Here is a 133,050-nt window from a genome sequence, read left to right as displayed (position 1 = left end):
TTTAATTATCAAAAGGGGCTTTACCTATATTTTCTTCAATATGTTTTTTGGCTTTGAAAACCCCATGTCTAAAAATCAATGATGATCATTTCAAAAGTTGTGTTAAGAAGGCTTAGAATGCAAGCATTTCATTGGGCCTAGGGGCAAAAATAAATTAAAGAATTATTTCAGAGGCCAAGAAGTAGGGAGATTGTGGTATTTAGCCTAATGAAAAGTTTGCTCTTTCTTTGTACATGGGGTGAAAGGATCAAGTTCAATCCCGCTATTTTATTCTATCATTGGCCTAAGCCATCTTTGATAGTGTTTAGAAACCTAGGTTAATTTTGGTGGCTCACAAGTTTGGCCTTTGAATTTTCACATTAAGATCTAGTTCTAATGATAAGGCTAGATCTAGTAACTCATGAGCCTTGAAATTCTCCTCATTGGCCTAGGCTCCATGTAGCTTTGGTTTTCAAAACCTCCTCAATTTCTTTCTTTCATCGGTTGCTTTATTTTTTGAATTATTTTGTATAGGAGTTGCATTACCAACTCTTAATATTTTTAATTAGCAAAATGAGGTTTTCATTGAAGAGCTCTTAAATTCTTATTTAGTATATGTTCATTTTATAAAGAACCATATACTTGGACAAAGGAGTTAGAGATGATTGATGATTTTGAGAAAATGGAATTTACTTGGTGAATAGAAAGCAAGAGAATTGAATTTTTGTGACTATTATATGTTCAGGAAATAACGTGGTATTAAATTCAGTGTAGTCATTTATTAAACAAAAGGTATTTTTGGATTACATTCATCCGACTCTTACGAGTTACATTATATGATGGTGAAAGATATATGTTGACCTTTATTAATAATTACTTTAAAAAAACCTAAATATATATCTTGAAACATAAAAATGATGTTGTTTGAGAAGTTCAAGCAATGAAGTTATGGTCTAGAAATGAGAGAATTATAGTGTACAAGACGATCATGCACGATAGTACATTAGAGTCTTCATAAAAAATTTCTAGAAGAGTCAATGAAAAAAAAAATGGAACATAATAGGATTCAAAAATAATTTTTTGTTGAATATAAAGTTAATTGTTCTCATACCATAATGTAATACAAGAATATAGTTTCATTATTCAAAATAACTTTTCTATACACTTGTTACATCTTGAAAAAATAGAAACTATGAAGTATCTAAATGGTTTAAATGAATATCACATAAGAGGATCATGACACCCTAGAGTACCATAGTGCATGAAACTAATGGTAATACCTGAAGAGAGCATGATGTGCAAAGAAATCATGGTGTGAAGTAAGGATTTGGTTTAGATAAGTTTCTTGAAAGCATGTATTATATAGTTATTGACTTAATGAAATTTAATCAAAGGTATAGATTGTTGAAAAGTGTCTCAAATTTTTAATTGGTATATATTCCTTCGAAAAAAAATATTGTATAAAATATATTTCTTATATTTGTATGTCATTGTAATATTTTATATTTCTTAATAAATTTATTAGAAATAACTTTATAAATATTCTAAGTTGGAAGGGTGGGGTTGTTATGAGATAAGATGACCTTGTGATAGATAGAGATGTGAAGAATAATGAACCTTGTCGATCAAGATGGTTGGTGTTTTAGGGTATAGATACAAGAAGGGGAAACAATGGGATGTTTCGAAACCCTATAATTGTATCTGATATCTTTAATTTATAATATTTTCTATACTATAGTGGAATAATCTTTATCATCCATAGATGTAGATATAATTGCGAACCACATTAAAACTTCATATATTTTTATGTATATATTACTTTATCTTTGTGTTCTTATACTAACATATTTGCATTGGAGTTTTTTCTAACTACTCTAAGTTAATTTGCATCAACCCAAATTTGGCTTCAACCTAAAGTTAGCTACATCACGCTTCTTTTTTTTAAGGATATTTTCAGCTCAATAGAAAAATTGAGTGATCAAAAACTTAATTATTTGATAAATGTACTTTGTCCACACTTTTCCCATCTTTAATTACTATTTAAGATAAATCTATTTTAAAAAATATCATAGGATACGAAATTGATGATGAAATTATCAAAAAGTAAGAGCCATTAACTAAGATCTCATTTAAGCTAATTAAAAGAGTTTCCTAAATAATATGATTCACAAGATGATTCTTTCAAAAATTACATTTTTATTATATAAACATTATTAAAAATAACTCTTTTTTTTTTATTCATATCAAGCATCTGCTTAACCTACCTTTTATGGTAAGTGTAATTTAATTTCCCATAAATATCCTTTATTGTTTTATAAAAATAGGTGCAAAAAATATTGATGGAGGATTAAAAAGGGAAAATATTGCATTTCATTCTTAAATAAAAAAAAATGCAAGTTAATTTTTTCAAATCAAGATTATTTTATCATTTTTAATCAAATACAAATTTTATTATTTGGGTTGTGTTACATGTGAATATATTTTTTTTTATCTCTAAACAACACTATTTTATTCTAATTTGGGTAATATGTAAGTCCCATTTTATACTATTTTCTAAATTTGGTCATTTAATTAGAAAAATTGGAGGGTCGTGAATAAGTCAACTTATTAATTGGGCCACAGTCGAGTATCATTTTTTAAAGTGAAGATATTTTTTATTTTTTATAATTATTTTCTAATCTTCACAAATTAAACAAGGGAAAAACCGAATATATAATTATTATTATTTTCTAAGTAAGAAAAAAAAAAAAGGTTCCAATGCAATTTAATGACAAAAGCATATGTCTTGGGCCCAGCTACTCTTCAAAAGCCTATGAAGCTTTCGAAAATGAGCCCCTATTCAGGGCCCAAAGACCGTGGGCTTCATCCCGTTATAGTTCGCTGGGCTAATTGGGCCAACCTAGACCCACATGACATATTTGTAGTTTAATATATAGTATAAACATATTACGATGCAATTCAATGACAAAAGTATATGTTTTGGGCCCAGCTGCTCTTCAAAAGCCCATGAAGTTTTTGAAAATGAGCTCCTATTCAGGGCCCAAAGACTCTGGGCTTCATCCCGTTATAGTCCGCTGGGCTAATTGGGCCAACCTAGACCCACAAGACATATTTGTAGTTGAATATATAAAACATGTTACAATTATATTTAGTACAGAAGATAAAATATCAGGTCTTATCTATAATTTTAATATCTTAATAAAAAAAATATAATCTTCCAACTATTAAAAACCAAATGAAATTCGTTTAAAAATTGATAATTATAATAATAAAATATAATTTTTTTTAAAACATTTATTTACAGCACAAAACATATATATGGTATGAAGTATGACCATTATAATTATGTCATACATAAATTGTATGACACATTCAATATTTGTAAACATATGGTAGATTCATAGTTTAATATGTAATATAAAATGCAGTAGGGTATGACATGTGCATAAAATTCATTTGTATGCATTGATTGTTCCTTAGAATTTACCTTCAAATCAAGATCCCATTACTTGCATCTGGCCGATTTGAGCCTAAGCCTAATATCACATTATCATACTTTAGGGACATTCACATACTACATCCAAATAAAAATAAAAATAAAAATATCCCTTGAATGACGAAGAATGAGAGATACCCAATGGAGTGAGGGAACTCTTAGTTTAAGGTGTAGATGTAAGGATTAAAGAAACATGTGATATAGACATGATAATTCTATCTATTTTCTATCTTCAATAATATTCTTTATAGTGTAATTAAATAATTTCTTTTATCGATGGAGGTAGGCATGATTCAAGGGCAAAGCTAAGAAAGGGGTTGAGGGGGGGCAATATATATGGAACTTATTTCAAGGGGGTAAAACAAAATCAAACTTGTTATGTAAGGCTAGTGATAGGTAGCTAGTTTTCTAAAAATTTTAAGCTCAAGAGATCAAATTCCATATCTTTGATAATTTTTATCAAAATTTCACGAAGGGCATTTGCCCCTTCTAGGCACTTCCTGGCTATGCTAGTGGCCCGATTGACCTATAAGTATATATTATTTTATCTTCATGTTCTTGCATCAATATGTTTGCCTTGAAATTTTGTTGACACAACAAGTGATGTCAAAGCTCAGGTTAAAGATTTATGGAAGAGTCAAAGAACAAAGTACCTAAGAGGATGATAGAAAGAATTTTTGTTGAAAGTGAAATCAATTGTTATGATAGAAATATATGTCATGGAGAGATGAAAGATTAACTTAATGACATTTATTATTTATTTATGAATTTATTATTTATTTAATAAGATTCATGTTTCCTATTTATGTCTTTATTTCATGTATTATACTTTATAAACATTTTGGTCTAACATTTCTTATATTATACATGACTTAGGTATATTAAGAGTTGAACTGAGGATTCAACTCATAGTTTCCTTGCAAGTAAATGATTAGTTTATAATTGGATCATAAACTTAGACAATCCATTTGAGGCAATAATGCATTATCTCCTAATTGGAGCGAGGATATATAATTGGTCTCGATCATTGGGATGGATTCTCATAGTGAGTGCACTATTGTATATAGCAACACATTAGATAAGACCCATGGTAAGTCATGATATTTGGTTATTGGGTAGTTATGATCTCACCAATTTATTAAACTATATGGTCTCTCAATCATGAGAGAATATTGAGTTTGTACTAAAGTTTATAGTGAATTTGATATATGAGTGAAACCCTGAGATAGTCATATATTTCTTAAACATTGAGTCACTATTGATGAAAGTTAGTATTAATAAGTATTCTTAATAAAGGCACCATGATATCTTATGGAATTGAAACAGTGTGTTTCTTTAGGTGATTTTAATGATGTATGTTCAATAAATTTATAATCGTATTAGTTCCTTAACTAGAACTTCACATGTACTCTATGTGAGTTAGAATACGTCAATTGATTACATAATAGGAGGATCTAAGACTCAAGAATCGTTAAGGCAAATCTTAAGAGTTTGATAGTATTCACCTTATTAGATTACAGATACCAATTCATGATAAATTTGCATAGGATGCTAGAGTGCAATTCACTCTCTATAGTGGGATGTTGAATTCTAAGGGAGTTAATATTTTCCTATGGGTCCCAATGGTCTCTGTCTGAGCTCGTATACCTTGATAGCATAGTTTACGATGGTTAGTTGAGTTCTTTATTTACATGTGTTCACAAAGGCATTTTGGTAAATATGTAAGATTGTACAAAAACTTGTGAATGGTTTCTATGGATTGGACTAATTGATTAATTAGAGCCCAATAAGGTTAATTAATCAATTATGATCTAAGTAGGCTAGTTTAAGTGTCAAACCTAAAATGGGTTTAAATTACTTAAGCCACTATAAGTTTATATATACCCTCTTTAGGGGTTAGAGTTTTAGTCTTACATTTTATTCACTCCAGAGAGTAAAGAGCTCTAACCATTAAACATTAGAGAGGATTTCACCCTACTATTACTTAGATTTAAGGAAAAAGAGACATCATGATGAAAGATCATTAGGTTAGTGAGGCCAATGATGCTTATCGCGCTTCTGACGCTTCTTCAATGACAGGAATTAAATCTAGGAACATCCATATTTGACGTAAACCACTAATCTCTAGATCTAACATTGTTTTTTTACGTCATGTTTTCCATTGTGTATAGATTTAGAGAAGCCTATGAATAATTGCATACGCCCTAACTAGTCCAAGGATAGGAATGGAATGGAATAATCCAAGTATTCTCTACAAATGAAATTTAAACCAAGGAGGAAATTATTAGGTAGTATTTCAAATTCCTAATTTATATAGAATCCTTTTTGTATAGAATATTTCTTATATATATTCATATGTGTTGTATTATTAGTTTTCCTTATAAAATAAGGAAAGTTATTAAAAATATCTCTACAAGTGTTGTAGTTTATGAGGAGAAAAAGTTATAAGATAAAGATAAATTGTAAAGATTATATGTAGTAAATAGACTTATGAAAAAGAATACAATTAGATAACCTATAAAATGATAGGGCTCGTGATTTAGAGTATAGAAGTAAAGGGAGAAAAAATACTCTAAACCCAAAGAAAAAAAAACAGAAAACAACAACAACAACAAAAAGGAAATATCTTAAAGCTTTTAGAATTACTCCTAACAATTTTATAGCAATTAATTAAAACAAGATTTTAACCTATCAGTTTGGTTAAAAATGAAAGATGGCGATTTGATGCCTTTAAACCATCTAGCGAAAAGTTCTAATGCATTAATAAATATTATTGGCAACTTGATTTTAAACCCAAATCTTTACAGGAGTTCAAGTCCTCGGAATCCATCATTCAACCTTTTTCTTTTTTTTGTCTTGGCCAAAAATTTTTCAATTAGTATTCAGGAGACAAGCAGCCGTACCAGTTACTCCACTTTCGAAGAGTAGATATGAATTGTGGTTGTAGTAAATAATTAAATGGTATCATCACTGCAATGATCCGTTCACAAAAATTTCATAATAGAATGTTTTTGAACGTATTTCAGGCTTTGAATGGAGAAAAGTCGACTGCTATGTGAAGACTATTTCTAAATTTTGACCAATTAATTGATCTTGGAAATTTGTTTATTTTTCTTAAAAAGAAAGCTAATTAAGTGCTTTGTTTAATAGTACAAGTTTTTAGAAATTATTTTAAATAACATTTTTTGAAATTTTATTATTTTAGAGTATTGGAATATTATTTTTGTTTTTTTTTTCTTTTTAAAATATGACTTTAATCAAAGATAACGATAAAATTAGTGAATATGGTCACTGATTCTATTTTTGAAATTAAAATGCTTTTAAAGGCTTTGCTTATTGAAAATTATAAAATTGAATATGTGCATGTTTTTTCACCTTTTTCTTAAATGGAAACAGGTTTATTAATCTAATTATCTTCTAGTGTAAAAAATGTCAATTTGAATCAAATTTAAGTATATGTAACAACCCACACCCAAGTGTATGGATATTATCCACTTTGAGCCTAAGGGATCCCACAATTTTATAATGCACCAACAAGATTAAGAAGAGTCTATATATATATAATATAAGAAACTTTTTCTTCTATTCAATGTGAGACATTAAAACACATTTTAAAGTTATAAGGGTCTCTTTGGGTTTAGAGAGAATAATATTTATACAATTGGATATAAGTCGTTTCAATATAAGAGTTATGTCGGGGATTGAAGGGCAACTTGAACTTGATTTATTGTTTATTTATATAAAATTAAATTATATATATTTATGTATATCACTAATAGTACATGTGTGTGTATTTTTGTTTTTGTGTTGGAACTTTTGATAATTTTATTACTATAATGTAGGGTTGTAATTGTCAAGTTGATTAAGCAAATGAATTTTGTAAATTTATGTATTGTCATATTAGTTACAATGGTTTGTAAACTTTGAGTTAAATGGATATTATCTATATCACCTTTTAATTATTTAAGAGCGGATTGATAAAGATTGATGTTAAGTTCACATATATAGTAGTTATTATTAGCTTTGTTGGATAATTTTGATGATCTTTGAATTAATCATTCATTCTTACATTCCCTTAGAAATTTGTTGATAAAATCGTTATTCAATATTAAATGCAAGTTGATGGTAGGATGATTTAATGCTTGGATTTACTTGATAGTTATGCTTTTGTTAAACAAATGTATAAAATATATTTGCTTTTTCTTTTTAGATTCAACTTATCCAACCTAATTTTTTGTGATAGATCATGAAGTGTTATTTCACGAACATGGATTGTAGCATAAATTCTAAAGAGTAAGTTTAAAAATAGCATCTATTAGGTTATTCTATGTACTACTTTCTCAAATAATGAATTGTTGATTTGAGGTCTTAAAAACCCATGATTTTTTATCTTAGTATGTTGTGTGAAGATTTTCCTTGTAAAAAAAAATTATTACATCTTGTGTGTTGGGTTGCTTTTAATATTTGCTACTCTATTATGAGAATTAATTGAATTAAAAAAAAATCAATTTTTTCAGGTTATTAAGAGTAAAAACACATATCCACTTTACTCCAAGTGTGATCCTATCGATTATTTGGTTTTCTTTTTCTTGTTTTCTTTTTTTTGGATTTAACCTATCCAATCTAAATTTTTATGATAGACCAGATAAATCAATCCACATCAATATTTATTAAATTACATCTAACTTAATTTAAATTCAAGCTTAGAAAAGTAAGTTTAAATGGATTTAGATTAAACAACTCAATTAGAACATTAGGTTGGATTGAATTGAACTTTTGGACAAAAATGCTTCATGTTTGAATTCAACTTGGATTAATTATCACTTCGACCCGGAGATGCCATCCTACTGGTTTGAAGTGGTACTTACAGGCCGCTACAATTTCCAATCTTTTAAAAGGAAGATCTAGATAAAATCAAATATCTATATATATACACAACCGAATGCAATATAAAAATCAAACAAACAAACCCTTAATTTACAAAAATTAGGCTATGTTTGGTTCCAGAAAATTTGAATGAAAATGCAAAAGAAAGAAAATATAAAGAAAAAATAAAAAGAAAAAAAAAAGTGAAGAAAAATAAAAAAAATAAATTAAAAGTTCATAAATTTTTTTTTTTTACTTCAAACTCATTTTAGTTATTTTAACTCATCAATATAAAAATTAAATAATTTAAAAATACATAAATTTTTAATTAGTTTTAATTATATTTGATTTTCTTTAATATTTTTATAGGATAATTTAAAAAATTATTTTCTTTTATAATTTTTTTTTCTTTTTTTTAGTATTTTTCTAACCAAACATAACTTTAAATAACATAGTTAGTCAGAGTCAATTTCGATGGCTAACCTACCTAAACTTCCATTTTGTTTCCCTCCTACAAAATGTAAGACCTTTATGTCTTCACTTCCTCTACCCTTCCTACTAAATATACTAAATATATTGATTGCCTCCAACCATACACACCAAAAATTGAAGCACCGCAGGTAAAGATAAGCCAAAATTCAAACCCCATGGAGGCCACACAGGAGTTCATTTACCGATCGAAACTTCCCGACATCAACATCCCGAGTCATCTCCCATTACATTCGTATTGCTTCCAGCACATATCCAAATTCAGCTCCAATCCATGCCTCATCAACGCCGGCAATGGCAACATCTACACTTACGCTGATGTCCATCTCACCGCACGTAAAGTGGCTGCCGGCCTTAACAGGCTAGGCATCCGACAAGGTGATGCTATCATGCTTTTACTCCAAAACTGCCCGGAATTTGTCTTCTCATTTCTCGGCGCCTCTTATCTCGGTGCAACTAGCACGACGGCGAACCCCTTTTACACGCCGGCCGAGATTGAGAAGCAAGCCACTGCATCAAGCGCTAGAATTATAATCACTCAAGCTTGTTTTGCCGAGAAAGTGAAGAAATTCGCTGAAGAAAACGATGTGAAAATCATCTGCATTGACGAGCCGGTGGCGGGTTGTTTGCATTTTTCGGAGTTGTCACAGGCCGACGAGAATGACATCCCGGATGTTAACATCAGCCCCGACGATGTTGTCGCGCTGCCTTATTCATCCGGGACGGTGGGGCTTCCAAAAGGGGTGATGCTAACTCACAAAAGCATGATCACCAGTGTCGCTCAGCAGGTCGATGGCGAAAACCCTAATCTGTATTTCCACCTGGACGATGTGATTTTATGCGTGTTACCCATGTTTCACATATATTCCCTGAGCTCAGTTGTGCTTTGTGGCCTTAGAGTTGGGGCTGCAATTCTGATTATGCAGAAGTTTGAGATAAACACACTCATGGAACTTGTTCAGAAACATAAGGTGACTATTGCACCATTTGTTCCTCCAATTCTCTTGGCTATCGCAAAGAGCCCGGTCGCTCACCAGTATGATCTTTCGTCGATTCGGACTGTGATCTCCGGTGCCGCTCCGATGGGGAAGGAGCTTGAAGACAGCCTTGGGTCAAAGCTGCCCAATGCCGTAATTGGACAGGTATGGTTTTCCTTAATTTTGTTATATTATCTTTTAATTGCTTTTAGGCCGTGTTTGGGATAGCACTTAACTTATGTGAATTTCATAGTAGAAATAATTAAGGGACAGAAATTTATGTTTAAGAATTCTATATATTTAAGTAAATATGGAGACAATTATGAAACTTTCAAAAATTTAATTTACACAATATCTGCATGCCAGAAAAATATGAATCATTTATTATTTTAAAATGTGAATAAATAATATTGGGGAGTATGGGCCTAGTGTTTTATCCAAATAATCTTAGGTTATGTTTGGTTCCTAAAAATAATAAGGAAAGATATAAAAAGAAAAAAGACAAAAAAAAATGATTTTTTCATGTTTTGTTATCCTAAAAAAAAAATCAAAGAAAATCAAATATAATTAAAACTAGTTAAAATCTTATGCCTTTAAGTTATTTAATCTTTATGTAAATAAGTAAAAATGAGTTTAAAATAACAAATAAAAATAATTTATCAACTTTTAATCTATTTTTTATTTTAAGTTTTAATAAATAGATATACAATAGTTTTAATCTATTACATTAACAATTTAAGTTTTTGGATTGAAGTAATAAGAGGAATATCATGTATAAAACTATAGTATTAATGTATAAATATATGAAAATAAATGTAAAGTAAATAGATTAAGGGTCCATTTAGTAATTGCTTTTAAAAACATTTCTGAAAAATAATTTTTGAAAACAATTTTCAAAAATTATTATCTGAAAACTGCTCTATGATATTTTGTAAAATAAAAGTCTGTTTAGAAATCTAAAATATTTTTAACATATTTTTAATAGTTTTAAATATGTTTCAAAAATAAATTTTATGTTTAGTACTTTATTTTTAATTATTCCACGTATTTGTATAATTATTTTTTAAAACAACTCTTAGAAAATAAGTAAAAATAGTATAAAAAAACAATTAAAAAATATTCTCCAAAAACATCATATTTTCTGTTTTTAAAATCAAATAATATAAAAATAGTTTTTGATTATCAATCGTAAAAATAGTTTTTAAACATGCTCTAAGCAAAATATAAAGCCCAAACAAAATATAGCATATGGGTTTTAGTTGTTTATATTTTTTATTTTTTCTTACCATTGACTTGTTCAAAATAATCATAATGCATCACCTTGCATGATGTGAAAAGGATGGGGAAGAATACAAAGTGAAAGATACTCCTTATTGGCTTACCTTACTCAACTTTACTTTCTCAAAGTAGTTGTCATTAAACCTACCTCTGTGTTTTTTTCCTAACTATGACAAGTGTGATGACTAAAAAATAATTAGCCACATATTATTATTCTATTTGTGTTAAACTTAATTCATTAAATATCTCTAATCTTTCTTTAGAAAACAAATTTATCTTTTTATTAGAATCATCTATACTAAGTAGAAAATAATTATTTTTGCAAAAAAACACAAGGTCACCCGTTAATAGCATTTCTCAATCACTTGTCATATAATAACTAAATTTTATGCAATTGTAACCTTTTCTAGAGATTTGTCAAATCTAGTTTTTTTATCTTACCTTCTTTGTTCCTTCTTTTTCATTGTCTTAAAAAGTCAAAGTTTTGACAAATTGGCTATGTTGGTTGTCCCATAAGATACAACTAGTATCTCTTCATTTTCTATGGCACATCGATCTTAATCTTTTAAGACCTTATTGGCTTGTATCATTTTCTTAATTAGGTGAACTTTACACATGTGACTCTCAATTCCTCATTTGAAGTCTTTTTTACGTGTCTGTAATAATTTAATGAGTTTTGAATAACCACGGAAACAAAATTTGATACCCTTTCATAGATAAATAATATAATTAATTAAATTTTCTATCCAATGACAAGTGGATGATTCAAAATCTCAACATTGACAATGCCTAATACTATTGGAAATTAGTCACTATACGATTTGTGCGAGCTTCTATAAATCCTAGAATTTAATCCATAAATGTATAGGGGTATGGGATGACTGAAGCTGGACCTGTACTATCGATGTGCTTAGCATTTGCAAAGGAACCATTTGAGATAAAATCAGGGGCTTGTGGGACTGTGGTTAGAAATGCAGAGATGAAGATCATCAACCCTGAGACTGGTGCTTCTCTTCCTCCAAATCAAGCAGGAGAGATTTGCATAAGAGGTGACCAAATCATGAAAGGTGCACATCCCCTCCTTTCCCACTTCTCCTTTGTTTTTCCTCCTAAGAGTTTGAAATTGAATTTTTAAGAAATCATTACTTAATCCAATATGTACATGCCAGGATAGCATCCTTTAATAATTAAGGTGGAAAATTCTTACAAAAATTGTAACACATCCAATCATGCATATATTCTTTGTTCTAGATTCAAATGAGTCTCATAACTTTAAAACTCATTTACAAGTTTAAAAAAAATTCATTCTATATAGTATCAGAAATTTTTTTTCTTATCTGATATGAGATATCATAATAAAGTCGTAAAATATGGACAATATCTATATGATTAAGTATGAATCATTACAAATGATATCTTACATCGGATATAAAAGAGTTCCAAATGCTATATAAATATAGACTCTTTTTAATCTTATAAACATATTTTAAAACTATGAGAGTTCCTATGAGATCATGGCAGATAATATTTACACTAACCAACTAATAAAATTTATCTAACTATTTTATTAAAATAATAAATATTTATCACATGGGTCTTAATTGTCTATCACGTGGGCCACTTATATCTTACAAAATTTAAATCTAGTACTTATTTGTGAGGCTAAATTTAGGACCAATTGTTTATCAGGTTATCTTAATGATATTGAGGCCACTAAAGAAGCCATAGACGAAGAAAAATGGCTACACACAGGTGATATCGGATACATAGATGATAATGATGAGCTCTTCATTGTCGATCGATTGAAGGAGATAATTAAAAATAGAGGATTTCAAGTGGCTCCAGCTGAACTTGAAGCAATCTTGATTGCTCATCCTAATATTGTTGATGCTGCGGTTGTACCGTAAGTTTTCATACTCATTATTATTCTATGTAATTATCACAAGTTAATTATAATATCTCAAGGCTTGATTTTCCATAAAATCACTACTTCTTCTTTATTTTATTTTATTTTATTTTATTTTATTTAAGGATGAAAGATGAAGCTGCGGGAGAGGTTCCAATTGCATTCATTGTGAGATCAAATGGTTTTGAAATCACCGAGGATGAAATAAAGGAATACATCGCAAAACAAGTAAGAATCTATTTAGTATTGATTTTAAGAAGCAATTCTAATTTTTCTTTGCTTTCAAGTGCTAGTTAGAAAGGTTCATACTTATTAAAATCACTCTTAAACAAACTCTAAATTTCAAATAAAAATATAAAAAGCTTAAAAAAAAGTGAAAAAGAAATAGGAAAAAAAAAGGTTTTCTATTGTATAGAAAATCCCCTCTCTGATGTCATCCCAAAAAGGCGATAATCAATCAAAAACATCATATGCTCAAATAAGTTTTATTTTTAATGTAAAAAAAGGTTTTTGGAGAAAAACAAAACATTTAATAAAATTTAACACATGTTTGATAATTATCTTCAAGAACAATTTTCTATTTTCTAAAACAAAAAAGTAAGAAAATACAGTTAGCAACAAGAAAACAATGTGTCTTTAAATAACATCTTTTAATTGTTTTTTATTATTTTCAATTATTTTTTAGTGTTTATTTTAAAAAATAATTATAGAAACATATAAAAAGATTAAAAATAAAGCACTAGATATAAAAAAAATGGTTTTAAAATATATTTGAAAATATTAAAAATATTTTAAGTTTCAAATAGACTTTTGTTTTACAAAATATCAAAAAATAATTTTCAAAAAAAATTATCAAATAAAGCCTTAGAAAACGTTTTTAAAATTTTGAAAAACCACTTAACGTTTCATAGCGAAACATTTGATAGATGATTATTAAAAAAAAATATTTAAAGAAACACTTCAACTAAGGACTAAATAAAAAATACTTTTAAACGCACTCTAAACATTTTCAATGTTACTGATTTTCTTAATTAATAATATCTGTCTTATACCAAGAAATTAACAAATTAATCATGTATTGATTTCTATATGGGTATGTATGTATTGTTGTATTGTGCAGGTTGTATATTATAAGAGAATTAAAAGGGTTTTCTTCATTGAGACAATTCCTAAGGCTCCATCTGGTAAAATCCTCAGAAAAGACCTCAAAGCAAAGCTGGCCGCTGGCTTTTCCAATTAATCCTCATTTATCAATTTATTTCACTTTCTTATATGAACATTTCTGGGTAGTAAAAATTGTAATCATAAGCTTCATTGCTTTGAATTATCAATAAAAAGAATATGCTAGACTCGCAAGACATTATTATTATTATTATTTAGTCATAAAATATAAATGTTTGCAGCATTTTTGGGCCAGGCCTTTTTGTAAAGCTTGGACCGAGCCAGTTGATGAAACTGGGTTGTTCCCCAAACAAGGCTGCCCAAAAGGCCTGATAGGAGAATTGGGCCAGGTTAATTTCCAGCCAATGAAAAAAGTGGAATAAGGTACTACACAACAGGAGGCTGATTTAGACCCAATGGGTCCTTTGTGCCCTCATTGTTTGTACCTAATTTTTGGTAGCACCGATGGATGATCCTGGATACCTGCACAAAAGGAATTTTCCGTTGTGTTCCCAAAAATCCCTTCCGTTGAGGAAGTTAGGCAGGTCTCTATGTGAAGGAGAAGATGTGGATCATAATGCATACGCGATTCACTATGGGAGTGGCCTTTTTATGGTCTCTGCTTTGGTTGTCTGTTGTCCTGCTTGGGCGATTGGTGGTTTACCAAGTGCACCTGCATAACTGCCATTGCGGTTTTCGGTTGAGGGGGTGGTCAACAGCACCTTAAGGAGGTCATGGCTGTTTCTAAGTGCCGGCCATAGCCATGCTCTAGTCCCCACAACTGCCCCCTTTTTCCATACATGCTCGATGGAGCTTAGCGAACACCCTGGAGAGCTGGGCAGGAAAAGAAACATTTTGTGCAGTTCCATTGTACATCAAGAAAAGTCCTCATGACATGTTCCATTTCTCATTTTATAATGGGAATTTTTACTCTGGGTATTCTCAATATAATATAGTTGCTTTCCAGATTCCAAGTCAATATTAACTTGCATCTCTACTACTTCCATTGCCTAAGTTTTCAAAGTGGCCCTCATTATTGACGATATGAAGTTTGTAGCTTCTTAGTTTTGAAGATTGCACGGCAAACAGTTGAGGCACACTCTCAGGTTTTACTTCCACCAATGGGGGACATGGGCAGCTTTATACAAGCAGCTTGGTTTCGTTACAAAAGGCAGAAAGATGCATCTGAGCTTAAGGCTAAGGAGAATTCTACGACCCCAGTGTTTGACCAAGGAATGGAACAAAAGGGTGCAGGCTTAGCATTCTATGCTGTGAAACTTGTAGTCAGCACTAGAAGGGGTGGAATAAAGCCGATGGAACACGATTTTACAGTAGACAATTGATGAGTTGTATTATAGGAAGGGTCACATTACATTAATCTGGGAATTGTATACACAGGTAATTGTCTTGAGTTCAGTTTGTCGATTTGTGGGGAGCACTCTAGCTCTTGTTTTTATCTAAATGAGTTTGAAATTCAAGAAGATGGGCACTCCATTGAGAAGTACAGGAATAAAACTATGTACAACATAGTTAAATTCCTTGGCGGAAGAAATACAATCTCTTTTAGATCCCAATCGACTAGCTTTAAATGAGGAATACACTCCATATGTCAATGGTAAGATTAAAGCCAATGTGATTAAGGCAAGATCTTATGAAATTGTTTTATATGATCACATCCAAGGACGATTCCATGTGAAGACTAGTAGGGGTATTAAGTGTAGCTCAAGTGGTGGTCAAACATAATTGCATCAACTTACATGAGCATGCATGCATATGTGGTAAAACACTCATATACAGATTCTCATGCAACCAAATTCTAAGAACATGTCATTTTTGTTCAATTGATTTTAGACCATTTGTTCAACACTACTATAGTACAAAGTCATATTATAATACTTAGGCATCTTGTTCCATCTCATCTTCAATATATATGAGTGGCCTCCTTACGATGGTCCGAGTGTCATGCATTTTGAGTTGATGAAACGTGTATCAAATGGACAACTTAAATCAAGTCATTTGCATAATGAAATAGACATAGAGAGGGCAAGACTTCTATTACATGTGGATTGCGCAAACAAAGTGGCCACAATTGCAAGTCTTGTCCAAAGAGGAATGGAGTTTATTAGATCTTATGATATATATATATATATATATATATGGATTGTGCAAACAAAGTGGCCACAATTGCAAGTCTTGTCCAAAGAGGAATGGAGTTTATTAGATCTTATGATATATATATATATATGGATTGTGCAAACAAAGTGGCTACAATTGCAAGTCTTGTCCAAAGAGGAATGGAGTTTATTAGATCTTATGATATATATATATATATATATATGTAATTTTCATTGATATTATGATGTAAGCTAATAAGATACTATCTTTATGTAATTATTGGGTTTGGTTGTTAATGATTTGATTATAAATATTGATGTGATTTGCATAATCAAGTGATTTGTATTTGGGATAATGTCCATAATATAGGGGAAACTCCATCAAATTTTTTAAATTTTCTATTATAAATATTGTTTATTTAAAAAGATGAAGTATTGTTCATTTATCTTCACAATTTTTTTATAGATATAAAGTATATCATTTAGTTAACTCTAACCAGGTATGTACATAGAAGCACATAATCTCTCTTTAAAAAATGACAAAAATTAAAGTTTATTATCTAATTGATTTATTTGTATTTTGTAGCTTTCTTTAATCTTCATTTGTCAACAACATATATCTAGGTTTATGTGGGAGTATGAGATGGATCCTTGCATTTGCCCTTATGTTATTTGATCTGGATTTTACAATATATACAATATTGGACACGTTACACTAGATTGGAGGATGATTACTAGTCTTCTTGAAAGATGGAGTCCTCAGACACGCATTTAACCTACCTATTGGGAATATGACCATTACATTACAGGATGTTGCTATCATCTTAAGACTTTGTATTCATGAATCCCCCACCACTGGCACATTTGTCTTAGATTGGTTACTACTGTGTTATGAGCTTTTGGATGTGACCCTCCCCCCCCCTTCCGGCAAAAAAAAAAAATTGAAATTAGAGGATCAACAATATCAACACGATGGCTATGTCATTAATTCTCTCATCCATCGATAGATTCAGATGAGGCCACATTAAAGCAGTGTGCATGAGCTTTCATACTAGCTCTACTAGGTTCAATGTTATTTATAGACAAGAAAAGTATGCACGTCCATATGTGTTATCTCCCACTACTTAAAGAGTTGACTTAAATATCTATGAATAGTTGGGGCAGTGTAGTCCTAACATACCTATATAGGGACTTGTGTTAGGCAAGTTAGGATGGTACCACCAATATTGCTGGATGTGTCATACTATTACATGTATAATTAATCATTCGCATTAGACAACAATTTCTAGTTGCTTCAAGTTTATAATTTATGTAACACTATTAATGTTATATTTATCAAATTGTGGTCTTCGGAAAGACTCCACGTGGGTCGACTCGATTTTGGTTTACCACCAACCCCTCAAGCAGCTCAACATTTAAATCATGATGTAACTGATGATTTACCAATTGAGGGTCAATTAGGGTACACTACGGATTATTAGATAAGGACTAGGGATTACAGGAAAAGTCATTATTAGACCGAGCTTTGCCAACTAATTCGTTATGATGTAAGTGGAGAGTACCTTTATCATGGGCTCATAAACCATCATGTGTGTTGACATTTTATCAAAACCAATTAGATGCACAGACCCATGGCCAAATACACATAAGATGTAATGTGTTATTGTTAATCGTATAAGCATTAACATTATTGATGTCAAATGTCGATATTTATAAGTTTTGTGGGAGTCTTACATGGGAGACTCAATTGCCCATCTTCCAACGATACCTCTAGCAAACCTAGAGATCTAGCAAATAATGTCACCTCTTATCTATTTTGACATTATCAAGTGGCATCAGTCAGAGCGAGTATTACTATAGCTTAGCCTCCAATAAGGGATACCGTCATCTTGTTCGATAGAGCAAGACCTACAATCCATGGATAGGCAAGGATGATATAAGTATGATTAGGGGGCATTTCATGCAGAGTATATTACGTTATGGGCTAGTCATGAGGAGCATATTACGATGACACCACCTATGATAGGTACTATGGAGTTCCATGATCCATATATGGAATGAGGTATCATAATACAACAGTAGCCTCTCCATAGGGATCAAATGAGGTATCATAATACAATAGCAGCCACTCAATTGCTAGTAAGATTTTTTTACTTAGAAATGATTTCTTAAATTATAATTAATAGAAAATCATCTTCAGATATTTGATTTTTTTTTTCTTAAATAACCGGTATGGCTAAAATTACTAATTGATCTACTAAGGTTACTTCAGGTGTATTAGGCAACATTCATCAGATTGCTACTAATATTTTACACATTATTAGAGAGGAATCTTGCATGCGTTTCGTCCATGAGTCATCTACATCATAAAGCCTATGCATGAGACCACCTATGTCGGCTATTACTATTAGGATGCAACCTATTAGAGGTAGGGGGGAAATGGTAGGCAAGATGGTGGTCGAGCTAGTCAACAGCCTCAACAATCTTTGCATCCACCTTAGACCATGTTAGCACCATCCACATCATCTACCCATTTGCACTCGAGGTTTTCACACTTCCCCTTTCACCCCTATCATCACCTTCACCTAGACTTTTTTTCCCTTAAAACATGTCGTATCAAATACCACATCACCATTTACCACTCTACTATCACCTCTATTTCCTCCCATAGAGGCTACTATATCTGATGTCACCACATTAGAGACCACTCCACCATCTACTAAGCTACCATCACCTATACCTTATCTCCATAAACTGCTATGCCACATCACCATCATCACCTATATCTTATCTCCTAGAGACCACTATATCAAATGTTATTGCACTAAAGACCACTACACCATATGTCATTCTACCATCTCTTATATCACTTCTCCTAGAAGTCTCCATATCATATATCATCATATTGAAGATCGCCTCACCATCTACCATCCTACCATCACTTACACCTCATCCCATAGAGACTACCATGCATCATACCCTCACACATGTTTCACAACTAGATGTATCTCCACCTAGGGGACGTCTTGGTTTACATAAATGTCGAGTCTTGCCTCCATCAGCTCCATCTCCACCTATACATGGAGACATTCCAAATTACATAGATAGATTCAACAAATATGTTTTTTGTATTGTAGGTGTATGCAAATAAAGTAGAAAACTCCATCATGCGGTACTCATTGAGGAATGTTTTTTCATTTTTTGTATTTATTTTTAGTTGTATTTTGTGGTTTTTTTTAATATGAACAAATTAGTATACATTGAAATGAAAATATAATAAATTTTGAACTTATATACATGTAATATTATATACATGGATGAAAATTTGTTATATATCGACAATATATCACTGATATATCGCCTATTGGGACTTATGGAAACGATATCAGATGGAAAAATATCGACCAAACGATATTTTGGCAAAAATTGCCAAAAATCACCAATATTTCAGGTTGGTCAACGTGGGGCTCGAGCAGTCAATGCATGGACACTACAATCAAAGCTCATAAATGAGCCTTAATTTTTATAATTAAGGGGATTCGAACCCCAACAAAAGGCTTAGCTTGCACTTAGCTTATCACTAAGGTAAGTTTGCCCCTTGTTAAATATACTACACCAAATATATATATATACAGTAAAAGTCATTATATAAAAAAAAAATATTTAAAAAATATTTTTGAGAAAAAATTAATTATAATTATTTTATAATTAAATTAAAAAATCTCATTTAATATATTGCCAAAAATATAAAAATTATTATGATAATTTTCTTCGTAGTGTTTTTAATATCATTAATAGATTAATTAAATATTAAAAAATTATACATATATTATCATTTATTTTATATCATTTAATATAATTGAATTAAATGGATCATAATTTTAATATTAAATATATTTTAAAATTAGACATATTATAATTAAATATCACAATATTATTATAAAATAATATTTGATGTAATTTAATAATAAACATACACTTACAAAATTCATATTTTTTATCATTGTATAAAATATTATTATCAAACATGATAAAATATATCATACATATATCAAATTATTTAACAAAATAACTTTAAAATATCTATTATACTTTTAATCAATGTTTTTAGAACCGGACCGGTCATTGAACCGAAAAAGTAACAGGTTCATGGTTCACTGGTCGGACGGGTGATCGAATCGGTGATGTCATAAATATATATTTTATTATTTTATATATTATAAAAAATTAATGAATTCTATCTATGTCACTAAGTGTGATCAGATATATAATAAAATGTTAAAAATTATAAGACAAAAGGTTTACTTAAACTAAAGAAATGTTAAAATGTGGGAAGACAAACATGTAAAGTAATAAGAAGTAGAGAATTATAAGACCAAAGAAAAAAAAAATTGAAAAAAAGCTTGGTTTTGAGGGCCCTTTGCTCATCATTCCTAGAATATTTCAAGATGATCATAGACCCACTGCCCACTTTCTGTCTGGAAGCAAGTGTTGACTACACAAGCAAGGCCCCTTAGAAAAAGCAAGTTAGAGTTTGCCGGAGCCGGAAGGGAGGTACCAGGGGCAGGGAGGGCCGGAGGGGTACCAGCGACAAGGAGGGGTACGAGTCGGAGCCGATCAGTGTGGTTAACAACAGCAGAGAGATTTTCCGGCTTCCAACGTCACGTGAAACTGGGAAGAGGCAACAATAGGGACGGTTTTCGGCTTGTAACAACCGTCGGTGGAAGTCGTCTAGGTGTCGCAGGCAGCGGCGCGTCGAGGACGGGCCAAGCGGCAGGTCGGCAACTGCTGCAGGAGGGTTTCCACTTTCTAGACTTCTAGTTTGCAGCCATCAGTCATGTTCAATATATACCCTCCAAAACGGCGTCATTTTGATGTTGTTTTTTTTATAAAAAAAAATATATATATTTTAATTAAACCAGCAGGTTTAGAGAGAATCGGATGGTTCGTCTGGTTCATCGGTTGGACCGTCGGTTCAAACGGTCCGACCCCAGTTCAAAGCCATTCCGGTCCAATTGGTCGAATTGGACCGAAACTGTGACCGATCGACGATCAGACCGGAACCGTGACCGGCCAATAGTCGGACCAGAACCGTGACCGGCCAGCTGTCGGACCAGTCCGATTTTTAAAACATTGCTTTTAACTACATTTTTAAAAGGTTTTTCTTATATTTCCATGAATTTTGATCAATTTTAAGTCTACCATATTTTTTTCCAAAATATCCATCGATATATCTCTAATACATTCGATATATCTCCAATACATCCTATATATCTGTAAAATCGAAGTACCAATATATCATTGATTACCGATATTTTCATCATTGATTATATATCACTTACATTATAGTATATAAAAAATAATTAATAAATTATATTATTTGTTTTTTTTCTTTTGCAAATATGATTTCATATTTTTTAAATAAATATAATTTATTATATTTAAATATAATTAACTAATTATAATTTATATTAAATATGATGCCAATTGTTTTAATAAAATTAAACAAAAATATTTTCATATCAAATTAAAAATACCAGTTATTTATTTCATATATCATTTTTTTTAAATAACCATATAAGTTTATTAACCACTTACACATTTTTAATAAATATAAAATAAGAATAATATAACAATTTTTTTTTAAAGAAAGTTAAATATTTTAAATGAAACAACATAATTTTATATATATAAAAAAAAAATTTAAGTCAAAACCAATTTATTTTAAAAAAATAAAATTAAACATTTCAAATGAAACAACATAATAATATATAGGAAAATTCTACAGTACCACTTCGGTACCTACCCAAAAAACAATTTTGACCATTGGATGAAAATGGTTCAATCTGGACAGTCCAATTGGTTTATATATTTTTTAAAAATTTAAAAATATATAAAAAAAATAACAGCAAGTTGTCGGTCACCTGATTTCCCGCTTCTATCTTGCTTAATCTTGTCTAAAGACAAAAATTTATCTGATGGGTATTACACTTGACGCCTATTTTCAGAGAGGTGAGCTATTAGTTTGATGGGCATTACAACTTTCCCGGATTTTTGAGAGTTAAGCTTCAGCAATTTGAGGGTGTGGAGATGCAATTTTCGGGTGAAATGAACATTTACAGAGAGAGTGAGCTGAGTGAGGATTTTGAAGGAGAAATCAGCAAGAAAAGAATCAGGCGGGCTTTGGCAGATCCGAAACCAATCTCCCCCTGCAGGCAACTCTACCTACTCGCCCAGAACAGGTACTTCACTCATTGAAATGTCAAAAATTTTCGGCAATATTTCTGAGAAAGACTATATTTTTACCGAGTTTTTGGAAAATTTCCCGATATTTCCTACCAGTCCAGGCCACGCACAAACATGATGCAGTAAAATTTTGGTATTTTTACTGATTTTTTTTTGGAAATTTCCCTATATTTCCTACAGGTCCAGGCCGCGCACAAGGATAGAAAATCTGTCCAATTTTTTTTAAAAAAACAAAAGATACTATTTGGTAATCTGGTCATGATTTACCGGCAAAGGTTGTGTTTTTCAACCTGGCTAAAAAATCGTGGATTTAGGGTTCATGAAATTTAAATTGAATGGCATAAAAGCAAAAAAAACACCTCAAACAGATCCAAAAATGGGGGATGGATTTTGTTGAGAAATGGGTATTGAAAAAAAAAAATGATAACATGATTAGATTAGTACCTGCGGATTGAGAATGGCCGGCTGGAGCTTTTTTAGGATTGAGAGTGGTCGGTTGGAGCTTTTTTAGGATTGAGAGATTGAGAGTGGCCGGCTGGAGCTTTTTTAGGGATTCTTGGTCTGGAGGCTTTTTAGGGATTCTCGGTCTGGAGGAGAAAATGCCTTCTTTGACGCCCCATCCCCGAGTGTGAGAATCACTACCATTAGTAAAATCAGAATAGGGCATTTTAGGAATTTATCTTTGTATATAAATAATTAATAATTATCCATTTATATTTTGATTAAATTACTATCATTAGTAATTATCCATTTATATTTTGTTTAAATCATTACCAATAGTAATTATCCATATGATTAAATCTTTAGTATTGAACTTTCCAATTTTATGACTGATATTTTATGAATTAAAAATAATTTGATAAGATAAATTATTAATAATTTTAATTATTTAAATATATTAATGTTAATAAAAAAAATTGTTATCACATATTTTTAAATAATTAATAATTATCCATTTATATTTTGATTAAATCACTACCATTAGTAATTATCCATTTATATTTTGTTTAAATCATTACCAATAGTAATTATCCATTTATATTTTGATTAAATCTTTACCATTGAACTTTCGAATTTTATTACTAATATTTTATGAATTAAAAATAATTTGATAAGATAAATTATTAATAATTTTAATTATTTAAATACATTAATGTTAATAGAAAAAATTGTTATCACATATTTTTAATAAAATTTTAGAAATTGAATATCAAATAAAATATTTTATATAAAGTAATTTTATTTTTCATTTAATATAATAAAATTCTAGACTTTTGAGTGTTAGAAATAATAATACAACATGGATTGGAATCTAAATCTCAAATAAAATATTTTATATAAATTGAACTTTCGAATTTTATTACCGATATTTTATGAATTAAAATTAATTTAATAAGATAAATTATTAATTATTTTAATTATTTAAATACATTAATGTTAATAGAAAAAATTGTTATCACATATTTTTAATAAAATTTTAGAAATTAAATATCAAATAAAATATTTTATATAAATTAATTTTATTTTTCATTTAAAATATAATAAAATTCTAGACTTTTGAGTGTTAGAAATAATAATGCAACATGGATTTGAACCTAAATCTCAAATAAAATATTTTATATAAATTAATTTTATTTTTCATTTAAAATGTAATAAAATTCTAAACTTTTGAACCTTTTAGTGTTAAAAATAATAATGCAACATGGATTTGAACTTAAATCTCGAATAAAATATTTTATATAAATTAATTTTATTTTTCATTTAAAATGTAATAAAATTTTAGACTTTTGAACCTTTTAGTGTTAGAAATAATAATGCAACATGGATTCGAACCTAAATCTCAAGTAAAGTACCTTGATATGATATAAAATACCATTTATTAGTGTTATATTGTTTATTTGAAATTATGAATGTTGACTTGTGTATAAAATAATAATAAAAATTTGAGGGACAATAAAAGACCTTTTGTTTTTATAATTGTGTGTTTCTAATTAAAATTTCATTTGTTCAAATATTTAATTAAAGTATGAGTATATGTTACTCATTAAAATTAAATTAAATTCTTTTGATCAGGTGCAAAATGGTACGATTGAGGAGAATTAGGAAAGTACTAAGGGGTAGTGGACCTTGGCCGCGTTTGGATACAATCTTGAACTACAAGAGGGACCCTAGCCATTCTACAAATGAACATGCGGATCATGTGGCTAATATGTTCAAACGTTTCGAAGAGGAATATATCTTAGAGTCAAACCGTAAAATGCATATTCTACAAATGTCATTAACAGAACCTGAGAAAAAAGTTCTTGAAAATATATGGGAATCCATTCAAGAAGGGTCTCATGGTTTCACAAATAGGTCTTTTGATGACCTAGTAGTTATTTTCAAGGAACACTGGGAAACATGCTTCGTGAAGAATGCCATCAGACGAACAACAGTGCTTTCTATTTCTCCTAACTTGCGAAATGCAAGATTTTCAAATTCTAGTAGGCATAAAATCTTAGAGGGTTATGGTTATTGAAAACAACTTCTAGAGTTATAGAAGACACTGTGTATAATCCTAACATTGTTTCTTTTAATTTCAAGGGAGAAGATTAGTTTTCCTTCTATTTATTACATTTTTTTTATGTTTTGTACATAACATGTAAATAGTTTGATATGCCAGACATGACATATATATTTATCTTGTTGATGTGGCATCTCTCACAAAAAAATTCTTTAGCTCGCATAACGTTATTAAGTTGTATGCAAGATGATCTTATGATTGAGTATGAGGTATATCAAACTTCTCATGAAATGTGGGAAACATTAAAAGAAAAGTATGGTGGACTTTCAGCTATGAAGCTTAGAGGACTTGTAATGAAATTTGGAAATTACAAAATGAGACTAAACCATACAATGAAACAAGATCCTAAGGAGATGAAAAGAATGATAAAAGAGCTTAAAACATTTGGACATTATTATATTTAAAAAAATTATAAATTAATTGATATAATTTTTAAAAATGCCTTTTTGCTATGCTATGTAAAAAAGATAAGATAAAAAAAAAAGAAAAAAAGATTTAAAGTAAATAAATTATTTTTATTTGATAATTTAAATTTATTTTAATTAGTTTAACTCATCGATCTAATGATTAAATAATGATTAATATTTTTAGAAAAAAACTCCATTTTGTTACAAATATTTTCAAACTCATTGTTGTCAAATTCAAAACTTAATTCTTATCGGTATGCTCACTATGTTGCAGGCTACACAGTTGCTTAATATAAGAGGAGTTTATCTTATTTTGAGCAGTCTTACTGCATCTTGACTTAGAAAGCCAAATATGTAAGATTTTATATTTGTCACTTAATTATTTGAATATAGTACATAGTTTTAATTAGTTGTAAATTACATTCATAATGTTGTGTTTTAAACAGGAGCAAACAATCATTTGAGGAGAATGATCCCCCTTCAAACCCAAAACTTCCTATGGGTTCATGGCTTTATTATTTGTAAGAATATATATACATATATAGTTAATTCATTTTGGATATTTATTCATATGTTGAAAATATAATCATTTTTATGTGATTTTTTTGCAGTCAAGAACAAGTACTCACAAGAAAAAAAGATAACAAGGAATTGATAATAAATAATGATGTAAGAAAAGAAATGAATATTTGCATAATATGTTTTTTAGTCAACTTTTATACTCTATATGATAACTAACTAATTTAATTTTACAGTTGCGAAAAGAGATTGGGAAAAAGTGGCAATCCCTTTCAAATGGAGAAAAAAAAGAGTTCATAGAGAAGTCTAAAAAATGTCCTCATGAATATATAAAACAAAAGGGTCGAAACTCAAAAAATGCATCAAAGGTAAGAAATTCGAAATTTATGTTTTTAAATTATGATAATATTTCCTTTCAATTTAAAATATATATGCTTATGTATATTTATGACTTCCAGTCATATCTTCACACGCGTTGTTTGCCTGATCGGGTGTATAAACTACTTCAACACTTGCAACCTAATCAAAAGGCCGTCATACAAGAAATAGGGTTTGGAGGTATTTTAGGATTGTGATGTACTAAACTTGATCATAGTTTATGTCATTGGTTGGTAGAGAATTTTGACACTCTTTCATGCACATTAAGTGTGCATAACACTTCCATTAAATTATCCCCAATGGATGTTGAGTTAATTTTGGGCTTGAAGGCTAAGGGAGTGGAGGTAGATATAGAGAGATGCACAAGTAAACGAAATGATTTATACAACATGTATTGTGATGGGAAGGGAAAATTGTCATTGTTGATGTTAGAAAACCAAATACGGCAAGAAAAGAAATGTGGGGATGAATTTAAAATTCGTTTTGTATTATTTGTTTTGGGTGCCTTGTTAAGTCCAACGATGAAAGTTAGTGTCAAGCCTTCCTTCCTCCATCTCCTTCAAGACACCGCATCAATAAAGAAGATAAATTGGGCTCAAATAGTATTCTTCTTCCTTGTACGAGGCATAAACGACTTTAAATCCAAGAAACGAAGTAGTGGGATTTCTGGATGTTTATTTTTTCTAATGGTAATACACTTTTAACAAAGTTGATATATTATGATATTTTTAACAATAATAGATTTGTGATATATTCAACTCTATACTTATTTTGGAATTTATTTCTTGCAGATTTTCTACCTAGACCACATTTCCACAAAGAAGGGTATGAACTTACGTTTTAATGCATATAGCCCTCGTATAAATGAATGGGGAGATGATGAGGTTTCTAGGATGAAACGTAAAATCAAAACACTTGGAGGTTATGATGATCCAAAGGTAAGATACATTTACTAACTGAAAAACTTATTTGTTTATGTGATGTTGCAATTATAATAAAGTTTATTGATAAATTATAGGTCACGATATGGATTATAAAAATTGGGCAAAGTGTGGATATAGAGCAAAATAATAGTGCGGAAAATGAAAATGATGAAAAAATGAAGGTGGTTGAGAAAGATGAGATAACAAGTGATCATAAAGATAATGATATGAGAAATGTAGAAGATGGTGATAAACAAGATGCAAAGTTCATGAACAACAAGAAGAAGGGCATAAGGTACTTTTTCATACTATATTTATATACATTAGTTTATTCATATCAAACTTTTTTTTTCATGATATTGGAAATTTTTATTTGTTACTAGGTTGAAGAAAAAAGTTTGATGGGTATGGAGGAAGCTTTTGAGAAGTTGAAAAAATTTGTGCTACAAACAAATGTTTCTAATATGGATAAAAGTTGCAAAGAATCAACTTTTAGAGAATTTGAAGAAAAATATATGGAATTGAAACGTTTGTTTTTTCCTATGAGCAATGTTGTCGTAGAAGAGAGATTGAGTGAGAATGACTCATGTGGTGACATGGAGTTACATGTTTCTCCCATTGTCAACAATCAATGTCACGATGAAAAGGTATTTGCATATTATGAAGACCTAGTTTTTTACAAAGTTCTATATATATATATATACTAATGTTCAAATACGTGATAGGTTAATGTTGATGTTCCATATGTTGAAAAACAAGAAGAACAACTAAGTTCATTGGTGGTGCTCCCACGTCAATTGAAGAAAACACGATCAACAATGGAACGCAAGCCTAGTAAATTCAAGGTGTCACCCTACATTCATCAATCCAATAAGATGCCAAAGCCTAAGAGATTCCCAAGCATAGTTGTTGGATCACAAAAGGTATTAGAGGTAATATGTTACTTCATTGGTGTAGTATTTTTAAAATACTTAATAATATAGTGAACGATAACTAATGTTTGTTAGAGATGTTTTCAATATAGATAATCCCCATGTCCATTTTGCCGAACGTGGAGGATTCACATTCCTTGAGTACACTTGAGTCTCTAGTTGTTGCTTATGTGTTTGATGTTTCATTGGACAAAAGGTGTGTAAACCAATTATTTTGACTATACTTTATGTATGTCATGTTTTAAAAGTTATACTTATTAAATATCTTATATTTTGCAGTGAACTTCTTGTTAATTTTCAATATGAGCATGCAAGTCGAGCAGACTTCTTGACTTTAGGGCCTAGACAAGAATTACTCGATGTGGTGAGTAATACAAGGATAAACCCAATTCTTATTAATTCTATTACATAATTAACATTGTTAACTTTTTTGTGTTTCATTTTTAGATCATAAATGTATTTGCATGCAAACTTAATAGTTTTGAAAACAAATTCAAAGGAATACGACCTACCAGATGCTACTTACCCACCACATTTGCGGTATGTTCATCCATTATATTTCTTATTAAAGAAAAAAAATAAACCTAATAAATATTGTGATATATATATATATATGTTTTTTTTTTTTTTTCATAGCAAATAATCTTACATGGTGGTTGAAAATTGGCAACTGCTACCAAGATGTTCACACATATTATCAAACACATGGATGAAATGAATGATTGCAATAAGGTACATATTTGAAGTTGGATTCATAGCATAGTTGTAAAAAATTATCAATGCTAAAATGTGTGTTTTGTTTAGATATACATCCCGATGCACGATACATGTCCGGATCATTGATATTTGTGTGTTATAAATCTTCATCAACATAATATTCATATATTGGATTCATTACCATCAATAGAAAGGGATGACATGCGAACTTCATCTGTGAGAACTGTGGTATGTCTTATATTTTAATGAATTTTATTACTTTTTAATGTTAGTTGTTAAATAGCATGTTTTATTTTGCTAAAAGATATAACGATATGAATATTAGGTTGAAGAGTGTGCACATTTTTTTAATCTCAATGGGCATCTAAAGAATTTATCAAGTGTTCCCATTGAAAGACCTACATGGGTAGATGTGCAAGCCAATGGGTAAGCAAGCATAATTGTTTCTTCAAATATAATGTGTTCAAGATAATATTTGTATGTACTAACTAGATAAATGTTTGCTCACTTCATTTGTTAGGTGGGATTGTGGAGTCCATGTCATTAATCATATGCGAAGATCCGATTTCATGGACTCAAGTTCAACCCCTTCCCATTGGGACTCTACAGCTATAAGACACAAATTGGCAATCGAATTACTTCTTGATGATGAAAATAGTGAGAAAGCTATAATATTAGATAAAGTTCAGAATCATGCAAAAATAAAGAGAAGAAGAGTATAGAATACAATCAAGAGTTGATTTTTTTTTTTTTTTTTGTACATAATTTTTTGCATTGTAGTACAACTCATTGGTTATGATATGTAGAACTTGCTCCCGAAATTCCGGATGTAAAGTGGTTCATGGTGACCTACATTGAAAATATTTACAATTATACATAATATTTTGAAAGAAAATTCATATGATTAAATACTAAATGTTAAGGAACTTCTGTCAATATATAGATATATGATATGTGGTGTAAATAATTTATTCTATGACTCTTACCTGGTTTGTGAAGTAATTTGGTGGATGTAACCCGAGCCATGAATCATTTAAGCTCATTTCTTGACCATTCTGAAATGTGCCAAGTGTTGTCTGTAATATGATTTAATTTTTCAATTACTCTAATAAGTAATATTTTTCACATCATAATAAAAATTACTTAAAAAATGTTAAACTTACATTTTGAGAAAATTCATTTGTCCCGTGTCTTGATCCACCTTCCATGTTGTGATTTAATAATGAAGGCATGTCTCCCTGTATTAATATAAAGAATTCAATTTTTTATTTCAACCAATTTAACCAAATAAAAATAACTATAAAGTGAATAATTAATGAATTTAGTGAATGTGTGTTTGAACATACCATATCTTCAATTGAATCTTCAATGTTGATAAATGCATTGTGAGTGTTGACGAACTCTGGGCATTTTCGAACAGTGTGTCCTACTTTCTTACATTTCCCACAATGCCTTGGTTTTTTAAATTTGTCTTTTAAGTTACCCGGATTACCTTTCGTCTTCACAATGATAGGATCTCGAACATGGTGTTTTGTAGCTTTCAAATCTTCTCGTTCACTTTCTTCCACTAAATTTTTACAAAGTTCTTCCATTTGACAAGTGAGTCTTTGTATTTCACATCTAGCCTCTTTAAAAGCTTTTTCCAATTGAGATGCGAAATAAGACATCCGTGAGCACATAGAGCTGAGTGCACCATATCGTATGATGTTAGTCGCATCACCTTGACTTTCATTGTCATGATGAACTTGGACCGTTTCCTTTGCTAACTTAGACCACCTTTTCATAATACAAGTCTCAGGTATTTCTTCAAGGTGTTCTATCTTCATTACAACAATCATGTGGGGACATGGAAAACCAACTGACTCAAACATCATACAAGTACATTTCATAGACCGATCACTATTACCATAACATACTTTCCAAATCTTGTCAGGGCTTCTAAACTTGGTCAATGTATGGACACGATAACCTCCATGATTTTCTGTACTGACAGAGAAAAACAATTCTGCATTCTTCATCTCATCCCTAAATTTTAGAAAAGATTGCCTTGTGAAAACAGTCCCTGCATATTTCTCAAGTGCATAGAGTTTGGTTGTTAGAACAGCTGAAGAATGGTGTGTCTCAAACTCTGCCTTTGCCTCATTATGACGAATACGTGAGAGTGCTCTATCAAAATGCTTAACAAACTCAAACAACTTCAAACGAGTTTTAAGGAAACGATTCAAGTATGCATTCATGCTCTCACACCTTTGTGTGCTTTTCATACTAGCAAAGAAATGCCCCCTTAAATAAGCCTCTGCCCATCTAGAATGCTTAGCATATATATCTGTCACCCACTTATGTCCATGAAGATTAAACATTTCCAACATGTCATTCCATGCACATTCAAATTCTTCAACAGTGCCTTCCATGAACATGCACTTAGAAAAATGATTAGTAAAATCTTTGACATGGACATTAGTGAATGCATTGCGTTGAATATGCCAAGCACATAATCGATGACAAGAGTCTGGAAATATCCTCTTGATGGCTTTACGCATTGCTTTATCCCCATCAGTAATAACAGAAAAAGGCTTCTTGTTATTCATTGCGTCCAAAAAAGTCTCCAAGACCCAAGTATAAGTGCTAACACTCTCATCTACCAATAATGCAGATCCAAACACTATAGTTTGATGGTGATGGTTAATGCCAACTAATATGACCAACGGTTTTTTATAAGCATTAGTCCGATAAGTTGTATCAAATGCTAATACATCTCCAAAACAACTGTAATCCAATTTACTAGTAGAATCTGCCCAAAACAGGTTTGCTAGATGGTTGTCTTCATCAACATTGTACTTGTAATAAAATGATGGATCCATTTCAAACTTTCCACACAAATAAGCCAAAGCACCCTCTGCATCACCATCTCTTAGATGAACTCTACGATCAGCATCAACATGGTTATATAGATCTTTTTTTGTGAAGCCAACATTGTTATATCCACCTGATTGTTGCACCATGTAATCCATAATTTGGCTAGTTCCTATGCCAACACCTCGCATTGCATTCAATTGAGTTTTATCTGCATTTTTAATGACCCTATGGGATTGAAGGAATTGGACATTTTTTTGTTCCACCAAAGAATGATTATGATCAGCCATAAACTCTTTCACAACCCACTTGTTCATTTGTTTGTTAAACCCAATCCGAAATGTTGCCTCACAACCAACTCGAGTTACTGCCTTAGGTTCTCGTTTTCGATTTTCATTCTCTAAACACACTCTATGTCGATATCCTTCTTTCGAACAAACCCACTTATGAGATACTATATTTTGATTTTTATCTCGTTTCACATCATCCTTTCTAACACTGAATTCGGTAACTTTAGCAAATAAATTATAAAATTCTTTTGCCTCCTCTACTGAGCTAAACTCCATCTTCCATATATCTTCAACAGTTAAATCATTAAAAATCTTGTCTGAAACTAGAATGGCCTCTTCATCAGACTCAGTTTTAACAATGCTATCATATTGGTAATCAAAATCTTCATCGTTCAAATCAATGATAAATTCCTTTTCTTTGCCTTTGTCCATCGTATCTATGAAGAAACTGAAATATAAAAGATAGAGTAGTTAAAAAATTACATTATCTAGTTCGTACCCACTCTTACAAAGTTCGTACCCTCCCTTAGAAAGTTCGTACCCTCCATTAAAAAGTTCGTACCCACCCTTAGAAAGTTTGTACCCTCCCTTACAAAGTTCGTACTCTCCCTTAGAAAGTTCGTACCCACCCTTAGAAAGTTCGTACCCACCCTTAGAAAGTTCGTACCCACCCTTAGAAAGTCCGTACCCACCCTTAGAAAGTTCATACCCTCCCTTAGAAAGTTCGTAGCCACCCTTAGAAAGTTCGTACCCTCCCTTAGAAAGTTCGTACCCTCCCTTAGAAAGTTCGTACCCTCCCTTACAAAGTTCGTACCCACCCTTACAAAGTTCGTACCCACCCTTAGAAAGTTCGTACCCTCCCTTAGAAAGTTCGTACCCACCCTTAGAAAGTTCGTACCCTCCCTTAGAAAGTTCGTACCCTCCCTTAGAAAGTTCGTACCCTCCCTTAGAAAGTTTTTACCCACCCTTAGAAAGTTCGTACCCACCCTTAGAAAGTTCGTACCCACCCTTAGAAAGTTCGTACCCTCCCTTAGAAAGTTCGTACCCTCCCTTAGAAAGTTCGTACCCTCCCTTAGAAAGTTTGTAGCCTCCCTTAGAAAGTTCGTACCCTCCCTTACAAAGTTCGTACCCACTCTTAGAAAGTTCGTACCCACCCTTAGAAAGTTCGTACCCTCCCTTAGAAAGTTTGTAGAAAGTTCGTACCATCTCTTATAAAGTTTGTACCCACCCTTAGAAAGTTCGTACCCACCCTTAGAAAGTTTGTAACCTCCATTAGAAAGTTCGTACCCACTCTTAGAAAGTTCGTACCCTCCCTTAGAAAGTTCGTACCCACCCTTAGAAAGTTCGTACCCTCCCTTAGAAAGTTCGTACCCACCCTTAGAAAGTTTGTACCCTCCCTTAGAAAGTTCGTACCCTCCTTAGAAAGTCCGTATCCACCCTTAGAAAGTTCGTACTCACCCTTAGAAAGTTCGTACCCTCCCTTAGAAAGTTCATTCCCACCCTTAGAAAGTTTGTACCCTCCCTTAGAAAGTTCATATCCTCTCTTACAAAATATTGATGACAATTTCATAACAAATTACTAAATGCTCTCAATTTGATTAAAAATAACTCAGAAAAAAATTAAAAAATCTAGATATTATAAATCATTACATATTTAAATGTCATTTAACATGACATTTCTACCTACAATAGGTATATGTAAATGGAGAAAAAAAATCAAATGTTACCTTTTAACACTTGTAATCACTTGACATCCTTCAAGACATATAAAGCTTCATCTTCAAATTTAATTTATGAACAAAAAAAATTATAAAAAAATATTAATAACAATTTGATAGCAAAATTTTATAATAAACTCATAAAAAATTCTAAAATCATTATTTAACATCACATTTCTTCCTACAACAATTATATTTGGATAAAAAAATATCAAATATTACCTTTGACACTTGTAATCACTTGAAATCCTTCATCTTCTTCATATAATACAAATTTTAAATTTTCTCTCTCAAAAAGTTTTGAACTTGATCTTGAAATTTGATTCATCAAAATACATCTTACATATTTTGTAATTTGGTAGTTGAAATTATTTAATTTTCATATTAAATTACTATCCTTTTTTTTTATATATGAATAATGAGAGTATAAGAGTAGTAGGTAAGATTTTCTTTTTTTAGATAGGGTTAGGTAATGCATTAAATAACAAATTATATTTAATATTTAATAATAAATTATAAATAATTGTAATATTTAGATATATATGAAATGCATGTGATTATTTCTCACCAACAAGTCATCTTTACCGGTTTGATAAGTTTTTATAAATTTTTTAATGATATGTACTTTACACATATCATATTTTTATTGGGGTCAAATGTGGGTAGGTACCCCCAAAATGAAGAGTGGGTACCATAGAACAACCCTAATATATATATATATATAAAGATTAAGTCAAAATTGTAGTTCATAACTATAGCTTTATATTTAAGTTCAAAATCGTAATTATCAACTATAACTTTAACTTTAAACTTTAAACTTTAGTTTGTGATTGTAATTTTCATTTTTTTTTAAATGATCAAAATCATATTTATCAATTATGGTTTTAAATTTAAAATTAAAATCATAATTAATTACCATAGTTTTGACTACTTTAAAAAAAAAACTTTAAAACCGTAGTCATCAAATACGATTTTATGACGTGGATGTTTATGTATTAAAATAGAGAGGTTTAGTTTATGATTTGTTTTTTTTTAAATAAAAAAAAATGGGTTATTTGTGGTGAAAACTCTTCAAATTAAAAATGAAGGTGCTAAGTTTTGGATAGATATTAGGATGGTGTTACAAGTCACTTATCCACTAGAATATGGATTGACTTTTGATGTTTATTCATCCTCAACGTGCAATAAAGTAATCATACCATGATGTGAGTTTTATAAGGATCCATTTTCCAAATTTCAAAGGTTGAATAGGGTTATATATTTTTAATACAAAATGAACAATCAGCCATAGGACTTAAAAGTAATAGCAAGTTGAAACTTTTCAACGATCCATCATCATTCAATTGTACTTTGAAGAGAAGCCATCAACTCTCAGGGTCAAGACACCATAATTTTGGAATAAACAGGTTTTCATATTAGGGCAAATTATTTTTATTTTTAAGGCTAGTGAGGGATGACAACGGAAAAGGTTCAATACAGCTCATCCTTACTCTCACTTCACTTTAATAATTTAAATCAATTTTTATCCTCATATAAATGAGACAAGACTACGGATTCGAGAACAATTTAATTTTTTATTTTTTTTCATATTTTTTTAAATATTTTAATTGTATAAAAAATAAATATAATTTATAGATAAATTTATCTTGATACCAAATAGACTTTTATTTTATATATGCTAAAAAAGAAAAAAATAAAAATAATTAAATTAAATTATTTTATATTTATTCATATGTAAGATACATATGATGCAAGGCAAGGATAAGGTGATATTTGAATCCAATATGAATTTTATAAAAATTTTCAAACTCACTTTGCTAACCTAATTAAACTTCTCTCAAACTCGTTTTATTAGGAGGGAATGGAGTCGGTACCTGAAAATTTTCTTCCCAGTGTTATCCTTAATCACTAAGATATTATTCACTTGACAATACGAATTTTAAAAGGGTCAAAGACGACCATAGATTTTGAATTACCAAAGAGCTAATTAATAGCATCTATCAAACCAAAATAATCAATTAAAAAGCAATCCAAAATAAAAGTTTGATATGGATTCCATCAAACATGAAACATGTTATACATCATTTTTGATGAGTGGTTGTCCATATTACCATATACATTGATAATTAAACAAATTCATAGTAAAACAATTCCATACGAAGCTTAGAATTTCTTTCCCTTCTCCACCCAAGTGAAACATATCAATAAATCCAATACAAAGGCATGAGGTAGTAACATCATTTAAACATAGCTGAATGTTTTTTCCTTTCCTTTCCAACTAGAAAAGAAAAGAACAGAAAATTACTCCATGTATGCCCATGGTTCTCACGCTCATTTTAGGTAATTTATAAACTCTCACACAAGGATTAATTCGGAACACCAACGGCCAGCCTTGCTCTCAAGTCTTTTCGCAGGATTTTACCCGATGGAGCTTTAGGAATTGTCTCTACGAAGAAAACTCGATAAATCCTTTTATAGAACACGACCTGTTTAATACATAAGTAACATCGATCAAAATCAAATAAGCATTAAAATTTACATAAAATATACATGCATGTCTTTTTGCTAAGAAATAAACATGGGAGAACTTCCAAATCAATTTGATGAACATGTCCTATGATAAATAAATAATTTTCTATTTAGATGCTTATGCTTTCGAAAATAAGAAAAATGTACGAATTTAACATGTTTCATGTGTCATTTATTTTCTAAGTCTAGAAATAACTCATATTCTAATTACAAGCAAATCATAATTTTTATCACACATTTATTTTTACCTGCTTTGAGATATATTGCTTGATCTCATCCTCAGTGATCTTCGAACCATTCGATCTCACAATGAATGCAACAGGAACCTCCCCAGCGGCCTCATCTTTCATCCTAAAATTTATAAAATAATGAATTTCAACACCTAGATTAGGTTTGGTTCTTGGAAAATACTTAAAAAAAAAAAAAGACATATATATATATAGATATATATATTAGTTATATTATGATAATAAAATTAAATAAGGATAGAAACTTACGAAACAACAGCGGCATCAGAAACATTGGGATGTGCAATTAACATTGCTTCAAGCTCAGCAGGTGCGACTTGAAATCCCTTATATTTGATCAACTCTTTTAGCCTATCAACAATGAAAAGCTCATCATCATCATCAATATATCCGATGTCACCTGTGTGCAGCCATCCTTCTTTATCTATGGTTCTTTCTGTGGCCTCTGGATCATTCAGATAACCTAAACAATAAACAATAAACAATAAAAAAATTAATTAAAAAAAGCTTAATTTATTAAAATTTTCAACCGAACTTAATAATATGAGAAAAAGGAAAATTAAAAGATGTTTTAACAAATAAATAAATAAATAAACAATAAATTTTTTATTCCCTAAATAAGCCAACATTCAAAATGATTAAAATTCATATATTATAAGCTTTAGATGGACAATATGACAAAATAATAATAATAATAATATTTTGGTTCTAATGAGTTGAATGGTCGGACGCATCATAAATAAATTAATTAATTAATTAATAAAACCGAGAGAGAGAGAGATAGGTAGGCTGGTGCGCAAGATGAAGGTTGAGTGCAAGCTTTTCTTCCTATCGATGTATTCTTAGTACAATCATTGTACAAAGGATTCCACCCTTGAATCATAGATAGAGAAATAAGGGAAAAAATCAAAATGATTTGCTGGCAATTTTTCCATTTTTTTCCTATTAAAACGTTGTTACATCTTCCCACCAACCACAACCCATGTGGGGTGATCCTCTATGGTTAATTTCCCACCCACCTACCCCTTTACCTAAAATAAGATTTACTTATAAGAAAATATTTTGTTAATTTAACAAGTAAAATTTGAATAACACTATTATACTAACAATAATTCATTTTCCAAAAGAAATTTCATTCCTTTTAAAATAGTGATCACTGAAACCATAGAAAAGGCCCCAATTTCATTCACGCCCCATAATGTTGACACTTCTCAAAGACTTATTCAAAGCTAAATTTTTTCCAAAATATTATTTTTTAAAAAAATTAATTATAATTCAAAGTATTCAATTCCGTTATAGTAATTGGATCAGATAAAATCGGAAGGTAATAGAATTACTGTAGATAAGATCTGCATACCTTTCATGATCTGATGGCCTCGGATGCAAATTTCTCCGGGCTGATTCCGGGGAAGAGAGGCACCGGTATCGGGATCGAGGATCTTCATTTGAGCATTTCTGACCACTGTGCCACAAGACCCAGACTTGATCTCGAATGGCTCTTTGGCAAAGGCCAAGCACATTGCCAACACGGGTCCCGCCTCTGTCATCCCGTAGCCCTGCCATACATGCAAACATTCCAATTTTACCCTCAGCCCTCCTAAGGATTTTATGAATTTCTTGGACAAATGCATGGACAATTGGGTAAAAAGCGTAAAATAGTAAAATATTATGTCGATTTAAAAAGTTATTTATTTCCTTTAATTATAGGATTTAAATGATTTTCAAAACAAGGGTGTTTTCGATGGTAAATTACAATATAGTATTTAAAAACAGTGAGAAATTTTTGGGAGGTAAAAACGTGGTGGATGAAAAAATAAATAAATATGAAAATTACCTGTCCAAGCTTGGCGTTAGGGAGCTTGGCTCTGACAGTGTCTTCAAGCTCTTTACCCATGGGAGCAGCACCGGACATGACAGTTCTGATGGAGGAAAGGTCGTACTCATCCACCACCGGACTCTTCGCAATCGCCAACACGATCGGCGGGACGAACGGTGCAATTGTGACCTTATACTTATTAATAAGCTCCAGCAATTTGATTATCTCAAACTTCTGCATAATCAGAATTGCTGCACCAACTCTCAATCCGCAGAGCAGAACTGAGTTCAGAGAGTAGACGTGGAACAATGGCAACACGCAGAGGATGACGTCCTCACTGTGGAAATACAGGTTGGGGTTGTCGCCGTCGACTTGCTGGGCCACGCTGGTGACCTGCCCCCTGTGGGTCAGCATCACTCCTTTCGGGAGCCCGGTGGTGCCGGATGAGTACGGAAGCGCGACGACATCGTCCGGGTTGATTTTCACGGTGGGGAGGTCGGCCTCGTCGGCGTTCGTCAGCTCCGAGAAGTGCAGGCAACCCTCCGGTGGGGTGTCGATGCACATGACCTTCACGTCGTTTTCCTCTGCGAAACTCATCGCTTTCTCGGAGTAGCAAGCCTGGGTGATTATCAGCCTACACTTTGATGCTTTCGCCTGCTTCTCGATCTCGGCCGGCATGTAAAACGGATTCGCCGTCGTGCTTGTTGCACCGATATATGAAGCCCCCAGAAATGCGAACACGAACTCGGTACAATTCTGCAGCAGAAGCATTATCACTTCGCCTTGCTTGATCCCCATCTTGTGGAGGCCGGCGCCGACTCTCCGGGCTGTGAGCTCCACATCCGCGTATGTATAAATATCTCCGTTAGCGCCGTCGATCACACAAGGCCTTGAGCTGAACTTCGATATATTCTCAAAGCAATACGAGTGCAGCGGAAGATGATCTGGGATGTAAATATCCGGCAGTTTCGACCGGAAAATGATCTCCGTCTGCTGCTGCTGCGGCTGCTCCTCTTTCTTGACCTCCATTGATGAGCTTGAATTACAGAGACAAAAGAGAAAGGGAGAGAAATGGAGACAAAAGGGAAGGTGAGATTTTGGTTGAGCTTCCCTGGTGGGTTTGATTTTTGGTTGGGGGTAATATACAAGTGCCTTCTGGTTCAGGGTTGGTGGGAGGGAGATAGACGGAATTTCACATTCGCCCCACGCCGTCGCCAAATCAGAACACGCCACGTTATTAAAAAATTCAGGTGTTTATGGGGGCTAAGGGCTTTTTGGCTTATGCGGCGGCTTCTGATTGGGTGTTGTGGGGTTGGTGAGATGGGTTTGAAGGTGGGTGCTCAGGGATCCTGGTGGTGAAAGCCACGTTTGACCGGAGAGCCACCAAAAGAGTGCCACGTCGGATGTCACCTAACACAAAGGAGAGAGGGAGGCTTACCGGGCAAGTGCGTGGGTCATTGAGGAAGACGACACCATTTACCTACTACAGCACCACCGCCACCACAAGCTATATCTACTCTTGACGTTTAGGTGGCGTCATCTTTTCTTTTCTTTTGCCTTCTTTTTTCCGTTTTTTTATTATTTTAGGATTATTATTCGTTTTATGAAAAATTTTATAGAGGAAAAGAGTTATATAAAAATATCAAAACTCTAATAAATATGAGTATATAACCAATACAAAAAATATAATTATGATAGTCTAAAACCGCACAAACAAGATAACTTAACTTTGATTTAATTTTATCGAATTTTATACTTTATTCCGTGTGTTTTCATATGTTTGACTAAAAATATATATGTATTCATGTTGATAATAATACAAAACATTTTAATTAGGTTCTTTGTTTTTGTTTGTTTCTTATGACGCATAACATCAACAACTTCCTTTTTAATATATGTTTATCCCTTATTTAAGTAGTAATCTTTAATACTTATGACCAAATTTGTCATTTAGCCTACTTTTTTCCACCTATGGTTACAAATATTTGTATATCTTGTCAATAGTGTTAGATACTCGAACAATATTTTTCGATTAATCTCCTTGGAGGGGGCACGTATGCTAAACATTTTGATTAATTTTATGGCTTCAACTAATTTAATATACATATTAGAGTGAAAACTATGCATTTATGTATTTTATTAATAGTATCAAATAGTGAAATGGAATTTCTTAACTACTTTTCATCAAAGGAAAGTATAATATTGGTAACTTACTTTTAAGTACATAAAATGATTATCATGTTAATGCTAAATATTTCAATCAATTAAGTAGTTTTGACTAGTTTTTTCCGATCTCCTTTAATTACACTACATGTGTGGGTATCTTATTAATCATATTAAAAATTCAAATAAGAATTCCCGATTTCAACATAATTACTTTAAGGGAGATGTGATGTTGATAACTTGTTTTTTCGTTGAGTAATTCTTTTTTGTTTATTTTCTAGTTGCTATTCATTAATATTCTTGATTAATTTGATCAACAATTTACTTATATTTAAATGATTTGATGTACATACCAATCCACTCTATAATTTTGATTACTATAATTAGTAATCACAAGTACCTAACATATAACATAGTAGGTAACAAAGTGCAAATTGACAACTATTGATATTTTTATATTGTTGGGTTTTTTAAGGTGTAAAGATGTTTTGTCAAATTCTAATAGATATGCATGTGATGAGGAGATGATTAAAATACCATGCATACTCATTCTAATACCATCAAAGTTTTGAAACCTTGTTCATTTAATGAGCCAACATTAAGTTATATATAATGTTTTCAGAACTGGACCGGTCATTGAACTGGAAAAGTTATCGATTCACAGTTCACTGGTTGGATGGAATGCGGTCGATCCGGTGACATCATAAATATACCATTTATAAATTATTAAAATTTAAAATAATTATAAAAATAATAATTTATATATTATTTAAAAATCAGAAAATTAGTTTCAAATTAGAAATTTAAATTAAAATCACAATTTTAATATTTATTTTTGAATAAAAAACTTATTTTAAAATCAGAAATTTATTTAAAATTGTAATGTTTTTAATTTTACCATTAAATCATATCTCATATTATCCATGCAAATCCATATAAAAGGCATTAAATCATATTTCATATCATCCATGTAAATCCATATAAAAGACATTAAATCAAATTTTATACTATCCATGTAAATCCATATAAAATGCATTTTTTACTTTATCAATTGGAGCTCCCAATCTCCCATGCACACTACCTGAAGACTAATAAATAAACAAAAAAATTATAAAAATTGAATATTAAACATAATATCATAATAAAAAAACGCATTAAAATTATTAAATATAAAATAGAAAAAATAAATTTTAAAATATCAACTTATAGCTACTAGGCAGAGTCGAAAGGCGCACACAGTCGGGTTTTCCGGAGGGGCGCTTTGACCACCAAGGGAGGGTGGGGAGGGGAGGTGCAACGGGTTTTGGGCCGGGCAGGCAGTGTAACAGTCGAGGAGACCGCCGATGGGAGCTGGCATGGGTGTTGCAACTCGTTGGGGGGTGGCAGCTTATTCACCTTTGATTCAGATGAAGAATGAGGGGTTAAGGTGTTTTTATATCCTCCAAAATAGCGTCATTTTGATATGGTAAAAATTTATAAAAAAAAAATTAATTAATTGAACCATCCGGTTCGTCCAATTCATTGGTTGGACCGTCAATTCAATGGGTCCGATTCCAATTTAACCTATTTTTGGACCAATTGATAGAATCGGACTGAAAGAGTGACCGATCGATCTGGTCCGATTTTTTAAATCATGGTTATTTAAGCGTGTAAGTATTTCAAGTATATATGGAAATGCCCAAAAATAAAACAAAAAAGGATGAAAAGAACGACAACTCATAAAGAGATGAATTAAAAACTTGTATTTCCCTTCTTTAAGAAAGTTTTTTATATTAATTCTCAAAAATAATTTTAAAAAATATTTTTTTTGTATTTTTAAATATTTTCTAAAAGTTATTTTCAATCATTTTTTATATTTTTATCATTATTTTTAAAAATAATTAGCAAATAAATCAAGTAAAAGCAACTTAAAATAATTAACATCTTATTTTAGAGATAGTTCTCAAAAACTTGTTTTGAGAACAATTGATAAGTAAATGTATTTCCATATATATACTTTTTTTAAAATAAAAAAAAAGAAGAGGAAATTGTTATTCAAAACAATTTTCAAACAGAGTTAGTGATTTTGAATGTAAGCTTTCAAGTAATTTTGGAAATTAATACCAAAAACACACACAAAAAAAAAAAAAATGCAAAGTAGCCCCATAAAAGGATAGATGTATTAAATCGTTGCCTAAACTTTTATCAAGGATTTAATGAATGATAGCAAGGAAATGTATGTTAATAACTCATAAAACGAAGAATATTTTGATAGACGTAAAATATAAAAAATGTTTGGGTTCCTTTTTAACTTGCTTTCCATCATGGTACACAAGTACTTCCATTAAGGAGATGCTTGGCTGAGACAGACGGCCGATCGCTTCAAGATGGGATTGGTACCTCCATATCTTTTCATAATTTTGTTGTCAGAGCTTTTTGGGTGAGTAATAAAGTAGAATATGTAAATTAATTTAAAATTTCATTAATCTTCCACCCACCTAAATTTATTTAATTCCTGTTAATTTAAAATTTCATCACATAATTTATCTATCATTTTTATTAATCTTCAATTTTCTATAAAATATAAAAGATATTTGATAAAATTTTAATCAAATTTTAAAATAAGATGAGTAAAATTAGAGTGATGTAAGTACTAATCTTAAAAATTGTTTTTAATTTTATTAAGATTTAAATAATAAAAATTTTAAAATATAAAAGAATTAAAAACGTTTCCTAAAACTATTATTAGTCATACTCTTGATCTTTAAATTTTGAATCAAAACAATTTTCATTTTTTCCTCTCAGTTTTAGATTGTGAACATTTGGTTTGATGCCCTTTTGTCGAATAATGATCGATAATTTAATATGTCATTAGTACAATGTTAATGAGTTGTAAGATTTATGTCATAATGAAAAGGTAAAAAGCCTCCTTGCCTAGTTGGGAAATTCATGATTTTCTACTTAGATTTAAGACAAGGATAAAATTGAATTTGTCCATGTTGTGGTCCAAACATTATTCTCGAAAATTTCAAAATACAAAGATAAATTTTTATATGGGCTAGTGCCACAACTCTCAATTAATGGCTGCCACTAATTTTCAATATATTTTTATTTATACTTCCAATAAATACCTAATCTTATTTTACTTCTTGTATGATATGTTGGTCGTTGGCTAGTGGCTATTTTCATACAAGATACTATGCATTTTTCAATGCATTATACTCGAGAGTTGTGGATGTACATAATACTTTTGTTTATTTCTCCAATATATACCTAATTTTATTTTACCAAAGTTTCATGTCCACACGTTGGTCTAGTCATAGTTAAAAGCAGATGATTTCAAGACACTAAGGTTATGTTTGGTTCCCGGAAAATACTAAGAAAAGAAAAAAAATGCAAAGAAAAATGATTTTTTCATGTTTAGTTGTCATATGAAAAATATCAAAGAAAATCAAATATAATTAAAACTAATTAAAAGCTTATATATTTTTAAATTATTTAATCTTTATATTAATGAGTTAAAATAAATAAAATGAGTTTGAAGTAACAAAAAAAATAATTTATCAACTTTTAATCTATTTTTTTTTATTTTTCTTCACTTTTTCTTTCTTTCTACTTTTCCTTTGTATTTTCTTTCCCTTACGTTTTCCTTCAAATTTTCTGGGAACCAAACATAGCCTACTAGGAAAGGGTATGACAACAATTGTAAATGAAATCGAGTTGAGTAAAAATAATTTATTTAAAAGAAATTCCATAAAGCAAATCCATTCCCAAAATAATTTCCATACAAATGCGTGGATATCCACGTCACAAAATTGTAATTGCTACATACGGTTTTGATTTTTTTTTTTATAATGATCAATATTTAATTACTAATTATAACTTTAAATTTAAACTCAAAACCGTAGTTGATATTATAATTTTAAGAATAAATTTAAAAATATAATCATCGACTATAATTTTATATATATTTTTAAAATAAAATAATAGTCATTAACTCCAAATATAAGAAAAATGTTAGATAACGTGGATGTCTCTACAAATAGGAAATAAAAATAAAAAGATGATAATTTTAATATGATTTGATGATTAATGTGATCCCTACGTTCATGTAATGCACCAACATTTAATAATCCACTAATCAGAAAAAAAAGAAAAAGTTACGATAATGAAACTTTAAAAAAAAATCTCTTAATTACAATTATATTCTCTAAAAACAAAACCCTTAATATAAAAGAGCTAAATATATAATAAAGATAAATTCATCAATCATCACATAAATGAGCTCAATCCTATGAATTGACTAGGCAAAGCACGACAAAATTGAATTAGACTTTACAATCCAATAGTTTAAGTGACTGAAATGTACTAATTTGAGAATTATTTTGATCGAATATTTATTTAATAATTTTTTTAAAATATATTATTTTTACTCAAAAATCAAAAGAAAAATGATTTTCCTTATATTAGTATTTATTATGATGATATATTTACCCATCCACTTGGGTACCACATTCATTTTTGTAGTCCTCTATGCTATCAATGTATGCAACAAATAAAAAAAATTAAAATTTTCATTAGCTTTATTAATACTTTCAAAGTTATTTAATATATAAAAAATAGATTAAGTACTTATTTGAGAGAAATTATAATAATTACATTTTTAATTCATAACATGTTTCTTACAACTTATTTCACAAAAGGTTTTTAAATAGTTAGTATATAAAAATAAACTAAATTAATATTTTAGTAATATGTAATATAATAAAAGAGTATTTTTAAAAAATAAATAAGTAAATCAATCAAATTGCTACCTAGGTCAATATTAGATTTTTAGAACTTTGTCAACTATCTCATTTTTATAAGAAAAATGTTTTCAATCATTTGAAATAGCTTCCAACTCCTTGGGAATCACTAGCAAATAAGTTATAAATCCAATCAAATAAATAACTACTTAAAAACATAAACTATTAGAAATAATTGAATTAAAAGTAAAGTCAAGATTCACCAACCCCAAATAATCTCAAATTAATATAGTTTTAAAACATACATAAATTATTGAAATAAAAACTAGGTGGTGTTTATTTTTTGGTTGAATAGAAAAAATTAAAATATTTGACTTTTTTTTATTAAGGTAGAAGTAACCTATAAATATCAACCAACATAACTAAATTAAACTTATCGATAATAAGTTCACTTTAATTATATGGTTGATATCAATATATTACTTTTAACTAAATAGAAAAAATAAAATATTTTACCTTCTTTTATTCAACCAAAAAACAAACATCACAAGGGTATTTGATACATCAACATAATGATTTAAAGTGATTTAATGACTCAATTTAAATTATTAAATAAAATAAAAATATTTGTTAAAATAATTTAATATTATAACTTAAAGTTAAAAATGACTTTAGTTATTAAATCAAAATAATTAATTCATTTTTACTTAAATCTAAAGTATGTTTATTAGAAAAAAAATTGAGACTGAAGTAAAGATGGTGTTCGTTTTTTTTTTTGAATAAAAAAATCAAAATATTTTACTTTTTTTATTTTATTAAAAATAATCTATTAATATCAATCTACATAATTAAAACCGAGTCTATTTTGACTTTTTCTATTCAACAAAAAAAACAAATATCATTAAATCATTAAGTCACTTTTTAAGTCATTTAATTTGATTTATCAAACACCCTCTAAATATTCAAATTAACTAGATATGAAATCCATCCTACTTCCAAATCACCCCAAAATTCTTGCCCTAGAAAATATGAGTAAATAGGAGACTATATCCCTAGCCCACAAAACAGAAAGTGGCATGAAAACTACCATTGAATCATACACATGTTTGGCAATCTCACCAACCGTTGGTAGGTTTTGACATTTGATGAATTGGTTTTTTATGTAAAATATATATGGGCAGAGTCATGTTGTCTCTACCTGTCAATGATGCCACACCACTATTAATGCATTTGATGTCGACATTTGGGCAGAAGGTGGGCCACAAGTGGGGTTGGTGTACCTATTTTCCTCTGGTTTGGTGCATCCTGTGGCTCTCAATTTTTGCATTGGAGATTGATGTTCCTTCGTTTATATCGAATCTTGAGGCTTTTCAGGGCTACAAAGAGACAAACCATGATTCCAAGCATTAAAAAATTTGTTATGAAGGGTAATACTCAATTTTTGCATAAACATCTTTTTTAATAAAAATTAAATTTATGTCAGAGGAAACCTAAATTGGAGGGCAGAGAGCCGGGTGGGGTTGGCATAGAGACAAACTTTAGGGGGGCATATGCTCTCCTTAAGCATTAGCTGGTTCCACCCTGTAAAAACTGATGGAAATAATTTAAAAGTATATAAATATTTATTTTCATCTATTTTTTATATTTTTAAATATATTTTAAAAATAAATTTTATCCATAATTCTCTATTTATAATTATTATCCATTTTTATATAATTATTTTTTAAAACAATCCTCAAAAAACAGATAAAAATAAATAAATAAATATAATTCTCAAGGCCAATCATACAATGCTAATTTTAATTATTTCTAAAATTATGGAAACTAAAAACTCAAAAACTATTCACATGTACCCAAAAAAATGAATAATGCCAAAATAAAAATAAATAAAAAGAAAAGTCACACCTACCAAATTCAAATAGGACTATGCAGTTGGCACATAGATGATAGAACCTTTTCCAACCTTACCATTCAACTAGCAATTTAGCACAAGCAAAACGTTGGCTTTTAAAAAGATGGGAGTCCATGTAATGAGACCAGCATGGTCAAATGAATAAACAAAACTATAATCTTTAACGGTGAATGAAAATATTAAAAAAAAGAAAAAGAAAATATCAACGTTTGAATTTTATAAAAATATATAAATAAATAAAAAGTAAATAAAAGCAGCCCTCGTTTTCTTTTCTGTGGGGCCGCTATTTCGATTAAATTTTTGGATAAATACAAAAAAACTTGGTTCGAGCTACTTTCATCTCCAAATTTCTCCATTTTTTTTTTACTTTTTTATTTTAATTTATTTTTCTCACTTTTGAGTCTCGTCATAATTAAACAGCTGGTCAACGAAGTCAGTTTGGACGGCCTACGGATTTGCAGTCGCATCAGTATTTGGAGTGAAATTTGGAATGAGACGCTGACCACACATTATAACTCTGTGGGGCATAAATGATTAGTTTAACTTTTTCCACATTTTTTTTACTTATGTTTGATTCCAAAAAATACTAAAAAAAAAAAAAAATTAAATTTAATTAAAAACTTATGTATTTTTAACCTTTATATTAATAATTTAAAATAAATAAAATTATTTATTATTTTGGCATATGTTGTAAAGTCAACACAGCTACATCATCTTCAAAGAACATGGGCCCCTGACTTCAAAATTTTGGTCTGCCAGTCCCCAGCCACCCAAGGAGAACCATTGATAAGTTGACTGAGTATTGATCATGTGTCACTCCCATGCCATTTGCCTACTGGACTTGACCATCTCCCCTATAATAGATTAATAATTGGGCCACCACATCATTGTGGAATTTAATTATTTTATAGATCAATCTCCAAAAACTATTAAAAGCATTAAACTTATTAGAATATTCTAAGGTTATATTTGATTCAGAAAATACTAAGGAATAAAAAAAAATGTAAAGAAAAATGATTTTTTTATGTTTATTTGTCCTATAAAAAATATAAAAGAAATTCAAATATAATTAAAACTAATTAAAAATTTATGTATTTTAAAATTATTTAATTTTTATATTGATGAGTTAAAATAAATAAAATGAGTTTGAAGTAATAAAAAAAAATAATTTATCAACTTTTAATTCATTTTTTATTTTCCTTTATTTTTTATTTTCTTTTATTTTTCTTTTATATTTTCTTTCTCTTGTATTTTCCCTCAAATTTTATGAGAACCAAACATAGCCTAAATTTCATCTCGTATTTGAAAATTGGAAATGGTTCAAATCTCTTTAATTTGAAAAATTGAGATATGACTCAATAAACTTAGAATCCGTTTGACAATGGTTTTAGAAAACGTTTTTAGCAATTAAGAAGAAGAAAAAGAAAGTCCTACAAAGGAATATTTTTAACACTTGAATGATATAAATTTTTAAGTGATAAAAATATTAAAAACATTTCATAAAATTACTAACAAACTACTTTTTAGTAACTTTGTAAAATTTTCTAAAAGTATCTAAGATTATTTTGATCCACATAAATAAACACTTGAGTCTACAATTGAAAACTATGAAAAACAAACGCATAAACTCTAATTCCCATAAATTTCATCAATATTTTCTTGAAATTTTCATATATATAACGTTCATTTGTTTGGATCCCAGGAAAAACGTGGGAATACTTCCATTGGTTTTTTTTTTGTGCACGAAACACTGCTTCATTTTGGGTGGTCTAGGACTCTGGGCGTGGGACTTTAGGCCAACCTCAGACAGGCCCAAGCCAATCCAACTAGGGCTCCTGGGCTTGGGCTTTCTCCCAGGCTGAGGCCCTGGCATAATTGGGTTGGGCGCAGGACCAGATCCAAAGATTGGGCTAAGTTGGGCCTGTATTTGGGCCATTGGGCCCGATTTTCAGCCCATTCAACCACAACTCACATTCGCCTACCTACAAGCACTAGTTATCATAAATGTTACCTTTCACTTGTTCATGAGATTTAGGGGGTGATTAATTGCAAATATTTAATTATTTTCTAAAAAATTTATTGCAGTAAAAAACATAAAATAAATATTTAAATTCTTCTTAAAATGAAATTCATCACTCTTATTATTTTCTCTATCAATTTTTTTTTTTATTATCAGGTTGATGTGCAAGTAGTATAAGTCTGATGTATTCATTTAATAAAAATTGAAAAGAAATTAAAAGAGGCTTTTGCGTATCAATCAATCAAGTTAGCAATTAATCCTTTTCGTGTCAAAATTATACATATGGAATTAATTCTTTTTGTTTTAAAATTATACATATTAAAATAAACGTTCTCTTATTTACGTTCAAATATTAGAAACAATATTTCAAATAATTAAGAAACTAATTTTTTTTTTTTAAATTGAGGAAAGGGAGAAAAAAAAAATTGAAATTTCTTTTTCCATGAAAAAAAAAAATCAATTTTTGATGATCACACTAAGTTTTATTTGACAGATGGTCCCATTGTTGGCTGCAGCCGTCCAAGAGACCACCACCTATCACTATATACTTCTTTTTGCATCCTCTTGTCCACGTGTCACAAGATGATTTGTCATAAAGTATATATAAAATAATAATAATAATAATAATAATAATAATAATAATAATAATAATAATAATAAAAATTTTAAAACCCCGAAGAAAATTAATGATTCTAATATAAACTTTTTATCTATTTTTATCAATTCTCCAATATTTTAAATTTCCCAATTTTTAGTCTTGATTGGTGGATAGTTTAGAGAAATTTTAAGAAAAAAGTAAAAAAAATACAATAAATTTGAGTTTAAGTCATGTGGGGAGACACATTATTATTATTATTATTATTATTGTATTTAAAAAAAAAATAACATGCTTATTTTATCATTATAGATTTTTCAAAATATTTAAAATTAAAATTTTGATATTAGTTTTTAAGAATATAAGGTAAATTATATATATATATATATATATATATATATATATATATATATATATATATATATATATATATATATATATATATATATTTTCTTGTCAAATTAAGTTAGAAAAATGGGATATTTCCTTAATTTCCCCTTTTTCTTGATATTTTTCCTCATTTAATTCAGTTTCCATGCAATTGCAATCTTTACATACTTTTTTAGGATTTCCAATTTACTTGCAAGCTAAGTTTTTAAAATATATGTCCTAATCGTACCTTTTTCTTGATCAATAAACTTAAATTATATATATATTTATATAATTAAGGGAATATTCCCTTAATTTCCGCCCCTTTTTCAATGTTGGTCTTGGCTTGGAATCTTAAATTATTGGCATATTTTTCAAGATTTTCAATTTACTTGCAAGCTAAGTTTTTATAATATATATATATATATATATATATATATATATATATCGTAATCACACCTTTTGCTTAATCCATGAACTCAATAGACGCCGGTTCCATCAAACTCAATCTTAGTTTTTAATTCCTTTCATTCTTGCATGCACGAACCCATTTTAATATATGAATTCACTAACCAAAAATTAATACTAAATGTAAAAAATGATAGGTTATGAAGCTTGGAATCATATTAAAACTTGTGGGGCCTTAAACCCTACTTAAAGCCCATGTGCACCATGTGGTTAATAGTAGATCAAACTATAAATCAAGTCCACCTTTGCCCATTGATGTGAACTTGGTGCACAAGTCTCTTAACGTTAACGTTATCTTATTTGACCACGTGGCCTGCTTTCATTTGCTTCTTTGAACATTCCATATGTTGGTCAAATAATTTTTCTTTTCTTTCTTTTTTTATTTTTTGGTCAATTTCTTGCCTATTGAAAGAGCATATTCCAAAGCAGATACTGTTTCAGATTTAATTTGAAAACATATTAAGAAGGAAAGAAAATAAAGGCCAACAAAGAAAAAAGGAAAAAAGAAAAAAGAGTACAATTGAAGAAAGAATTTTCATCATAAAACAAATAAAAGAATTTGAGGATTTTTCCCCTATTTTCTTAATTGAATATTTTTATGAATTAATGAATATTTGATATTTTTTAAAATTTTTAAAATTTTAAATTAACAAACAAAAAACATAACAAATTTGAAAAAATATATTGACATTTTAAGTCTGCTTGATAGTAATACAAGAAGAATTTTAATTAAAAAAGTGTTTTTGAACATGTTTCATTTTCAATTAGGTTTTTGTTGTTTCTATGCCAGGGGAGTTTGTGTCCTTTTTTTTTTTTTTTTCTGTTTCTTTATTGGCATTAGTTCTGCCCCGATTGGCTATCGGCTCTTTGGCAGTAATCCTTATTTGCCTTCTTCTGCTAATGGATGCTTAACTTGGGACCCTTCTGGTTCTCGTTCTTTTGTTCTTAGTAGGTAAGCTTTAAATATATATAATTCTTTAATTTTATACTAATTGAATCTTTATGCTAGTCCTCTTTATCGGATGGTTTAAGGTCGAGTATCTTCGGACGAATTAGTTTAAGAGCTTGGTGAAATTTCGGGAATGAGACTTGGGGTTATGGTGGCCCTTCAAGGTTTACACCTTTTCGGGTCCGACCAATATTAATAATATCGGCCCATACCACTCCGTAGCTTGTTTAGGGGAGCTTCGTGAGCCGCAACAAGTAGAATCGTTGCGACCATTTGCTTTGCTTTTGTTAGCATTCTCAGGTAGAAACATAAAATCAAATGCACAAAACAGAGATGTATGAAACATATTTGTTGTGTCTACCTTTTTAATTGAAAGCATACATGGATAAAGAACTTTTATCTAACTAATGGGCACACTAGTACGTACGACAAGTGTAGTGCTTCTGCCCTCTTATCTTGTTCCTGAACAGGAGGTACGCTTGGCCCCTTGTTACATGACCTTTTTATATCTTTATGGTTTGAGATATCAAGTCATAACACCGTTGGTTCTTTGATAAAAGTTTGTAATGCACCGATGGTGTTTTAGTTACCCCTTGAGGGAACCGGTCCTTGTGGTAGAGGGCGAAGAAAAGATAGCGTGCTTGTGTTGGAAGCGAGCAAGCGGGTGAACTAATCACCAACCGAACTAGACACTCGGTTACTAGGAGCATCCCTTTATCAGCATCTTCATAACTGTCTTCAAGATTTTGGGCCTCGGAAACACAATAGAATCTCGTGACCGAGTGAAGGGCGAATGAGCTACCACGTCCCAGCTAAAAATCTTACCCAATTTTAGCTACTCCCGTAACCGTCCCTTTGAGTACTTACGACAATCCTTTACCTTATTTATACCCATCTTAAAGAATGGGACTCGATTTATCATTTGAATTTCTCTCCAAAAATTGGACTGAAAGTGAATATGTTTTCTCTATTGTAGAAGTTTACATCTGGAGCTCCCTCGAGAGGTGTTTGCTGGTCGTAAGTCAGAAAAGGAAAGGAAGGAGGGGCAGGACCGGAGACCTACGACCATAGGCTAGAGACTGAAGAATCCCGTAACCTGTTTCGAGAAGGGCATGCGAGTTTAAGCATAGTCATTCGATTCGACGCCTGCCTCTTTCGGGGGGATAGAGAAAGGAGAGTAGGAGCACGAGAAGGATCAGGCGATTCTGATTGTTAGCCAGAGCGGAGGGGAGAGAGGCAGATTGAGTTTTTGAAGCTGACGAAGTGATTTACTATATTGTGGAGCTTCCACCAACAACAGTTTTTCCACCGTAAGGGGAGAGATATTGCGCTAGGTCAACTCGAGCATAGGGTTACAGATGGACTTCTTCCGTTCAATCAGATGGGACTCTTTGTTGAGAGTTCTAAAGCTAGGTTTGCCACTTTAAACCCAGCAGATGCAAAGCAAAAGCCAAAAAACCAGCAACTCTCTTACTTCAACTGACTGCTTAACTCCTTTCTATCCGATCAGCACTGGTTTATGCTGTCTTGAAAACAGGAACTTAGGATGAGAGGCAAACCCACTCAATCACAAGTCTTAAAGACAAACTGGGGTAGCAATCCGGGGAAGTGAAGAGACAACTATTCTTGTACTGTGAGAGAGAAAACTTTTCCTTTCATGTCCGATCCTTCTTTCTAAGCATTGAACCAACACACACAGAGAATTCCAGTATCCAGTAGTCGGCGAACTCGCACTCGCATTCAAACAAATAAGCAATTGGACTTGGGACCTGGATCTCTATCAAAAGGCAAGCCAAGCTAAGCAACTACGCTCGTCGCTCGCATTACCGCTCCGTGACTCCACTATGCTCTATGCTCCTTTTGACGCATTCTCTTTGGCTCTACTGAGACTCCTACGCCGTCTTCTCTTTTTAACTTGATTTTTTCTCCCAACGGATTTTCTCTTAATCTCGGCAGCTTTCCCCACCCATGCTGACTTTATTCGGGTAATCCAAAAGAGTTTAGAAGTCATCTCCATACCATAAAAAGATGAATTGGTCAATCGGTACTGATTTTGAAGGCTAAACGTCTTTAGTTAGACTGTTTTTTTTGTCACCATAAAGAAGGCTTTCTTTCCTATTTAAGCGATTCGTAAGAAGAGTCGGCTGAAGGTGGAAATACCGTACCTGGCTGGATGGGTATCTCAACACTAAGACAAAGGAGGAGGGAGGTGACCAGAGTTTGAGGCTTGGTTATCTCAATCAGTTCGAAGGGGATCCTCGAGATTAGGGCCCCTTTAAATGATGGAAGAAGAAATTCACTGTGGAATACATAATGTCGAAAATGAATACTAAAAGGAAGACCCTTTCCTCGTTCCTAACCACACTCTTTCCCTTTATCAAAACTCGTATAGCCTTTTCGCTTTGTTGTTCTTCCTTCTACAGAGAGCAAGATCTTATCAGCTATTTTGAAAACCTTATACGAGTGTGAGTCAAAGAGTTTACCAAAGCCCACGAAATAAAACCTTGGAACCAAAAAAGGATAAAAACCTACTATATAAAACAACTTCCTCATTTAGTAAAAATAAATAAAATCCTAATTCGACTAAAGGGACTATTGTATTTGGAAGAGGAGGAGAGGAAAGGAAAAGAATAACAACTATGTACACATACCTATGGAATAGCTTATAGAATAATATATAAGTCTCTCTATCTTTACCAGACTATAATCCCTGAACTCACTGGAATAAAAATTTAAGAAATACTTTTAAAATTTTGAAAAATCACTTACAGTATTAAAAGTGGTTCGACATTTCCTTGCCTACGTCCACTCTCCTCAATCTCCTAACCGAGTGAAGGTTCTACTAATTTGAAGCTTTAACCAAGCTTCCAATCTTCTTACACTTAGATTTCGGTTCCAATGACCTCTTACACAATCTCTTCAAGATTCAAACCTCTTGAAGACTTTAACACTCAGATTTTTACAAGAAATAATCCCTCAACCTAGCTTAAGGATAGCTCAAATACAAGAAAAAGCTAGGATGACACACAAGAGTGCACCAAAGGATATGCAAGTGGTGATTTAATGCACTATGAAAGAAATGAGAGCTTTTTGATCAAGAGCAGGTAGGTAGACTATTGAATGCAAGTGTTCTCTTGTCAATAAATGAAGTGGACCTCTCAATTTATAGGTTTCTAAGCTCAGGGAGTCAAAAATAGTAAAAGTTAACCTCGTCTAGTCGAGTTAGGGGTCGGCCGGTTCACTAGCTGTTGGAACATTTAATGCATGACAGGTTACCGTTGTCTCGACCGGGAAGAGAATCATCTCGACCGGGAAGAAAATGCCACTGGGAGAGAGAGAAAGTTTTTGGCATTCCTCGACCGGTTCTCGACCGGACGAGCACAACCGATTGACCGGTTCCTCAACCAGTTGAGCCGGTTGGCAATAGCCTCGACCAGTTGAGCCTTTTTTGCCCGAAAACCTATTTTTTTAATTCCTTTCTTTTCTAACACTTATGCAATGTCTTTAGGTGAATTATTAAGTCAATTATAAAACATTTTGCCTAAGGTACATTAGTTAAAAACTCGGGTTTTAATGAAATCAAAGTTTTAAAGAATAAACCAAGTTTTCTAAGTTGCATGAAAGGTGTAAAAATCCTAGGTGTACTCATGCATTCATCTTACATTATTTTCCTATGATCACAAGTCTTCTAAGCGTCTCGATCTTGTATCAATTTGGTCATTTGATGAATTTTCGAGTTTATTCCTAAGATTCTTAACCATTAAACAAATTAGTCACTTAATCATGATTTGTTATCATCAAAACCCGATTAGGAGAACCCTTGGGCTAACAACATTTTTTGAAGAAATACTTCATATGTGATTATCCTAAAAACACTTTGATTAAAAATATTTAGAAAAACACTTTCACTAAAAAATATTTCAATTAAAAGCATTACTAAAGACATTGATGATCTTTAGATGCCCTTTCTATATAATAATAATAGTAATAATAATAATAACTCTTATATAAAATATATAAACTCTTAAATATTAAAATTACTATTAAAATTTATTAAAATCATTTAACACTTACATTTTTAAATCATTTTTAAAATTATTATATTTTCAAGATAAATCTCTACCATCTATAGTTTTTCCTTTTAAAATAAACCATGAAACCCGAAATGTTTGAAAAAAAAGGAGATTATGATAATCATCCTAAGAAAATATCTAAACTTTTCTAGAAGTATTCAACCCATATTTGCTGCCCTAAATCTCTTTATTTTAATTAAAATATCCTAAGGCTAAGGTAGGACTTTAATAATTACAAAGAGGTTTTGTTAGAATTTAAAAAGGAAAGAAAAAAAATCTTCCATAATGATTAGGTGGGAATTAATGACTAAATCAATTATGTGGTGAATGGGGAAACATGAATTGGTAGAAAACTTCAAAACACTTTGCATTATTGGCTAAGAAATTACTCACATGATCAACTTCTGAGATGGAATTTAATCATTAGGATTACTATCAGTTGACACCAAATAAAATTTAATCATTACACATCTTTGACCAAAAAACCATCCTGTAATTTATAAAAAATAAGATCTAGTGGGCAAGTAAAACTTAAGCATTACACTTCTTTTGACAAAAAAAATAAACATGCTGGAAATTATAATATATACAATCTTTTTTAAAATAGTTCTTAAAAAATAATCGAGAACTCAAATATAGAAAATAATTTTTTTGTTGATTTGTTAGTAAAAATCCACTTCAGTATATTTATAATATAAAAGTGTTCAAATTACTATTTATATTTGAATCATTGTTAAGAGCATTTTTCGAAAAACAATTGGAAATATTTTTAATTTATTGTTAAATATAGAAGAAATTCTTTAAAAAATTGTTTTTCACTCAAAGTTTGCCCAATATGTTTTTTGAGTTAAAGAACACTTTTCTATTATGAAAAAGAGAAAATTATTTTCAAAAATGGATGACTAATTTTTTTTTTTCAAAAATTGTTTTTTATTTAAAAAAAATGATTTTTTTTATTTTAAAAATAGGAAATAGTTTTTAATAACATTTTTTGTTATTTTAATTTTTTTTTTAGAATTGTTTTAAAAAATAATTATATAAATATAAAGAATAATTGAAAATAAAATTTTAAAAAATTATTTTTCAAAAACAATTTCCATGCCCAGTAACCTCCTATCAACTGGTTTTTTTTTTTTTTTTTGTGAAATATTAATCTCAGTGTACTAATGAAGAATTGATCAAAGTGTTGACCATGGCTTCTAATATTCCAGCTACAATATTCCCACGTAAGTATAGCTGTCATCTGTAACACGGTTTTCCTTTTTTTCGTCTCCATTACCTAGCAACTTCTTCGACGTCAAATGCTTGAGCTTCTTTGAGACGTCTCTCTCCACCCTCTGTCTGTCTCTCTATATATAGAGAGCGTCTCATCCACATCTGCCCAACTTTCAATATTCAATCATCCATTCCTTCATTCAATTCTCCAAGATGAGTATGCCCAAACGCAACAACAAATCATCACTGCTCAGCCGCCTGAGGAGGGCAGTGAAAAAAGTGGGCTTCCTGCTCAACTTTGGCATCCATAGATGGCATGTCGCCTCCATGCTCCGCACTTCTTCCGATACAAGAAGATTCAGCTTCAATGACAGGCCTGGCTTGAGGGGTTGCACTGAAGATACCGACTCAGAAGATCAGCCCGGTTCGTCGCGGGGGATTCAGAGGACGATCAGCGGCCCATGCGAAGAGGATGTTGATAAGAGAGCTGAAGATTTCATAGCGAATTTCTATCGACAGCTCCAGATGGAGAGACAGGTTTCATTGGAGCTCAGGTACTGCAAGGGCAACAGCTCTGATTCAACAACAACGTCCCCATGATGATTTTTTGGTTCATTTGATTGGCAAATTTGTGAGGTTTCCCTATGATAAGAGAGACGACAAAGATTCATGACTGTTGGTGAAACTTGGAGCCTGTGTTTTTTTAAGAGGATCTCCTTTACAAATTTGCAGCACTTTTGTATAATCATCAATTCTTTCATTCTTCTTCTTTCTTTTGTAATTTGGATTCTGGGTTTTTTTCTTCTTTTTTTTCATTTTTCCTGGTTTTGGGATTGTTTGATAGGGATCAACCAGGATGTTTGCTGCTTCTTTCCCTTATTCTCAGTCTTGTATGTGTTGTATAGATTTCAACAACAGAAGCATGAAATGAAACTTTTGAATTGTTCACTTTGTAATACTGATACATTCTATATTTGGTGATGGGTATTTCAATGAGTAATGGAGTTGGTATAATTTGGTTGATCGAGAAAATTTCAAACCCTTTTTTTGTTCTTTCTATCTTGTGGGTCATGTTCAATCTAAATTTAGGTTTTAGATCTGCCATGTTTGGCAGATGGGAAAGGAAAACTGGATTCAAATAATCTAGACCTGAAGAGTCTTTGAATGGGTATAGTTATCACTCTTTCTGGTGTACGAACTTTTGCTTTTCATTAATGTTAAAAGAGGGCTAAGAAACTCAAGCACTACTAGTCAATTTAGAATTATTAATCTCTATTATGTTAGGTGTATCTTATTCATTCCTATGGTTGCAGAGAGTTAAATGAGGCTCCTTTAAGCTACGATAATAATTCCCATGCAAAGGGCAGTTGCCACTTACCAATATAAATAATATCTGATCACATTCTATTAGCCTATGAATCTGATGTAGTTACTAATAAAAAAATTGAAAATCAAGATAAGAAAAATGATATTTAACAAAAAAAAAAAAAAAAAACAGTTAAGGATCTTTCAACTGAGCTAGAGTAGTTAGGTAGGGATGTAACAGTAGTCCTCATTCATATATTGGCCCTAGTATGAAATGAATCACTTCAAATAGTTAGATGTACAAATAACTATTTGGTTTCGTGTAGTTTGTTGATAAAATTAATGAGTAGGACATTTCTTACTCACCAATCAAAATTGGTGAGTTCTTAATCACAACTAAGTAAAGTTTCAATAAAAAATATTTTTTAAGGGACAGAAATTCTAAATAAGGGTTTGTTTGGTAATAATTTTTATAATAGTTAATGTTAATGAACTTAAATATCAGAAAGGGTTTTTTTTTTTCCTACATATATATATATATAATTTAAAAAACTTTCAGATATTTATCATCCTTGTAGAAAAACTATTTTTATTTTTATTTTCAAGAACTGAAAATTCAAAACCATTACTAAACATACTCTAAGATTTTAATGAAATTTATTCTGAACCATGGTCATGTCTAAATAACTTTATAAAAAGTTTAAAAAGAATATTTTGGTAAAACCTCAAATTCAGCATGAATATGAAATCTAAATTTTCGCAAAGAGTTGATTGGGTGAACCTGCTCCTCCTGAATGTAACAGCACCCTCTAGTTTTCTCCCAATGAAGAATTGGTCAAATGGGCTAACCCTGACTGTTCTTGTTGCCTTATCCTAGTATTGGCTTGAATGTTGGTAAAAAGAAAAGTCCAATTGGAATACGAACTCTGTGCAACAACTGTTAAGGCGCGCCCTTTGTCTTTTGTCTCTTGTTTGCAGACAATTATTATTAATTTTTGCTAAAGTGCTTCTAAGATGTGGTGAATCGAAAATTAAGAACTGTTATTTGAATGGTTAGATGCTTGATTTGATGGGAAAAGGGTTCACTCGTTTTACAAGTTAGTTCTAAAGGGGAAAAAATCAGACCAAGTGGATATAGAGATTCCTATATTCGTCTCAAAAGTCAAAAGTTAATGCTAAAGATGGGAGAAAGATGAGTTGATTTGAGAGCAAAAGAAATAGCTTTTATTAAAGCAAGAAAAGTAGCTTCTTCTTCTTTCTTTTCTTTTCTTCGAAACTAAGATTATACCTAGTTCTTGGAAGGAAAAGAAAAGTTGAAAGGCATAGAGAAGAAAGAAAAAAAAAAGAGCATGGTCAAATATCTTGGTTTTGTGGGTGTGAAAAGAAAAAAGTGGGATGTATTTAACATCACTTTTGAGCAGTGTCACATATGGGATGTCTGCTGCTTCTTAATTTCCTTTGTTCTTATAATTCTTGTATGTGTTGTGTAGATTTCAACACACAAGCATGAGATGAAAATTTTGAATTGTGCACTTTGTAATACATTCTATACTTGGTGATGGTTATTTCAATGAGGAATGCATGTAGTTTAATTTGGTTGATTGAGTAGATTTCAAACCTTTTTTTAGCTCAGGTGAAGAATAAGAAGTGTTTTGTCCAGGAGCAGGAGTAAGTGCCTTACTCTATAGGCTATGGACACTAAAGGCTTAAGTATCCACACACCTTACTATCAGATAGAATGCATCAGAGCAAGCCGCAATGGAAAAAGTTGACCAAGCGGATTCGGATCCATTCATTATAGGACCTAACACCTTTGATACCTTCGACGGTTCACTGGTACCATCAACTCGGTCTCGATATGCTGCGCATAAAAAGCCGCTGGTGAAGATGGGACCTGCGAAGGAACCCTAAGACTGGCTTTTTAACCGGCACTGTGAATCCGCGACTACTCGTCCAACTGCATCTGTATTCGACGTGCATGAATCTGCTACACCCCTACTCACTTCAAACGTCAGAATTTGTACTCACCCTTGGCCAAACGGGCTGGGATAGAAAGAGATCCTCCCGGTTAAAGCATGAAGTCTTCTTTTGTTTTTTTTTGGTTTTTCATAAAAAAAAAACAATAAAATCATAGCAGAAAAAGGCTTAAATGGTGTTTGTTTTTTTACTTAATTATAAATAGAACTTTAATACTTAATAGTGTTAAATGTTAAGTTGTTTGTTTTTATAGTATTTTATTTCTATTAAATATTAAAAAGTAAAAAAAAATCAATATGTTATTTTTTCTATTTAGAAAAAGTTACATATTTTGATTTTTTTTTATTTAGTAAAAAGTTTATAATAAGTTATGAAAAAGTAGAAAAACAAATGACCTAAATTCTGAAAATAAATTATTTTCAATAAAAAGCCAAAATAAATAAACACCACCTTAGATTGAAACTAAATTGAAAAAACACTACGGGAGCTATCAATAAGGTTTGGATCCTTTGGGGTTAGCATCTTTGATTGAGAATAGTTATCACTCTTTCTGGTGTATACACTTTTCCTTTTCAATAATGTTAAAAGAGCCCTAAGAAACTCACCCACTAGCAGTCAAGTTAGAATTGTCGATCTCTAATAATGTTAAGTATATCATCATTCCTGTGATTGTAGAGAGTCAAGTGAGGCTCCCTTTAGATACAGTACTAATAATATTTCCATGCAGAGGGCAGCTGCCAATATAGATAGTGTTTGATAACATTCTCTTTGCTCATCAATCTGACGTAGTTACTAAAACATAATCTGTAAATCATGATAAGAAAAATAATTGAATTAGGGCATTTCTTACTAACCAAAATAGGTGATATTTCACTATTACAAAAATTGAAAATAATGACGTCAGATTCCTTTGCATTGAAATTTTAGAGTGTGTTTGGGAATGATTGGAGAAAGCGTTTTTAGTATTTTTAACACTTGAATGATAAAAAATTTAGAATATTAAGAATATTAAAAACATTTTTTAGAATCACTATCAAACGAACTCTTAATCACAATAAAGTAAAATTCATTTAAGAGTGTTTCCATAAGATACATAATAAATTTTTTATCCACAGAGGAGGAAAAAAAAAGAGTGAAAAAATGGAAACTAAAAACATATATTCATGAGTAAAGAGGAAAAGAACTTCTACAATTGTTAAAGTAGATTACAATCTTAAAAATCTTAAATTACAAAGTCTCAATTATACCCAAAAAGAGACTCACTTTTAGTTAAAATCTTTTCGTGATTACATTGCAAGATTCTATATAGAAAACTAATTGTATAATTGTTAAAACATACAAAATCCTAAAAAAGATTTCATAATAATATATTTTCTTTATATTCATTGGAAATTCCCTCACAAAAATATATCGTATTAGGAAATTACAGATGACTTTCAAATTTACTCAAAAATAGAATTTAAGACATTTTCTAATAATTTTCACCTTAACTCAAATTCTCAATATTTGAAATTATCGAATAAACTCTAAATTCTTCCATGTTACTTTGCTTGCACACTTATAAAGGGCCTTCAAGTGCTACCAACATCAATTAAGTCCAAATAATGCTTTGAATTTTACTGTATGAATTAGCTTAGTCATCATATCTATTGGATTATCTAATGTTGGGATTTTTTTCATTATTAGTAGAGTCTTTCTACCTTTCAATGCTTTGGACAATCCTTGTTGAACCAATAAGCATGCATCTTAACATGTCATAAAAAAAATATGTTTCTTCCATTTTAGGTCTAATAATTTGTACTATAATACCATTTTGTTGTGAAAAATACAACAAATAATAATAATAGGGAGAAAAAAGTAAAAAAAATGAAACCAAAAAACACGAAACACGAAATGATTTATACGGTTCTGCTTAAAATCTACATTTACAAATGAAGAGAAAGAAGAACTTCCATTGTTTACAACCCTTGAGCTCTCAAATCCCAAAGGCCAATATGAAATCTAAATTTTTGCAAAGAGTTGATTAGGTGAACCTGCTCCTCCTTAATGTAATAGCATCCTCTGGTTTTTTCCCAATTAAGAATTAGACAAATGGGCCCAACCCTAGCTTTTCTTATTGCCTCTTGGCTTGAATGTTGGTAAAAAGAAAAGTCCTAACTGGAACAAGAACTCTGTGCAACAACTCTTAAGGCTCTTTGACTTTTGTCTCCGTTTGCAGACAATTATTATTAATTTTTGCTAAAGTGCTTCTAAGATTTGGTGAATAGAAAATTAAGTACTGTTCTTTGAGTGGTTGGTTGCCTGACTTCATGGGAAAAGGATTTCTCCTTTTACAAGCTAGTTTTAAAGTGGAAAAAATCAAACCAAGTTGAATATAGATTACTATATTTGTCTCAAAAGTCAAAAGTTAGAGGACAGAGATTGAAGAAGGGTAAGTTTATTTGAGGGCAAAAGAAATAGCTTTTAGCTTTTATTAAAGCAAGAAAAGCCCTTTTTTTCCTTGGAAACCAAGATTATCCATAGTTCTTGGAGAAGAAAATGAAGGACAAAAGAAATAGCTTTTATTAAAGCAAGAAAAGCCTTTTTTTCCTTGGAAACTAAGATTATGCATAGAACTTGGAGAAGAAAATGAAGGACAAGAAAAGTGAAAAGATAGAAAAAAAATAAGGGCATTGTTAAACATTTTTGTTTGCTGATGTGTGAAAAAAGAGAAAATGGATGTATTTTAATCACTTAACAAAAAAAAAAAAATAGTGTTTAATTTTTCATAAAAAGAATTGAAAAAAAAATCTAATATAAGTAAAATTAATTCAAAATTTATGCATTTTCAAATTATTTAATTTTTATATAAAAGAGAAAAAAAAGTTAAATAAATTTGAAGAAACTTGTAAAAATAATTTATTAATTTTAAATTAAAATTTTATTTTTCATCACTTTTTTCCTTCTCTTTCTCTTACATTTTCCTTCAAAATTTTCAAGAACCAAACATTATATTATTATTTTTTTCTTTTGTGCTTTCCACAAGCTAAATTTGTTTTTGGTCCAAGGTTAGTTGTACATTCTATATCTGTTTTTAGATTTACATCCAATCTTATAGAGTTAGTGAAATCATTACAACTTGGTCCATATTATTTGTACATCTAACTAAGACCCTAAAACCATCAAAATATTTAGTCCTTGTAAATATACACTTAGGTTAAGTCCCAAAATTAGTAAATAAGGTTGTTTGTGTTGAATATTGAAAAAAATGATTGAATTGATAAAATCTGATGTGTAACAAAGATTGAATCGATCGGGTTTTTATCAAAAAATTAAACCAAACCAAGCTGTGGACCCCGCATTTCGGCTCATGCGTTTCCCACTCGATAGCGAGCTCGATTTTTATTTGAAAAATTGATTTTATTTATTGTTTGAAAATGACTTGGAGTCGCCACTTATTTTTGTTTTATTTTTAAAGGGTAAACAAAATAAGAAAGAAAAACCCTAAGTGTGACTCCTTGTTTTGGAAAAGATGGTTTATGAAAAACCGGATCGGGTTCGGAGGTCAGGTTACTTATCAGGAAGGTACGGTAAAGACCCTAGCACCCCTCTAAGTCCCTAAAAACGGGTCTCTACTAATAAAATGAAGCAATCATGGCAATTGATGAGGGAATCAATGAATACTCAGAGTGATCATGCACATGTGAGAATCGAGACATGCATATACAACGATTAGAGGGAAAATGGGTACATACCTGGGCAACGATCCACCATGCGCTATCAATAGAGGGGTTAGTGCACAATTTAGGAATAATTTCTAGCATGCATGTCAGAGAGCAGGATAATCAAACATGTATCATAATCAAATCGATTTATTAGTCAATAATCGATCAGTCACATATGTGGGGCCCCCACCAAAACCCGTTTATTTTACATGAATTAATCCCATAAATTCCATTGTTTGGAATTACGAAAAATTCGTTCATGCTTATTAAAAACAAGAGGAGCAGAAGATTGTTTGAAGACCAGAATGGAATTAAGCTATTTGAGAGAAAGTCGGATTTTTGAAATTCATTTGAAAAATTGGAGTCTCGAAAGTTATTTAAAGAAAATTGGGATTTTAGAGTTTATTTGAAGATTGGACTTTCAGGAATTAAATGCGGGAATGAGAATTTTTAGAAATTAAATTTGAACGAGGTTGAAAACTTTGAAAATGATTTGAGAGTTCGGGATTTTAAATGAGGCGATAAGTGGATGAGTGAATAAGTAAAGGGATGGAATAATAACGATGGTGAAGTAACAAAGTTTAGGTAAATAATTGCGAAAGATGGAATTTTAGAGATTTGACGATGTGAATTTAGAGATTGAAAACTTAAGAATTTATTTAGAGATGAGATCTTTGGTATATGAATAACTGAATAAGCAAGTGGATGAGATAGCATTAATAACGAGAATAATCATTAAATGGCGATATATGGACGACGGAGTTTTTGAGGTTGGAAATTAGATTTGGAAGTCGGGGTCTGATGAATTGAACTTTAACGATTAGATTAAATAGATAATATGGAATAATAATGCTACTTAATGGAAACAATATTTTAAACGAATAGAAAGTGAGTAGTGGAATTTTTAGGATTAAAAATTAAATTAGGACATTAAATTTTTGAAGAGTTGGACCTTAAATAAATAAATAGATAGGGGATAAGAATTCTAACTACTGAAAATAACATTTAGGCAGATAATGGAATTTCTGGGATTAAAAGTTAAATTAGGACATGGGGTTTTCGAGAGATTGGACTTTAAATAGATATGGGATAATGATTCTAAATGATGAAGATAACATTTAAACGAATTGTAGAATTTTTAGGATTGGAAAATTAAATTAAGACATGAGGTTTTTGAAGAATTAGATTTTAAATAACTAGATGAATATGGGATAATAACTCTAATTGATGAAAATAAGATTTAAACGAATTAGTGAAAGATTAAATTAGGATTGAAAAATTAAATTAAAAAATATGGAGTGTTTGAAGGATTAGAATTAAGTTTTAGCGAATGAGATTTTTAAAAGGTGATAAATAGATTCATACGAAATAATAATAATAATTAATAATCAGAATATTTAAGCTAGTGAAATCGAATAGTATAAATTTCGAAATAAAAATATAATTAATAATTTGTCTTTAAGTTTGAGCTAACTAAATTGGTGAAGATAAAAAATAAAATAAAATAAGTAAAATGACAATGCATGAATAAGCTAATAATTTATTAAAATTAAAGACCTAAAACTTGTTAGGATATGAAGTAACTAAATGGGCTCACTCATCATGGACTTGGGCCATGAGAGTGGCTAGCATAAGGAGCAATTGGGCCTTCCATCAGCAACCTTGGGCTTGGGCTCCAACTTAAACCCAAAACCAAAGCCAATATAGGATTGGGCCTAATGCCCTAGCTCAAGCCCAAGCCCAAGACTTCCCTTTTCTTCCAGCTTGCCTCTCCCTCCGCGCCTGGCTTCAACACGATCACCACCTCCCCGCGGCGGCAACGGCGATGCCAGCCAGCACCAGCACCAGCACCAGCCAGCACCTGCCCGCGCCAGCACCAGCTACACCTGAGGTCGCGATTGTGGGTACTCTCTAATATAAAAACCCCGACAAAATGGAGAAGTATGGTGTTCACCATGGCAGGGCATCAAGAACATGAGAAAACAGCAAACAGAGCACAATGGGAAAGGATAAAACGAACCCATACAAGCCATATTATATGTCAAGCAATCCACATAAAATCTTGAGAAAAGAGAGAAAGAAAAGCTCTTTACTAAATAGAAGAAAAACCAAAGATTGATGGCAGTCATACCTTTACCTTCTCCTTCAGGCTGCCTCCAACCAGCCCGATTTTAAAAAAAGCTCATCCGCTTTATCCCCTTGCTCCTTTGGTAACTCTCTCTCTCTCGTAATCTGTTGGCCCTCCCACGTTCTCGCACCAGCCCCTCTATTCATGCCATCAGCAAGTATGACGTTTTCCAACCACCAGCATGGCTGCCATCCCTCATTTGCTACCCGTCCAATGCTGCTTTCCCCTAGCAGAAAAGGGGCCCCCCTTCCCTTATTTTAAAAAGAAATGCAAAGAAGTAAAAAAAAAAACTCTCTCCCGGGTCCCCCACAAAAGGGGTCTGCAAATATGCCCCTCTTCAGTAGAGCTCACGAGTGTAAGGAATGTGAAGATTGAAGTGAAAAGTGAGTGTGAGTAATGAGTGGGATGAAATGAGCTCTATCAAAGAACAAAGGAGACCCCTAAAAGGATGTTAGTGAGATACGGATTCACTCAGATGAATAAGTGAACACAAAGACTCTAATCTTAAAATAAAGTGATGTCTCGAAATGACTCCGAAGTCACACTAAGGACTCAGACTCTCTCTAAGACGTCTTCAAAAGTGACTCGGAGTCATTTCGAGACATCACTTTCTTTTAAGATTAGAGCCTTTGTGTTCACTTATTCGTCTGAGTGAATCCTTATCTCACTAACATCCTTTTAGGGGTCTCCTTTGTTCTTCGATAGATCTCATTTCATCCCACTCATTACTCACACTCACTTTTCACTTTAGTGTTCACATTCCTTACATTCGTGAGTTCTACTGAAGAGGGGCATATTTATAGACCCCTTTTGTGGGGGACCCGGGAGAGAGTTTTTTTTTTTTTACTTCTTTGCATTTCTTTTTAAAATAAGGGGAGGGGGACCCCTTTTCTGCTAGGGGAAAGCAGAATTGGACAGGTATCAAATGAGGGATGGCAGCCATGCTAGTGGTTGGAAAACGCCATACTTGCTAATCGCATGAATAGGGGGGCTGGTGCGAGAACGTGGGGGGGCCAACAGATTACGAGAGAGAGAGAGTTACCAAAGGAGCAAGGGGATAAAGCGGATGAGCTTTTTTTAAAATCGGGCTGGTTGGAGGCAGCCTGAAGGAGAAGGTAAAGGTATGACTGCCATCAATCTTTGGTTTTTCTTCTATTTAGTAAAGAACTTTTCTTTCTCTCTTTTCTCAAGATTTTATGTGGATTGCTTGACATATAATATGGCTTGTATGGGTTCATTTTATCCTTTCCCATTGTGCTCTGTTTGCTGTTTTCTCATGTTTTTGATGCCCTGCCATGGTGAACACCATACTTCTCCATTTTGTCGGGGTTTTTATACCGGAGAGCACCCACAATCGCGGCCTCAGGTGCAGCTGGTGCTGGCACGGGTAGGTGCTGGCTGGTGCTGGTGCTGGCAGGTGCTGGCTGGCGTCGCCGCTGCCGCCACGAGGAGGTGGTGATCGTGCTGAAGCCAGGCGCGGAGGGAGAGGCAAGTTGGAAGAAAAAGGAAGTCTTGGGCTTGGGCTTGAGCTGGGGCATTAGGCCCAATCCTATATTGGCTTTGGTTTTGGGTTTAAGTTGGAGCCCAAGCCCAAGGTTGCTGATGGAAGGCCCAATTGCTCCTTATGCTAGCCACTCTCATGGCCCAAGTCCATGATGAGTGAGCCCATTTAGTTACTTCATATCCTAACAAGTTTTAGGTCTTTAATTTTAATAAATTATTAGCTTATTCATGCATTGTCATTTTACTTATTTTATTTTATTTTTTATCTTCACCAATTTAGTTAGCTCAAACTTAAAGACAAATTATTAATTATATTTTTATTTCGAAATTTATACTTCGATTTCACTAGCTTAAATATTATGATTATTAATTATTATTATTATTTCGTATGAATCTATTTATCACCTTTTAAAAATCTCATTCGCTAAAACTTAATTCTAATCCTTCAAACACTCCATATTTTTTAATTTAATTTTTCAATCCTAATTTAATCTTTCACTAATTCGTTTAAATCTTATTTTCATCAATTAGAGTTATTATCCCATATTCATCTAGTTATTTAAAATCTAATTCTTCAAAAACCTCATGTCTTAATTTAATTTTCCAATCCTAAAAATTCTACAATTCGTTTAAATGTTATCCTCATCATTTAGAATCATTATCCCATGTCCTAATTTAACTTTCAATCCCAGAAATTCCATTATCCGCCTAAATGTTATTTTCAGTAGTTAGAATTCTTATCCCCTATCTATTTATTTATTTAAGGTCCAACTCTTCAAAAATTTAACGTCCTAATTTAATTTTTAATCCTAAAAATTCCACTACTCACTTTCTATTCGTTTAAAATATTGTTTTCATTAAGTAGCATTATTATTCCATATTATCTATTTAATCTAATCGTTAAAGTTCAATTCATCAGAACCCGACTTCCAAATCTAATTTCCAACCTCAAAAGCTCCGTCGTCCATATATCGCCATTTAATGATTATTCTCGTTATTAATGCTATCCCATCCACTTGCTTATTCAGTTATTCATATACCAAAGATCTCATCTCTAAATAAATTCTTAAGTTTTCAATCTCTAAATTCACATCGTCAAATCTCTAAAATTCCATCTTTCGCAATTATTTACCTAAACTTTGTTACTTCACCATCGTTATTATTCCATCCCTTTACTTATTCACTCATCCACTTATTGCCTCATTTAAAATCCCGAACTCTCAAATCATTTTCAAAGTTTTCAACCTCGTTCAAATTTAATTTCTAAAAATTCTCATTCCCGCATTTAATTCCTGAAAGTCCAATCTTCAAATAAACTCTAAAATCCCAATTTTCTTTAAATAACTTTCGAGACTCCAATTTTTCAAATGAATTTCAAAAATCCGACTTTCTCTCAAATAGCTTAATTCCATTCTGGTCTTCAAACAATCTTCTGCTCCTCTTGTTTTTAATAAGCATGAACGAATTTTTCGTAATTCCAAACAATGGAATTTATGGGATTAATTCATGTAAAATAAACGGGTTTTGGTGGGAGCCCCACATATGTGACTGATCGATTGATTGACTAATAAATCGATTTGATTATGATACATGTTTGATTTATCCTGCTCTCTAACATGCATGCTAGAAATTATTCCTAAATTGTGCACTAACTCTTCTATTGATAGCGCATGGTGGATCGTTGCCCAGGTATGTACCCATTTTCCCTCTAATCGCTGTATATGCATGTCCCGATTCTCACATATGCATGATCACTCTGAGTATTCATTGATTCCCTCATCAATTGCCATGATTGCTTCATTTTATTAGTAGAGACCTGTTTTTAGGGACTTAGAGGGGTGCTACGGTCTTTACCGTACCTTCCTGATAAGTAACCTGACCTCCGAACCTGATTCGATTTTTCATAGACCATCTTTTCCAAAACAAGGAGTCACACTTAGGGTTTTTCTTTCTTATTTTGTTTACCCTTAAAAAATAAAACAAAAATAAGTGGTGACTCCAAGTCATTTTCAAACAATAAATAAAATCAATTTTTCAAATAAAAATCGAGCTCGCCATCGAGTGGGAAACGCATGAGCCGAAATGCGGGGTCCACACAAGCTTTATGAGATTTATTTGATTTGGTTTGGGTGGATAGATTGGGGCCCGAACCTCTTCTGTTTTGAGCCCGTTAGGCATGGATTTAGGTTTATGTTACGAGCCAGGTATGTTTTGTCGAATCCGATGGCAGAACATTTGGATCGAATAATGGCCGATTTCAATCTCAAGACAGTCCCATGGCACAACATAATTTTTGGCCCCGGAAAATAACAAAGAAAAGAAAAGGAGAATGTCAAGGAAAATAACTATTTGGTTTACCATAAATAAAAACCACTAAAACTTAAACATCAAAACACTTTGCTATTGTCCAAAGTACTTCAAATTTCAACAATTAATCTAAATGGTCTTTTTTTTTTTTCTAACATTTAAATAATATATATATATAAAAATAAAAAATAAAAACAAAAACAAAATATAGTTGACAACTATTTTCCATTTTATCTATTATTCCTCGTCCTAATTGAGAGTGTCACAAAAAAAAAAATTAATAAACAATGAAATAAGGTTAAAGTCCACTGATGAAAATGGATACATTTCATGAATAAAATATTTTCAAAAGTTAATTTCAATTACCTCCTTTCAGGTTTTGGTTTACTTTCTTATCATTAGCTTGAAATTTCATTAAATACTTATTCTACTCTTTTTATTTATTATTTCTACTTACCTTTTATTGATTTAAAATACGGGAAGCAAGTGTATTTAGCTTAAACCTCGGAGAAAATGAATGAAATTTATTCATATTTTCAAATAGGACTATAAATACCTAGTCATACAATTTAACAATCATTTTCATAGAACAAACATGTTAGGATATTCAAAATTCTTAGCTAGTACTTACCATGTCAACAAAAAATTTCATATCAAATCAAAATCAAAGGATTCCAAAATGTTTTTTTTTTTTTTTTACTTTTTTACTTTTTTTATTTATCATGTTTATCAAATTTCAAATGGTATCTAATTAAATAAAGCTTTACAAATTGATAGCTAGTCTTAATTGTCGTTCCCTTTTCAAGGGGGATGAAATTAAATTATACCTTTAGTAATAGGCCCTTACTAGACTCTTAGAGGTTAGAGTTCAATATAATTACATTCTGACCAAATGAATGTAAATATCGACAATAATTCCCTTATCAATTAGGGTCAATCAAATTAAAGTCTACAAATAATTTGTTTCGGTTTATTCCAACTTACATAAAATATAATATCATTATATTTTTTTTGGTTATAAACCATCAAAGATGGTCTAAACATATTTTTAATGGAAAATTTATTTGATTCACATAGGGAAACAAAAATGAAAAACATTCTATATAATTTCAAAGTAACAAATAAAAATAAAATAACTTTTTTTTTTCTTTTTTTTAAAGTTGTATTAATTTCCACACCCAGCTCTGCCCTACTGTAGACCCCCATATGGGGCTTGTTTTTTTCATTTGCTGCAGGTCACACTTCTTGCCAAGTGGAGGGCTCTTAAAGAGCCAGATGCTGCTTCTTAGTTGGGTGGTCAGTGAATCAGGTAGTGGGTTGGAAATGCAATGGGGTGGAGACACCTGTTGGAAGATATTCAGAAGAGCTTTTGGGCTGTTAGAGTGGAGTTTGGTTATTCTTTTGAAGTGTGAGGGGGACCCCCCCTCTCTTACCATGAATCCCGACCAGATGGGACGGGCAGCCATGAAGCTGAGGGCTTGATGCCGGTTGCAGCAGGCGTGTAGCAATAGGGAGAGTGGTTGGGCAAGCCATGCTTGCTGACCGGTGAATAGGAGGGCAGAAGAGTGGCTTGCAAAAGAGCACACCAAGAAAGAAAGGAAAAGTGGAACGACTGGAGAGGAAGATAGAAGGAGTAAGGGAGAAAACATTTTTTTAGAGAGGTAGGAGAAGAATCAGTCAGGTTTGATTATCTTTTACTTTATCTTATCTTATTTTTGAGGATCACCTTACGTTTCTTGCTGATATTCAGATAATTGCTTTGATTACCTAAGGAGGCAAACCTGTTTCGGACTTTTGTTTATTTGATCTTTGTTTTCTCCCGTATGAGCTGTATGTTGGATATATTTTGTGTTTGTGTGTTAAGTTCATTGAGATCCTCCCACTAGGTTCTTTTGAAAGCTCTTTTGGTCTTCGTGATGCAGAGCTTGGTTTTAGTGGTATTATCTCCCTTTATACATTGTTCTGTTCTTTTTTTTTTTTTTTTTTGTTCTTTTCCTTTTTCTTCGCTTTTCCCCTCTATTCTTGGCATTTTCTGGAGAGGAGACTCGATAGCTTGAGGGTGAAGCAAAGTAGCAAACTGCCTGGGTATATTTTGTAGAGTGAGAGGAGGAGAGCATTCCAGTTTTCCTGGTGTTTGGCTAGAGATATTTGAAAAGAGGAGATCCTTTCTTGGACGACAATGCTACAAAGAAAAGGGTGGAGACATTAGAGGTTTGAAGAAGCAAGCTGAAGCTGTGAGGAGAGGCCTAAGTGGAGTCGCGGAGAGCAGGGAAAGAGCTTGTTAGTTCGATCCAGAGCCACAAGATGGTTTTGGTTGAATGTGATTATCTGCCCATATATGCTCTGTTTTGGTCCTCTTTGATGCTCTCGTTTTTTTTTTTCCCTTGTAAATGGCCCATGTGCATGGAGAAAAGTTGAACTTGTCCAAGCAAAGGCTTAATGTTCTCATGATGAATAACACGATTACCACATGCCTACACCTTCTTCACTGTTCGCGTCAGCCATACCCATTTCCTCACTCAAGCTTGTAGGAGTCAAGCATCCTCCACCACCTCCATTTTCCTCTCATTCATTCTCCATCCCACTCCCTCACTTACATGGAGTCTCACGGATGCATGCTATCCTTCACTCATTCACATACCCATTAAAACCACTCACCCAAGCCTCCATATCCATACAACCCACCAAACCCGTTTCTCTCTCTAAACTTTCACCTACCTATGGGATCCTTCCTAAAAAATGCCACATGGCTCTCTCTCCCTTGCACACGCAAACGATCCCCTTTGCGACGACGACATAGCTCATTCCACCCGGAGAAGAATTCTGTCCGGCCGACGCTCCACCTTCTCCGGATATCTCACATCAGGAATTCTGCCCGGCCGACGTTCCACCTTTTCCGGATATCTCACATTCGAAATTCTGTCCGGCAGGCGTTCAACCTCCTCCGGATATTTCACATCCGGAATTCTGTCCGGCCGACGTTCACCCTCCTCCAGATATCTCACATCCGGAATTATGTTCGGTCGACGTTCCACCTTCTCCGGATATCTCACATCCGGAATTCTGTCCGGCCGACGTTCAACCTTCTCCGGATATCTCGCATCTGGAATTCTGTCCAGCCGACGTTCCACTTTCTTTGGATATTTCACATCCGACGCCTGACGTCGGATGGGAGAGGAGGGTGATTCAACTTCCCCGGTTAGACATGTTCGGATCCTCTGATAGCGCTTACCCGGAGAGCATCCACAACCGACAATTCAGATTCCCCGGACAGCTTGGCTCGTCAGACACTCGCGATTCGCCGGATCCATTTCCGCCCACAATCAAAAAGCAAACTCCGATAATACTGACGACTAAGTCTCCTGAACTGTCACTCATCTTTAATGCAAGATATATTGGGCTTTGGTGGGGGCCCCACATACATGATCTTATGATCAATTGATTGATCTGATTGATTGACTTGGTTATCATATATGATTTATTTATCTTGCTCTCTGACATGCATGTTATTATTCCTTAATTGTGCACTAACCCTCTCTCTTGATAGTGCATGGTGGCTTATTGCCGAGGTACGTACCCACTTTCCATCTGATCATTGTCTATGCATATTCAAACTCTCATACGTGCATGATCACTTTGGGTATTCATTGATTTACTCATCAATTGCCATGATTGCTTCACTTTATTAGTAGAGACTCGACTTTAGGGGCTTAGAGGGGTGCTACGGTTTTTACCGTACCTTTCCGATAAGTAACTTGACCCCCGAACCCGATCCGGTTTTTCACAGACCACCTTTTTCAAAACAAGGAGTCACACTTAGGGTTTTTCTTTCTTATTTTGTTTACCCTTTAAAAATAAAACAAAAATAAGTGGCGACTCCAAGTCATTCTTTTAATAAATAAAAATCAATTTTTCGAAATAAAAATCGAGCTCGCCATCAAGTGGGAAACGCATGAGCCGAAATACGGGGTCCACACCTACATTTTTTTTTCATTCTCCAAACCCAACACTACCTTACACGGCTCCATGCTTGGGAGAATTGTGCTTCAAGCTCATTTGAGCTTGACAATTGATGTAAGATCCTTCTATCACCTATAATTGATTACAAATTTATGAGATAGTAATAGATAAAACTATCCATTTGATTCATTTTTATCTTTATTTCACCACTCTTCACATGCTAACACCAACAAATTCATCTTTATTTAACAATTTTTGGATTTTTCATTATTTTTTTAAAGTCTTTTATAAATAATTGAAAAATCAACATTATTTTCTACTTTTAAATTATAAATAAACAAAAATTATATTAATGATTCAAAAACTTTTTGGAAAATAATTTCTAAAAAACTATTAATTTAAATAAATAAAAATTATCCTTTACATTTTAGAAGTAAATAATTTAATGATTAAAACATTATTTAAAATAAATATATCCAATATTTTCTTTCATTTTATACTAAAAAGTATTTTAAAGCTTATTATTATTTTTTACTATTATAAAATAAAAAGTTTAATTTTATTTTTTAATATTCTTCATTCCTTATTTTAATAATTTTCTGAACATGACTTTTGCTAATAAATTATATGAAATGTTACAAATTAGTTTACTAAGGATTTTTTTTAACTTATTTGAATTAATTGAAAATTTATCAAAATAAGAAAAAGAAAAAGAAAGAAAGAGAATGGACGAAGAATTTTTATTTTAAATATCACTATATACTTCTTTTTGCATTAGACTAATTTTTTTTTTGAAAATTGTTTTTTATTTTTTTTTAAATGATTTTTTTATTTTAAAAATAGGAAATAGTTTTTAACAACTTTTTTTAGTTATTTTAAATTATTTTTTTTAAGAATTATTTTAAAAAATAATTATATAAATATAAAGAATAATTCACAATAAAATTTTTAAAAATTATTTTTCAAAAATAATTTCCAAGCCCAGTAACCTTCTATCAACTGGTGTTTTTTTTTTTTTTTTTTTTTTTTTTTTTTTGTGAAATATTAATCTCAGTGTACTAATGAAGAATTGATCAAAGTGTTAACCATGCCTTTTAGTATTCCAGCTAGAATATTCCCACGTAAGTATAGCTGTCATCTGTAACACGGTTTTCCTTTTTTTCGTCTCCATTACCTAGCAACTTCTTCGACGTCAAATGCTTGAGCTTCTTTGAGACGGCTCTCTCCACCCAATGTCTGTCTCTCTATATATAGAGAGAGTCTCATCCACATCTGCCCAACTTTTAATATTCAATCATCCATTCCTTCATTCAATTCTCCAAGATGAGTATGCCCAAACGCAACAACAAATCATCACTGCTCAGCCGCCTGAGGAGGGCAGTGAAGAAAGTGGGCTTCCTGCTCAACTTTGGCATCCATAGATGGCATGTCGCCTCCATGCTCCGCACTTCTTCCGAAACAAGAAGATTCAGCTTCAATGACAGGCCTGGCTTGAGGGGTTGCACTGAAGATACCGACTCAGAAGATCAGCCCGGTTCGTCGCGGGGGATTCAGAGGACGATCAGCGGCCCATGCGAAGAGGATGTTGATAAGAGAGCTGAAGTTTTCATAGCGAATTTCTATCGACAACTCCAGATGGAGAGACAGGTTTCATTGGAGCTCAGGTACTGCAAGGGCAACAGCTTTGAGTCAACAACAACGTCCCCATGATGATTTTTTGGTTCATTTGATTGGCAAATTTGTGAGGTTTCCCTGTGATAAGAGAGACGACAAGGATTCATGACTTTTGGTGAAACTTGGAGCCTGTGTTTTTTTAAGAGTATCTCCTTTACAATTTGCAGCACTTTTGTATAATCATCAATTCTTTCATTCTTCTTCTTTCTTTTGTAATTTGGATTCTGGGTTTTTTTCTTCTTTTTTTTTCATTTTTCCTGGTTTTGGGATTGTTTGATAGGGATCAACCAGGATGTTTGCTGCTTCTTTCCCTTATTCTCAGTCTTGTATGTGTTGTATAGATTTCAACAACAGAAGCATGAAATGAAACTTTTGAATTGTTCACTTTGTAATACTGATACATTCTATATTTGGTGATGGGTATTTCAATGAGTAATGGAGTTAGTATAAATTGGTTGATCGAGTAAATTTCAAACCTTTTTTTTTGTTCTTTCTATCTTGTGGGTCATGTTCAATCTAAATTTAGGTTTTAGATCTGCCATGTTTGGCAGATGGGAAAGGAAAACCGGATTCAAATAATCTAGACCTGAAGAGTCTTTGAATGAGTATAGTTATCACTCTTTCTGGTGTACGAACTTTTGCTTTTCATTAATGTTAAAAGAGGGCTAAGAAACTCAAGCACTACTAGTCAATTTAGAATTATTAATCTCTATTATGTTAGGTGTATCTTATTCATTCCTATGGTTGCAGAGAGTCAAATGAGGCTCCTTCAAGCTACGATAATAATTCCCATGCAAAGGGCAGTTGCCACTTACCAATATAAATAATATCTGATCACATTCTATTAGCCTATGAATCTGATGTAGTTACTAATAAAAAATTGAAAATCAGGATAAGAAAAATGATATTTAACAAAAAAAAAAAAAAAGTTAAGGATCTTTCAACTGAGCTAGAGTAGTTAGGTAGGGATGTAACAGTAGTCCTCATTCATATATTGGCCCTAGTATGAAATGAACCACTTCAAATAAGTTCATTACTTCAGCCGATTAATTCAGCGTATACTAGTTGAGTTTCGTGTAGTTTATTGATAAAATTAATGAGTTGGACATTTCTTGCTCACAATCAAAATTGGTGAGTTCTTAATCACAACTAAGTAAAGTTTCATTAAAAAATATTTTCTAAAGGAGAGAAATTCAAAATAAGGGTTTGTTTGGTAATAATTTTTATAATAGTTTATGATAATTAACTTAAATATATCAAAAAGGGTTTTTTTCTATATATATATATATATCTATAATGTAAAAAACTTTCAAATATTTATCATCTTTGTAGAAAAACTATTTTTTTATTCTCAAGAACTGAAAATTCTTCAAAACCATTACTAAACATACTCTAAGATTTTAATGAAATTGATTCTGAACCGTGGTCATGTCTAAATAACTTTATAAAAAGTTTAAAAAGAATATTTTGGTAAAACCTCAAATTCAGCATGAATATGAAATCTGAATTTTCGTAAAGAGTTGATTGGGTGAACCTGCTCCTCCTGAATGTAACAGCACCCTCTAGTTTTCTCCCAATGAAGAATTGGTCAAATGGGCTAACCCTGACTGTTCTTGTTGCCTTATCCTAGTATTGGCTTGAATGTTGGTAAAAAGAAAAGTCCAATTGGAATACGAACTCTGTGCAACAACTGTTAAGGCGCGCCCTTTGTCTTTTGTCTCTTGTTTGCAGACAATTATTATTAATTTTTGCTAAAGTGCTTCTAAGATGTGGTGAATCGAAAATTAAGAACTGTTATTTGAGTGGTTAGATGCTGATTTGATGGGAAAAGGGTTCACTCGTTTTACAAGTTAGTTCTAAAGGGGAAAAAATCAGACCAAGTGGATATAGAGATTCCTATATTCGTCTCAAAATTAAAAGTTAATGCTAAAGATGGGAGAAAGATGAGTTGATTTGAGAGCAAAAGAAATAGCTTTTATTAAAGCAAGAAAAGTAGCTTCTTCTTCTTTCTTTTCTTTTCTTCGAAACTAAGATTATACCTAGTTCTTGGAAGGAAAAGAAAAGTTGAAAGGCATAGAGAAGAAAGAAAAAAAAAGAGCATGGTCAAATATCTTGGTTTTGTGGGTGTGAAAAGAAAAAAGTGGGATGTATTTAACATCACTTTTGAGCAGTGTCACATATGGGATGTCTGCTGCTTCTTAATTTCCTTTGTTCTTATAATTCTTGTATGTGTTGTGTAGATTTCAACACACAAGCATGAAATGAAAATTTTGAATTGTTCACTTTGTAATACATTCTATATTTGGTGATGGTTATTTCAATGAGGAATGCATGTAGTTTAATTTGGTTGACCGAGTAGATTTCAAACCTTTTTTGTTTTTTTATTTTTTTATTTTGGTTTTTCATAAAAAAAACTATAAAATCATAACAGAAAAATATTTAGGTGGTGTTTGTTTTTTTACTTAATTATAAATAAAACTTTAATACTTAATAATGTTAAATATTTAGGTGTTGACCGAGTAGATTTCAAACCTTTTTTGTTTTTTTGTTTTTTTTTTTGGTTTTTCATAAAAAAAAACTATAAAATCATAACAGAAAAATATTTAGGTGGTGTTTGTTTTTTTACTTAATTATAAATAAAACTTTAATACTTAATAATGTTAAATATTAAGTTGTTTGTTTTTATAGTATTTTATTTCTATTAAGTATTAAAAAGTATAGAAAAACTAATATGTTATTTTTTTTATTTAAAAAAAGTTATATATTTTGGTTTTTTCTATTTAGTGAAAAGTTTATAATAAATTATAAAAAAGTAGAAAAACAAACGATCTAAATTATGAAAATAAATTATTTTCAACAAAAAATCAAAATAAACAAACACCACCTTAAATTGAAACTAAATTGGAAAGACACTACGGAGCTATCAATAAGGTTTGGATCCTTTGGGGTTAGCATCTTTGATTGAGAATAGTTATCACTCTTATACACTTTTCCTTTTCAATAATGTTAAAAGAACCCTAAGAAACTCAACCACTAGCAGCCAATTTAGAATTATTGATCTCTATAATGCTAAGTATATCATCATTCCTGTGATTGTAGAGAGTCAAGTGAGGCTCCCTTTAGATACAGTACTAATAATATTTCCATGCAGAGGGTAGCTGCCAATATAGATAGTGTTTGATAACAATCTCTTCTCTCATCAATCTGACGTAGTTACTAAGACATAATCTGTAAATCATGATAAGAAAAGTGATTGAACTAGAGCATTTCTTACTAACCAAAATAGGTGATATTTCACTATTACAAAAATTGAAAATAATCACACTTGATTCCTTTGCATTTTATCAACAGGTGAAGAAAAAGAGAGTAAAAAAACGAAAACAAAAAACATATATCCATGGGTAAAGAGGAAAAGAACTTTCATTATTATTGAAGCAAATTATAATCTTAAAAATCTTAAATTACGAAGTCTCAATTATACCCAAAAAGAGACCCACTTTTAGTTAAAATATTTTCGTGATTACATTGCAAGATTCTATATAAAAAACTAATTGTATAATTGTTAAAACATACAAATTCCTAAAAAAGATTTCACAATAATATATTTTCTTTATATTCATTGGAAATTCCCTTACAAAAATATATCATATTAGGAAATTATCGATGACTTTCTAATTTACTTAAAAATAGAATTTGAGATATTTTCTAATAATTTCCATCTTAACTCAAATTCTCAATATTCGAATAAACTCTAAATTCTTCCATGTTACTTTGCTCGCCTTCAAATGCTACTAACATCAATTAAATCCAAGTAATGCTTTGAATTTTACTATAAGAATCAGCTTAGTCATCATATCTATTGGATTATCTACCATAGGGATTTTTTTCATCAAGACATCATTATTGATAGTCTTTCTATCTTTCAATGCTTTGGAAAATCCTTATTGAACCAATAAGCACGCATCTCAAACATGTCATAAAAAAAAATGTTTCTTCCATTTCAGGTCTAATAATTTGTACTCTAATACTATTTTATTGTGAAAAATACAACAAATAATAATAATTGGGAGAAAAAAAAAGTAAAAAAAATGAAACCAAAAAACACAAAACACGAAATGATTTATATGGTTCTGTGTAAAATCTACATTTACGAATGAAGAGAAAGAACTTCCACTATTTACAACCATTGAGCTCTCAAATCCCAAAGGCCCAATATGAAATCTAAATTTTTGCAAAGAGTTGATTAGGTGAACCTGCTCCTCCTTAATGTAATAGCATCCTCTGGTTTTTTCCCAATTAAGAATTAGACAAAGGGGCCCAACCCTAGCTTTTCTTATTGCCTCTTGGCTTGAACGTAAAAAGAAAAGTCCTAACTGGAGTAAGAACTCTGTGCAACAACTCTTAAGGCTCTTTGTCTTTTGTCTCCTGTTTGCAGACAATTATTATTAATTTTTGCTAAAGTGCTTCTAAGATTTGGTGAATAGAAAATTAAGTACTGTTCTTTGAGTGGTTGGTTGCCTGACTTCATGGGAAAAGGATTTCTCCTTTTACAAGCTAGTTTTAAAGTGGAAAAAATCAAACCAAGTTGAATATAGAGGATTACTATATTTGTCTCAAAAGTCAAAAGTTAAGAGGACAGAGATCGGATAAGGGTTAGGTGGTGTTTGTTTTTTGGCTGAATAGAAAAAGCCAAATATTTTGACTTTTTTTATTCAGCTAAAAGTACCTTATTGATACTAACCAATATAATTAAAGTGAACTTATTATCAATAAGTTTAATTTAATGATGTTGATTGATGTCAATGAGTTACTTTTAACTAAATAGAAAAAGTTAAAATATTTAGCTTTTTCTATTAAGCCAAAAAACAAACACAACCTAAGTTTATTTGAGGGCAAAAGAAATAACTTTTATTAAAGCAAGAAAAGCCACTTTTTTTCCTTGGAAACCAAGATTATGCATAGTTCTTGGAGAAGAAAATGAAGGACAAAAGAAATAACTTTTATTAAAGCAAGAAAAGCTTTTTTTTCCTTGGAAACTAAGATTATGCATAGAACTTGGAGAAGAAAATGAAGGACAAGAAAAGTGAAAAGATAGAAAAAAAATAAGGGCATTGTTAAACATTTTTGTTTGTTGATGTGTGAAAAAAGAGAAAATGGATGTATTTTAATCACTTAAAAAAAAAACCATGTTTAATTTTTCATAAAAAGAATTGAAAAAAAAAATCAAATATAAGTAAAATTAATTCAAAATTTATGTATTTTTAAATTATTTAATTTTTATATAAAAGAGAAAAAAAAGTTAAATAAATTTGAAAAAACTTGTAAAAATAATTTATTAAATTTAAATTTAAAATTTATTTTTCATCACTTTTTTCATTCCCTTTCTCTCACATTTTCCTTGAAAATTTTCAAGAACCAAACATTATATATATATTTTTTCTTTTGTGCCTTCCACAAGCTAAATTTTATTTTGGCCCAAGGTTAGCTGTACATTTTCCTTGAAATCATTACAACTTGGTCCATATTATTTGTACATCTAACTAAGACCCTAAAAACATCAAAATATTTAGTCCTCGTAAATATACACTTATTAGGTTAAGTCCCAAAATTAGGGCGTAAATAAGATTGTTTGTGTTGAATATTGAACAAAATGATTGAATTGATAAAATCTGTTTATGTGTAACAAAGATTGAATTGGTCAGGTTTTTTTTATCAAAAAAACTAAACTAAACCAAACCAAACCAAACTTTATTCGATCGGATTTTTATTGAAAAACTAAACCAAACCAAGCTTTATGAGATTTATTTGATTTGGTTTGGGTGGATAGATTGGGGCCCTAACCTCAAGCCTTATATTGGGCCACAGTCCCAATTGAAGTTGAAGACAGATTTCTGTTTTGAGCCCGTTAGGCATCGATTTGGGTTTATGTTACGAGCCAGGTATGTTATTGTCGAATCCGATGGCAGAACATTTGGATCGAATATTGGCCGATTTCAATCTCAAGACAGTCCCATGGCACAACATAATTTTTGGCCCCGGAAAATAACAAAGAAAAGAAAAGGAGAATGTCAAGGAAAATAACTATTTGGTTTACCATAAATAAAAACCACTAAAATTTAAACATCAAAACACTTTGCTAGTGTCCAAAGTACTTCAAATTTCAACAATCTAAATGGTCTTCTTCTTCTTTTTTTTTTTTCTAACATTTAAATAATATATATATAAAAGATAAAAAATAAAAACAAAAGCAAAATATAGTTGACAACTATTTTCCATTTTATCTATTATTCCTCGTCCTAATTGAGAGTGTAAAAAAAATTAAATAATAATAAACAATTAAATAAGCTTAAAGTCCACCCGATGAAAATGGATACATTTTATGCATCAAATATTTTCAAAATTAAGTTAATTTCAATTACCTCTTCCGAGGCTTAGGTTAAACATACTTTCTTATTATTAAATTGAAATTTTATCAAATACTTCTTCTACTCTTTTTATTTATTATTTTTACTTATCTTTTGTCAATTTAAAATATGGAAAAAGTGTATTTAGCTTAAACTTCAAAGAAAAGAATAAAATTTATTCATATTTTAAAATAGGCCATAATATCAATCCTCTGTCCAATAATCAAGTTAACCAATTGTCTGGTTGTACTTATTTTTTTTCTAGGTTATTTATTTATTTATTTTATTTATTATTTATTTTTAAAATTTTAATTAATTCTCACAACCAAGTTGTATGATTTCCCTTTTTTTTTTTTTTTTTTTTTAAATTTATTATTTATTATATGGATCTGCTCATCCAAATATCCAGAATTTTCCTGTCTTCATGAATGAATCCATGTGCATATATTTCTAATTTTTTATTTAAAAATTTATCAATCAATGCCTAATCTAAATCCGGATTTTTAAAAGCATATTTAAATTATTTAATGAATCTAAAGTACAATTAAAATATTTAATGAAACTGAAAAACCTAGATCTAAAGAGAAAAATAAAAAAAATATTATTTATAACTTTTAATGCTAAAAGACAATGCTACCCCTTTATTTTATTTTATTTTATTATTATTATCATTATTTATTTTTAAAATTACATTCTTCTCCCTGAAATTAAATTTTTGGGCATTACAAATCTAACATCCCAAATCTAAATACATTAAGAACCCACTTTCATTATCCCTACAAATAATCCAAAGTCTGTTTTGATTATACCCACATCCAAAATCCATATATATAAATTATTTAATATATTAAAGAAAATTTTTTTTTGGTCAGGATATTTAAGACAGTGTATGAATATGAACCATGATAAAATAGCACAAACAAAACCAATGTCAAAATCAACTAAGAAAGTTCACATTAATAATAAGCTGGATTGCCTTAAAAATAATGTTTTACTACATTTTTAAAATAGATTTGAATTTGTCATTTTTAAAATTTTACTATATTTGATGAAAAAAGAAAAAAGCCTATGGTGTGTACACAATGAGGGTGGCCTTCGTCATGGTGGTGGTCCATGTGCTTGCCTTGACACACGTTTGCCACTCAAATAATGGAACTATGTATGCATATAAAATTCCATTTTGGTGTTTGGATCACTAGAAAAAGAGAAAGGAAAAAGGCAGAACTCTTGGTAGGTCAACAGGCATGTGCTTTTATAGTCAAGAATGGTGAAGCCTACCATACCGTGTTCAAGCATAAATGGCTAATCACCAGATTTTGACCAGGCTGAACCCAGTGGTCTAAGCTTTAAACTAGAATTAGGCTCAACCCCACTACCTCAATTGTTTCATGAAATTCAACTGAGAATTGAGGCAATTTAGGTAGAAAGACCATCAACTCCTCAGTCGAGTCAATCCCGTTATAACTCAGCTGAGTTTCTTGTGTTGAGTAACTAGTTGAGTTCACTCAAAACTCTCATATGACAAATTTTGAAGTGGGCTCTTTCGTCTGAGGTAGGGAATCTTTCCATTAAGCATCTGCCTCTTAAAAAAAGACACGTAGCATAGAACCTTCCTACAAATGAACCGGCTATCAAACCAAAATCTTGTATGACAAAAGACTACCATTTTTCATTTTCTTAATTAATCAACCAATCTTGTATCTTGAAGTTAATTTAGCAACATTTTTGGTTCAATTTATGACCAACTCGTGGGTCAACTCAGTAACCATGTGGGGCTTCCAACAACCAAAGGCCATAATGGTACATTCATTCATTCTTTGATAGCTCTCTATACCTTCCTTTTAAGTGCCAAAGTCAAAATGCTATGCCCAATTTCCAACTATTGCGTTACATGTCAGAGAAGCATTTCAATTTTATTTAAGAAAAAAGCATATATTATATAATTATAAAACTATATGATATTACTATATATATACACCTTATATGCTCAAACTCAATTCATATACTCTTAGCTCAAAAATCTCATAGAACCACAACTCTTCTTATATGTCTGAGAGCTTCCATTTTCAGAAGATGATGATGAACCCCAATTTCCAAAAGGTGATGATGAAGCCCGCCAAGCCTGAACGAAACCCTTTCATCATCTTCTCCTTCTTCTTCATCCTCTTCCTCTGTGCTATAGCTTCCATTAACGGAGTCCGAATCGACACTATCATGAAGTTCGGCGGCTGCACTTTCTTCTCCCACAACTCATCATCTTCCGATGATTTTCTCACCCTGAACTTCACCTCCGATCCCGCCGACGACGACATCCGGATTCTCATCGGAATCCTGACCCTCCCCGACCAGTACCACCGCCGGAACTTCCTCCGCATGATCTACGGCACACAGTCGCCGGCCGGAGCAAAGGTCGACGTCAAGTTCGTGTTCTGCAACCTCACGAAGGAAGACCAGAAAGTCCTGGTTGCGCTCGAGATAATGCGATACGACGACATAATCATCCTCAACTGCACCGAGAACATGAACAATGGCAAGACGTATACGTACTTCTCGAGCTTGCCGGAGATGCTGAATTCCACCGAGGGGCCATCGCCGCCGTACCATTACGTAATGAAGGCGGACGACGACACGTATCTGAGGCTGGACAACCTGGTGGAGTCTATGAGGCCATTGCCCCGAGAAGATTTGTATTACGGTTACGTGATTCCATGCCCGAGCATGGACCCATTTGTTCACTATATGTCCGGAATGGGGTACTTGGTTTCATGGGACATTGTGGAGTGGATTAGGGTTTCTGAGATTCCGAAGAAGCACATGGAAGGCCCCGAAGACAAAGTGTTTGGAGACTGGATTCGGGAGGGGCGTAGAGGGAAGAACAGGCACACGGCGAAGTGGGCTATGTACAATTACCCAGAGCCGCCGACGAGGTGTACACATGAGCTGTGGCCTAACACCATTGCAGTGCACCTTCTGAAGAACCAGGAGAAGTGGATTCAGACCTTGAACTATTTCAATGTTACCCAGAACCTGAAGCCATCAAAACTGTATCACATACCTTAGGTCAAATATGCTTCATGATCATGACCATTTTGTTTATTCTTTTCACTGAATTTTAAACCGTGGGGGTTCAATAATCAAACAAAGGAAGAAAAATCCCATATTACTAAAGAGGTATATGTCAAATTTTTGTATCTGAGTACATTATTCATAAACTTTTGTCTTTGTTATTTTATTTTATTTTTTAATATCGGGTTACATTATTGGTCTGAAAAATTCTTTTTGATTCTAAAATGAGTGACGCTGTGAGTTCTTCCCATTGGGATGGTGGTGCCAATAGCTCTATTGCATGATGGCATCATGGGACTTGTCATTGGCTGCAGAGAGGATGACATCGATTGGTTGCTAAAGATGTGACTACGACTTTCTCGATCCGTTCTTCCTATAAAAGGGAACAATCTATTGGTCATTAGAAGTGGCTTGAATCCACTGGTTGGAAGGCAGGAGGCTTGACTGCCAATACTCTGTTGGAGAGAGGTGCTTGCATCAATGGGATTTGGTCATTATGAGGCTAATCTTGCTTTGGGTTGTATTCATCCCTTTCAGTTGAGTGGTGACGTGTTTCATGTGTTGATCAAATTATTGAAAATATCTGAAATAAGTGTGTAAATAAATATAGAAAATAAAAATTAAACTGAGAAATAAGGTTGATAGATGCTAGAATTTGACTCTATGTCTTCAAGAGGAATTTGCCCTTTTAATTATTTATCGGTGAATAAGTAATGTGTTGTACTCTTTACAAAAAATTGCTTGTTATAAAACTGAACACTTGCAAGTACTCTCATTTGACTTGGAATGAAATTCTACATTTGGAAATGATTTGGAATGGAATATCATACATGGTTGGAATGAATGAAATGCTAAAGAGAGGTCTCCTATTTATAATTGTAGATAGTGATTGATATTGGAATGGTTGTGTCTCTACAACACTACACAAACATGTTGAACAAGTTATGCCTTAAGACACAAAACACATCTTTTTCAAAAATAAAAATAAAAAATTTCTTCTCTAGAAATAGGTGTCCTATCACTTTGAACTCAATTTTCCATTTACCTATAAATGGTTTTAAGTCATTTTCCAAACCATTTTCCAACAATCCTCCCACATGAAGTGAAATTGCCTTGATATATGCAAATAACATACTACAATTTGGAGAGTATTGTTTGAAAAAGAAGTTGCATAAGAATAGGTAGCTTGTATCTTTAAACCTTCTTTAGTGAAATACAGTAAGATTTACTAACTAAGCAGTGAACATGATGTCTTAAATTGTTTAGTTTTTTATATAAACTAAGACAATAGTATTCATGTAACTCCTTCTTGAACATTGTTAATATGGGAATGACTATAAAAATTACTGCAGGCTTTGGATTAATAGGGTGTATATAAAATTATCCTAGGTATCTCTAAATCCACACAATAATTAAAAGCATATATCATATAAAAATTGTAGGTCTAAGTGCTCAAAATACGATACCTATGATCTAGATGTTTCCAGATAAATTCCAATCAGTAAAAAGATTGACGTGGATCTTAAATACCTCACAATCTTTTATCCAGTCACTCTCTTTTTGAAGACTAGCACATGAGGATGGTGGAATCCTCTTTGAGAAGATGGAGGCAAAGTTGTTTCTCTTTGGAAAATTGAATGACAAAGATAAAAACCCTAAACCCTTAAAGGGGTTTATATAAGCTTACTAATGAGCTTAAGTGACTTGGGTCCATTTTAGGTTTGAGTCACTTAATCTAATTCATTGGGTTCTAATTATTAATTAGCTTTATTGAGTTTCAATAATTAATTAGCCTAACCTAGAAATGCAATTCATAAGCTCTTGTACAATCTTGCGTATTTATCAAAACACCCTTATACATAGATATGCATAAAGAACCTAAGTATCTCTTAAATAATATGTCACAAAGGAATATATACAATCTTGAGCGAGGGGCCACTAAGACTCACAACTAGAAAAATACTGGTTTTTTCATAATTCAATTCTAAAGTTGACTTAATATCCTATTATAGAGAGTTAACTACATTCCAATATATTATGATATTAAATCAAGATACTAAACTTGAGTTTGTGATCTACTAACCACTGCATGCAAGGTGCCCTCAAACTTGAATATAAGATCCTCTTATTATGCGATCAACTGACATGCTTTAACTCTTAAAGAGCATTTGTCAAATTCTAGTTAAGGAATTATTAAGATAATATATTTCATGATCACATATCATTAGAATTAATTGAAGGGACACATTTTATCAAACCCATAAAATATCATGATACGTATCTCAAGAATACCTATTTTCACCCGTCTTAATCAATAGTAACTCAATCCATAGAGAATATATAATCACTTGAGGGTCTCACCCATAGATCAAAGTCATTGAAAACCTCAATAGTACTAGTTCAATATTCTCTCAGAGTTGCAAGCTTTAATAGTATAGTAGCTTAGTGAAGTCATGATTACTTGACAACCAATGTCATGACTCACCATATGTCTTGTCAAATGTGTAACCATACACATTAATGTACTCACCATGGGAACCATATCTCAATGACTAAAATAAGTCATTCCTCTAATTAGGAGGTAGTCTACTACAATCTTAAATGAATTGTCTAAGTCTATGAACCACTTATGAACAACTTATCAACTTTCAAGGAACCATAACTTAGATCTTCTATGCAATTCTTAATCCACCAAAGTCATATACAATGTAAGTAATGTTAAGCTTAAATGTGGAAATGGATAATGCATGAACAAAATAAAGAAATGAGAAACTAAAATTGTTATTATAAATAATAATGAAAACCATTTATTGTTACATCATGTCTTACTTTTAATAACTCTATCTTAACAATCCCTCACTAGCCCTCAAAGCATCCTAGGAATACATCTAATGTCTATGTCATTCTTATAACCATTAAAGACTTTGCTCGACAAAATCTTAGTGAATGGATTTGCCAGGTTCTTTGCAGAAGGCATTGTTAGCTTAAGGGTTCTCCTAAGTATGTTTCAATGATAACAAACCATGATTAGTTTATTAGTTAACTTAAAATCAAGATAATTTTTAGGTTTTATTTGAGAAATTCAAATGGAAATTCAAGATAGTGATCAACGAATCAAAAGAGTGCAAGTCTAAGTGTGCATGAAGATTGTTCAAGCCTATGAATCCTTTGTAAGGTGAATACATGGGTGCACCTAGGATTTTTATGTTAAATCATGCATCATTTAATACTCGATTTTTGCATTAAAGTTAAGATTTTAATGAAGCTGGAGTTTTCTCACATGAACCTTAAGCAAAATACTTTAAACTTGATATACTAAGATACTTGAAGACTTTGCTTAAGTGTTAGAAGAAGAAAAAAACTAAAAAATATAGGTTTTGGATCTCATTTTGGCCAATCGGTCCAGGACAGGATCAATTGGTTCAACCAATTGTGGAACCGATCAATCAGTTGTCTTTTCCTAGTCGAGAATATATTGAGGAATGCACAAATTTTCTCTCTCATCCAGTAGCATTGCATTCCCAATCAAGGATAGAACTTTCTCGATCAAAGATAAGCTCTTCCTAGTCAATGTTTGGTTTAGGGCTTAACGGTCATCTATTATGCAATTAATGCCCAATGACTAATCAACCGATTGAATCAGAACTCAACCAAACAAGGCTAGTTTGCAGTTTTTTTTTTGTGCTTGAGGTTAGAAGCCTATAAATTGAGAGCTTCACTTCATTTATTGTATAGAGAACACATGTTATTTACTTCCTACCAATTTGTTTCTCATTAAAAGCTCTCATTTGCTTCTTTGATGCATTGTTTCCTTATTTGCAAATCACCTTAGTGCACCCTTGTTATTCATCCTAACTTCCTTTGTATTTTTTCGTTTATTGAGTTAGAGTAAGAGTGGTTTCTTTCATAGTTATTGAAGGGAGGTTTTGAGTATTTAAAGCTTCAAGTTGAGATATACATGAAGAGAACTTGCAGTTGTTGGGAACCTCGGATCACTTCGTTCCCATGCCTTGGATCTCATAGGGTGCATAAAAATCTATCCTGAACTCTTTAAATCTATCGCAATGGAAAACCAAGTATTCAAAAACCAATATTGATACCATAGAAATCATAGATTCAGAGAATAAAGCCACATATCTTTGATCCAAATGTTTCTGGATTGATTTCAATTGATGTAGATAACTCAAAAGTCGTAATGGATCTTGTAAACACCATGATCTTCCGTTCGATGACTCTTCCTTGTGTTTAGGCACTGAGATGGTGAAGATCTCATGGGTAAAGGTTAGGGTTCTCTCTCTGGATTATAGGGAGAAAATGACAAGATATTGAAACCCTAACCTCTAAAGGGGTATTTATAGGTTTCATATTGGGTTTAAGTGACTTAAGTCCATCATGAGCTTGGGTTACTTAATTTAGCCCAAAAAAGTTGCTAATTGATTAATTAACCATACATGACCTTAATTAATCAATTATCATAGTCTAAAAATACCACTCACTTATCCTTGTGCAACATTACATAATTATCAAAATGCCTTTATGCACAAAAGTGAACTAAAAACCCATTCAACCCTCATAAACCATGCCATCAATGAATATGAGCTCAAAGTGGGGACCATTGGGACCCATAAGATTACTAACTCCCTTAAAATCAAATTCTAGAATTAACTCAACATCTCACTATAGAGAGTCAACTGCATTCCAATACCTTATGTATATTACAACGAGACACCAAGTGCTCAGGTCTATGATTTACTATCCACTACATGTAGATTCCCCATGAATTGGTGTCATAATATAACAAGGTAGTGTTATCACCTATTAAAATTACCTCTCAAATTCTTAAGTTACATATCACACTTATCATGTGATCAACTATCATACTTTACCTCCAAGGAGCATATGTCAAATTTCATTAAAGAAATTACTATGACCACACATTTCATGATCACACATCTTCTAGATCACCCAAGTAGATACATTGTTTCAAAGCCTCCTATTGATTTTGGCACATGCTCATCCTCTCAAAGTTAAGAGTCCATGCAATATAGTAGGTTGGTGAATTATGACAATTGATAGTCTTGTGTCATGATTCATCATAGGTCTTGTCTAGTGTACATCACATACACTAGTGCACTCACTATGGAAAATTCATCCCAATGGCCAAGACAAGTTATCCATCCAATTAAGAGGAGGTGCACTATAGTTTCTATTGGATTGCTCAAATCCATGAACCCACTGTGGATAACCTATTTACTTACAAGAAACTCATGACTTATACATTCTGTATAACTCTTACTACACCCAAGTCATGTACAATGAAAAAGATATGAGTTGAGTGCTAAAATCAATGTCAATACACCAAAATGATAGCAAAGGGATAGTTAAGTTTAATTTTATTACATCATGTCATGTCTTACTTTTAGGGGCTCAATCCAAATAGTTGTGCCTATTAGAGCCAAAAATCCAAGTGTAAGGAATTGGAAGCTTGGTTAAAACTTTAAGTTAGTGGAACTTTTACTCAGTTGAAGCTTGAGGAGAGTGGATGTAGGCAAGAATTGTTTAACTACTATAAATCTTAAGTTTGTTTTTTCTATCCCTTATCTTTTTATTATTGTTGCTTTATAATTTGCTTGAATTAAGTGTGTGTAAAAGTTTTCAAAAACCTAATTCACCTTTTCCCTTCTTTCACTCCCTGCGGGTGATTTTTTTAATTAATAAGCCTTTAAATTTATAAGTTTTTTCTCCATAACTACATTATCTCTTTATAATATCTCATGAATCAGGTGATGATCCTATTAATGTGTTCACCCTCCGATGGCTCTTTGGTTCTTTAGACTATGTCATTGCACTAATGTTATCACAAAATAAGGTTATTTATGGCACATATGAGAGAAGCATCCTAAGTCTCATAAGGAACTTTCTAAGCTAAACAACTTTTTTTGCAACTTCAAGAGTTGCAACATACTTGACTTTCATAGAAGAGTTAGTGATATAAAATTGCTTCATACTTATCCAACTAATAGTCACACCACCTAGAGTGAATACAAAACTATAGGTAGACCTATGAGAGTTCTTATTAGATTGAAAATTTGAATCTGTGTACCCAATGGGTACCAACTCATCATTATGAAACATAAACATATAATTCTTCAATTGCCTAAGATCCTGGAGTATATGCTTGACTTTTGTCTAATGCTTTAGTCTTAGATTAGACTAATATCTACTCACTATCTCTATAGAAAAACAAATGTCTAGTCTATTACATAACATTGCATATATAAGGCTACCTATTGTTGAGGTATATGGCACTATCTCCATGCGTTTTTTTTCTTCAAGTATCTAAGGACTTCAATCTTGAGAAAGAGGAACTCCATTCTTGAAGGGTAACAAACTCTTATACTTGAAGGGTAGCAAACATTTCTTAAACTCCATGCAGTCTTTCATATTGCATAATTCATAACCTTTATGTGCTATTAGAGTACAAATTTAAATTTCAATCATGTATCCACAAGGTTGTCCTTCAACTTGATATAGTGAATAGAAACCACTCCATTTGAAAGTAACTACTTTATCATATTATGTTTTCGATGTATATGTCAAGACTTGCCATTATATAAGCTATTTTGTGTCATTCTAATAGTTGATCCTATGGTGGATCTAGGAATTCACCTTTTTTTTAAAGACTTTTATGATTTAGGTATTCTCACATTGTGGCTACATAACTATTAGAAAAATTGGTATAATCCAACCTATGGTAATCACCCTAGAGGGGGGGGGGGGGGGGGGGGGGTGAATAGAGTGATGGTTTCTTTTTACAAATTTAAACTATGTGAATGTAAAAGACAAATATATGCAAGTATATAATAAAACAATATAAAGACAACTGCATATAAAGTAAAAGAGTAGGGAAAAGAAAATGCAAACACAAGATTTTATAGTGGTTCGGTGCAACTCGACCTACATCTTCTCTAGTTTCAATCCCAAGCTTGAGGTTCCACTAATTCAAGGCTTCCAAACCAAGCCTTCAAGCAATACAATTGGATTATGGTTCCAATCCACCCTCTTGGACTTTTGGCTTCAAGCACTCTTTACAATCCTCAAGAGATACCCCACTCTTGAACAACCTCTCAAGTGATACCCCACATTTGAGAATCCCTAAGTGATACCTCACACTTAGATTCTTCCTCTTAATGATATACAAATAATTTTACAAAATCTTAGTACAAAACTTTAGGTTTAAATGATATAAGAAGACTAGGATTGAATGGTGCATTAATGATATGAAAGTTTTAAAACAATGGTGCACTAAAAAACACTCTTCCAAGGCTCAAATATATTCAAGAAAGGTTTGGGAATGTTAATCTCATAAACAATGAAGATTTGGAGCCTTTTTATAGAGGAAAAAAAATCAAACTAACCATTGGGGGGGGTTCGATCAGTCGAGCTGAGGGTCAACCGGTTGACTAGCCGTTAGCATTTAAGGCTTGACAGGTGATCGTTGGACCTTGATCGGACTTCGATCGAACCTTGATCGGTTGAGGTGAGGGTCGATCGGTTTTTCATTCAGTTGAACAACCATTCTGGAAGAGAGAGAGAGAAGGTTTCTTGCACCCCTTGACCAGTTGAACTAGGGGTCAATCGGTTACTGTTCACACCCTTGACCGATTGAACTAGGGGTCGACCGGTTCCTCATCCGGTTCAACCAGTTGAGCCGTTTTTGGCTTAACAACCAACTTTTTCAACTTAAAACCTTTTAAACAAGTTTAAAAAACATTTGACACAAGGTTTTAGTTGAAAACATGAAATCATCTAATTTTAAAATATTTAAAACAAAATAACTCTTGGATGATTTTGGTGCATAAGTAAAGAATGTAATGCATGAAAATCCTAGTGCACCAACAACCTTACAAAGAGATCTTATGAAGTTTAGGTCTTGAAAAACACTTCTCTTTGAGGTGGTTTTCTTCTTCATGATTTTTCGTTGGCTTGATTTGTCTTTGTGATTGCCACTTTGGAAATCGTTTTGCCTAATCACACTTGAAATATAATTATTAGTTCTAAACCTTGTTTTGTTATCATAAAAACCGAGATTAATCAAACCTTAGTTTCATAATAACTACTAGTGGATTTGGTGTTTTTTTTATTATATATTAATTTACATCATTAAACCTTTTTAGGATTAAAAACAACTATTTTAGTTGAATGTCCTAACACTTCCAAATATTTATAGGGGAATCTTATCCTTTGCATAACTCATATGAAGTTTTACATTTCTTTTCCTGAACCTATCCTGGATTTTAAAATTTTTTTTATCTTAAAAGCATCTTGAACCATTCATGCCTCTTTCTAACTAATTTGTTCCATTAAAGGTAAGATAGTATGAGTCTCCAAAAATATTTGTCTCGTTATTATTCTTAGGCATGACCTCATGAGTACTATCTTCAACTCAAGGTTTAATTTGAAAGTGGTTGTGAGTGTTTTGCTAGGTTGGAAATTCCAGACAAAAATTCTTAAGTGTCTCCTAATTTGGTTTTATGAATCGTTCCTCAAGCTACTTGCCTAATAAAGATTAAGATGTTGAGTTTGCTAAGAGACCAAGGTATGTAGTTAAGGTTGTAGATTGATGAAATTGAACCAATCAAGTTTTTCAAATTATTGTTTTTCTTGAAATATTTTTTAAGAAGTTAGGGAGGGTTAAGGTTCTAAGATCAATTCAGATTTAGGTAAGATCAATTTTAGATCGATCTAGTTTTTCTATTAGATCTTTCTTTAGCCATTGGATCAAGGATTCCTTTCCTTTCAAACTAAATTGCTTTTAGATTAGGGTAAAAAGACTTGCAACATTTTTCTTCACCCTATTGAGTTCTCACTCTTTATATCAAATTAGAGGTGTTTGGCTGCTAAGAAAATCCATCACTTTCCTTGATTTCCAAGTCATTTTCTACATTGGATTTTCTGAAAAGTGGGTTGATTCTTTTCTTTCATTCATATCTCATTTTCTCATTTATTTGGGTTTGGGTGAAAACCGATTTTCTTCTTATGCAAATTCAAGAAAAAGACAAAATCGAGGTTGTGGACTCCAAGTGTGCTCCAAAAGAAGGCATGAAGTTGAAATTGAAAATGTGTTAGTCAAGTGGTCTGAGAAAGATTAGTAAACTTGAGTTAGGTAAAACCTTGTTTTTTGTTTTTGTTTTTCATAGTAGATGTTTTCGATCACTTGTTGACTCATGGTTTTTTTATTTTTTTATTTTTTATCTTTTTGAAGATTTTTCATATTAAAATTTGGTGTTATTATCTATCTCTAATTCTTCTCTTTTGTTCATTTCCATTTATTGATCTTAATTTCATACTTAGTCATATATATTTGATGGGTGAAAAATGAGTTGAAATGAGTTTGATTATCTTTTGAATATCTTGAATAATTTTTTGTTCAATTTGAAAAAGATATTAAGTAGTAATTGGAAATCTATCAAGGAAAAAATTGTTCTTTTGAATTTGTATTGGGAAGTATTGAAGCATTTGCATGTGACTTGCATTTGTAAATTGTTGGAAAAGCGTTGTTGCATTCATGCTTGCATGTGCTTTTATTTTTTGTTGAAGAGTTTTTTGAAAAGATGAATATAAGTTGTGAGAAATTCTAATAAAAGATAATATTTGTTGGTGAATTGTTTTTGAATTTGTATAAAACACCTAGTCACCCTCCTTCTAGGTGTAGTCCATTATTTAGATTCACCTTCAATGACGTTATCAAGGTGAATGCATGCCTCTTGAGGTCAAAATATTTTTAGGCTATTAGGTGTTTGTAGATGCATAGTAATCAAGTTATAGTCGATTAAAAAATATTGGTAATGATGGTTGCAACTAGCAATGTGCAAAGTTGGATCAATCTTTTGTTATAATAATAATAATAAGTAGAAGATGATGATGATGAAGAACTATTGGTAAAGAGATAAGTAGAGAGCCAATAACGATATAATGATGAAAAATGGTTAAGAAGATCATGCTTCATGCAATCAATTAAACTTATAAATTAATGCACTTATGCAAGTTAATTATTTGAGTAAAAAGACATGCAAGAGGTAATTAAAAAAAAAAGCTTATTGGTGACCTCATATAAGTTGGGATTCAAGATTAAAGATTTGGTGTTTGAATTGAATTGAATTGAATTGAATTAATACATTTCAAAGCATGGATACATATTAGAATATTAAACTCATTCCCATTCAAGAAAGCGGGTACTATTTAAAATATTTAACAGCGCCCACCACCATAATCAAAAGTGTTTCTCCATCACTAAGTCCATTAATAAAATGCATGTGTGATAAACACAATAAGACTCTCCACTTAGTGAGATATCAAGTTGCAGGATCATATTGTATCAAAGTCCAAATCACAAAGCATGGAAAAATAAGATAAAATCTAGCAGCTATCAAAAAATAGAAAAATATATCATGTAAATGAATTGAAATATATTGATTCTACATATAGTGACTATATATCATGCAATATGGTAATGGAAAATTTCATTTAAAATATTTTCCTTCACATAATATAAAAGCTAAAACCTAGTATAATTTATGATTGGTTTTGACTACTAGGACAAAGTTGAATTAGTTGGTACAAAGCATAATGTTAGGTAGATTCTTATCATAATTGATATCTTAAATATTCAATTCATTGCAGTACAAATGACTATCATTGGAAAAAGGTTTAGTGGATAATTCACTAGTAAGGTTCAAGATAACACCATAGAGATGTTAAGAAATTGCTTTAAATAAAATAAAATAAATATATTTAGTACAATCACTCCAAGATAGTTGTCACCACAAGATTCTAAAAATCCTTTAAGATCACTCCACCATTATCACTAAACCAGGCCTTGATTAGTGGTTGCATGTCCTGATCATTCCCAAAAGTAAGATATTTCCTTTTTATATAAATATAAAATAAATTTTATTAAATTTATTAAAAATGTGTCCCTTAAAAAAGAATTTTAGCAAGAAAATATCAATAATGATACTTTCTTGAAAACAATGGAATAACTCAATAAAATAAATGAATTATTTTCATCCATTATTTTGTAAATAATGCATATTTACATAATTCCTCCATAAAATAATTGTATAAAGAAATCAAACTTGGTGTTATTGAATAATATTTTTAAAAATAGTTTTAAAAAAATTAATTTTTTATAATACTTTTTAAAAATATTTTTTAATAAAAAAAGTTTTTTAATATATTTTTTGTGAAAATATTATTCAATGTAAAAGTTTTTCATCCATTCTTTGTATTTTCAATTATTTTAAAAATGATTTACAAAAAAATATATATGAAAATATCTTAAATTTGTTTTAAAAAAACATTTTATTTTTATAATAAATAAAAAACTGTTTTTATTCTATAAACTGTGTTTTTGAAATTAATTACAAACGAGATTTCAATATAAAGACTATGACCCGAGATGTAAGATAATGGAAGCCAAATGGGCATATATGTTCACTTTGGATTGTCGTGTTACACATTGGCAAATTGGAAATGGAAAAAAAAAAAAAATATATATATATATATATATATACCCTTTTAGTATTCATACCACACTAAAAATTATTTCTTTTTAATTTATTTGTAACTTTAAAAACTGTATTATGTTTAATAATAATTCAATTAAGTTTATTAATATTAACAAATTAAATTTACAATTCTTTTACAAAATTAAAATAGAAAAATATTTTTTAAAAAAACCTAAATTTACTTATCTCAATAATTTTTTTATTTTTTATTCTTTAAAAATATTTTTAAAAACAATTTGTACAACATCTTTATCACGGTGTTGGGTAACATTTTCGAAAATAGTTATCAAAAAACAATTTTTGAGAATAGGTTTAAGAATCAATTCTCTAATGTTTTTATAGAACAAATCTTTGTTTAAAAATTTGAAATGTTTCTAACCTATTTTCTATGTTTTCAAATATTTGTTAAAATATGATTTTTAAAAAAAATAAAATTGAATAAAAATTTTATTAGTTGATATCAACAATAAAATAAGAAATTTTAAAAATTAAAACTAGATTGCTTAAAAATTAAATACAATTAAAACCACAAACCTTAAAATTTTTAAAAATAAAATATTGACTCTCGTTGTATTTCCACCTCCTTTTCAATATTATATTTTCTACTAATATGTTTTAACAAAGTAAAAATTAATATTTTGTTTTTATATTTTTAATTTTAAAGTTTTTTTAGTTTTAATTGTATTTTTAATTTTAAAATTTCTTATTTAATTGATCTCAAATTAATTATTAATTGATATTATTAACCTGGAAAAATATTACTCTAAAAAATAATTATCCAACTTACAAAAAAAAATGCATATATTTCAAAATATTGTTTGTTGATGCCATAAAGAACTATGCCACAGGGGAGTCTTGTTTGTCACATGTTTGCCACCTAAATCATGGAATGTATAAGCACATAAAAACCCTTTGGGTGTTTCGTTTGAGAGAAAGAAATTAAAAGGTATACACTTTTTGTGGGTCAACGAGCATTTGCTTTGTATTCAAGTATGGTGTGTAGTAAGAAACGGAGAAGCCCTACCACATTAAGGATGATAATGAGACGGGTTTTTTCGAATATCCGCCCTTAATGGGACGGGGTTTAAATTTAATAAATGGGTTTAGAACGGGTATGAGATTTTTTTTTTAAATCCGGGGTGGGTTCGGGTATTGTCCCATCCCACCCCGCCCCGTCCCGTTTATATATAAAATTAATTTTAAAATTAAATTAAATTTAAAATTTAAAATTAAATTAAATTTAAAATTTAAAATTAAATTAATTTAAAATTTTATTTTACTATTTTTAATATATAGATAATAATAAAAAATTTTAATAAAATAAGTTATAAAAAATATAACAATTTTATTATTTATAAAATATATTTATTTTAATGTAATTAAAAAATTTAGAAGTAATTTTTAAAAAAAAAAAAAAAAAAAAAAAAAAAAAGCTAAACGGGGCGAGGCGGGGTGGGTATGGGAGCTTAATTTTTTAAATGGAATGGGGATGAGAATTGTTTTTAATAAACGGAGTGGGGTTGGGATGGGGCGACCCATCCTAAACCCGCCCGTTGTCATTCCTCTACCACACTCTATTCATGCATAAATAAATACCTAAGCAAGAGAAATTGACCAAATCACTTTACCCATTTGTAAGCAAAGACCATGGCTCGCTGAGCTCAGTGAATCAAGCCTGTGAACTAAAATTAGGCTTCTCTCCACCGCCCATTGTTTTGTTTAATGAAATTCAACTGAGCATTGAAGCAGTTTTGATGAAAAGACTATCAACTCCTCCATCCCATGAAAACATTGAAAAGGCCATCACTTGAACTTCCAAAACTCAATACCAGAATAGTTTTCATAATTTCTATAGGCTATGTTTGGTACGGGAGAATTAGAGGGAAAATGTAAAGAAAAAAAGTAAAAGTGAAAATAATAATAATAATAATATTAAAGCTAAAAACAAAAAATTAATTCAATTAAAATATCAGTCTCTGTTAATTTATACTTACATAAATCATGATTTTCAAATAATAAATATGGTGCATATTCTTTTAATATTACAAAAGATTATACAAAATTGCTTCAAATTATTTTAGCAACTTTTTGGGTTCAATTTTTGTATCAAGTCGTGGGTTAATTCAGCCATGTGTTCTTCCAAACAAAGGCCATGGGGGTACATTGCTTCATTCCGTGCCTTGGAAGTGTGAAAGTCAAAAAAGGTATGCCCAATACCTAACCAATGCGTTACATCAACGAAATAATTTGAATATTATTGAAAAAAAAAACTATATATTATATCATTATGTAACCATACATTATATATTCTAGCCCAATTCATAAACTGTTTTGCTAAAAAGTCTCATGAAACCACAACTCTTCTTTCATGTCTTGAGAGCTTCAATTTTCAGAAGATGATGATGAATCCCAATTTCCAACAGGTGATGATGAAGCCCACCAAGCCTGAACGATCCCGTTTCATCATCTCCTCCTTCTTCGTCCTCTTCCTCTGCGCCGTAGTTTCCATTTACGAAGTCCGATCCGGCAATCTCCTGAAGTTCGGCAGTCACATTTTCTTCTCCTACAACTCATCATCTTCCGCTAGTTTTCTCCCCCTGAATTCTACCTCTAACGACATCCGGATCTTCATCGGAATCCTGACCCTCCCCGACCAGTACCAGCGCCGGCACTTCCTCCGCATTATCTACGGCACCCAATCGCCGGCCGGAGCAAAGGTCGACGTCAAGTTCGTGTTCTGCAACCTCACGAAGGAAGACCAGAAAGTCTTGGTTGCGCTGGAGATAATGCGGTACGACGACATAATCATCCTCAACTGCACGGAGAACATGAACCAGGGCAAGACGTATAAGTACTTCTCGAGCTCGCCGGAGATGCTGAATTCCACCAAGGGGCCATCTCCGCCGTACCATTACGTAATGAAGGCGGATGACAACATGTATCTGAGACTGGACAACCTGGTGGAGTCTCTAAGGCCATTGCTGTAACAATCCACTCTCAACCGTATAGATATTATTCGTTTCAGACCCAAAGGGGTCCTTATGACTTTAAAACGCGTCTACTTGGTTAAGAGAAACCTTTACATATATAGCGTTAGGAACTTTCGGGGATTGGCTCTAAAACGCATCTACTTGGTTAAGAAGAACCTTTACATATATAGCGTTAGGAACTTTCAGGAATTGACTTTGATATCATTTGTAAGCTTTAATTTCTGAATCAGTATATACTGGTTATAACGATTCAATCAATATTACAACAGAGGAAGGGAGTCAAAACGTGGGCTGCCCACTTGATGTTTAATTCCCATTGAAATGAAATCATTTTATTGTGTTCGTCTTGTAATAATTATAATTTTTTCCATTTCCAATTTGCCAATGTGTAACACAGACAGTTCAAAGTGACCACATGCCCCATTTGGCTTCTATCAATCTTATATCATAGGGCATAGTCTCTGTTTTATGCTCTTTTTTTCTGATTTCTCTTTTTCCTTTTGTTCATCGACACCACCTAGCTAGTAGGTTGATTTGAAACCAAGGAATTTATTGCTAATTTATTTTATACCAAGTGATATAGACCGGCCAATCCTTTAATGTAAAATGCTAATATTCAAAATTTAAAATTTTTAACATTTAATCATCATTCATGTTAACAAGTAGTGAACTACATAAGACATAAGTAAGAAGATATGGTTAGTATTGTTCTTTTCTATGTGTATTTAAGCTTTGTTTGTAATTAATTTAAATTTAAGATGTAAGCTAGTAGTTAGAAATTAACCTATTGAAACTATCAAACTTATTATTACAATGGAATTGTTTTCATAGAAGTTTCGTTGTCTGTACTTTCTTGTTAAATTCTTTTTTAATGTACACTCATTATATATATATAAAGAAAGATCTCACTTTTGATAATCAGCACATGCAACCACTAATCAAGGTTAGGTTTAGTGGTAATGATGGATTGATCTTAATGGATTTTTAGAATCTTGTGGTGAGAACCATCTTCAAGTGGTTGTACTAAAAATATTTATTTTATTTTGAGTAATTTCTTAAAAGATGTTGTCTTGAACCTTACTAATTAATAATCCGCTAAACCTTTTTCCAATGATAGTCATTTGTATTACAATGAACGGAATATTTAAGATATATATCAATTATGATAAGAATTTACATAACATCATGCTTTGTAGCAACTAATTCAACTTTGTCCTAGTAGTCAAAACCAAGAAGGAAAATATTTTAGATGAAATTTTCCATTACCATAGTGCATGATATATAGTCACTATATATAGAATCAATATATTTCAATTCATTTACATGATATATTTTTCTATTTGTTGATAGCTGCTAGAATTATCTTCTTTTCACATGCTTTGTGATTTGGACTTTGATATAATATGAAACTGAAACTTGGTATCTCACTAAGCGGAGTAGTCTTATTTTGTTTATTACATATTTTATTAATGAGCTTTTTTGAATCTTGATTATGGTGGTGGGTGTGTTAAATTTAAAGGCTCTCCACTTTCTTTTAATGGGAATGAGCTTAATATTTTATTATGTGTCCATGCTTTGGAATGTATTAGAGCCCATGTGACAATGTGACAGTAATTTTAAAAAGTATTTATAATTTTTTAACACTTAAAATTTTGTATCATTTAAGTGTTAGAAAGAATAAAAGTGTTTTTTAAAATCACTACCAAACGCGCACTCGTAATTTAATTCATATCTAACACCAAATCTTTAGTCTTGAATCCCAACTTATATGAGGTAACTAATGAGCCTTCTTTTTTTTTTTTTTAACTTGCCTCTTGCATGTCCTTTTACTCAAATAATTAACTTGCATAAGTGCATTAGTTTATAGGTTTAATTGATTGCATGTATCTAGCATGATCATCTTAACCATTTTTCATCATTATATCCTTAATGGGTCTCTACTTATCTTTTTACCAATAGTGCTTATTACTATTATTATTATTATTATTATTTATTTGGGTTTGAGTGCCCAAGTGGGCTAACCCAACCCAACTCAATCAATGAGAAAATGGAGAAGCAATTTTTTGGAGTTTTAAAACTACCAAAAAATCATAACTGTTAAAAAAAAAAAATCTTCGTGAGAATTGTTTCTCCCTAAAAACAAAGAAAGAATATATATATTTTTTTCTAAAAAAACCAAAGCCCTTTCTCTTGAAGTTTTTTCTTATTTTCCTTGTGAAAACGAAGATCAAAGATCTTGTTTTATGAGAAAATAATGGTTTTTATATTTAAGAAGCAATTAAGCATGAGAATAATAAAAATAAGGCATACATGTCTATAGAATTAAATAAATAAGGGATAAAGGAAGCGTACCTTAATTTCATGTAAAACGCTTTCATAAGGTCAATAAGGATTAGCTCACAAATAATAATAAAGAATCCAATATCATAGGCAAATTTCATATTATATACAATTAAATTCAAAATAAAGAATAAAAAAGTGAAATAAGATAAAATAATATCAAATTAAAGAATTCAATATATATTCATTCATAAAATAATTCCAAATAACATGTCAAAAGAGGGCATATGAAAGAAAATTTATCTAGTTTATATGATACATTTACAATGTAAAACAAAATCAAAGCAAGATAGAAGTATGCCTAAGGAAGCCAAATTTGTTATTTATCTTTGATCTTCATTATCACCAAAACATATGCAGGATATATTTATCAATTCATTTAGAACATGCATTTATTCACATGGAACATACCCGAATCCATTTATGAATTTTGGTTGAAGATGTATGGATCTTTTAAGGCCGAAGAGGGTAACCACCGTCACTGGATTCTCTCTGGCAATGGGAAGCGGGAGAGATTAGGGTTCTGTTCTATTAAAAAATGTGATGATTCAAAATGAACAGACCCTTGACCTTTTATACCCTCTTGCCTTGGGGACCATACCCATTGGGCTATTGGGTCTCACGAGTCTTAACCCATCATCTAAGGCTCGTGATGGCGTTTGGGCTCTACACATAGGTGGCCCATACTCTTGAACGAATCAAAAAACAAATAGTAAGAGGTGAATAGCTTAGTCATGAATTATTGTTAGATATGTGAGTCCATATCTTAACAAAATTATCAACAATAAACAAAACTTTTAATAACAAGACAAAACATGGGCATTCACAAAATAAATCTTAAATAAATACTTAGAAATGTTATTCATCAAGATAAAAAATAAATAACATTTTTAATATATCCATATAACAGCCCAAAAACCCAAATTATTTAATTATAAGCTAATTAATACCAAATTAAATCACAATAAATACACTATATAGAACCCAATTAATCTCCAAACACTTTTGTCTTCAAAGCCTTCCATGTGGTTCTTCACAATATCAGTCATTGACTCAAGAAGTCTTAAGGCATATTGCTCTTAGCATCTATGATTCGTACTATTGATATGCAAAATAAACTAATTAAAAACTAAAAAATATTTTTAAAAATTATTACAATATTAAACACAATTAAATGAACTTAAGAATGAATAAAATAAACTTATTTCATTTCATATTTAGTTACAATAATATATATATATATCAATATACTAAAATAGTTTAAAATACTATTAGTCTGTTTTATGGTATTTCATTATAAATTTAATTTTCATATTTATATAATTTAATTTATTAATTTATTATTAATGATTAATATTCATATCTAGTTTAAAATTATCATATGTTCATATTTAATACTTGTAACATTTATCATATTTCAATTTGTTATGTTCTTAATTCCTTATAAATATCTTATATAATTAATTTTATAAATAAATTGTCATATATTAGGAATACAACTATAAAAAATATTAGGAATACATCATAATTTCTTATTTTGTTTTATTTTTTCTTTTTATTTTTTTCTTTCACGTTTTCTCTCAAATTCCCCTTAACCAAACATAGGGTATTGTAATTATGAAAACTATCCTAGTATTGACTTTTGGAATTTTGAGAGATGGCCTGTTCAATGTTTTCATGGGATGAAGGAGTTGATGGTCTTTTCATCAAAGTTGCTTCAATTCTCAGTTGTATTTTCATTAAAAAAAAAAAAAACAATTGCCAGTGGAGAGAAGCCTAATTTTAGTTCAAAGGCTTGTTCCACTGAACTGAGCCATGGTCTTTGCTTACAAGTTGGTAAAGTGATTTGGTCAACTTCTCTTGTTTAGGTATTTATGCATGAACAGAGTGAAGTAGGGCTGCCCCCAATTCGTCCTACACACCATACTTGATTATAAAGCAAATGCCTGTTGACCCACTAAAAGTGCACACTTTTTTCTCTCTTTTTCTAGTGATCCAAACACCCAAAAGAATTTTATGTGTACATACTTTGCATGATTTGGGTAGCAAGCACGTGTAAGAACAAATACATGGGGCCACTAATTCTACTAGTATTAATGTACGTAGATCATGGGTTACTCCAAGGCTCCATCACCATGGCATAGCTCCCTGTGGTTTCACCAAATCTCCGCTCTCTTTTTCAATTAAAATATCAGTCTCTGTTAATTTATACTTACATAAAGTCATGATTTTCAAATAATAAATATGGTGCATATTCTTTTAATATTACAAAAGATTATACAAAATTGCTTCAAATTATTTTAGCAACTTTTTGGGTTCAATTTTTGTATCAAGTCGTGGGTTAATTCAGCCATGTGTTCTTCCAAACAAAGGCCATGGGGGTACATTGCTTCATTCCGTGCAATGGAAGTGTTAAAGTCAAAAAAGGTATGCCCAATACCTAACCAACACGTTACATCAACAAAATAATTTGAATATTATTGAAAAAAAACTATATATTATATCATTATGTAACTATATATTATATATTCAAGCCCAATTCATGAACTGTTTTGCTAAAAAGTCTCATGAAACCACAACTCTTCTTTCATGTCTTGAGAGCTTCAATTTTCAGAAGATGACGATGAATCCCAATTTCCAACAGGTGATGATGAAGCCCACCAAGCCTGAACGATCCCGTTTCATCATCTCCTCCTTCTTCATCCTCTTCCTCTGCGCCGTAGTTTCCATTTACGAAGTCCGATCCGGCAATCTCCTGAAGTTCGGCAGTCACACTTTCTTCTCCTACAACTCATCATCTTCCGCTAGTTTTCTCCCCCTGAATTCTACCTCCGACGACATCCGGATCTTCATCGGAATCCTGACCCTCCCCGACCAGTACCAGCGCCGGCACTTCCTCCGCATTGTTTACGGCACCCAGTCGCCGGCCGGAGCAAAGGTCGACGTCAAGTTCGTGTTCTGCAACCTCACGAAGGAAGACCAGAAAGTCTTGGTTGCGCTGGAGATAATGCGGTACGACGACATAATCATCCTCAACTGCACGGAGAACATGAACCAGGGCAAGACGTATGCGTACTTCTCGAGCTTGCCGGAGATGCTGAATTCCACTGAGGGGCCATCTCCGCCGTACCATTACGTAATGAAGGCGGACGACGACACGTATCTGAGGCTGGACAACCTGGTGAAGTCTCTAAGGCCATTGCCCCGTGAAGATTTGTATTATGGTTGCGTGGTTCCATGTCGAAGCATGAACCCATTTGTTCACTTTATGTCCGGAATGGGGTACTTGGTTTCATGGGACATTGTGGAGTGGATTCGGGTTTCTGAGATTCCGAAGAACCACATGGTGGGCCCCGAAGACAGAGTGTTCGCAGATTGGCTTCGAGAGGGGAGTAGAGGGAGGAACAGGCACATGGCGAAGTGGGAGATGTACGATTACCCGGAGCCGCGGTCGGTGTGTACACATGAGCTGTGGCCTAACACCATTGCAGTGCACCTTCTGAAGAAGCAGGAGAAGTGGATTGAGACGTTGAAGTATTTCAATGTTACCCAGAACTTGAAGCCATCAAAACTTTATCATATACCTTAGGATGATCTGCGATCATGTTCATTTTGTTTATATATTCATTTTTTTAGTTCTTGGGCTTTAATTTCTGAATCAGTATACACTGGTTATGACGATTCAATCAATATTACAACAGAGGAAGGGAGTCAAAACGTGGGCTGCCCACTTGATGTTTATTTCCCACTGAAATGTAATCATTTTATTGTGTTCGTCTTGTAATAATTATAATTTTTTCCATTTCCAATTTGCCAATGTGTAACACAGACAGTTCAAAGTGACCACATGCCCCATTTGGCTTTCCATCAATCTTATATCTTAGGGCATAGTCTTTGTTGTACGCTATTTTTTCTGATTTCTCTTTTTCCTTTTGTTCATCGACACCACCTAGCTAGTAGGTTGATTTGAAACCAAGGAATTTATTGCTAATTTATTTTATACCAAGTGATATAGACCGGCCAACTCTTTAATGTAAAATGCTAATATTCAAAATTTTAAATTTTTAACATTTAATCATCATTCATGTTAACAAGTAGTGAACCACATAAGCCATAAGTAAGAAGATATATTAGTATTGTTCTTTTCTATGGTATATTCAAGCTTTCTTTTCTATGGTATTGTTCTTTTCTATGATATATATATATATATATAAAGAAAGATCTCACTTTTGATAATCAGCACATGCAACCACTAATCAAGGTTAGGTTTAGTGGTAATGGTGGAGTGATCTTGATGGATTTTTAGAATCTTGTGGTGACAACCATCTTCGAGTGGTTGTACTAAAAATATTTATTTTATTTTATTTTATTTTGAGTAATTTCTTAGAAGATGTTATCTTGAACCTTACTAATTAATTATCCAATGATAGTCATTTGTATTACAATGAACGGAATATTTAAGATATCAATTATGATCATAAGAATCTACATAACATCATGCTTTGTACCAACTAATTCAACTTTGTCCTAGTAGTCAAAACCAAGAAGGAAAATATTTTAGATGAAATTGTCCATTACCATAGTGCATGGTATATAGTCACTATATATAGAATCAATATACTCCAATTCATTTACATGATATATTTTTCTATTTGTTGATAGCTGCTAGATTTATCTTCTTTTCCCATGCTTTGTGGGACTTTGATACAATATGAAACTGCAACTTGGTATCTCACTAAGTGGAAAAGTCTTATTTTGTTTATTACATATTTTATTAATGGACCAACGGATGGAGGAACTCTTTTGAATCTTGATTATGGTGGTGGGTGTGTTAAATTTAAAGACTCCACTTTCTTTTATGGGGAATGAGTTATTAATATGTTATTATGTGTCCATGTATGCTTTGGAATGTATTAGAGTCCATTTGATAGTAATTTTATAAAATGTTTCTAACCTTTTTAATACTTAAAATTTTGTATCGTTTAAGTGTTAAAAAGAATATAAGTGTTTTCTAAAATCACTATCAAACGCACTTAAAGTTTAATTCAATTCTAACACAAAATCTTTAGTCTTGAATCCTAACTTATATGAGGTAACAAATGAGCCATTTTTTTTTTAACTTATCTCTTGCATGTCCTTTTACTCAAATAATTAACTTGCATAAGTGCATTAGTTTATAGGTAAAATTGATTGCATGCATATAGCATGATCATCTTAATCATTTTTCATCATTATATCCTTAATGGGTCTCTACTTATCTTTTTATCAATAGTGCTTATTATTATTATTATTATTATTATCATTATTTGTAACCCAACTCAATCAATGAGAAAATGGGGAAGCAATTTTGGGGAGTTTTAAAACTATCCAAAAATTGACACTATTAAAAGAAAAAAAAAATTCTTCATGAGAATTGTCTCTCCCTAAAAACAAAGAAAGAATACATTTTTTTTTTTTTGAGAAAACCAAAGTCATTTCTCTTAAAGTTTTCATTTTTTATTTTGTTTGTGAAAACGAAGATCAAAGATCTTGTTTTATGATAAAATAATGGTTCTCGTATTCAAGATGTAATTAAGCATGAGAATAATCAAAATAAGGCATACATGTCCATAGAATGAATAAATAAATAAAGGATAAAGGAAGCGTACCTTAATTGCATGTAAACGCTTTCATAAGGTCAATGAGAATTAGCTCTCAAACAATAATAATGAATCCAATATCATAGGCAAATTTCATATTGTATACAATTGAATTCAAAATAAAGAATAAAGAAGTGAAATAAGATAAAATAATACACAAACAATCAAATTAAAGAATTCAATATATATTCATTCATAAAATAATTCCAAATAACATGTCAAAAGAGGGGATATGAAAGAGAATTTATCTAGTTTAGTTTATATGATACATCTACTATGTATAACAAAATCAAAGCAAGATAGAAGTATGCCCAAGGAAGCCAAATTATCAACAATAAACAAAGACTTTTAATAACAGGGCAGGACATGGGCATTCACAAAATAAATCTTAAATAAATACTTAAAAATGTTATTCATAATAAATAACATTTTTAATATATCCAAATCACAATCCAAAAACCCAAATTATTTAATTATAAGCTAATTAATACCAAATTAAATCATAATAAGTACACTATATAGAACCCAATCTCCAAACACTTGTCTTCAAGGCCTTCCATGTGGTTCTTCACGATATCACTCATTAACTCGAAAGGTCCTAAGGCATATTGCTCTTAACATCTATGATTCGTATGATCGATGTGCAAAATATACTAATTAAAAACTAAAAAATATTTTTAAAAATTATTACAATATTAAAACACAATTAAATGAACTTAAGAATGAATAAAATAAACTTATTTCATTTCATATTTAGTTACAATAATATTTAATTTTAAACCATTAAATATAATTAATAACTACTAAATATTTAACTATATATATATATATATATACTAAAAATATTTTAAAATACTATTATTATGTTTTATGGTATTTCATTATAAATTTAATTTTCATATTTTATATAATTAAATTTATTAATTTATTATTAATGATTAATATTCATATCTATTTTAAAATTATCATATGTTCATATTTAATACTTGTAACATTTATCATATTTCAATTTGTTATGTTTTTAATTCCTTATAAATATCTCATATAATTAATTTTATAAATAAATTGTCATATATTACGAATACAACTATAAAAAATATTAGGAATACATCATAATTCAATACATTTAATTAATTTCATAAATTAAAATATTCTAAATATACTCCGATGGCTACTTTCCCAATTCCTAAATTCCAAACCATGAAAGAGGATATTAGGCCTTAGTCATCCCACCCACCCTTCTCGTCACTGACCATCAATTGCCGCTTCCAAACCAAAAAAAAGAAATGTAGAAGCATTGTCTTCCCACCTACTCATCCACCCAATTTGTTGCCAACCATCAACGAAGACAATTTTGCTATTCAACAACATCGATGCAATCGACAAGTAAGCAATGAAGATTGAAGAAGAGGGTCAAGATTGAAATGATGTCTCAGCCAGTCCTAGCATTACCATTCATCGTCGTTCAATCTAACGACAATGAAGAAGATTGTTTCTTGGGTTTGAAACCATGGATCCAAGTTAACTCAGTATAGTTTTGGTGAACCGAAACAAGTTTTACTGATTTGTAATCGAGTTAGTGCAAAACATGTATTGAGTATCGACCGAGTCATATCCACCTTGCCAAACTCCACAAAAAGTTTGGTTAAGCTATGGCTAGTACTTGAGAGTTCCTATTTTACCAAAACTCAAATTTAAAACGTTATTAACTCAAGTTTTTAAAACTAATATAATCTATATTCTTTCAAATACTAACTCGCCTCTAGTAAATCTATTTAGACTTGTAATAATTTGGTTGAATGAACAATAACTTCAAGTCTTCAATAAAGAGTAAGTCATCATCTAAAAATGTTCTAATACCATAATGAAAAGAAATCAAATTGATAACAAACAAACTACCCTAACAATAACTATTGGTTTACATCATAAAATTAAATCTATTCCAAATAAAGCTTAAATATACCATAGAATTAAAAGGGCGATATTAACCATGCACTCTTAATTATGTGCTATGTAGTTTGGTACTTGTTAACATGAATAATGATTAAATATTAAAAATTTAAAAATAATATAATTTGAATATTAGTATTTTCCGTTAAAAGATTGGCCGGTCTATATTACTTGGGAATAAAACAAATTAGCGATAAATTCCCTGGTTTCAAATCAAGGTGATATGAAAATTCAATGGAATAATTCAATAAAATAAAATGTATAAAGAAATCAAACTTGGTTGTGTTGAATAACATGTATAAAAGTAGTTTCTAAAAATTAATTTATGAGCATAGTTTTTTAAAATAATTTTTAATAAAAAATAGTTTTTTCAGTATTTTTTTTTTGTGAAAATATTATGCAATGTAAAGTTTTCCATCAATTCTTTGTATGTTCAATTATTTTTAAAATAATTTACAAAAAAATATATGAAAATATCTTAAATTTGTTTTTAAAAATCATTTTATTTTTATATTAATTTTAAAAACAAAAACTATTTTTATTCTATAAAATGTGTTTTTGAAATTAACTACAAATGAGATTCCGATGCAATGACAATCACCCGAGATATAAGATAATGGAAGCCAAGTGGGCATATGGTCACTTTGGATTGTCGTGTTGCACATTGGCAAATTGGAAATGGAAAAAATTATTACAAAGAGAACACAATAAAATGATTTCATTTCAGTGGGCATTAAACGCCAAGTGGGGGAGCCTCACCTTTTGATCCCTTCCTCTGTTGTCATATAGATTGAATCGCCATAACCAGTGTAATGAATAAATAAACAAAATGGACATGATCCCAGATCATCCTAAGGTATATGATAAAGTTTTGATGGCTTCAAGTTCTGGGTAACATTGAAATACTTCAACGTCTCAATCCACTTCTCCTGCTTCTTCAGAAGGTGCACTCCAATGGTGTCAGGCCACAGCTCATGCGTACAAGCCGTCGGCCGGTCCGGGTAATTGTACATCGCCCACTTCACCGTGTGCCTGTTCTTCCCTCGTTTCCCCCATCGCATCCAATCTCCGAACACTCTGTCTTCGGAGCCTTCCAAGTGGTTCCTCGAAATCTCAGAAACGCTAACCCACTCCACAATGTCCCATGAAACCAGGTACCCCATTCCAGACATATAGTGATGAAATGGATTCATGCTCCCACACGGAATCACGTACCCGTAATACAAATCTTCTCTGGGCAATGGCCTCAGAGACTCCACCAGTTTGTCCAGCCTCAGGTAAATGTCGTCGTCCGCCTTCATTACGTAATGGTACGGCGGCGATGGCCCCTCAGTGGAATTCAGCATCTCCGGCAAGCTCGAGAAGTACGTATACGTCTTGCCCTGATTCATGTTCTCCGTGCAGTTGAGGATGATTATGTCGTCGTACCGCATTATCTCCAGCGCAACCAGGACTTTCTGGTCTTCCTTCGTGAGGTTGCAGAACACGAACTTGATGTCGACCTTTGCTCCGGCCGGCGACTGGGTGCCGTAGATCATGCGGAGGAAGTGCCGGCGATGGTACTGGTCGGGGAGGGTCAGGATTCCGATGAGGATCCGGATGTCGTCGGAGGTGGAATTCAGGGGGAGAAAACTAGCGGAAGATGAGTTGTTGGAGAAGAATGTGCAGCTGCCGAACTTCAGGAGATTGCCGAATTGGACTTCGTTAATGGAAGCTACGGCGCAGAGGAAGAGGATGAAGAAGAAGGAGGAGATGATGAAACGGCGTCGTCCAGGCTTGGTGGGCTTCATCATCACCTGTTGCAAATTGGGATTCATCGTCATCTTCCGAAAATTGAAGCTGCCGGAGATGAAAGAAGAGTGATGGCTTCATGAGACTTTTTAGCAAACGGTTTATGAATTGGGCTTGACTATATAATATATTAATATGTAGTCATATAATGATATAATATATAGTTTTTTTAAAATAATATTCAAATTATTTCTTTGGTGTAACGCAATAGTTGGGAATTGGGCTTACCTTTTTGACTTTCGCACTTTAAGGCACGGAATGAAGCAATGTACCACTATGGCCTTTGTTTGAAAGAACACATGGCTGAGTTAACCCACGAGTTGATACCAAAATTGAACTCAAAAGAATTGCTAAAATAGTTTGAAGCAATGTCGTATAATGATTCCCATCTAGGAGTTAAAGTTTGATGAGCATGTTGAACTATCCACGGGGCTAAAACCTTGGGTAATTTTTAAAATAAAATAAAATAAAATTTTACTACTATATTTGATTTTCAAAAAATACTAAAAAAATAATTTTTTGATGTTGGATTTTATCATGAAAAATAAAAATATATATAATTAAAATTAGTTAAAAATTTATATATTTTAAAAATATTTAATATTTATATAAAATAAATAAAATAAGAGAAATGAATTAAAAAAAACAAATAAATATAATATATTAAAATTTAATCTATTTCTCATTTTCTTTTTATTTTTTTTCTTTCACGTTTTCTCTCAAATTCCCCTTAACCAAACACAAGGTATCGTAATTATGAAAACTATCCTAGTATTGAGTTTTGGAATTTTGAGAGATGGCCTTTTCAATGTTTTCATGGGATGAAGGAGTTGATGGTCTTTTCATCAAAGTTGCTTCAATTCTCAGTTGAATTTTCATTAAAAAAAAAAAAAACAATTGGCAGTGGAGAGAAGCCTAATTTTAGTTCAAAGGCTTGTTCCACTGAACTCAGCCATTGTCTTTTCTTACAAGTTGGTAAAGTGATTTGGTCAACTTCTCTTGCTTAGGTATTTATGCATGAACAGGGTGAGGTGGGGCTGCCCCATTTCGTCCTACACCATACTTGAATATAAAGCAAATGCCTGTTGACCCACAAAAAGTGCACACCTTTTTCTTTCTCTTTTTCTAGTGATCCAAACACCCAAAAGAATTTTATGTGTACATACTTTGCATGATTTGGATAGCAAGCACGTGTGAGAACAAATACATGGGGCCACCAATTCTACTAGTATTAATGTACGTAGATCATGGGTTACTTCAAGGCTCCACCACCATGGCATAGCTCCTGTGGTTTCACCAAATCTCCACTCTCTTTTTCTTTAATTTCATTGGGCTACTACAAGACTTTAAGTTTACGCTTGTGACAACTTTAGTATTTTAATCACACCACATGGGGTAGGGTTGATTCGAATCTATAGCCTCATTTTTATTTTTTTATTTTAAATTTAGTAACCACGTATTCACAAGTTTTTGACCAAAAAAAAAAAAAAAAGTTTGTTTAGAAATTATTTTAAAAAATGATTTTTTACTCTTAAAAATAAAAAATTGTTTTCACACTCAAAACATATTTAGTAATTTCTGTATGAAAAATATCGTGTTTTCTAATAATATATTTAATTATTTTTTAATTTCCTTTGTAAACTATTTTAAACAATAATTATACAAATATAAAAAATGATTAGAAATAAAATAATACAAATCAAAATTATCTTTTAAGAAATATTTGGAAACATAAAAAATAGGTTGGAAACATTTTAAGTTTCCAAACAATTTTTTATTGTGGAAAAAACTAAGGCTTGTTTCTAGAAACCATTCTAAAAAATATAGGGTAACATTTACAATGAGTCACCCTAAACATAGGATATCGCTACAACATAACGTCACCATATCCACGGACACCATAGAGGGTACCAATTGATGTCGTATTTGGAAGCGACACCAAAGCAGATAAATGGTGACACGTTCAAAAGCGACATCATATATTTTTAGTGATGCTTAATTTGATATAGAGTTGTATGAGATATATATAAGGTGTCATATTAAATGCATCACCTTTGAGTTATGATGTCACGTTAAATGCATCACCTTTGAATTATGGTGTCACATCATTATAAATTATTATAGAAGATATGGTTGTTTTTTGTTGATTAGCCTCTAGATTTTTGTAATGCTTATTAATAAATAAGATCAACGTATGTAAATTTTGTCCATAAATATAATAATCATATTACATTTAACTTATATTTTCATAATGCTTATGGATTAACCTATAGTACATTACATCATCCACTAATAATGTGTATTAAACGTTCACAAAATGATAGCACATCAAACCCACCAAAACTATTAAAGAAAAGTGAATACACATTAAAACATGATTTAGAAATGTTAAGCATCCCAACATTCATGTATACCTGCATTTCATATGCATAAAACTGGCTAACCATAAAATGACATAAGAGTTGGATCCAAAAATCCAAAATTCTCAATTCCAAATAAAGTAACATTTATGTCGTATAATGTATGGTATAAGAGTCATCTAAAAACCCAAATCTTGTTGCCTCTTTCTCCTTTCTTTTTATTCTTCATAATGTCCTGGGAAGAGTGTGTACCTGCATTTTATAGTTTAATGAGTATTAGAGTTCTTATTGAAAATAAAAATGTCATGTTATAAAAAATAAACAAATCTAAGTACTAATGTTTTCTTTTTTTCTTTTTCTTATTTTGATATAAAAATAGTTCGTAAATAATAAGTAATGTTATACAATACCAATGAAAAATTTATATAACAACTAAGGGACTCGCCATGCATGATCACAATACATCAACATGATTCCGATACATCAACATGATTCATGATTAGTTATAATACAAAAGTAATCCATCCTCCTCTAATTTCATAAAATTCTACTTGAGAATATGTTTTTTGTCATCAATCTAAAATCAAATGAGAATAACATTAATATCACAATAATTAGAAGTATGAAACTATATACAATTCATTAAATGAGTAAAACCTTTAATGCAATAACCGTAGAATCAACAATTATCTCTTTAATGAATCTCATAACAAAGTAGTCACATTTGAACTCAAATAAAAACAATTCAAGAAAATAAAAAATAAATCAAAACTACAAAATCAAAATATAAATCTAAAATATTAGAAAATACTAACCTTCCACTTAAAATCTACACTTTTCAAATTTATTTTTTATAATTCATTATGCTTTTAAAAATAATTTTTAACATCTAATTCTTTTTATATTTTTTTATTTCTTGGAAGGATTTTCTTAATTTCAATATTTTTTTTAATGTTCATTTTGTGAAATAATGATGTCCATTAAATTTCATCTCAATTATATAAAATAAAATTTTAGTAACAAAATATAAAAATGTTTTCAACTACTAATATGATAGGACATGATATTATAACAAGCATGAAAATTGTATATATAAGACAAAAAACCTAATTCATTATTAAGAAATGTTAAGAGAAAAATTATTATGAGAAAGAATTAAAGAACCTTTCATAAAAATTATTGACTTTTTAGTCATAACTCCAATTGATATATTTTTTTTTCTAAGTAAAATAATTAATAAAAAATTTGGATATGAAAAATGTGTTAAAATAAAAATAATAATAAAATAAAAACATCAAAGGAAAAAATATTCAATATTTTTAATTTTTTAATTTTAATATTCTTTAGATCAATAAATTATCAAACATGAAAAAAGAAAAATAAAGAGTTTTATGGAAAGAATTGGAAAACTTTTTGTAATAAAAGGATTTTATAGAAATTTCCTAACCTTCGAAAGGAAAATTTCATCATCAATCTCAAATTACTTCCAAGTTTGGTTGATACATATAAAAACAATAAGAAAAGAAGACAAAAATAAAACATATTTTTAGAATCCTTTTGCAGGAGATGACAATATTGAGAATACTTTTCTCAAAAATTATTTTCCAAATATCACCAACCAATATCCTTATCACAACATACTATAATATTCTTAGAAAATAAACAAACATTCCAATAAAAGGAAATTTCATAAAAAATCAAAAGAAAATTATCAAACATCTTCTTCAAAAAAAAATAATAACAGAAAAAAAAAGTTTTATGGAAGGAATTGAAAAAATTATGTAATAAAAGGATTTTATAGAAATTTTCTAACCTTGAAAGGAAAATTTCATCATCAATCTCAAATTACTCTAAATTTTGGTCAACACATATAAAAACAATAACAAAAAAAAGGTAAAAACAAAAAGCAAAAAACATATTTTAAGAATATAAAAAATATGAATAGAACAAGATGAGATATTACTGATGATACCATGTAAAAGAATAGAAAAAAAAATCAAAATATAAGATTTGATCATTTTTATAATTATAAAAATTTTCATTCCTATTTAAATTTTAAAAAAACAATTCATTTACATTAATAAATAAAAAATAAAATTAATTTCTCATTATTAATTCCAACATTCCAAACCGACACCAACATGATATGGAAACTATTTCATTTTTCCTTTTGTGGGAGATGACAATATCGAGAATAATTTTCTAAAAATTTATTTTTAAAATATCACCAATCAATATCCTCATCACAATATACTATAATATTCATTGAAAACAAACAGAAAGTCCCATCAAAGGAAATTTCTTGCAAGATCCAAAGAAAATTCCATGTTGTAAAATGTTCATCTCTCGTTATGAGTATGAAAGATATTAAAAAAATTATTCATATTTCTTATTTTCATTCATTTTGGGGTTTATAGGTTTAACAATGAAACAAAAGATATGGTGGAGTGTTAAACCTTGTTTTTACTTTCCTACAACTCAATAAAAAAAAACACTATTTACACAATTCATATTACAAATATACCAAATCAGTGAATATAAATCAATTGTGCTAATAAAGATTTTGACATTAATAAAAAAATTGAAAATGATAGATTTAAGAGATTTTGGGTTACCTAAGTGTCCACGAAGTAGAGGAGTAGTTGTGTGTTAACTATATGTGTAAGAAGAGGTAGAAGAAAATTTTGGTTAAGGTTATGGAATGAGATTTTTTTGGATTGTGGGAATGTGGAAACAACGACCTTTTTATATACTATCATTATTTTCAAAGTGGGTCTATTAAGTTATAATATTTAAAAAAAAAATATTTATATGATGTCACTTTTAAAAAACTGACACTATAAACCTAAAAGTAATATCATCGATCCTAATTGAAAATTTTTATTTGATGTGTCACTTTTGTGGATTTTAAGCCGTATGGTGTCATTATTTTAAAAGTGACACCATAAATTATTTTTGTAGTAGTAATTTGAGAACTATTTTTGAAAATGTTCCTAAACCACCTTAATTTTAAGGATGTTTGATAAGCTGTTTTTAAAAATATATATTATTTGGATAGATTAATTTTATTAGTTCTTAAAAAAATTATAATTTTATTTTCTAAAAGAATTGTAAATTTAATTTATTTAATATTAATACAAATTAATTCAATTAATATTAAAAAGAAGATAAATTATTTTTAGTATAATAGGAATACTAATATTAAATTATATTTTTATGAAGAAATGATACTATTTTAGTGTGTGTATATATTTAAATATAAGGATATTAAAATCTTGGTGAGGCATAATTGATTCTTAATTTGTTTGCAAATAAAAAATAATTATAATTTTTAAAAATTAGTAAATCCAATATATCGATTATTGTTTGATTTGCAATTATTTATCTAATGAAAAAAAATTAGAGAATTTAAATAAAATTTTAAAAATACATATAATTTAAAGAGATCATATTTGAAGATTGTTTTCTAATAATTGGTGGAGAAAGAATGAAAGAAAAAATAATAATTATTTATTTATTTTTTCAAATAGATAAAAAAAATTTATTTCTTTTTTAAAAATTATTTTTTATTTCATTTTATTTTTAAAAATTATTTTTACAAAATTGTTAGCCTAAGGATTTGATAATATTGATTTTGATAATAACAAAGTAAAGGTTAAATGATACTAATGTGCTTATTGTTTAATTGCATTGGATAGAAGAGTTTTATCTTTTTATATTTCACAAATTTTATGTAAGAAGCAAAATGTAAGTGTGGACCCCGCATTTTACACTATGTGTTCCCACTCGATGGCATGACTCGATTTTTATTTGTGAAGAAATTTTATTTTTAGAAAATACTTGGAGTTGTCACTTATTTTTGTTTTATTTTTTAAAGGGAAAACAGAATAAAAAAGAAAACCCTAAGTGCGACTCCTGAAAAAAAAAAAAAAGAAACAAAGTGAGAGTGGGAGTATACCTTAGCAACAAATAATAATGTGACATCATGGCAACAAGATTAACTCAAGTATAAAATAATCACATATATATCAAAGTGCAGGGCAAAGATTAGACAAATGTTCATTAAGCATAGTAGTTTGATAATCAAATGAGAACTCATATGTGGGGGCCCTACCAAAGTCCAATTGATTTTGCATGAATTAATCCCATAAAATTCCATTGTTTTGGAATTATAAAAATTGCATTCATGCTTATTAAAAACGTGCAAATAGAAAATTATTTGAAAATCAAATAAAATTTGTGAAAGTGCATGCCAGAGAGAAAATGATAGCAAATGTTTATTAAAAGTGGATTTTTAGCGACCTAACCCTAATAAAGGAAGAAAAATTGGAGACTTAAAATTATTTGAAAACCGGAGTGGAATTAAAATTATTTGAAAAATTGGGATTTTGAAAATCTAATTTTGACATCAAGAATGAAGAATTAAGAGGATGACGTGGATTTTAGAAAACTGACCCACCAAAAGGTGGCCATGCATGCCATGTAAGAATAGGGTCCGGGGTGTAACGAGACTGCATTGCTAGTGGTGAGTTGACCTAGTACTATTTGTATTAAAGAATTCCAAGATCCCTCCCAACTTCTAATTTCCACAAAGGCATCTTTCAATTACTTGACTCTAGTTTTAGCTCTACGTGCCCACTTCCACTTCCAACTGACTCCAATCCATGTTTCAGAACATGGCCACGTACACTCAAACAGGTCCATAATTAAGCTAATTTAGCACAAGCCTTAACAGATTCCTTAACCCAATGCTTGGAAAGCCTTCTGATTCCAGAACACCCCAACTTCATCTTCACCAAGTGCATCTAATGACTAATCATTCAACACTAAGTTGTGCAGAAGCATATTCAGAATAGTATCCATGTACTTCTCATTCACAATTCTCCAATACCCATCAATCTCTACTAATGAAAGAGTGCTAAAAGAGCCTATAATCCATACCTCAATTCGTCATCATTGGCTTGAACCCTATCTATAAGATCATTCCATTTAAACAAAAAAAAAAAAAATTCCTTCATCCCTTCTATTAGCCGAAAGGTTTTCCTAATCAGGTTTTGATGATAACAAACCATGATTTAGTTACTAATTGGTTTGAATTATAAAGAATTTCAGTTATTAATTTGGAATTTCATCAAATGGCCTAATGGATGTAAGATTAAGACTTTTGGAAGACCATTAATAATAGGAAACATATGTAAGATGAATGTATGAGTGCACTTAGGTTTTACATATCATTTCATGCATCTTTGAAAAACTCGGTTTATTATTTAAAGTTACAATTTCATCAAAACCCGAGTTTATCAAATGAACCTTAGACAAATCACTTCAAAATCGGTATATTAATTTACCTAAAGACCTTGCCTAAGTGTTTGAAGAGAAAAGAACATAAAAAGATAGGTTTTCGGGCCAAAAATAGTGAAACGGTCAAGGCACTGGCCAACTGGCTCAACCGACCAAGGTACTGGTCGACCGGTTCCTTCTTCCTAGTCAAGTTCGGTCGAGAGGAGCAAAAAATACCATCTCTCTCTCTCTCTCTCTCTCTCTCTCTCTCTCTCTCTCTCTCTCTCTCTCTTCCATTAGCCTTTCCTTCTCGGTTAAGAGATTTTCCTTCTCGATCGACCTCCGGTTGAAGGTAACGGTCACCTGCCAAGCATTAAATACTCCAACGGCTAGTGAACCGATCGACCCCCAACTCGACCGGTTGAGACTGCTTTTTTATTTTCTTTTCTCCCAAGGTTAGAAACCTATAAATAGAGAGCTCCACTTCATTTATGTTTAAGAGAACACCTGCATTTATTTTTCTACCCACTTGTTCTTGCCTTAAAAGCTCTCATTCCTTTCTTAGTGCATTAAATCTTCATTTGCATATCCTTTAGTGCATCTTTGTGATTCATCCTAGCCTTAAGTTGTATTTGAGTTATTGTTGAGCTAGGTTGAGAGATTCATTTTTGTTAATTGAGTGTTAAAGCCTTCAAGTGAGTTGAAACTTGAAGAGATTGTGTAAGAGCCCATTGGAGTCAGAATCCAAGTGTAAAGATGATTAGAAGCTTGGTTGAAACTTCAAGTTAGTGGAACTCTTACTCGGGTAGAAGCTTGAGAAGAGTGGATGTAGATAAGGAAGTATCGAACCATTATAAAATCTGAGTTTGATTTCTCTAACTCTATATTTTTATATTTGCTTCTCTTGTGCTTAAATTTTTTGTGTTTAAAAAGAATTTTTTTAAAAAAACCTAATCACCCCTCTCTTGGGTGTTTTTCTCATTTAAGATTAACCTTTATTTTCTCACCTTCCAATTCCTCTTTCTTTGGACCTCCTCAAATGTAAAATGATTATCCAAGAGAAGAAATTTAAGCTTATCCAGCCTGAGAGCAACCTTAACAAGCTCCATGTTACTAGGAGACAATTTAATGACAAATGCAACAACCTGCACATTCAAGCACCTCCTCTATATGTTCGACAAATATTTCTCACAATGTTCTTCTTAATGGAAGCTCCATTAGTTTCAATCAATTTGGGAACTAGTCCTCTATTAACTTCTGCCCATGTTGGAAAATGTCATGCATGCCATGTAGGCATGGAGATGGGGAAGGCGACAAAGAGATTTGGTAGAGAGTTGGGTGTAGGTGGATGACTGTATGGAGTTCAACAAGGATGGTTGTGCAATGCAAAAACTACATGCATGTAGGGAATGGGTAGAAAGGAAGCTCATGGGAAATGGATAGGAAATGAGTAGTGGGGGATGGGAAAGTGGTGAATATGAAGAAGAGAATAAGTTGAAGGTGGTGGGCATGTAGATGTGGGATAAGTTGAAGGTATGGTGATGAGCTTAGTGGGTATGTAGGTTGGGAAATGGTGATTTGTAGGATGAGGATATAAGTGGTGGGTGTAATGATGGGTATGATATGAGTTTGGTGAATGGGTTGAAGGCAGTGGGTATAGAGGATAAAGTTATGGGTAAGGTGATGTGGGGTAAGCTAATGGTGGTGACTTGGTCCTAAGGCTTCGAACATGGAGTCGTTTGGCTTAGAGTTCAAATTTGATGAAGGAAGGATTTTGGATGAGTTGTGTGGAGACTTTAAGTGGTCATGCCAAAGAGGTCGCATGCACCAGGGCTTGGGTGGGAAGAAGCTTGATTTATTACAATTGCAGGTGCTGTTTTAGGGACTAAGTTTTCAAGTTGCTGTTTGAATGCACAAAAATGCCTTCTCCTAGGCAATATGGAAGAGATGCAGCATGACCCAAGTGAGAGTGTATCACCAAAAGGACATCCATGGTTGAAGGATCAATCTTATCAAAGTATGGCAAAGCAATTGTGCTTGTATATGCGGGATGAATTCTACAGTCAAGCAATATGACCTTCCCTTTATAGGACATGTAGGCATAGGAACGACCCACTTCATTTCCAGTACTCAGAGGAGTAATAAACTCTCTCCCTTGTTAACGAGGAATCCAATCTCTTTAAAGTTTGTGGTGGCCCTGTTGAAACCATTCTTCAACTGTACAATGCTCAGAGCCCTACACTCCTTCAAATAACACCACTCTACATTCATGCAAAATGCTCGGATCTATGTTAGGGGCAACTGCTTCATGGGATTGATTCCTCCAAAATCATTTGTCTTTTCTAAACAATGTGACTCAACACGGATTGTCCCTCTCAACGATTTTAACATTCTACCAACAAAACGCATATAAGATAGCTTTGCACATGAACATGAGTCACCTTCAGCTCACAATACTCAGCCACCACAAACCCTTAGTAAAACCAAGAATGAGTCTTCGAGTTAGAAAATAAATAGCAAAAGATGAAAGAGACACAGAAATTCTCATGCTATTAAAACACACTTGTTGTCTAAAACCCCTAGAAAGGCCACGTCCCAATCTTCTCTTCAATTTTGCAACTAATATGGCACTCATATCATCAGCTTTGTTCCCCAACTCCTAAATCAAGTGACCATCATATGTAGATTCTTGAAAGACCCTCATTCAACCCAAAATGCTCACTATTCTTATTAGTGACCAGATTCCCATTCCTAGCTCTGGTACTCAACAAGAATGCAAAGATATCGCCCCAAAGCTAGAAGTATCTTGCTATCTCATGTTGATCCAATGCAATGCTTCTTTAACACGCGAACTAAATAGTAATGGATACCAAGAACATGTAAACTTCTCAAAGGTTGCTTGACCATAGCTATTATATCCTCACCCAAAGATACTAGAAACAGAGGAATACAGGGAAAAGAAAAACATGGGTAAACCAAACACCAATGAATCTTAGTTTTATTTCATGGATTGATAAGGAGCTTGGAGAAAGTGGAATCCATAGGAAACAAGAGTATGATTTTTATATATCAAGCTCAAGGGAAGATCAATGCATCATGTATTTACAAGATAACATGCATGTAAACAATCAGATCCAACCAAGCAAACAAGTAGCCCTTGATGTCCACACTAATCCACAAATTAATGCTCAGAAAAGCAACTAAAAATGAGAGTAAAATAGTGTGAAAACGGGAAAGAAGAAGTTCACAATCATACTTGGAAATTGCTTGGCTTCAAGCTCTACTTTCTTTCCCACGCATCAACAAGATCTTCCTCAGTTTCTTCTCCTCAAACGTATATCACCTAGCTTCCTCTAAATCTCCTACTTGCTCTCTTAAAATCCATGTCCTCTCTCCTCTGCTCACAGCTCTTTTACCAACCTCTATAACCCACATCTTTTCTTTTTCTCTCAAACCGACATTTCCTGCTCTAGTTTTCACTTCTCTAAGACTCTCTCATAGCTCTCTATAAAAAAAATGCATCAAATCTTTTTTTTTTTTCTTGTCCTCCAAAAAAATCAAAATCCTTACTACTTTTCCCAAAACTCAGCAAAAAAAAAAAAAAAAAAAAAAAAAAATCCCTCTACAGAATATTCATTGATCCCCCATTTTGCACCTCACCTTACTCTCTCTAAAGAAATGGCCCACCAAAAACTTTTTCACATGTCCCTCTCTTCATGGTCCTCATTCTTGCTTCCTAACTAACCTAAAAAGGAATCATTTCTGCAGAACCGTGCTTCTACTTTTTGGTCGCCACTCCTCTGTATGGAGAAGGTCTCCACTATCATGCAAAAAGATAACTTCTAGGTGACGAAAAGTAGTGAGAGAAAAAGAAAAAAATATTAAAAATAAAATAAACAAAAAATAGTAATAAAAACAAATGTTTGACGGTCCAAAAATAGGGGTCTACATTAAGATTTAAGAGGAAGACAAAAAAAGTTCATACATTTTCTAAGATCTTAGTAAATTCTTTGTTTTGGTCTCTTTTATTTGTATTTCAAGTCTTTGTGCTTTCCATGAGGACTATCGGATGATGTTTTTAGCTACCTAGCATAAGAACACTATTGAAGTTAAAGTTTTTTTATTTATTTATTTTATGAAAATACTTAAGTTTCTTTAAAATTGATTTTCAATATAACCGAGACACGTTTAACTTTGAAAATGTTCTTAAAATGTCGATTAAGCTTTAAAGAAGTTTATTGCAAATCAGTTCTAGCTCAAAATCCCTCAAATTAATCTTTTCATTCATGCAAGAGTATCAGTGTACATTGAAGTGCTTTGTTTTTCAAGATTTTAGTTATTAAAAGTTAAGTGGACGTCCACCTGGATGACCACTTGCTTGTTAAATGATTTTGGCTCTTAGAAGTCATGTGGACATCTACCTAGACAATCATTTAAAATGGGGATGACCACTTGGTCACCTACATCTATCTTTTATCCTCTAATAGCTCTTTGTAACTCATTAAATGCTCCAATGACTAATATGTAGATGTTTAGTTTTGGAAGGTTTGTTTCTGACAGCTAGTTTGACTCTAAAACCATTTTAAACTTGACATTTCATGCATTTAAAGAGGAATAATAACCTAAAAATCATATTTATTTCTAATTCAATCTTTTTAAATTTAAACAAATGCTTTATACCCAAACTTGCCTATCCCTGTTAAAGAGTATTTACACATGAACCTCTATATCTTTGTATATTTATTTTTATGAGAGAATTTTCTTTATTCATTACTCTTGTACTTGAGAAAATCAATATGTAAGGAGTTGAAGAATATTTCTTAATTGATGTAAAGGTTCATTAAAACTTAGGGACCCAAGCACAAGAGACATTTAAAAGCTTTGATTGAGAAAGCTTGGGATAGTGGAAAAATACCTCAAAGCTCGAAAAACACTAGACGGAGTAGGTATAAGCGTTGTGAACAATTATAAATGTTGTTTACATTCTCTCTTTCTCTCTTACTTCTCCTTATATTATTTCTATTAGCATTCATTCATCAATATTCTATTCATTACTAATATAACAATGTTTTATTTAATCTTCACCTAATTCACCCCTCACTTGGGAGTACTTTGAGGTTGGATTAGTTATACTTTCAAAAAAATAATTATCAAACAATATTGTAAATTTTTGAAAATAGTTTTTTTTTTAAATAAAAATAAATAGACTCCAAGATTCTATCATATGATGTTAAAGTATTCAATGAAATACATCAATATATTAAAATTAAAAATAAGCATTTATACTAAAAACATGAGAAAGTTTAAGATTTTACCAAGAGAAAACACAAATGAGTTGACTAATAAATCAATTAGTAGCATTGCAAAGGAAGAAAACAATGATGGATTTTTTTCTCTATCAATTTTGCACTCCAACTCATTCTTTAGCCTCGAGAAATCTCATTTCATTTCTTAATAGTTTTGTAAACGTTTTAATACAATACTTTCAATTTTATTTATTTTTTCTTCTTTTCCATGCAAAGTCTAGTAAATATATCCATTGTTATTGTTCCCTCATTTGGAAAGTATCCACCGAGTCTCCAACCATCCTTTTATGGGCTTTTTCCTTTGGGTCGTCAAAGTTGAAAAGCATACACTGTTGAAAGCCCACTTATGGGCCCAAAATGTGGCTGAAACAAAAGGTCCAACGGTAGACTCAAAGAACTTTCAGGGCTCATTAGGTATGTTCCTAACCTAGCCTAACAAGTAATATTGTCCGGACATTCATATTAAGTTTGCTTTCTTTAAGTGATAAACTCTTTTGATAAAATTACTCATATGTGTTCAATGGGTCTAAATACTTTTCTATATTATAGTAAGAAAAAATTTATTTATGATATACTTTTAAGAGGTGAAAGTTCATGTATGCGTGTATACCAAATTTAATTTTTCTCATTTTCTTTTAGAAATACTAGGGAAAGTTTGCTAAATAATTAGTGATCACATGAAGCTTGGAATTTGTACGAACTGTTATGAAGCAATAATAGATATAATTTAATGTCGGTTGGGATACACTTTATTTTTATTTTATTTTTTAAAAATTATAAACTTTTATATAAAAGTGAAATTTTTAATAAAGAAAATAGATTTATCTTATATTTATAAAAATTTTAAAATATTAGGTAATAATTTTTTTAATATTTCATTTTTTAAAAATAGTTTTTAAGATTATTATGGTCTTATGCTTATTTTTTTAAAAAAAATTAAATATAATTTTTTAATATTTTATAAAAATAAAGATAGTTGACAAGTCATTTTTAAATATATTTGAGTTTGATACTTATTTTTAAAAACTATTTTTTAATTTGAAAAAAAAAAGATAATTTTTTAGTATTTTATGAAAATAAGGATATTTGAGAAGTCGTTTTTAAGTATATTTGGGTTTGATGCTTATTTTTAAAAACTATTTTTAATTATAAAAAAAAGATAATTTTTTAGTATTTATGAAGATAAGGTGTAGACCCCCATTTTGGGGTATCTTCTTGTAGGTGTTCGTTTTGCCAGGTGTCACAATTTTGGGTAGCCATGTGCTGCCTCAAGAAAGGTTGCTATGGAATCATGTAGTGGGTGAAAGAAACAAATGAGGGATGGACAAGTGCATGGAAATATGCTAGGGGTGGTTTGAAAGAAATGAAAAAGATGGTAGGTCGTTAATAAAGAGAGTGTATTATGTTGCTTGTAGGGGAGAGATATTTTGAGTTGCTTGGGGAGCAAGCTGGCTGGAAGGAGGAGATATTTTTATGGGTTGTTGTTTGAGAGGTTCCGTAGCTTAGAGGGCAAGAAAACCATAGGAAATGGGATATTGGGCGTTGCAGGCTGTTGGAGATGGAGATAGCTTTGAAAGAAGAAAAGAAAAGAAATCAGAGAGATAGTAAGAGCGGATGATTAGATAACCAGAGAATGAGTGAGAGAAGCTTGAGAGAGAGTTAGGAAGAAAAGAAATGAGTGGGGAGTAAGTTGGAGATTTTTGAAGGGCGGAGGTAGCAGGAAGAGTATTTTCTTTTGGAGAGGAGAAGAAAATGAGTTGAGAGAGAAATAGCACAGGTATGGTTTCTATCAGCTAAATCCCTTTGTTTTCATACCATTTTGTTATGTTTTCCGGGATTAATAAGATTTTTACCTTGATGATTGGATGTGACCATTGGGAACTTTATTATGTTTTTGTAGAATCTGAGCTTGTTTGCCCTCACTTTATGCTTGATTTCTAACTTGTTTTCTGGACTCTATTCTTGGCATTCACGTTTTAATTTCCCTTTGAAACCTATTTGAAATCTATTTTGGCCCACTCCTACATCGGAGCTCATTGATTGATACATGAAATGTGGCTTGTATGGGTTCATTTGGTTCCTATTATTTGTGCTCTGTTCCTGGTACTTGGTTGTGGTCTGTATCAGATTTCCCATCCCTACTTGAGGGAATAAGGAACTACAAGGGCTACAGGGCTAAGATATTGACTGTAGATGCTCAGGTTTTCCTACAAGGATGGGGTGATTGTTTTGGTTACCGGTTGTTTGACTGAAAATGACAATGTGAGAAGGAAATTCACCCAGTCGTTCTTTATAGATTCACAAGATAATGGCTACATGAAAAGTGACTCCTATCCTAGCTATTTGTCGCATAGCAATACTAAAGCCATCTGAGTTGGCTTTTGTGATTCATTCAGAGCTGGTTAATGTGTGTACAAGGGCAGGTCTACCACCTGGTGTCTTTGATATCCTGATTGGCCTAGGCTCTGAAGCTAGTGCTCCATTGGTGTCTCACCCCTTTGTTGGCAAGATTTTCTTTGTTGGAAGCGCTGTTATGGAGTGAGATCATGGAAGCTGAAGGTCAGTTGATGAAACCTGTTTTCATTGGAGTTTGGCAAAAAGAGTCTCATTCTTGTATTTGAGGACATCGACCTTAACAAGGTTACTGAATGGATTGCCTTTAGTTGTGTTTGGACCACATCCAGACGCAATACAATTGGTTTTTGCAAATGGGAAAAAGAGAAGACACCGTGATAGAGAAATGACAAGGGGTGCTTAGGCTCATTTCTGCCACTTCACTGCTTCTCACGCTTTGGGGTCTATGCAGGGGAAACACGATTGAGGTTAGCTATGGGAAAAATGCATATGATCGCCCCACACCAGATAACGTAGCACAACTGGTTAAGCTTCACGAGATCAAATATTTGGGGAGTTATGACTCTAATATTCATGCTCTTAAGGCCTTTGCTAACACTGGGGTTGAACTCATAATTGGGATTTTGAATCCAGACTTACTTTTATTTTCCCAATTCCAATATAATGCAGACACTTGGCAGGAGAATTGTATTCATCCATATTCTTAGCTACAAAGATCACTCATATAACTGTTGGTGTTGAAGACATAGAAAGTCCCAAATATGCCTCTTCCATGGTGGTACCTGCTAAGAAAAATGTTCTCATAGCTCTGCGAAAAGCTAGTCTGCATAAGAAGGTTAAAGTTTCCAACAACCCATACCCAAATTCACCTACCCACACGCATGGAAACCATGCATACATGGACATCCTCCATACCCCTCATGCATATCACTATTTTCCAATACCCACCGATCCATTTCTCCCACTACCTGTTTCACCAATGATACTCACATCTTTCATACTCGTCGATTTCTATCCTTCATATCCATTAAACCTGGCTACCATAACACATTCACACCCATCGAACCCCTCATACCCATTTCTCTTACTACCCATAATTTCATTCAACACCCAACCCTATAAACCCACTTAATCTTACCACCTTTCCTGTTGGTCCCACCTCCAAACCCATTATTCTCACTACTTCCTACACTTGAATTTCTTCTTTTTCCTTCTCATGCATGTGTAGCTCGTGCATGCTTATTTCCTACCCCGGTACCTTCAATATTTGGTGGCTTCTGCATGCCCTAGTGAGAATAGACGATGTAATTCCCACACAGTTTTCCAATCAGCCATTCCATACTGGGCTCGCACGCACACAAGTTTAGCTATTATGGCCACCAAAAGGCTAAAAGGGTTGCTAAGAGCTCACAAGCCTTCAACGCGTGAAAACTCAAGCATTACCAATGGAAATGAATCAAATGGGTAGAGTGATGAAAAACCTCCACAACGCTGGCTTGGTCGTGAGCTAGAAGTCATGGTGGGTGTGCATAAAGTTCATTTTGAATATGAAAAGCAAAGCTAAGTACGAACTGCACTGGCAGAAGCGTTAGCAGTGCTAAATCAAGTGGATGAGTTTGCATTTTAGGGGCTCAAATTGTGACACCAAGAGCAACTTGGAGTCAGCCTGCATTCCCGCTTCATAACAAAATCTCCAAATTAGTGCCCCATTGAAGTGAAAACACGAATTACTGCAATGAACCCTGGCAGCATGGAATCTCATGGAAATTTTTAGCAGTAAAACTGCTAGGCCAGATTTACAAAGAAGACTCAATGCGTTGTGTGAACTGTTCAGAGGAGTAAGAACATTGATATTGGTGACATACAGGTGCTACGCGCACCTATTCAATCAGCTGCATTTACACAACATAGCTTTTCAATGGCTTCAGAGAAGAAACCCTCAAATCTAGTGAGAGACGTCAAGGTCTAGAAGCTCGTCCACAGCATTTCTATTGGAGAAAGTGGAGATCGCCTCACCAGAGCCATTAAGGTGTTGAAACGACTCAGTAGCCAAACCCATGTTTTCTCTGAAGCGAAAGATGCTATGCAATCACCAGTGCATACTACCGAGATGCTGTTGGTGCACTCCTTGTCTATGACGTCACTTGACATGTTGCATTTGAGAATGTGGAGAGATGGTTAAAGGAGCTCTGGGATCATACTGACTCACATATTATGATAATGCTTGTCGGCCACAAGAGACTTGCGTCACTTGCGTGCAGTTTCCATTGATAATGCCAAGACATTTGCTGAGAGAGAAAACGCTTTCTTTATGAAGACATCTGCTTACCGGAAACCCTCGGTATTTTCACTAATAGTTTTGATCATCAATTGTCGGCGTCAGAATCTTGGATCACGACTTCCCTGCCTTCGTTAACCATGGCAACAGTCGGAATCATTCTAGTTTTTCCCTCTACAGAGGTGACTTACCACCGGAGACGCTACCTCTCTTTGTTTATGCTGACCCTTGAGCTCGGAATCATGGGGTACATGAGTAATCAACAATAGTTGTTGTCTAAGATAGCAACTATGGCCATGGTGAATATTCTCCTTATTTTGACGGGTTGGAAGGCGTATGATAGTGATCCATGTCACTGTTCAAATTGATAAATGATAGTTTTTTCATTCATATTTTCATTCGTTCATGTACAGAGTATATATAGAGGGTATCGCCATTCTAAGAATGGGAAAGAATGATACAAGGAAAGAATGACATAAGGAAATAACAATTAATATCCTAATATTTCAACTTTCCTAATATCTCAATATTCATAATATCTCAACTTTCCTAATATCTAAACATTCCTAATATCTCAACACTAAATGATATAAGGAAATAATGATATAAGGAAAGCATTCCTAATATCTCAACACTCCCCCTCAAGTTGGTGTATAGATGTCACACATGCCCAACTTGTCTAACAATTTTGAGAACACTTGACTTGAGACAGCTCTGGTAAGGATATCGACCAATTGATCTTCTGATCGAATCTTAGGCAATTCCACAATCTTATCATCCAACTTTTCCTTAATGAAGAATCTATCCACCTCGACATGCTTTGTACGATTATGTTGTACTGGATTATGAGCAATGTCACACACGGGTTTATTGTCACAAAACAATCGGATTGGTTGCCTAGATAGGTAACCTAAATCCTATAAGAGGAGTCTTAGTCATAATGTCTCACAAAGTCCTAGAGCCATACCTTTAAATTCCGCTTCTGCACTTGAACGAGCGACGACATTTTGCTTCTTACTTTTCCATGTTACAAGATTACCACCTACAAAGGTAAAGTAACCATATGTAGATCGCCTATCATCCACTGCACCGGCCCAATCAGCATCAGTATATACTTTTATACTTTGATGATCATTTTTTGGTCTTAGATCTGAATTTTTTTTTTCTTTTTTTTAGCCGGTTGGAGAAGGGTTCCCCCTCTCCCCCTTATAAAGGCCGTCCCTTACTCCATTCATTCTGAATGGCAGGACGGAAAGAGCAGGAAGAACAAATCTATAAAATAGAAAAAAAAGGCTAGCTCTAATGGTGACAATTTGAAGAACCTGCCTTATTTTAAGACAAAAATCCAACAGTCCAAAAACATGGGAGTGTCCAACCCTTTTTCCCTTGTCCTAATCTGCTTAAAGTTACAAGACTCCCTCATTTCAGAGAGAAGCTTAGCTTTGCGCATCGCTCATCAAGCTTGAGAGAGGTTCTTAGCCTACCGGTGATCGGCTTTCAAAAAGCACCTTTGGGCAGAGGTATTTTGTGAGTTGAAGTTTCATCTTAAGTGACAAGAGAAACTACTGCATTGGAAAAAGGGACCCCTTGGAAAGGCCAGAGAGATTATAACTGTTCTAAACTCTCTAGGAGCGCTAGGAACTGTATATATCAAAGGTCCGGGACGGCAAAATGACTTGTCTGGTTGAATCATTCAAGCCAACCCAACCGAAAAATCCTTTGATCGAAGCAGATAGACGAGACGACTATTTTTTAGCTAACAAAATTCCCTTCCTAGGAGCATTCTTCAAATACCTCAAAATACGCATGACTGCATTCATATGATGCTCTCCAGGATTATGCATGTATTGACTCACTACACTCAATGAATAAGCAAGATCTGGTCTTGTATGAGCTAAGTACATTAATCTCCCCACAAGTCTCTAGTATCTTCTCTTATCGGTTGATACTTGATTAGGCTCAACACACAATTTCAGACCTTCTTCTATTGGTGTATTAACAGGTTGACATCCCGACATTCCAGTCTCCTATAAAAGATCTATGGCATACTTTCTTTGAGACAGAAAAATTCCTTCACTTGATTGAGAAACTTCAATCCAAAGAAAGTATTTTAGAGGACCTAGATCTTTCATTTCGAATTCTCTAGATAGATAATTTTGCAGAGCTTTTCTTTCTTCAGGATCATTTCCTGTAACTACCATGTTATCCACATATACGATGAGTGTCGTAATCTTACCATGTTGCTTTTTTAGGAACAAAGTGTGATCTGAATTACTTTGACGATAGCTAAAAGCTCTCATTGGCTTTGTGAACCTTCTAAACCATGCTCTCGGGGATTGCTTCAACCCATACAATGACTTCTTCAATTTGCACACCTTCTGACATTGCTTTTCTGACACCATGCATCCTGGTGGAAGATCCATATATACTTCTTCAGATAACTCGCCATGCAGAAAGGCATTTTTCGCATCAAATTGTTGTAATGACCAATCTAGGTTTGCAGTTAAAGACAGTAATACTCGAACTGTGTTGATCTTAGCTACAGGTGCAAATGTTTCTGTGTAGTCAATTTCATAAGTTTGAGTGTACCCTTTTGCTACCAGTCTTGCTTTAAATCGTTCAATACTACCATTTGCCTTGTACTTCATAGTATAGATCAACGACACCCAACTGGCTTCTTTCCTGGTGGACATTCTACGAGTTCCCATGTTTCATTCTTCTGTAATGATTTCATCTCTTCATTCATGGCTGCTTTCCACCTTGGATCAGCTAAGGCTTCCTACACATTGTTAGGAATAACTACAGTAGATAATTGATTTACAAATGACTTGTTTGATTCAGACAAACGATGGTTAGACACATAGTTGCTCATGGGATATTTGACTTTGGTAGACAATTCAGGTTCATATGTGGGTTTAGGAATACCTCTATTATGACGGTGTGGTAACCGTTTCATGAATGGATCAGGTTCCAAATTAAGAACACCCTCAACAAACGACAATTGGTTTGGTATTTCAGTGAAGACATCTTCGGACCCAAATTGTTGACCACTCATATCCAACTCACCCACTTCCTGGTTCACTAGTTCAGATTGTCCAGATTCATCTTCCTCAGATATATGATAATCATAATCAAGAGTCTGAATTTCCTTATGGTACTCCCCCTGAAGTTCAGACTCAGATGAAAAATACATCGAATCTTCATGAAACACCACATCCATTGTAATATACATTTGTCGAGTTGGAGGATGGTAACATCGATATCCCTTTTTGTGCAATACATATCCAACAAACACACATTGTAATGCATGAGAAGTTAACTTGGTGCGTTGGTGCTTGTGTAAATGCACCAATGCCACGCAACCAAAAACACGAGGAGGTAGATTTGGGACGGTTGGGGCAACTACGACATTAGTAAGAGCTTGGAGTGGTGTTTGAAAGTTAATTGAGCTAGAAGGTACCCGATTGATCAAGTATGCGGTAGATGTGATTGCTTCTCCCTAATAAGATATCAGTGTTTTTGCTGCTATCAAGGAAGCACGAACAACCTCTAACAAGTGTCGATTTTTTCGTTCAGCGACTCCATTTTGCTGGGGTGTATTGGAACAAGTAGTTTGATGAATGATGTCATGTCCTTCCAAATACTTTTGAAGATCAGAACTTTGACATTCTTCACCATTATCACTACGCAGAACCCGAACCTTTGCATTGTACTGAGTTTCAATCACTTTATGAAAATTTTGAAACAACAAGTTCACTTCATCTTTGGTCTTCATCAAGCATAACCATGTCATTCTGGTACAATCATCAATAAAAGTAACAAACCAACGTGAGCCACTCAAAGTTGGGTCACGTTGGGACTTTGGATGTGCCCCAAACATCAAAATGTATAACCATAAAAGGAAACGGACTTTTATTTAAAATTAACGGAAACGAAGCACGATAACTTTTAGCCAATTCACAAATATCACAACGGAAACCAGAAATATCACTCTTTGCAAACAAACTAGGAAACAATTTTTTTAAATAACCAAAGGAAGCATGTCCCAAACGTCGATGCCACAACCAAATTTCAGATTTTTTTCTTCTCTCCCTCAGATTCATCTGCCATCAAGGCTTGTTGCAACTTATTTGAATCCTTTGACTGCAAGTCCAAGTAATAGAGTTTTCCCCGCTTAATACCACAACCAATCGTCTGTCTTGTTTGGATGTCCTTAATCACACAAAATTCAGGCCAAAAAATGACAATACAAGATAAGGCTGCAGTGATT

General features: G+C 31.7%; 9 protein-coding genes across 9 annotated transcripts; 6 read left to right on the top strand and 3 right to left on the bottom strand.

Moving 5' to 3' along the window:
- Window positions 1-8,947: 8,947 nt before the first annotated feature.
- On the top strand, window positions 8,948-15,131 carry LOC100265063 (4-coumarate--CoA ligase 2). The gene is made up of 5 exons (XM_002269909.4): window positions 8,948-9,972; window positions 11,954-12,152; window positions 12,775-12,988; window positions 13,117-13,219; window positions 14,112-15,131. Exons 1-5 carry the CDS (start codon window positions 8,989-8,991, stop codon window positions 14,229-14,231), a joined length of 1,620 nt encoding a protein of 539 aa, XP_002269945.1. The 5' UTR covers window positions 8,948-8,988; the 3' UTR covers window positions 14,232-15,131.
- Window positions 15,132-29,737: 14,606 nt separating this feature from the next.
- On the bottom strand, window positions 29,738-32,526 carry LOC104880801 (protein FAR1-RELATED SEQUENCE 5-like). Its single transcript, XM_059740571.1, has 3 exons — window positions 30,868-32,526; window positions 29,938-30,027; window positions 29,738-29,800 (listed from the first exon to the last, which is right to left on the bottom strand). Exons 1-3 carry the CDS (start codon window positions 32,524-32,526, stop codon window positions 29,738-29,740), a joined length of 1,812 nt encoding a protein of 603 aa, XP_059596554.1.
- A 3,425-nt stretch (window positions 32,527-35,951) lies between these two features.
- On the bottom strand, window positions 35,952-39,550 carry LOC100254698 (4-coumarate--CoA ligase 2). The gene is made up of 5 exons (XM_002272746.5): window positions 38,424-39,550; window positions 37,947-38,145; window positions 36,839-37,052; window positions 36,590-36,692; window positions 35,952-36,298 (listed from the first exon to the last, which is right to left on the bottom strand). Exons 1-5 carry the CDS (start codon window positions 39,432-39,434, stop codon window positions 36,179-36,181), a joined length of 1,647 nt encoding a protein of 548 aa, XP_002272782.1. The 5' UTR covers window positions 39,435-39,550; the 3' UTR covers window positions 35,952-36,178.
- Window positions 39,551-57,106: 17,556 nt separating this feature from the next.
- On the top strand, window positions 57,107-57,493 carry LOC100259802 (uncharacterized). The gene has a single exon (XM_003633166.3). It carries the CDS (start codon window positions 57,107-57,109, stop codon window positions 57,491-57,493), a length of 387 nt encoding a protein of 128 aa, XP_003633214.1.
- Window positions 57,494-75,100: 17,607 nt separating this feature from the next.
- LOC100264996 (uncharacterized) lies at window positions 75,101-75,487 on the top strand. The gene has a single exon (XM_002272483.3). It carries the CDS (start codon window positions 75,101-75,103, stop codon window positions 75,485-75,487), a length of 387 nt encoding a protein of 128 aa, XP_002272519.1.
- Window positions 75,488-83,880: 8,393 nt separating this feature from the next.
- Window positions 83,881-85,087, top strand: LOC100246152 (uncharacterized). The gene has a single exon (XM_002269623.5). The coding sequence runs from the start codon at window positions 83,902-83,904 to the stop codon at window positions 84,913-84,915; it is 1,014 nt and encodes a 337-aa protein (XP_002269659.1). The 5' UTR covers window positions 83,881-83,901; the 3' UTR covers window positions 84,916-85,087.
- A 13,770-nt stretch (window positions 85,088-98,857) lies between these two features.
- On the top strand, window positions 98,858-99,487 carry LOC100251293 (uncharacterized). Its single transcript, XM_002269576.4, has one exon. It carries the CDS (start codon window positions 98,888-98,890, stop codon window positions 99,476-99,478), a length of 591 nt encoding a protein of 196 aa, XP_002269612.1. The 5' UTR covers window positions 98,858-98,887; the 3' UTR covers window positions 99,479-99,487.
- A 4,869-nt stretch (window positions 99,488-104,356) lies between these two features.
- On the top strand, window positions 104,357-105,623 carry LOC100256447 (uncharacterized). The gene has a single exon (XM_002269533.4). The coding sequence runs from the start codon at window positions 104,364-104,366 to the stop codon at window positions 105,408-105,410; it is 1,047 nt and encodes a 348-aa protein (XP_002269569.2). The 5' UTR covers window positions 104,357-104,363; the 3' UTR covers window positions 105,411-105,623.
- Window positions 105,624-110,027: 4,404 nt separating this feature from the next.
- Window positions 110,028-111,305, bottom strand: LOC100261534 (uncharacterized). The gene has a single exon (XM_002269498.5). The coding sequence runs from the start codon at window positions 111,231-111,233 to the stop codon at window positions 110,262-110,264; it is 972 nt and encodes a 323-aa protein (XP_002269534.1). The 5' UTR covers window positions 111,234-111,305; the 3' UTR covers window positions 110,028-110,261.
- Window positions 111,306-133,050: the final 21,745 nt, after the last annotated feature.

This window comes from Vitis vinifera, chromosome 11 (genome assembly GCF_030704535.1).
Source record: "Vitis vinifera cultivar Pinot Noir 40024 chromosome 11, ASM3070453v1".
Lineage (NCBI taxonomy): Eukaryota > Viridiplantae > Streptophyta > Magnoliopsida > Vitales > Vitaceae > Vitis > Vitis vinifera.
Note: the sequence above shows the minus strand (reverse complement) of the source record. Positions and strands in the feature narration are given on the sequence as shown.

Excerpts from the sequence above, each read along its gene's own strand:
- LOC104880801 (XM_059740571.1), bottom strand. The coding sequence starts at position 32,526 with ATGGACAAAGGCAAAGAAAAGGAATTTATCATTGATTTGAACGATGAA. Across the intron at positions 30,028-30,867 it reads GCCCTGACAAGATTTGGAAA|ACAACACTTGGCACATTTCA; the intron begins GTATGTTATGGT and ends ATCATATTACAG. Across the intron at positions 29,801-29,937 it reads CAAATTACTTCACAAACCAG|GTCACCATGAACCACTTTAC; the intron begins GTAAGAGTCATA and ends TTTTCAATGTAG.
- LOC100259802 (XM_003633166.3), top strand. The coding sequence starts at position 57,107 with ATGAGTATGCCCAAACGCAACAACAAATCATCACTGCTCAGCCGCCTG.
- LOC100264996 (XM_002272483.3), top strand. The coding sequence starts at position 75,101 with ATGAGTATGCCCAAACGCAACAACAAATCATCACTGCTCAGCCGCCTG.
- LOC100254698 (XM_002272746.5), bottom strand. The coding sequence starts at position 39,434 with ATGGAGGTCAAGAAAGAGGAGCAGCCGCAGCAGCAGCAGACGGAGATC. Across the intron at positions 38,146-38,423 it reads CTAACGCCAAGCTTGGACAG|GGCTACGGGATGACAGAGGC; the intron begins GTAATTTTCATA and ends CATGTATGGCAG. Across the intron at positions 36,693-36,838 it reads TCTGATGCCGCTGTTGTTTC|GATGAAAGATGAGGCCGCTG; the intron begins GTAAGTTTCTAT and ends TATAAATTTTAG.
- LOC100256447 (XM_002269533.4), top strand. The coding sequence starts at position 104,364 with ATGAACTGTTTTGCTAAAAAGTCTCATGAAACCACAACTCTTCTTTCA.
- LOC100246152 (XM_002269623.5), top strand. The coding sequence starts at position 83,902 with ATGTCTGAGAGCTTCCATTTTCAGAAGATGATGATGAACCCCAATTTC.
- LOC100261534 (XM_002269498.5), bottom strand. The coding sequence starts at position 111,233 with ATGACGATGAATCCCAATTTGCAACAGGTGATGATGAAGCCCACCAAG.
- LOC100251293 (XM_002269576.4), top strand. The coding sequence starts at position 98,888 with ATGATGATGAATCCCAATTTCCAACAGGTGATGATGAAGCCCACCAAG.
- LOC100265063 (XM_002269909.4), top strand. The coding sequence starts at position 8,989 with ATGGAGGCCACACAGGAGTTCATTTACCGATCGAAACTTCCCGACATC. Across the intron at positions 9,973-11,953 it reads CCAATGCCGTAATTGGACAG|GGGTATGGGATGACTGAAGC; the intron begins GTATGGTTTTCC and ends ATAAATGTATAG. Across the intron at positions 13,220-14,111 it reads AGGAATACATCGCAAAACAA|GTTGTATATTATAAGAGAAT; the intron begins GTAAGAATCTAT and ends TGTATTGTGCAG.